The following is a 141,885-nucleotide window of genomic DNA, read 5'->3' as shown; positions in this document are numbered from 1 at the left end:
GAGTGACTATGTATTTTTGTGGGTGAAACGGGGCAGCCAATTGCGCAGAGCAGTGTCCCCACAAACAGTCGTGGATTGAGTGACCACATTTTTTTTGAGGGATCATTAGCCCCCGGAAAGCAATCGGCCAATTGACTAACAAGTGGTTAAATTCCTGGGTAAATAGAGGTGTGTGGAGTAAGAAAATTTGTCTTAGGTTTCTTCCTGCCCAGCGATGGAACCCGGTTCCTTTCGCTTATCGAGACGAAGGCTCTAACCACTGAGCTACTGGACTCCGATTGACAGCAACTGCCTGTTTGAGATGTTTCGTTGGACATTCCAGAAATTGAGTAAGGAACGTTATGTCAAACAAAGGACTTATTATTACTTTGAAAAGCTTTGGAGAGACTCTGGTTGCAGATGGTAATAAGCAACAAAATGCAAATGAATTGAGTTAGGAAGCGCTGGCACATGACACCCATGTGAAGCACGGCCTCTGACACGTTTCCAGGGCGACTTCAATCCATTTTTAACTCTTCGATTGTTTTTGAGGCATCGTTCCTCCAGGTCCCGTTTGTGTCTGTGATCAGGTCGGCTTCAAAAGACGACCTCCCTTTCCCCTCCACCACCCCCCTCCCTCCCTCCTCCCCGTCCAATGCTCTCGGAATAGGAGAGGGGAGTCTCTCTCTCCCCCCTTGTCCTGGCCAACAGATCCTCCAGATAAAACGATCAGTCACGGTCGTGGGACTGTTTGTGGACCGTTCCTGGGCACAAACTGGCTGCCGCGTTTGCCAACAAAGTACACAGTCACTTCAAAGTAAACTTTGGGAGCCCTGTAGCTTAGTGGTTCGTACAAGCGAGAGGACCCGGGGTGGTTGAAGCCTGGAGAGGGGGTGGGGGGGTGCACCAGAGAGGGGGAGGAGGGGAGAATTGAGGAGAGGGGGTAGAACGAGGGGAAGTAGAACTCCCCTTTGTTTCAGCCTCACACACGACTGTAAGAGGCTGTTGAAGTAATTCAATCGTGTCCACTCAACGTCTGATCATGAGCCAGTCATCCTTTCCCAATTACTGACATCTCGGCTAAACTCGAACTCACACAAAGGATGAGAAATGTCTGGGTTTAGCCTCGTTAACCCTTTATTTCTTTCCAAAGACACTTTTTGAACCTTTTTTTTTCTTGCAGGGTTTTTCCCCCCATTTTATTCCCCCACCAGCTGATCGACTGGGTTCAATCCCTCCATCGGGGGGTTCTCTGAGCTCACAGTCCAGGCTGACGCTCCAGTCCAGGGCTGGGGGTGGAGGGAGACGCTGTCCTTCAGTTGAGACATCAAACCGTTTATCTGTCAAGGCTATCGAAAAAGAGAAGGCAGTTTCTCTCCCCCAGTGTCCTGGCTGACAATCCCCCAGATAACATTAATAACAATAATAATAATTCTTGCATTTATCATGTCGTTGAGACGTCTCAAAGTGCTTCACAGAATACATTGTAAAATGGAGTGACTGTGTATTTTATGGATGAAACGAGGCAGCCAATTGCCTACAGCAGTGTCCCACTAAGGGAGCAATTTTTTATTTTTTCGCAGGGTGATCCGCAAATCGACTTAACGAAACGGCTTACTGCCAGGTAAACAGAGGCGCGTGGAGTAAGGAAATTTGCCTAAGGTTTCCTCTGACCTGAACAGGAATCAAGCCCGGGTCCTCTCGCTTGCGAGGCGAGCGCTCTAACCACTACGCTAACAGGACTCCATAAAATCACTCCTTTGAAAGATAGAGCCTTGGGAATAGGGCAGGGCAGTGGGATTGAGAGCACATCTTGCCCTGAGAGTCAGGACAGACCCGTTGGGTTGAATGGTCTCCTTCTGTGTTTGCTCCGCGCCTGTTTGTGAGACACAGAATTGTCTGCCACGTTTCATCCGCAAAATACAAAGTTACTGCCCTCGACAAAGCATTAAGTTCTCTGTTATCTCGAAAAGCTTTGGCAAAATGGAATAGAGAGTGAGGGAGAGAGAACAAGCTCTTCAGAGTTAATGTCTGACCGAAAATAACGGAACAGAACAACTTGTGCTGTTTGTCACAAAGGTTTCATTAATGACTCAACTCGAATTTCTTGCGAAACGAGGAGGAAATAAATATCCCCACTCCCCCGCCCACCCCGGAAAATTAAATCATACCCAGCAATAAAACACTCCACCCCCTTCCCCCCCATCCCTACCCACACCCCACTCATCCACACCCCCCCAGCAAGATGTACCTCCCCCCACAGCCAATTGCACCCCGGCTTCCCTGACGAGCCAATTGGCAAATTTCATGGTTGTACTTCAAAATCTGGGAAGTTGGGTATTTAAATGGGTTGAAGGTCGAGGCTGTGAGTACAGCAGTGACCGGGGCTGGCACCGGCGGCTTGTGTTGTTTGTGTAACTGCATGACTGTGCCTGTGTGCTTTGCCCTGACTGACTGACCGACGGACTAACGGACCGACGGAAAGCCCTTTCTGGAAGGTTCTGCAACATCGGATAGTGTTCTGCATTTACATTAAGCACTGAAGGCTGACTGACATCATGCTCGCTAAAGACCGGATTTGGTGAGTGTCAGCGAGGTGTTAGACTCACCTGGGAGGTGTTTCTTAACATCCTTCAGTGATAACTCACCACGTAATCCAATGCATTATTGGTGGCTGACGATTCTTTAACCGACTAACAACCAGGTTCCTGCTCGCTGCTCGGTAAACAGAGGCGTGTGTGTGGAGCAAGGAACTTTCCTAAGATTTTGCTCAGCCTGGGAATCGAACCCGGGTCCTCTCGCTTTTCGAGGTGAGCATACTGACCACTCTGCTACCAGACTACCCTGTAACAGACAGTATTTCTCTCTGCAGTTACGAGACGTACCAGGAGACTGCGGACTGGCTGCTGGCCAGCACCAAACACCGGCCGAAGGTTGGGATAATCTGCGGCTCTGGACTGGGACTGCTGGCTGAGGCACTCCAAAATCAGGAATCCTTCAAATACGCCAACATTCCCAACTTCCCACAGAGCACAGGTAGCGAAGCCCTTTCTTTCCCCCTTTGGTGGAATCCTGTAGTGTAGTGGTTTGAGCGCTCGCCTTGCAAGAAAGAGGACCTGGGTTTGATTCCAGACAGCGGGCGAAACCTTGGGCAAGTTTCCTTACTCCACACAGAGCCTAATAATAATCCCTCCAAAAAAAAAATAATAAATTGGTCATTTTCAATCCATGACTGTTTGTGGGACATTGCTGTGCGCAATTGGCTGCCGCGTTCGCCCACAAATATACAGTCAATTCACTATACAGTATATTCTGTGAAGCGCTTTGGGACGTCTAGAAGACGTAAAGAGCGCTATATCAAATGCGAGGATTATTATTATATTATTATTATTCCTGGGTGGGGCAAAACCATAGGCAAGTTTCCTTAGTCCCCACACACCCCTCTGTTTTCCCGGCAGTAAGTAGGAACCCAGTTGTTAGTCGACTGGAGAATCACGTTTCAGGGATAATAATCCCTTCAACAGAAAAAACGTAGTCGCTCGATCCACGACTGTTTGTGGGACGCTGCTGCATTCAATTCACTTCACAATATATTCTGTGAAGCACTTTGAGACGTCTCAAAAATGTGATAATGCGCTATATCAAATGCAAGATTTATTATTATTATTATTAATTCTCTCTCGTTCTTGCTCTCTTTCTCTCTTGCTCTCTCTCTCTCTCTCTTGCTCGCTCTCTCTCTCGCTCTCTCTCTCGCTCTCTCTATCTCTTTCTCTCTCTCGCTTTCTCGCTCTCTCACGTTCTCGCTTGTTCGCTCTCTCGCTCTGTCTCTCTCGCTTTGCCCAGTTCAAGGCCACGCTGGCAGACTGGTGTTTGGGGATCTGAGAGGGAAGCCATGTGTGTGCATGCAAGGCCGTTTCCACATGTATGAAGGTTACAGTCTTGCCAAGGTAATTCAACAATGCAACCACACATTGTTCACTGAACAAGTTTGAAGGGAATCCATTCCTCACAGAGGAACTCTCGTTTTCCTCCAGTTGGTCCATTTGTTGCGTTTTTCCCACATTGTTGTTGTGTTTTACTGTATTTTTGCTGCAGTTGCCTACAAATCTTTCATGCAGCATTTCAAAATTATAGGGGCTGTAATAATGCAATTCTTTTATTATCATTATTATATACATATACATTTGTGGAGTTCTGTAGCTCAGTGGTTAGAGCACTCGCCTCGCAAGCGAGAGGACCCGGGTTCGATTCCTGGGCAGGGCGAAAAATAATAATTTAGTCACTCAATCCACGACTGCTTGTGGGACGCTGCTGTGTGCAATTGGATGCCGAGTTTTGCCCACAAATATATGGTCAATTCACTTTACAGCATATTCTGTGAAACGCTTTGAGACGTCTAGAAGACGTGAAAAGCCCTATATCAAATGCAAGGATTATTATTATTATTATTATTCTGTGAAGTGCATTGAGACGTCCTGAAGACTTGAAAAGACTCGGGATCAAATGCAGGTATTATTATTATAAATCCTTTTTAAAAAAAGCCTCCTGCTCGTCCTTTGCACCCTCTGCCACACCGTCGGAGGTCGTGCTTTCATCCACATTGCCTCAAAACTCTGGAACATTCTCCCTCAATCCCTCCACCTTGCCCACCTGTTCTGCCTGAAAACATTCCTCTTCGACCAGTGCTTACAGCCACCTCATACCCCCCTCCCGCCTCCCAGCCCCGGCTCGGAGTCTGGCTTCGGCGCTGTGAAGCGCTCTGAGACACTGCCCTGCGTGGAGGGCGCTATATAAGTGCAAGTTGTTGTTATTTTCGCGGGTGTTTTGCAAGTTGCGATTTAGCTGTGAAACTGAGAAACCTCTGACCAGGACTAATCCATACCTCTCTTCCCCACCTCTCCCCTTCCCTCCCGTATCCAAGGTGACGTTTCCTGTCCGGGTGTTCAGATTGCTGGGTGTGGAAATCCTGATAGTTACTAATGCCGCCGGCTCAATCGCCGATGGCTACAAGACCGGGGACATCATGGTCATCAAGGACCACATTAATGTGCCCGGCTTCAGCGGACAGCACCCACTGTGTGGGCCCAATGACGAACGGTACGTGGCCACTGATCAGATTGCTCTTGTCCTCCGCTCACTCGTGGTAAGAGATGACATTAATAATAATACTTCCATTAGATAGATTTCCATTGGAAAATAATATCTCCCGATACAGTGTATAGATTGGGACACGACATGTCAAGCGACTGTCAGGATGGCGGAAGGCGAACTGTGTGGACCTTGGTCTTCTTTTGCCAGAAAATGCTTACATTCTTATTTGATAATAATAATTATAATAATAATCCTGGCATTTGATACAGTGCCTTATCACGTCTCCGAGATGTCTCAGCTCTTCGCAGAATACACTGTAGAATGGAGTGACTGTGTGTTTTGGGGGCAAAATGCAGCAGACAATTGCACACAGCAGTGCCCCACAAATAGTCGTGGATTGAGTGACCAATTTATTATTATTGTTATTTTTGAAGGATTTATTACCCCTGGAAAGTGATCCGCCAATCGACTAACAACCGGGTTCCTACTTACTGCTGGTAAACAGACGCGTGTGGAATAAAGAAACTTGACTAAGGTTTCGCCCTGCCCGGGAATTGACCCGGGTCCTGTGAGGCGAGTTCTTTCACCGTCGATGAGGTCTGTTGACTCCTCCGGTATCTGGTATCTGCTGCTCTGCACCCACCAGTAGGAACCCGGTTGTTAGTCGATTGGTGGATTGTTTTTCCGGGGTTAATAATTCCTTCAAAAAAAAATAATAATGTGGTCGCTCATTCCACGGCTGTTTGTGGGGACGCTGCTGTGTGCAAATGGCTGCCGCGTTTTGCTCACAAAATACAGTCAACTTACTTTACAGTGTATGCTGGGAAGCGCTTTGAGACGTCTCGAAGGCGCTGTATCAAATGCAAAGATTATTAGAAGTCCAACTTTGCAGAGTTTAACATCCTGTTCTCTGTCTTCAAGTGCCATAATTGTTGTTGTTGCAGGTTTGGTACCCGGTTCCCCTCCATGTCCGATGCCTACGACCGAGGTCTCTGTAAGTTGACCATGGACCTCAGTAAGGAGCTGGGTTGCTCAAACATCATGCACGAGGGGGTGTACTGCATGCTGGGCGGTCCAACTTTTGAGACACCAGCTGAAGCCTGTTTGCTCCACAAGCTGGGAGTCGATGCTGTGGGTACGTGCCTTTGTTCTGTAGAGTTTAATAGATCCTTTATCTGGTCTCCAATTCCCTCCACTGTCTTGTCCTCTGCTTTTCCCATTGCGGCAACAACAATAACTAACAATAACGGGAAAGCAAACCGCTAATTGCCTAACGGCCGAATTCCTACTGCTGGGTAAACAGAAGTGTGTGTGCGTGTGTGTGGAGTAAGGAACCTTCCCTAAGGTTTCGCCCGGCCTGGGAATCGAACCCAGGTCCTCTCGCTTGCGAGGTGAGGGCTCTAACCACTGCGCTACAGGACTCCACGTGCAAGGATTATTATTGTTACTGACTAATGAATGTCTAACCCGGCAGGGATGAGCACGGCCCCAGAGGTGGTGGTGGCGAGGCACTGTGGCATGCGGGTGTTCGGACTCTCTCTGATCACCAACGAAGTGGTGAAGGAGTACGGCCGTGAGGAGGTGCCTGGCCACGCCGCAGTGCTGGAGATCAGTCAGAAGAGAGCGGCGTTGCTGCAGAGGCTGATCACTGAGCTGGTGGCTCGCATGGAATTCAGCACCGCCTGCTAACAAAGGCATCAAGGACCCACATAGGGGCCAGACTGAAGGCTAGAGACACCCCCACCCCTCAGCCCCACCAACATCACCCACCCTCCGCCCCACCACAACACTGGAACAACAACACTGATCTGCCTCCCGACCCCCACACGCACACACCCTCCCACTCCCAACCTTACTGGCTTTGCGTTACTTTCAGGAGTTTTCCAAGCCAACTCGTGTTGGGGGAGATGGGGGTGAGGGTAATCCAGTACGATCTCTGATTGGATTCCTCTGTAAGGGTGTACCTCAGCCCAAACCGCAGGAACTCTGCACAACTGTGGAAATTTGCAGCACAGAAAGGAGGCCATTCGGCCCATTATTCTTTTGCTGGTTTTCTGAAAGAGCTCCCCGGTTAGTAGTCCCTCCGTCTTGCCTTTCCTCTCAACCCCAAACCCTCCCCCCCCCCGCCCCCAACTCCATCCGCGCCCTCCAACAGCCATTTCCTTCCATTTATCAGAAGGAGTCAGGTTTCCTATTAAGAAGTGCTGTTCCGAAGCATCACATAGATGATAATATTTAACAAGTGACTGATTCCCATCCAACCTCATCTCACCAGTCATCTTCCCACCAATTCCCTCCTTTCCTTCAAGGAGTTCAACTCCAGTGCAGGGAGGGAGGGAGGGAGAGAGAGGGAAGGGCAAGAGTCCCACAGCCTCTTTGATAGTCTCACGCCAAGTGGCCTTAATCCACATTGGGAGTGAGTGACGGTGAGTGTCATCAGCATATTTGACTGAGGAGACAAAACGGAGAAACACGTCCCCAAAAAATTGCAATCTACTAACCAATAATAAATTCAGCTCAAGTACTTCAGCAGGTTCGGTCAAACATCTCTGCGACAATGTTGGCAGTTTCAGGGGTGAGGGAAAGAAATGTTCATTGAGGGCAATAAAGAAAGGTGTCTCACCCTGTTTATCAGGCTCTTCATTCTTAGTTTCCTCTTCCTCTACAGGGTCCGTAACTCTGTCTGTCCAGTGCCTTGGAATGTCCTCCCGACGTGAAAGGTGCTATACAAATGTGATTTTGGTGGTGGTGGTCTGGTTTTGTACGTAAAGTTTACCAGGGAAAATGGGAATGTTTATAATAATAATAGCAACAATCCTTGTGTTTGATACAGCGCCTTATCGCATAGTTGAGACGTCTCAAATCGCTTCACAGAATAACCTATAAAGTGCAGTGACTGTGTATTTTGTGGGCGAAAATGGGAGTGTAGAACTGTAATAAATAATAATCTTTGCGTTTCACACAGCGCTTTTCATGCCTGAAGGACATCTCAAATCGTTTTGCCGGACTTCTACTGTAAAGTGTAGTGATTGAGTGTTTTGTAGGTAATTTTCACAAAACAATTAATATTTGGGGATATAGTATATTAGTAATTTGAGGCATGACACATGCAATATGCTTGCAAGAACCAGGCAACTTTGGATCTAAGGTTCCCAAAACTTTCCACTGACTAATCCATACAGATAGAATTAATTGCTATCAACATCTCCATTATTATCGTATGCGACTACAATTCAAGATCCTGGTCCTCACCTTCAAAGCCCTCCACGGCCTCGCTCCTCTCTACCTTTCTGACCTCCTAACCCCCTACCAACCTGTCCGCTCCCTCCGCTCAGTGGGCCTTGCCCACCCCACCATTGGCGGGCGGGCCTTCAGCCTCTGTGCCCCCACCTTCTGTAAATCTATCACACAGTCTATCTGCCTCACCCCCTCTCTTGTCTCCTTCAAGACCCATCTCAAGACCCTCCTCTTTGACCACGCCTCAGGTCATCCTCCTACCCTCCCTGCCCTCCACCCTGCCCGATACCGACCCCCAGCTTGGGTCCAAATCCCTGACTGTCCAGTGCCATGGGACGTTCTCCCGATGTGAAAGGCGCTGTACAAATGTAATTTTGTATTGTATTGTGTGGTAGAAGGTGAACTTGATGGATCTTGGTCTTTTTTCGTCTAGGAATTCCTATGCCCGAATTCCTTATTCCTAACAATGTCTGACACACAGGCGGGAAGTGAGTGAACTGTTTTATTTGGGGGAATGATTGTTGGTCTGGACATCCCTGCCTGGTTGCTGAGCTGGTTTCACTGAGTGCTTTATTGCCCGTTGACAATTTCTCAGCAAATCTCTTTCGTCCAAATACACAGTCGTTGCATTGGACAGCAAAATCCTGTGAAATGTTTGACATTGTGACAGGGCTCTGTATCAATGTAGGGATTTACTTATTGAGTAAAAGGCACGGATGTTCGTGCAAAATCGCTAAGCAACCAGCACAATAGCGGTGCCACTGTTAAATGCATTTGTGAGCTTAATAGATGGCCGTGCGCTGTTTTTTTGTCTACCGATGTAAAAGAAGGAGACAAAGATAAGGAAAAGGAAAGAACTAGCAGTTGGGCGCTATGTAAATGCAAACGTGTCGTTGCAGTTTTGTGTCTCATGTCAAAAAGAAACTCAAAAATGTCAAGCCCAGTATTTTATATTTAGCTTTTTTAAAATAGTGTTTGTGGGGACATTGCTGTGCGCAATTGGCTGTCGCGTTTCGCTCACAAAATATACAGTCAATTCACTTTACAGTATATCCTGTGAAGCGCTTTGAGACGCCTCGACAAAGTGATAAGGCCCTGTATCATGATTGTCATCGCTATAATTCATTATTATTATAATAAACATTATTCAATTTATAATATATTAATATTATTGTTAATAATAATCCTTGCGTTTGTTATAGTGCCTTATCACGTGGCGCTTCAGGCGCTATATCAATACTGTTCCAAAAGCGAATCTACCAACTTCACCCCTAATGCTTTCCGGGATATGTAGCATCGATCCCTTATTATAAAGGGCGGCAGTGAGTGAGGGAGTGAGTGGGTGAGGGAGGGAGGGGGTGAGGGCGGCAGTGAGGGAGTGGGTGAGGGAGGGAGGGAGGGGGTGGGTGAGTGGGTGAGGGAGGGAGGGGGTGAGGGCGGCAGTGAGGGAGTGGGTGAGGGAGGGAGGGGGTGGGTGAGTGGGTGAGGGCGGCAGTGAGTGAGGGAGGGAGTGAGTGAGTGGGTGAGGGAGGGGGTGAGTGAGCCTCAGGTGGATGCGTGCCTTTCGCATGGGTTCGCCACCTTCTTTCATTACGCCCTGTGTGGGGTGGGGGCTGTGGGTGGGGGCTGTGTGGGGGTGTGGGGTAGGGGGTGTGTGGGGTTGTGGATGTGGGGTGGTGTGTGTGTGGGTGTGTGGGGGGGTGTGGGGTAGGGGGGTGTGTGTGGTGTGTGTGTGTGTGTGGGGTAGGGGGTGGGTGGGGGTGTGGGTGTGGGGGTGTCGGGGGCTGTGGGTGTGGGGGGCTGTGGGTGTGGGGGGGTGTGTGGGGGGGTGCAGGGTGGGGGGGGTGTGGGTGGGTGTGTGGGGATGTGGGTGGGTGTGTGGGTGGGGGGATGTGGGGGGGTGGGGGTGTGTGGGGGTGGGGGTGTGGGGGATGCAGGGTGGGTGTGGGGATAAAGGGATATGAGGAGAAAGTGAGACATTGGAATCGAAAGGGTTAGTTGACGATGTAACTAAATGGAGGAACGGACTGGAGGGGCTGAATGGCCTCCACTCGCTCTCTCGTTGAGTTATTCAGGGGGTTAACCTCTCAGAACGCAGTCCCTCAGACACAGGAGCGGCGGCCGTCAACGGCGCACCACCGGCACAGCCCACACCGCGGGGCCCGACACCGGGCAGCGACCGCTCCGCTCCGCTCTGCTCTGCCGCCTCCTCGCGGTCGGCGAGAGCCGCGCACCTTCACACCCGCGTTTCTCAGCTCAGAGACGCTCGAAACACTCCGTAAAAACACCGTCCGCAAACCCCTCCCACCTCGTGACGAACGGTCCCCCTTTGAGTTACAGTGAATCCTGATAGAATAATAATCATCATAAGCACCATCATTGCATTTGAGATAGAACGATCACAACATTTGACCGTGTTCCACATTTACTTTTCTTTCTAATATCATTTCAAACGCGCTTTATTCCGCGTTTTGTTGGTAGGGAGGATGGACGTTGGCCGATTACCCACCGTCATCAAATTTGCATAGTCCTGACGTCATGCCCCGCCTGTGAGCAGCTGATAATTATTATTAATTAATATAATATGATTAATTATTATTATTAATTATTGTTATTATTGAGAATCGTGATAATTATTCTGAAATAATCAGCAAAGGCCGTGTTTCACAGCCCAACACGAAACCCGCCCGATCGGGCGTGAAACCGGGCCGACCTGGCGCAGGAGGCCCGCAGAGCGCGCATGCGCACAGCCGCCACCCGCATCAGCCTCCCGTGGGACAGCGCATGCGCAGACACTTGGTTCGACACCGGGACCCGGCGGGTGGATGGAGCGAAACCCAGAGAGCGGGGCCCGGGGCGGCCTGAGCCCCATCGAGGCTCACGGCCAGAGCCAGGGTCAGGTGACTGCCGCCCGCCCGCTCATCAGGGGAGGCTGGAGCCGCAGGCCCGGGCTTTGGGGGAGGCCTCAATGCCTGGGCCCTGGGTTTCCATAGCAACAGTCAACAGAGGCGCCTCACACCCCCCACGACACACACCCTGACACAACCCCTCACACACCCCCCGACACACACCCTGACACAACCCCTCACACACACCCCCCGACACACACCCTGACACAACCCCTCACACACACCCCCCGACACACACCCTGACACAACCCCTCACACCCCCCCCCCGACACACACCCTGACACAACCCCTCACATCCCCCCGACACACACCCTGACACAGCCCCTCAAACCCCCCCCGACACACAACCCCTCACACCCCCCGACATACACCCTGACACAACCCCTCACACCCCCGACCCACACCCTGACACAACCCCTTACACACCCTGACACACGCCCTCACATAACCCATCACACACACACACCCTAACAAGCCCTCATCCCCTTCCTGGACACACATCCTCAAACACCCTCACATAACCCATCACACACACATAAATCTACACTCAGACACAACCCTCAAACACACACTCTCACAGAACCACTGACATATACTCTCCCACAAACACCCTGCCACAACCCCTCACACACCCTAGCACAATCTCCTCCTCCCCTCACACCCTCATATAACCCCTGACACACCCCCTTCAATAAACACACACATCTTGACTCAACCTCTCACAAACACCCTCACACAACCTCAAACACAGACATGCTCCCTAACGCAACCCCAGACACACATCCACATTCACACACATAAAACTAACATAAGTTAGTTTCTTTACAACAACAACAAGTTACATTTATGCGACGCCTTTCATGTCGGGAGAACGTCCCAAAATGCTGGACAGTCAAGGATTTGCACCTGAGCTGGGAGTTGGGATCAGGAGGGGTGGAGGGCAGGGAGGGTGGAATCTTAGATCTCTTATTTGCCACGTTATCCATAGGGTCCATGGAACAAGGATGGCTGGTTATCTGAAAGCAAACCTGAGACCGAGCACAGCTTAGTGAAATCCTTAGAAAGAGAATTTCATCTAATGGTAAGTATTAGTGCCCAGAAGCACTTAGTTTCGTAACATTTAAAAGTGGTTCTAAAAGTAGCTGCACAGGTGAACAAGGACACAGAATGCAAACAATCTTTGGCTTTATGTCCAGAGGAATAGATTACAAAAGTAAGGAAATCATGTTAAATTTATGTATTACAATACAAAATTACATTTGTATAGCGCCTTTCACATTGGGAGGACGTCCCAAGGCACTGGATTTGGATCCGAGCTGGGTGTCGGGATCGGGGAAGATGGAGAGCAGGGAGAGTGGCTGAAGAGGAGGGTTTTGAGACATGCCTTGAAGGAGGCAAGAGAGGGAACGAGGCGAAGGGAATGAAGGATGGAGTTTCAAAGGGTGGGGACACATTCGGAGTATGGTGTGCAGTTCTAGTCACCATATTACAGAGAAGATATTGTATCATTGGCGAGAGCGCGGTGAAGATTTACAGGGATGGTACAAAGAATGAGTGGGAACGTGATAGAAGTTTTTAAGATTATGAAAGCGTTTGATAAGGTGGAGTTGTTGGTGAGTCCAAGTGAGGGGCAGAAATACAAGGGAGACAGAAGCAGATCAAAAGAGGAATTTAGGAGTAACTTCTTTAATAATAATAACTATTTTTACCTTTGATATAGCGTCTTATCACATCGTCTTTACATAAAATGTGAATTATGTGCTGTAAAATATTATGATTCACTGGGGTGAGCTCCACAGGTGGAATACTCCATAGGGATAATAAATAATAATCCTTGCATTTGATAAAGCGCTTTTCAGGTCTTCAAGACGTCTCAAAGCGCTTCACAGAATAGACTGTAAAGTGAATTGTACTGTATATTTGTGGGGTAATGTGGCAGTCAATTGTGCACAGCAGTGTCCCACAAACAGTCGTGGATTGAAGTGACCATTTTTTTTGAGGGATGATTAGCAGGCGAGTGTGTGGAGTAAGGAAACTTGCCCAAGGTTTTGCTCTGCCGGGAATCAAACCCAGGTCTCTCGCTTGGAATATTTTCCATACAAATGATTCTTTTCTTCTCTTCCACAGTTGTTTATTCTTTAAACCATTTCTAATAAAGTATCTTTCAAAAAGCTTGGAATTTCCATGTGTAGGTGGGATGCATGGAATTCTCAGTTTGGTTTGGATACTCTTAAGAATGGTGATGAGTTTCCACATGTGTCAAACACCCAGCTGACAAAAAAAAACAGTTTGTCGTGGGCTTTATAAAGAAGTGAAGCTTCTTTACACTTCATATAATATTTTAAATTAATTCTGTTAAGAAATCTTCCTCTAAATTGTTTTGCTGCTAATAGGATTACAGCCCCTGGGAGAGAACAGCCAAACAGGAGAATGAAAAGGAGTTTGATACAACCAACATGTCATTTCCCCCTATCCGGTGGTCACCAGGAGCCTTAAGAAGACACTTGAAGCTTCTGAAGAAAGACAAGCGAAAATCAGCAGTATTCATATCTACTCCACAAGACCAGAAAAAATTAGAAGGTAATTTTTAACCCTTAAAACTGCTGTTAAGACAAGAGAAATTCTCGTCTTCCCTGGGCTGCCCATCATATATTCAGTTTGCACTGATGTCCTGCTGAAATAAACATGAACTGGATGTGCTGCTAACCTCCGCTACTAAATTAAATGTCATTTTATTTTAAATCCTTCTGCTCGATCAGCGTTATAGTCTGACTCCATTACAACATAATGTTCCGTGCGCTCACTTTGGCTGCCTCGCCCCCATAAAATCCTCCGGCTTTTACTCCCCATTCTCCGATACTCCCAATCAGTTATTCTCCGCTCGACTGGCTCCAGCCACCTGCATGTCCCTCATACCCTCCGTTCCACCATTGGTGGCCACTACATCCCAAAACTCTGGAACACTCTTCCTCATTCCCTCTGCCTCGCCCCCTCCTTCCTCATCTTCAGGTTGCACCTGAAGATCTTCCTCTTCGACCGTGCCTACAGTCACCTCCCCCAAGGTTCGCCATTCTCAAGCATTCTGGGGCGCTACCCTGAGCAAGTTGTTGGTGTCATAGTGGTCGGGGTCCATAAAGTCAGGCTACAGAAATGACTGCTGGTCAGCGATTCTGGGTTGATATGTCACTCTTGCAAACAAGCTCGCGAGAGCGTTTCCATCAGTTGCTGGGAGCTGTGTGCCGGGTAGCCAGTGCAGGAAGAAGGAAGTGTCAAACTGTGTATCATAGTAACACCTTGATGTTCGCAAAGTACAAGATAAAAGAAATTACAGTACCTAAAATCCTCTTAAACACCTCCATGTGTTATTGCCTTCGAACGGACTCCAGGTTGATCAATAGCCAATGCGTTACATGATTCAATACAAAAAGAATAATTTATTATTTTCAACGCATTTTGTTGAGGACTTGGCCTGCGATTGAAGAGAGATAAATTCAGTACAAATTTGCAGAGACAATAGTTCAGAGAGCAAGTAGTAAACTTATGGAACAGACTCCATAGGGAGACGGTGGAAGCTGAAAGTGTCATTTGTTTCAAGAACAAATTAGATTTCTGCTAGAAAATAATATCTCGGGATACAGTATATAGTTTGGGACATGACATGTTAAGCGACTGCTAGGATGGTGGAAGGCGAACTGTGTGGACCTTGGTCTTCTTTTGCCAGCAAAATCTTATGTTATTCGGTCCATTTTAGGTACGCAGGTATGTACTTCTAAACTGTGCTCACTGCAATGTAGTCATGCGTGGAGTAAGAAGAGAATCTTGAGAAGTGATGACGTTTGCCTGCTTGACGTGAAACAAAAAGTCAAAATTCTTAAGGTAAGTACAACTTTACTGTTCAAATTAACTTGTAGTATTTTAAAGGAAGATATGACAAGTAAATGGAAACTAAAAGTAGGCTGCATAGAAACTGTACAATTCCAGATTGTGTGAGTGTGAGAGGCAGGTATTTGGATGTGGGAAACTAATGTAGACAATGCAACCAGCACCTTGGGACGTCCTTCCGACATGAAAGGTGCTATACAACTGTAATTTGTTGTTGTTTGTTGTTGGGTCTTTGTTCCAATGTGTAATATTTGTGGAGGAGCGTGCAGCGTCTCACAGACATCTTATAATCAATGTAAGTCGTTGTGGGATCCACCAGCCCAAAAAGGTGTGTTTGTGTTTCACAGTATCTCATATTGGCAAAGAAGAAGGAGATGACAGAATACGAGCAGCACTGCTCCATCCTCAAGGAAATGAACATCAAGAAGACCAAGGAGATCACCATGTCAGACGATGCTGCCATGATGGATGCAAGACACCTTCTGGTGCAATATGAGAAGCTTAGGGTATGTGGCTGACAATGCGCTGTAATTGGAAATCCACATCAGGTCACGCAGAGCGCGTCAGCCCTCTCACCGGTGGAGAAAAAACAAGGCTACAATTTCATCTGTGGCCCTCTATCAGAGCCATGAGCAGCAAGATGAACTTCTCACTCCAATTGCTTAGTGCAGCAGTGGTACTCAAAATCAAGGGTGGGGCCAGAGAGATAAAGTTGGGTGATATCTGCATTCATGTGGAGGTTTAACCCCATGCCTGTGGGTGACATTGCCCAAGTGGGCACACGTGTAGATATTGAAAGGGAGAGGGCTGAGGATAAAGTCCAGGTCTGTCGAGCACCTTGGGACATTTGTGAAAGGCACTTTATAAATACAAATTGTTGTTTTTGTTGTAAATATAATTATTTGCTCATCTCCAGCATCACACAGTCACTACACTTTTCAGTATATTCTGTGAAGTGCTTTGACACATCTTGGCGACGTGATGAGGCGCTATATCAAATGCAAGGATTAGTATTATTTTATCACTCAGTCATCGTAATTTTTCTGCTTTCATTTTGAATTGTAAGATTGGAATTTCAGGCATTGGGGAGTGGGAGCGGCAGGATATTGAATCGGCCAAATCTGACTTTGAAGCAACTGAGAAAATGGTGGCGGAAAACCTCAAAGGTCAGCACACAGCTGTTTAGGTTCTGAATTTATTTCTTTATCATGAAGAATATTTATCAAAGTTTCTGCCACTGGCCTGGAAGACGATTTACAGGTTAAGATTGATTCCCAAGAATTCTCACATAAATCTTACACGGCGAGAAACGTCCCTGGGCTGGATAAGCAATATTTTGTGTTTCCCTTCCAGACACATAACATAAAATTTAGGGTTATGGCAGGAGCGAGTGGGCCAGATGAAATGGAGGGGGGGCGGGGTGGGCGGGGGGGTCAGATGAAATCGACCCGCCAGTTGGACCACTATGTTATATGATAAGACACAATGGTTTCGCGGGCTAAGCCGAGGTGAAATTTCAGGCCTCCAGTATTCTAGCCTGGAAGAGTTAGTGAGCGCAGTAGCTAAATTGAAAAACCTGCATTGACCAAGGATGCTTCAATAATATGATATATAATAATCTTTGCATTTGATATAGAGCTTTTCACGTCTTCGGGACGTCTCAAAGCGCTTCACAGTATATCCTGTAAAGTGAATGTATGTTTGTGGGCGAAACGCGGCAGCCAATTGCGTACAGCAGTGTCCCACAAACAGTCAAGGATTGACTGACCAAATTATTATTTTGCTTTCTTGTGGGATTATTATCAGGCGTGTGGAATAAGGAAACTTGCCCACGGTTTCGACCTGGCGGGAATTGAACCCTGGTCTCTCACTTGCGAGGTGAGTGCTCTAACCACTGAGCTACAAGACCCCACCGACTTCAATAATTGTTCTCTCTGAAATGAAAACAAGTCATTGGGAACACGCAGCAGGTCAGGCAGCATCTATGGAGAGAGGAAAGTGAGTTAACGTTTCAGGTCGATGACTTTTCATCAGAGCTCATAGACACTGCCTGACCTGCTGTGTGTTCCCAGCGACTTCTGTTTTTATTTCAGATCTCCAGCATTTGCTGTATTTTGCTTTTTATTATTGTTGTTTCTGATATGTGTTAATTTCTCTCTCAGTTGGGCTTTGTAATAAAAATGAATTAGTAATAATAATAAACTGAATAATAATAAAATATAATTAATTTATAAACACGACTGTTTGCGGGACGCTGCTGTGCACAATTGGCGGCTGCGTTTCGCCCCCAAAATATACAGTCAATTCACGTTACAGTATATTCTGTGAAGCGCTTTGAAACGTCTCAATGACATGATAAGGTGCTATATCAAGTGCAAGGATTACTATTATATATTATAATTTTCTCAACAAAGTCATTTCTCAACATTATTCACTTTGTTTTCGTTTTCTTTTTGAGAACAAGAGGCTGAACAAATCTGTTGCCGGGTGTGCTTCTGTGTCTTAAAGAGATAGAAGATAAAATGCAAGAAGTGAATGCAAAGATTCAGAAAGCTCGTCAGGAACTTCGCACACTGAAGACTTATAAGGACAAGGAATTCCCTGTAAACGCCTTGAGAATCGCGGAACTCCAGCGAGAGGTTAAGAAACTTCCACAAATACAGCAGGTAAAATGACCCTATCCTCTCCCCCATTTGTTGTGAAACAATGGGAACCATACTATGATCTGTTGCTGTAATGAATCCATATTTTCCATCCCTTATAGAGAGAACACGTGAAGCACATGCCTATTGATTCCTAGCGCATGATTGATCGAGTTCCTTTCATTGCCCAGGCTGGAAACAGGGTAACAGGGTCAGACATGCTATATCCTGTGTCTGGTAACCCAGTGTCTTTAATTTCCACACTGTTCAGCTCGTGCCACATGAGTCTTTAAAGAATTTATTACAAGCAGTGTTCATTTAACCCCCTTGCCTGGGGCTCAGCTGTGCTCCAGCTATGACCCAATCTCCTGACTACAATGAAAGTCGTTTTGATTGGGGCAAAGCCGATTAGAGTGACATCAATCCTGCCATCGGAGAGAGAGAGACGCTGATGGCAGTCGGCTGATTCTGTCTGTAGGGAAACTAAACGTGCTTTCATCTTGTGCTCATAAGCTGTGAAAGTGACGAACTCCAAAACAGCAATATCTGAGAAAAGCAACACGTTGAGAGGGTTCAACAGGCAAATGTTTAACCTAATATGAGTTCAAGTGGCAAATCATTTAGATTTTAGTAGAAAATAAACTTCAGACCAATGTCATAAAAATCAGCAGTAATTCATCTCTTTGGTATGAATACAATGACATTCTCTCTCTCCCCCTCCCCCACTTTCCACACTCCACCTATAAACCTTTTCTACACTTCTAAGCCACATAAGAATTGCTTGGCGAAAGAAGACCAAGGACCATCTAGTTCGCCACCCACCATCCTGGCAGTCGCTTGCGCATGTCGTGTCCCAAACTATGTTCCACGTGTTCTGCTTCACATATGAAATATTGATTGACACAAATGAAGAATCATCCACAAATCTTATTTGGTAAAGACAAGGCTTTGCTTACTTTCTGTTGTCACACTGTGAAGCACATCGAGGGGCTCCGGTGATACCGAAACACGCTCTCGCCAGTTTGCCTTGTGTATCAGAGCATCGAGGTGAGCTTTGTGGGGCAGATTGATTCACTGTCTCTTGTGAGCGTTTGTGTTCTGGGTTGACAGACAACACCAGACAAATGGTTGTGGTTTGAACAGAGGTGCCATTGTACTGTGGGGGGAGTTTGATCTTCAGCGATGTTGGGTTCTATTTCACGGCATTCTGCGGAGGGACAGTGGCCTCCAGTGTATAAAGTAACGTCATCTTTGTTGGCATCTGACAGGCCGAACGTGAGGAGGTGGAGGGCTTCGCACAGACTGAAATGAGAAAGTTGGAAGCCACGGTGAAAGAAACAGAGGAAGAAATATTAATCAAGGTGGCAAAGGTTAGTTAAAATGTAAAGTTGGAGTCTTGAGGTGTAGTGGTTACAGTGCTTGCCTTGCAAGCGAGAGGACCCGGGTTCAATTCCCGGGCGGGGTGAAACTTTAGGCAAATTTCCGTACTCAGATGCCTCTGTTTACCTATCAGTAAGAAGGAACCTGGTTGTTAGTCGATTTGCGGATCGCTTTCCGGGGGTAATAATCCCTTAAAAAGAAATGTGGCAGCAATTGGCTGCCACATTGTTTTATTTAATTTGGAGGATTGTTGGCCAGGATACTGGGAGAAACTCTTTTGTTTTCAAAACAACTACCATAGGATCTTTATTATTAAAATTTAGCTGAACCTTGGTTTAAACGTCCCATCCGAAGTATGGATAGCTCAACGTGTGTCTGTCTCCCTGATCTCCTCAGCAGGAAACATCAAAGCTGATGAAATTCCTCAGCGTAGAAGAAGGGTTATAATTTAATTAGTCTTTTTTTTAAAAAATTACCTTTAATAACCGCTTATACAAACTTTCATTGCGCTTTAATTGGTTAAAAATTCATCTTTTTTCTTTTGCAGGATAAAATTCGCTTCATCCCTTCAGGATTGCAGCAGCTGCTTTTCCACAATGCTGTCATGAAAAAAGAAATCGAGATTCACAAAGAGGTGAGTGTAGAAAATGCCAGACTCTGTACATGGACACCATCCCCTTCATCAGCCCTTGGAAGAGTTCAGAGGGAGGTTAGAGGGAGGGAGAGTGTCCGTTGTGGGTCTGACATTGCAAATACATTAAGTTTATTGAAACCAATAATAATAATCCTTGCATTTGATATAGCTTCTTATCACATCATTGAGACGTCTCAAAGCGCTTTACAGACTATAGCCTGTGGATTGAGTAGTTGCTCAATCCACGACTGTTTGTGGGACACTGCTGTGCACAATTGACTACCGCACACAAAACACAAGGTCATCTTTGCAGTGTTTTCTGAGAAGCGCTTTGAGACGTCTCAAAGGCTTGATAAGGCGCTGTATCAAATGCAAAGATTGTTATTCACATTCTAACAGTGTACATCCCAACCTTGACTCTAACATCTTGAGACTATCTTCTGGTTTATTGCTTGCTGCTTTTTTGTGCCATCAACAGTATAACCTTATCGTTACTGTTCCCTTCAGTAAGGGAGAAATATTACTCTCAGAATAATGCTCCAATGCAGCACTCGGGTGTGGATCCCTGATGGTCCAGCACCTTGGGTCATCCTCTTGACTTGAAAAGAGCTATACAAACATAATTTATTGTTGTTGCTTTTGCATTATTGGGGATGCTGACCTTCGGATGAGACATTAAACCGAGTTATTATTAATGAAACACAGAATGACCATTTTTTAAAAAAAAATAAAAGTACCATTTGCAGCTTGGTAATGGATGAACTTTTCTTTATTAACATGCAGATGAACCAAGAGATTGAAATGAGCAATTTGGAGTTGGAGAAGAAACTGCTGCATCTGCAGGAAACAAAGATAGACACCAGGAAGGAGATCTTTTCTGACGTCCTGAAAAAAGAGCCTCAGTACGTTTTAGCAGCGTGGCTTTTCAACCAGGTCTCTTACGGAGTGGGGGGGGGGGATGTGGGTGGGGTGGGTGAAGAGAGGAAAGAGGGGATCGGAAGGACTGAGGATGCATTGTTGTGCAGTGCAAAGGGGTAACTTGAGAGTTGGGGATGGAATCATCAGTGATGTATCACAGTCCTCTGATAATCTTAGATGCACCCAGCAAATGTGTACAGTGCATTGATAAATACAGACCGTACAAATCCAGATAATCTAAACACTCGTTGCTATTGCCCATCCTTTTGAGCCAGCATGATATAATAATCCTTGCATTTGATCTTTGAATCCGTAGAGCCTTTCACATCGAGAGGCTATCCGTTTGAAGGCCACCATATAAATGCAAGTTGTTGCTGTGGTGAAATTGACTGTTGTGTGTACCTACTTATAGTCACTGCAATGAGAGCAATTACCTGTGAAGCACTTTTGAGACATCTGGATGACATATATCAAATGTAAGGATTATTATATTTAGAATGTTTTGGAAGACGGTGTCTTTTTATGAGCTGCGTAAAACTGGCTTCCAAATTAAGACTGAATTAATTTTTAATTTAATTAATTAAGTCTCCACTCCACCACCAGCTCTCAACCACTACCCTCTCCCTCTATCCCTCCGCCTTGCCCCATCCTTCCCAATCTTCAGATCGCACCTGAAGACTTTCCTCTTCGACCATGCCTATGGTCACTTCCTCCTCCCCCTGGTTCGGTGTCGTGCTCCGCCACTGTCAAGCGCTCTGGGACGCTGCCCTGTGTGAGGGATGCTGTGTAAATGAACGAAGAGAAGAGAATTTCCATGATCTGCACAGTCTTCAATATTTTGTTAACAAATGGTCTCACAGGCTAAAGGAGGCTGGAATTTCAGGGTTTCAGACTGCAAGCCAGACAATGAAAGCCTCTATTTAATTGGCAGATTATTGCTTCCATGCCCAGCCATGCTAAACATTCAGTGAAGCCAGGATAATAGTAAGAGTTATGTGACACCAGTCGTAATGGTATCATTGCATTGCAAGTTATTAAAGCTAATTAAAGGAGACCACGTTCGTCCCAACTTGGCTGGTTACGGTTTCATCCAGCTGTGTCCAGTTGTTAATACTGTGAGATGTATAAGAGGACAGTGGGTGGGGTGTGGGGAGAGACAGAGAGAAATAGTCTCTCTCCAGGTTTCAGATTATAAAGCAGTCCCAGCTGCTACAAGGTAGAATAACAGAGGCCTAAAAAGACTTGTCCTTACTAAAGAAGAGCTTGCATTTTTATAGTCCGATTAGGCTCAAACATCTCCATGTGTTTTATAATAATAGTACTCCTTGCATTTGATATAGCACCTTATCGTGTTGAGATGTCTTGAAGCTCTTCACAAAATATGTTGTGAAGTGGAGTGACTTTGTATTTTGTGGGTAAAACAGAGCAACCAATTGCGCACAGCAGTGTCCTACGAACAGTTGTGGATTGAGTGATCCTTTTTTTTTGAGGGTTTATTACCTCCGGAAAGCGATCCGTCAATCGACTAACAAACAGATTCCTACTTACTGCTAGGTTTGTGGCATGCGGAGTAAGGAAACTTGCCTAGAGCTGAACCCGGCCCTCTCGCTTGTGAGGCAAGCGCTCTAACCACTACAGGACTCCCAAGTTTATAGTTACCATCAAGTGTAGAGCCTGAATTGCAGGCAAATGTGATGATTGCCGTGGAGCGACATTATAATGTTCTTTCCCTCTGCCCACAGCTGCACCCCCGACATGGACGTGGTGTTGGACATCCCCAGGGAAGAGTGGCTCCCGATCTAGTGGTGGGGCTCGTGCTGTGTTAGACTTGGGCCGAGAGAGAGAGATTTTAGTGATATATTGAGATGGGCAATATGTGTGCTGGTGAGCGAGGAAAGTAACTGTACAGAGACTGAAGAGCTGGAGAAAGAAAACACTTCCCAAGTTCCTGTTGGCTTGAATGTTAACCACATCATAAATTTATATTAACCTCTTCCTCGTTCAGTTGTTTCCTCTTTTAAGGTCTTGTAGCGCATTTAATCACCAAGAGTTACCTCAAAATATCTCATAATGAGGTACACACCAACCTCACCTTGTGGACATGTCGGTGTTGAGGCCACCTCACAGTTCTTGTAACTCGTTCAGTTTATTTGAAACTTGACGATGCCTAAACTCCCCTTAACACTCACTCGCTAACAAAGTACAACTCCAAAAGTGCTGAAAAGTCTCAAATCACTTCACGGGTGATTATTGTCAATTATTGACTCTGTAATTGTAAGCAAGTGCGGCAGTCAACTTGTGTTGCGTTTCCGCCACTGGAATAAATACTGCTTTGCGTTGTATAGTTAATCGTTTTAGCAATATAATAATAATCCTTTCATTTGATAAAGCCCCTTATCACGTCATTGAGACGTCTCAAAGCGCTTCACAGAATAGACTGTAAAGCGAATTGACTGTATATTTTGTGGGTGAAACGCAGCAGCCAATTACGCACAGCAGTGTCCCACAAACAGTTTGATTGAGTGACCAATTTATTTTACCCCCGGAAAAGCGGTCCTTTTTAAGCGGTCCTTGCAGTGTGTTGGCACATACTGTAGCTTTAAATGACATGTTCCTAATGAGCAGTGCAGAACGCAGCTGTCACAATCGCAGCTGGTGAATATTTAACCATGTTCGGAACTAGACACCTGTCGCCTCCACCCATCCCAGTGGAAATTCCACTGGAATCTGATCATCCTGACGGAAACGACAGACAATTTTGCACGTTCATCTCGTCACTGGAAGAAACTCAACCCCGTGGAGGTTTCGGACCTGTGCAGCAGCCCTGACGTGGGGACGTGAACCCATAACCTCGGCAGCCGCGGTATTTGAAACATGGTGCGTTTTGCCCCGAGAGTGGTGGCAATCCGGCATCCATCGCCATATTTCAGGAGGGAATTGGATAATTATTGGAACCGGGTCAATGGTGGTTTTGGCCACTTTGAAATGAATGATGCAGTTGTTGCCTCAGATCGTACTCGGAGATGGAGAGTGAATTAACGTGCAGTGCCCCAGGCACCTCGATGTGTCTATCTCATTGCAACTACTAGAAAATTGTGGGGAGAGGCCTTCTTCTGTACCCCAAATCCATTTACTCTCCGGCATCTCCCTGCCTCTCCGACCCCCTCACTCCCCAATCCACCACCCAGCGGCTCCACTCGACTGGCACCGGCCTCCTGCTCATCCCTCACACCCTCCGCCCCACCAATGGAAGTCATGCTTTCAGCCACTCTGCCCCCAAACTGTGGGACACTCTCCCTCAATCCCTCTGCCTTACCACCTCCCATTTTTTAAGTCCAGCCTGAAAACCTTCCTTTTCAACTGTGCTTAAGGTCACGTTCTCCCCCCACCCCACCCACACCGGCTCAGAGTCAGGCTCCACCACTGTTAAACGTTCTGAGACGCTGCCCTGCTTGAAAGGCGCTATATAAGTGCAAGTTGTCGTGGTAAGAGCTCAGTGGTTCTAAGCCAGTAACCTTCAGCCTGTATTGATCGCAAAGTGGGCTCATAATATTAATAATAATCCTTGCATTTGATACAGCACCTTATCACATTGTTGAGACGTCTCTAAATGCTTCACAGGATACACTGTAAAGTGGAGTGACTGTGTATTTTGTTTGTGAAACGCGGCAACCAATTGCACCCAGCAGTGTCCCACAAACAGTCATGGATGGAGTGACCAAATTATATTTAAAGTTTTTTGAGGGATTATTACCTCCTGGAAAGCGATCTGCCATTCGACTCATCAGTAAATCCCCCTCAGAGGAACATGTCGGAGAGGTACAAAAAAATTGCTTCACGTCACTGGTGAGGGTGCGGGGGCTGAGAGACAGACCCAATTCAAGTTAGTTTGCTGTGTACAAGTTGTGTGCTGTGTTTGCCTCCAAAACACACAGTCGCTCCAACAATAACTTGCACTTATGCAGCGGCCTTCACATGGGATAGCGTCCCGCGAGAAAGGCGCTATATAATTACACTTTACTGTAAACCCTGTGAAGCGCTTTGAGACGTCCTCCTGACATGAAAGCTGTTGTATTCAAAGGAATAATTATTATCATAATAATATCTTACAATAGCCTCCTGTTAATATTCCAACGGTCCAACAGGAGGCAGCACCAAACCTCACGTTGGGTTCCCCAGCAGATGGCTCATAACATTTGTGGAGTGAAGTTTACCCTTTGTTCCATAAAGGAGTCTTGTCCCACACGTTTTGTTGTCCGCGTCGCAGTTAACTCTTGCCTCACCAGACTCGAAGACCAACGCTTTAAAGGAAAGTCCCCCTTCCCTATCTCAAGAACATCCCAACTTTCCTTATGTTTCTTTACCCTCAGTTTAAAACCTGACGTATTTTGTTGCGGACCAGCTCGTTCCTCCCGTTAGTTATTATTCCAATGGGGGGAGGAGGGGGTTAATCTACCCCGGATGGTAAATCAGTACTGAGGGGACGAAAACTCAGGGTCGTCATTACGAAAATTGAAGAGGTGAGGAAAGATATTTTCCTGTCAAAGAACAAACTCAATGACTGTTTGCGGGGACATTGCTTTGTGCGCAATTGGCTGCCGCGTTTTGTCCACAAAAACACACAGTCGCTCCACTTTACAGTGTATCCTGTGAAGCGCTTTGAGACGTCTCAAAGACGTGATGAGGCGTTGTGTCAAATGCGAGGATTATTATTATTAAGAGTAGGTGGGACGCATGGAATTCTCGGTCTGGTTTGGAATCTCTTCAAGCACCGCGATGGGTTTCCGCATGTACCAGACACCCGGCTGACCGAGGGGGAACGAAAAGAAGCAGTAAGCAAAAACTGAAACATAACGAACGGTGACGAGTGGAAGCACATCGCTACCACCAGACTTTTTTGCTGAGCTCAGCTCTTTATCTTCAGTCTACTCTTTGCTCCTCCTTCCCAATGTGAAAGCTCCACCTCTGAGTGACCCTGTGGCTTTTGCACAGACTGAAATCCATTCCTCTTTGGGCTCCGTCAGTCAGAGCTGGTGACAGGAGCTGAGCAGTGGGTCCAAGTCCCCTGTTGCTGCCTTCTGGAATGGTGAAGGCTGCTCCGAGACGATGCTGCCCCTTTAAAGACAGATGTGAATTCTACAACAACAAAGCCACATGCTGCCCGTTCCTAGGATGTGACATTCGGTGGCTCTGATCTGCTCCGATCGTTACGGACAGTGGCTGGTGTATAAAGAGACTCTCTTGTACATGTTTTGAAGGAGCAGACACACACACACACACACACAGTGGTTCCTGCTCTCCCCCCCGACCCCCCTCCTCCTTCACAAAACTCTGGTCAATAGCTCCACAACACACAACTTTTCCCAGTGGAAAAAACAAGCAGTCACAGCAGATGTGGAGCAACAGACCGATGACGGGGTGTGGACAGAGAAACTCGCGGATCAGGACTAGGGGGCAACAGAGCGGGCTGGACTCACGCGCTGGGCAGTAAGTAACATTTATTTAAGCTTCCTCTGAACTTCAGTCATTCTCTGGCGATCGGTTTCTGAACGCGAGCAAGAAAGAGGGAAAGAAAGAAAAGGTTTGTGAAATCGGGGAGGGAGGGGAGGGCAGAGCATCCAGACACAAATCGCACAAGTTCATACCATAAGAATTTGCTGGCGAAAGCAGACCACGGTCCATTTAGTTCGCCTTCCGCTATCCTGGCAGTCGCTCAACATGTCGTGTCCCAAACTATATACTGTATCTCCCAGATAGTATTCTTCAGGAGAAATCTATCAATAACAACGATGACTATTATCTACTTTGTTCTTGAAACAAGCAACACTTTCTGCTTTCACCGTCTCCCTCGGGAGCCCGTTCCATAAGTTTACTACTTACTCACTGAAGCAGTTCACTTTCTGTCAAATCTTTTTCCAAGACTTTCGTCAGAACTTTTGCTGGGTGGCTGAAACTTTTTTGGGGTGGGAGGGGGGCTGGGGGGGTGGGTTTCGTGTCTGTGTCAGAGCAGAGAGAAAAAACAAAATTGTCCTGTTTTTCTCTCTGTTTTTCTCTGTCCGCTGTGTGTAGGGCGCCGGATGGAAATTGGTCAGCTTAACGTTGGAGTCCTGTAGCTCAGTGGTTAGAGCACTCGCTTTGCAAGTGAGAGACCTGAGTTCAATTCCAGGCAGAGGGCGAAACCTTGGGCAAGTTTCCTTACTCCACACAGAGCCTAATAATAATCCTCCAAAACCAAAAACAATAATAAATTGGTCATTTTCAATCTGCGACTGTTTGTGGGACATTGCTGTGTGCAATTGGCTGCCGCGTTCGCCCACAAATATACAGTCAATTCACTTTACAGTGTGTTCTGTGAAACGCTTTGGGATGTCCTCCTGATGTGAAAAGCGCTATATCAAATGCAAGGATTATTATTATTATTATAAGGATTATTATTACTATTATAAAAGTTTGCCCTTTCACCCGCGCCCCAAAACTTTATCTTCCTCTATCCCTGTATATATTTATATTTTGGTATTTTTTTATCCCCCTCCCCCCCGGGCTGGGGTATCGTGCTCCGCATTATCAAGCACGCTGGGTTGTGCAAGCTATTGTTGTTGTTGTCCCTGGTGAAGCCTAACTCTTAACAACAACAACAAAATAACATTTGTATAGCGCCTTTCACATCGGGAGAACGTCCCAAGGTGCCGGACAGACAGCGTTTCGGACCTCTGCATTCCAAGCGGCTGGGTCACTGCAAATCCCACCAGACAGCGGAGAAATTAATTATTAGTCAAAACCGAGGGGTCCCCTGTACAGACGGGCGTTGAAAGATCCCGCAACATTGTCAGAAAAGAGTTGTGAGTTTCTCTCCCCCCGTGTCCCAGATTGTAAGCTTTATTTAACGAGTCCTGTAGCGAACTGGTTAGCGCCCTCGCCTCTCGGGCAAGAGGACCTGGGTTCAATTACTGGGTCCTTAGCCAAGTTTCTTAACTCCACCCCTCTGTTTACTTACCTCTGCAGTAGTAGGAACCCGGTTGTTAGTTGATTGGTGGATCGCTTTTGAGCGGTAGCACTCTCGCCTCTGAGTCAGAAGTTTGTGGGTTCAAGCCCCACGTCGGGACTTTGAGTCACGTAGTCTAAGATGACACTGTAATGCAGCCCTGGGGGGAATTGCATTGTCAGAGGTGCCATCCTTTGGATAAGACTTTAAACCGAGGTCCTGTCTGTCTGCTCAGGTGGATGTCAAGGATCCCCTGGCGCTATTTGAAAAGAGAAAGGAGTTCCTCTCTGTCTCTCTCTCTCTCTCTCTCTCTCCAGTGTCCTGGCCGACAATCGCCCCAAATAAAAAATTGGTCACTCAATCCACGACTGTTTGTGGCAAACTTGCTGCCACATTTCACCCACAAAATACACAATGAATTCACTTGGCAGTATATTCCGTGAAGCGCTTTGGGACTGACAAGGCGTTAGTTTAACCCACGACCTTATGATCAGAGGTGTTTGCATTACCAACCGAGAGCCAGGCTGACACAAAAAATACACAGAGGTACACAAATACACAGTCACTACGCATGTCAGCAGATACCTGCTATGTGCTTTGAGACGATCCACTGTCACTGAATGTGAGGCTTATTAATTATTACTCTTATTATCGTGAATTATGATATTTATTATTGATCTGATCCCTGGTGTTCCCTTGTTTCCCATTAGCCTCTCAAAGATGACTCTAAACTCGCAGCGAAGCAATAGCCACAGCTCGTTGAGGAGACGGGCCAGTTCTCCTGTACCCTCGGCCCACAGGACCCCTCACCCCCACCCGCAAGCCCACCCTGTCCTCAGCCTGACCGCCGACTGGGAGCCTCTCGCTCGCCCTCCCCGAGCTCAGCCGTCGTCACCGCTCGGTTACTCGCTCGCCGGCCAGCGCGGCAGCTCCTCCTCCTCCTCCTCCGACGCTTCCAGCGATTCCGGCTGCGGAATATTCCGGGTGGTTTTACTCGGCGATGGAGGGGTGGGCAAGTCCAGCCTCGCCAACTTCTTCGCTGGAGCTCAGGACGCTCAGAGCGAGCACGGCGGGGGTAAGAGACCGTGCTGGGGGGTGGGGGCATGCATGAGTGGGGGGACGGGACGGGAATGGGGGGAGCGAGCGCATCGAGGGTAAATGACCACACTGGTGGGGGGGGGGGGGTGAGCAAGAAGGGAAAGGGGAGCAAGGGGTCAAGTCGGGTTGACGTGATGGGGGGGGGAGTGGACGAGGGAGTGGGGGGAAGCGAGCAGGTGGGGATCCCGGAGTGAGGGAGAGGGGGAGCGAGCGAGTGAGAGGGGAGTGGGAGAAAGAGAGAGAGGGAGAGTACGGGGGGGGAGGGTGGGGGAGAGAAAGAAGGAGAGTGGAGGCTCGTGTGGGGAGTGGGGGATAAATACTGGCTCACTTGGTGCCTTGAGACGCGCTATTGAGGAGCTGGATGGAAAGCCGGGGTTATTAGTATTGAGAGTACGGGGTAGAGCGGCTCAGGGTTGGGTTCAACTCTGGACCCAGAGGATAAAATTGGAAACACATGAGAACAACGATAAACCAGAGTGTAGTGACCTCCCCAACCCCCCACCCCATGCCCTGACCCCAGGCTGTCACTATGGAGACTATTTTGATGGGGATCGGCTACAGCTTTCACTTATTATACAGTTTTAACACTTTTTTTGGCACCTTTGGGTTATGACTAAAATTTAATTATAACTTTTGCTGGGGTTTGGGGGGGCAGACTGGCTGACTAACAGCCGTCACTTCTTTGAAAACACGTTGACCCACCCCCCCAGAGAGAGAGACTCTCTCTTTCTCTCTCTCTCTCTCCCTCTCTATTTCTCTGCCCCTCTCTGTTTTGCTTCCTCTCCCTCACTTTATTTGTGATGATTTCTTTACAGAGGATTCCTATGAGCGAACCCTAACCGTGGATGGAGAGGACACGACTCTGATAGTCATGGACACATGGGGGAGCGAGGTACACTCAGCGGATCGCTCCCCTCCCTCCACTACCCTCCCCTCCTCGCTCCATTGCCCCTCACCCCTCAAGCATCCCACATACCCCCCACCCACCCTGAGCGAAGTTCATGACAATCCTTGCATTTGATACAGCGCCTTATCACGCCTTCGAGACATGCCAAAGCGCTTCACAGAATATACTGTAAAGTATAGTGACTGTATATTTTGTGGATGAAACATGGCAGCCAATTGCGCACAGCAGCGCCCCACAAACAGCTGCGGGTTGAGTGACCACATTTTATTTGGGGGATTGTTGGCCACCGGGAGAGAGAGAGAAACTCCCTCCCTCCTCTTTTCAAATAGCGCCGCGGGATCTTTAAGGCAGACGGGACCTCAGTTTACGGTTCTGAACAGCGTGGGGAGGGACCACAGGTGTGTGGAGAGGGGGAGGGGGTGTCCCAGGGGTCTGTCAATGGTGCTTGCTGGTTACAATCTACTCTGTTGTCTCTCCCCTCCAACCTGTCCCCCCACCCCTCCAGGGTGAGGAGCCCTGGGTGCAGGATTACTGTATGCAGGTGGGAAACGCCTATGTTATTGTGTACTCCATCACTGACCGGGCGAGCTTCGAGAGCGCGTCTGAGCTTCGCATCCAACTGCGGAGGACAAGGCAAGCGGAGAACATCCCCATCATCTTAGTGGGGAACAAGAGCGACCTCGTGCGGTGCCGAGAGGTGTCTGTGGAGGGTGAGATACACATGTGCTCGCTCCGCCCAGCACAGCCCCCCACTCCCTCCCCCAGCCCCTCCCCCGCCCCCCACCCAGCACAGCCCCCCACTCCCTCCCCAGCCTCCCCTCCCACCCAGCCCCCCCCCCCCCCTCCCCAGCCTCCCTCCATCACCCAGCACAGCCCCCCACTCCCTCCCCAGCCTCCCCTCCACCGCCCAGCACAGCCCCCCACTCCCTCCCCAGCCTCCCCTCCATCGCCCAGCACAGCCCCCCACTCCCTCCCCCCACCCCCAGCACTGCCCCCCACTCCCTCCCCAGCCTCCTCTCCTCCGCCCAGCACTCCCCCTCTTTACCCCAACGCTCGTCAGTTCTTACCCTAAATCCTTTTACATAATCCCACCCAGAGTGAGTGAGGGTTCTGGTGTTTACTGTGCAGTGTGGCTCTGGGTCCCTGACGCAGTGCTCTGGGTGTGTTACAGAGGGTCGCACGTGCGCTGTGGTGTTCGACTGCAAGTTCATCGAGACCTCGGCCACTCTGCAGCACAATGTCAGGGAGCTGTTCGAGGGGGTGGTGCGGCAGATCCGGCTGCGGAGAGACAGCAAGGAGGCCAACGAGCGGAGGATGGCCAGCCTGAAGCGCAGGGAGAGCATGACGAAGAGAGCCCGCAGGTTCCTGGACAAACTGGTGGCCAAAAACAACAAGAAAATGGCCTTAAAAGTCAGGTCTAAGTCCTGCCATGACCTCTCCGTACCCTAGAGATGTGGGTGATCCGTCCAGGAAAGCGTTTCGACAACAGGGTGGGGGGGGGTCTGGACAGTGGCTGGAGACTGGTGAAACCCACCCAGGATTGTGTTCCGTTCTCTTATGTTGTTCCCGCCCTGACCCCCTGGCCTGCTCACTGCTCGCTCCACCAGCTGCCTCGTCAACACAATGAACCTAATGAGAACTGAGCCTGACAGGCAGCGTGGCTGGGCGTGACCCCCCTCTCCTTCTCCCCCTCCTCTGCTCCCCCCGAGCACAGAGCACCAGAGGAGACAACAACAACAACTTGCATTTATATAGTGCCCTTCATGCAGGGCAGGATCTCAGAGTATTGGATGGATAAAGGAATGGATTGATGGATAACGGATGAATGGGTGCAGGGGTGGGGGTGGAGTGGGAGGGATTGGAGGGATCAATGGATGGAGGATGAAAGAGATGCTGACAATAGACTTGTGGGGAGAATTCTTTCCCCTCCACCCAGCACCACCAAGACCACCACCGCTTTGGGGACAAGCTTTATTCAGCCATAAAAATGCTCTTCGGAGATTCTGCCGTCCAGGAAACTTTCATCCCATTTGCCAATCCTTGATAGATAGAGTGTCTTGAGTCCTGAGACTGCAGGAGCCTGAGCGCTTGATGGGACTGATACTTGCCTCTCTACTGACCTAGCGACCAAGCTGTCAGAGGGACATCACTGCTCTCGCTGGAACTCGATCCTTCAGATTAGAACCAGACTTGGTGTTTAATACCTGTGACGTTCACACGACCAAGGTGATGACCTGTCCATCGCTCGCTAAGACATGTCTCAGACATTTGCCGTTCCTAAAGAAACGAATGGTTGGAGGAATTTTTAGCCATGTCTTTGGTCTGTAATAACTCAATGGTCAAGGGCAAATCGTGGGTTAAATGCCACGTTGCTCCCACTTGTCCTGTAGCTGTAACTCTTATTAATTCTCAGTAGGGGGCGCTAGAGGGGTGTCCTCTATTGGGTGTGGTCTGTTCCCAGGATTTGGCGTGTGGAAGATGAGTGGAGCAAACGAGTGGAGTTTGGGCAGAACGAGGGAATTGGATTCCATAATATTTTTTTCCCCCATCTGGGTGTTTGACACACGCGGAAACCCATCACCGTGCTTAAGAGTATCCAAAGCAAACTGAGATTTCCATGTATCTCACCTACACAGAGAAATTCCAGAGATAGATTGTTGGAATGGAATGCGTTCTCTCTCTCCCTCCCTGGAGGGAGGCATCCTGCTTCTCTAATTCCAGAAAGTATTAGGCGCAGGTTGGCAAGATTCAAGGTTTGGGGGGACCCCACCCAGAGTGTGCATTGGGGTAACTGCTGGAGGCTAACCAGCTAAGACCACATAGGTTGCCATCGATATCTCTGTCCAGCATGTTCACAGGACAGTAAAGGTTGGAACTAACCCCATTCTAGTGAAGAATGAAGAGAGACAGCCAGACTACATGCTCTCCATCTCCCTGAATCATCTCTGTGTCCATATGAAGACTCATTGCTCCATCTCCCCTTCTGACTTAATGTTCCTCACCTTCCTCAGACCTTCCCATCGTCTCCAGACCTTCAAACACCAAGCTTGGGGGGTCCTGCCCTCACTCCTCACCTCTGCTCAATCTTGTTGGTGTCCTGCTTTGGGGCGGGTTGGGAGGGAGTGGGGGAAACTGCTCATCTCTTAGCTGGAAATTTAAGATTGCGTCGCCCAGAATTATGAGATTCAGAAGGCGTTTCACCCTTTGGGGGGATGGGGGGGTCAAACTTTTACAATCACAGCTTGAAGTGAGATCAGAATTGTTTTCATTGCACAGAGAATAATGAGAGTGTCAAATACACTGCCTCAGTGCAAACAAAGTTGATGGAGATGTTTAGAAGGGCGATTGATGAATACTTGCGATAAATAATCCTTGTATTTAATATGGCGTTGATCATCAGGAGTGTGGAGACTGTTGGGAAGTGGAGGGTTTGGACAAAAGACAGGGAAACGGAGACATTCCCATGTGCAGTGGCAATCATTATCATACAAAATTACATTTGTATATAGCACCTTTCACTTCAGTAGGACGTCCCAAGACGCTGGAAGCTCTCAGTCTGGGTTGGACACCCGGCTGACCAAAAAAACAAGCTGTGAACTGGATGGGAGACCTCAATAGGATGGATACCAGTTTAATCTCATCACTGAAATTTACAGAAGAATTTGTAAGGATTTCTTTTCTCCTGTGCTTTTTTTAAAAAGAATGGGGAGCTGTTTACTACACTGTAAGCACTGTTGGCACTCATGTGTATATACCCCGACATACCTCACTCCCTGTAGAATGATTGTAAATTAAACAGCATTTTTTAAATCTTATTCTCTATAGCATTTCAAACCCCACCCACCCCCCACCCTCTGAATTTTGGACCCAATTTGTGTAAAGGTATCCTGTAGGTTTCATTTTTTTTCAATATTTCAATTAAAAAAGGAGTTTTCATTATAATTGCTGTGTTTGCTCAATTCTTTGGTCAATTAATAATAATAATAATCCTTGCATTTGATACACAGTGCAGGTTAGGCTGTCTCAAAGGGCTTCACAGAATATACTGTAAAGTGGAGTGACTGTATTTTGTGGGCAAAACGAGGCAGCCATTTGCATAAAGCAGCGTCCCACAAATAGTTATGGATTGAGTAACCGTGTTTTTACCCAGCTCGGGTCCAAATCCCGGACCACCTTGGGACGGCCTCCCGACGTGAAAGGCGCTGTGTAAATGGCATTTGCTGTTGATGAACTTAATGTTGTGCCCGATGTTGTTTCTCTTGGTTTTTGTTTTGCCCACGGATAAACTCGTCTTCTAGAAAGTGCCGGGAGTTGTAACCGTCTTCCAGTGTGTTATATTTAGTGCTGAGAGTGCGCCAGACATGTGCACTGAGGTTGAGGGCAACACTAACCTAACGGTTTCACTATAAATATCTTGCTATCGCTAAGCTCGCCGGGCACTGGAGATGTCGCTCGCTGGCTCCAGCTTAGTCATGTTTCTATATGAAGCACACGTAACTCTACCCTTAAATGGTTGGTGCTCGATAGATCACACCAGAGCTTCGGATCACTTGATCTCATCCTCCCAGAATACTCGCCCCACTATTTCCCCCCCCTCAACATTCACTGAGCCCCACTATCTCCCCTCCTTCCCCATTAAGTGAGACCCAACACTTCCAGGTTCCTTCTCTCTCTGTTTATCCCCTTTTCTCTCTTTCCATATCTGTCTCTATGGGTGTCTCGCTCTCTTTCCGTGTCAGTGACTCTTCCTGTCTATCTCTCTTTCTACAGTCTCTAGTTCTGTCTGTGTCTCTCTCTGTTAGTCTCTCGTTCTGTGCGTGTGTGTGTGTATCCCTCTCTCTCTCTCGTGTTGGAGCAATAGACACGATTATATTTATTATCCCCCCCCACCTCCAGAGGGCGGTTGTGGTAGAGCATTGATTGCTGGAGGTGGAAGGTGGGGGGGCATGTACCGAGCCTGACGCACCGTGCAGAACGAGCTCTGATCTGGGGAGATCTGGGAATGTCTCCAGCCGTCGCCCTCGTGAGATAATTAATCCTCACCATGAGCTCGTCAGCTGCACATTAACTTATTAAATATTTACCGAGCGCGGCCTCGGGCGGTTTGGTTTGATCCCTGTTTAAATGCTGGTGTCATCGTCGCGACACCATCTGCTTCTATGGCCCTATCTCCTGCACCATTAATCTCCAGTTTAAGCCCCTTCTATATCGTTCGCCAAACACACCCGAAACCCAACACTTCCTCTTTGTATTGAGGTTATAAATTAAGCGACAGGTTGTCAAGAGGGAAAAAAGAGAGAGAGATGGTTTTATTAATAATTCCTCTCATTCGATACACCGCCTACAATGGTGAAATATCTCAAAGCGCTTCATAGGATTAAAGTGTAATGACTGTGTTTTGTAGGCAAATGCGGCAGCAGTTGCGCGCAGCAATATCCCACAAACAGCCATGGAGTGAGTGACCAATTTTATTTGGGGGGATTGTTGGCCAGGATACAGGGAGAGAGAAACTCCCTTCTCTTTTTGAATAGCATGTGGGATCTTTGAAGTTGACCTGAACAGGCAGATGGGACCTTGGTTTAACATCTCATCCAAAGGATGGCGTCTCCAACAATACAACTCCCGCCCCAGCGCTGCACTGGAGTGTCAGCTTACACAATGTGATTCCAAGTCCTGATGTGGGGGTTTGAACCCACAACCTTCTGACTCAGAGGCGAGAGAGAGCTGCGCCAGGCTGACACCCAGCTCGACGTGTTAGGTGACTGAATAATCCCATCACAATTAAGATGTCCGTCACCGAGGTCACTCTCCCTCTCTGCTCAACTATTAATTAATAATAATCCGGACATTTGATCCACGTCGGGGAAGACATCTCAAAACGATTCACAGGATTGACCGTGTAGCTGGAGGGTAAAGGAGGCAGCCAAGTGTGTTGCTGTTATTAGCGCTCTATCGAACGTGGACTTGTTTCTTAATTATTAGATTATTTATTATTAGATTATTTACAATTATTATTTATCCATTGGCGTGAAAACATAGCACAAACCTTCGGACACAAAACACACAGTCAGTCCACAGCACAGTATTTGCTGCGAAGCGGTTTGAGACGTCTCAATGACGTGATAATCTATATCAAATCAAAAATATTATTATTACAGACTGCAGTAAGTACGGACGGGGGCACACAAGACAGGACGGGGGTGTTGTGGGTGGGGAATGGGAGTTATTTGAAGCTCTCAATAGTCACTCGTCATTTTTTCTCCCCAACAATAACTTTTTACAGTACAGCATTCCACTGCATTCCACCCCCACCCCAACCCCCCCCCCCCACCCCCACTCCACGTCCAACATCATACTTTCCATTGGCTGAGGTAGAAGCCTCTGCTCGCTTCCAACTTTCCGTAATTATCGTGCTCTTCTGTCCTGGGGGCTGAGCTCGGGCTGTACATTTCTCCGGAGGTTTGAGGATGGTTTGAACACGTTAACCATCTGGAGTGCAGAGCACTGGCGACACATCTCACACGGCTCCACAACATTCTTGTCCCTGTACCAGGCTCCATGACCTTATCACCCCTAACCTCGCCAGGCTCCACTGGCTTCCCCCACCCACCCTCCCTTCTCGCCTTCAAAGCCCTCCACTGCCTTGGTCTTCCCTACCTCCGTGACCTGCTAACCCCATACTAACCCGTCCTCTCCCTCCGCTCAGCAGGCTCTGGCCTGCTCCACGTCCCCCGCTCGGACTGCCCCACCCCATCATCAGCGTTTGGGCCTCCAGCCTCTCTGCCCCCACCCTTTGGAACTCAATCCCACGGTCCCTTGGCCTCGCCCCCTCCCTTGCCTCCATCAATATTTGTATTGCGCCTTTCACATCAGGAGGACAGTTGGACATGAGCTGGGGATTGGGATCGGGAGGGGTGGAGGGCAGGAAGGGTAGGGGTAGGAGGGTGGCCAAATGCGCTGTCGAAGAGAAAGTTCTTGAGACTTGTTTTGAGGAAGGCGAGGGAGGGAGGGAGGGAGGGAGTGAGGCCAAGGGACTGTGGGATGGAGTTCCAAAAGGTGGGAGCAGAGGAGCTAAAGGCTCGACCGTCGATGCTGGGGCGGCCTGTCCAGAGGGGGGATGTTGAGCAGGCCAGAGCCTGCTGAGTTGAGGGAGAGGCAGGTTAGTACGGGGTTAGCAGGTCACAGAGGTAGGAAGGGGGCCAGGCCGGGGAGAGCCTTGAAAGCGAGAAGATGAGGATGTCATTGCAGGGGCACATTCCAGAGCAGGAGCTTTAAACCTCCGCGGCCCAGCCCCCTCACTGTGCTGCCCGGCCCAGGACAGTACAAAAGGTTCAATTGTCGTTCATTATCTGCCGTCTTGCACAATCAGCCCACATCACTGGAGACTTGTAAGCAGTTTTCCAACTGCTCTGCCAAGGCGTGTGAGCCAACTACCGCCCCCCCACCCCCCTCCCCCACCAAAGGGATATGTAAAGCCCCTTTTTTACTGCTGGGAGAGGCACATATGGCACTGTTTGTAAAGTAGTTTTCAGGCATCAGTGTGTTCTGTACCGCACAACACTGTGCCTGACGGAATGAGGTCTCAATCGAAACAACAGCATCCCCAGGACTGTAACACTCACTCAGTGCTGCATTGCCTATTTTGCTGTGCGCAATTGGCTGCCGCGTTTCACCCACAAAATACACAGTCACTCCACTTTACCGTATATTCTGTGAAGCGCTTTGAGACGTCTCAACAACGTAATAAAGTGCTGTATCAAATGCGAGGATTATTATTATTATTACTACCAGATCCTGTCCCTGTGCAGGGCTCAAACCCACAACCCACTGAGACAGGGGGCAAGAGTGTGACTGACTGAGTCCGGCTGACAAACTCTGAGTGGGAGAGGTTGTGTGTAAGGTCACCCTCGTATGAAACACAGACAGGGCTATTGATTATTGAGAGCAATGTTCTGCAAAGGAAAGTGTGTCCTTGACTCGTACCCGGGCAGCCAGGAGTGGTCCATCGTTCATTAACTCTTTCCTGTCTTGCAGTCTTTCCACATGTCTGTGAAAGGAGCCACGTGGCTTTCTGCATCTAATCTTAACAACAACTTGCATTTACACAGCGCCCTTCACGCAGGGCAGCATCTCGGAGCGCTTAACAGTGGTGGAGCTGATGCCGAGCCAGGGGAGTTGTTACCGTAAGCACGGTGGGAGAGAAAGACATGATCTGAAAATGTGGAAGGAGAGGGCAAGGCGTAAGGATTGAGGGAGACAGTTCCAGGGTTGCGGGGTATAGAGGCTGAAAGCATGGCCACCAATGGCAGGTCGGAATGGCATGTGGAGAAAGCAGGTCAGGGAGGTAGGGTGGGACTCAACACTGAGTTACACCCAAGTCCCTGGATTGGGGGGGACGGGGGATTTCCAACTCAAGGACAAATCTATTTTAAATCCGCTCCCTTGCTTCCTTCAAGGCACGTGTCAAGACCTTCCTCTTCAACCGTGCCTTCGGTCACCCTCCTAACCCCCAACCTCCACCCCTCTTGATCCGGCCCCCAACTCGGGTGCAAATCCCCTGACTGTCCAGCGACTCGGGATGTCCTCCTGACCTGAAAAGCGCTGTGTAAATGTCATTTGTTGTTGTTGTGGCAGGGAATCGTTCCCCTGTGAACGTGACGGGGGCTGCGTTGATTGTTATTATCATCAGCCTCAGGTCGTCTTGCTCTAGTGTCGGGTGGGGGGGGTGTTGGGAGTGGAAGAGGAGAGATTGGGAGAGCGTGGTTTGCAACACTCTGAGTGGGCAATGGTGTCCGTGAGGTACAGGGATTTCTGCAACAAATTAAGAGAGAGCGATTGCCAAAAATCTCCAGGAAGTACAGAAATAAACCCAAACAACTATGTATTTCAACCCAAGTTTCCAGATGCAGCTTGGAGCTTTTGGATCTTGGCCAGTTTCCTTTTCTGCGCTCAATGGAAACTTGTTCCTGACTCCAAAAAAATGATTCCAAAGTCGGAATTTATAGCTGATCCGCGCTCAGAGTTAATCCAGGCTCAGGTTTGGGTGGGGAATGGGAAGAGGAGAGGGGAGGGGAGATAGAGGAGGGAAGGTAGAGGAAGCGGAAAGGAGATAAAATACATAAAATGTGATATTAAACCAAGAATCCCCATCTGTGCCTTTTCTGGTGGACGTTAAAGATCTCGCACCGTTACTCGAAAAGCAAAACGAGTTTCTCTCTCTCTATCTCTCTCTCTCCCGGCGTCCTGGCCAACAATCTCCCAGATAAATCGGTCATTCACTTTCATGGGTGTTTGTGGGCATATTTACATTGTGCAAATTGGCTGCCACAGTCACTACACTTCGCAGGAAATTATGTGAAGTGCTTCGAGGGGTTGTCCTGATGTGAAAGGAGCTGTGTCAAATGCAAGGATTATTATTTATTATTATTATTATTAAGTTGAAGTTGAGTTATTGGGCTTCCCAGCATACTGAGCTTACATTGAGTTGGAAGCCATTCATCTGAGGAACACACGATGACGTTTCAAAGTCAACACTTTATCCTGGTGTATTTACAAGGCTTTTCCCCAACCTCCTGGATGCTGCTCAGAGTTGTAGCGTAGAGGTTACTATGCTCGCCTCGCAAGCGACAGGACCCAGTTTGATTCCCAGGCGGGGTGAAATCTTAAGCAAGTTTCCTTACTACTGTTTACCTAGTAGTCAATAGGAACCCGGTTGTTAGTCGATTGGCGGATTACTTTCCGAGATAATAATCCCTCAGAAAAAAGGGGTCACTCAATCCACAACTGATTTTGGGACGCTGCTGTGTGCAATTGGCTACTGTGTTTCGTCCACAAAATATACAGTCAATCAACAACAACAACTTGCATTTATATAGCGCCCTTCACACAGGGTAGCATCCCAGAGTGCTTATGTCCACTTTACAGTATATTCTGTGAGCAATTTGGGACGTCTCAATGACGTGATGAGGTCCTATATCAAGGATTATTATTATTATTGTTATTCTAAATGGAGGGGAGCTGGGGCTGTGTTTAGTAGCTCAGAGTGTTGATCAAAGGAGAGCGAGCGGGTGAGAAAAAAAGAATGAATGTTGACATTTTTTTGAACGAGGCGGCTTATTTATTTTACCCGCGCCAAGTTTGCGAAGTAAACAGAGAGGCAGGGCAGGAGCTACACTGCAACCTATTTTGTCTCGTTATTAACCGTAGATTTATTGGGAAACGTTTCCACTTCATTACTCTGGCAAATTGCAATGTGCTGGCTGGCATTACTGCGGTGATCAGAGAGTGTTACACTGTTTGATACCTTCAGGAATAACACTCTGGACTTTAACACAATGCTAAAACACCCATTTAATTCATTGAGACGGTTTCTGGGGCGGATTTTTGTGCAAGTTAGAAGCGTAGAGACTTGGGCACAATATGCACTCGGTACAGAGAACAGAGACACAATACATTTCATATACAGTCGATGCAAAATGTCTCAAAACCCTTCACGCGGTGAATTGTTTTCAAGTGTAGTGACTGTGTTTTTCCCAGGTGGGGCGAAACCTTAGGCAAGTTTCCTTACTCCACACTCTGTTTACCTACCCAGCAGTTAATAGGAACCGGGTTGTTAGCCGATCAGAGGATCGCTTTTCCGGAGGTAATAATCCCTCCACCCAAAATTATTATTATTTGGTCACTACATCCACGCCTGTTTGTGGGACGCTGATGTGCGCAATTGGCTGCCCCGTTTTGCCCACAAAATACACGGTCAACGCACTTTCCGATGTATCCTGTGAAGCGCTTTGAGAATTCTGAATGACGTGATAAGGCACTCTATTGATTCAATAAAATAAATAAATTCAAGCTGTTGTTACAGTGCGTTGTTCAGCTTGCTGACCTGAGACTGAGACCCTATCAATTAGGACCTGGAACATGGTGGCTGTGTTTGGGACAGTCCCAGTTGCCCAGGGTTGACAAGTTGTGGTCATTTGTTTGTTTTTTCGCTGAAGAAATGGAAACTTGGAGTAAGGCCAGCACTTGCACAGTTTGCAACGGAGCTAAAGTGGGGGGGGGAGCGATTTCAGGCCCATCAGTTTGGCTGAGATCCAACAAGAGGCCATAATTCCCCCCCTGCTTCACCCCTGCTGGGCGTGTATGTTGTGTCTTGTTGCCCAGGCACACAGCAACATTGGAGCATCGAGGTTGCATAAGATAGAGAGAGAGAACTTTGATAGAGTCTTATAATATTAATAATAATCCTTGCCTCTGATATTGCACCTTATCATTTAAACTGAATTAAATTGGAGTTGAGGTACAGATCAGCCATGATCTCATGGAATGGAGGAACAGGCTTGAGAGGCTGTGCGCAATTGACTGCTGCGTTTCACCCACAAAATACACAGTCACTTCACTTTACAGAGTATTCTGTGAAGCGCTTTGAGACGTCTCAACAATGTGATTAGGCGCTATATCAAATGTAAGGAGTATTATTATTATTATTACATTCAATAGCAATTACCAGTGGAGTGTTTTGATGTTCTGTGTGTCAGATCAAATGCAAAGCTTGTTATTACCAATCGCTTGTTGAGTAGCCAGCGAGTAACATGCCCGAGAGAGACTCAGAAGAAGGTCAGAATTAAAGTCAAAACACATTCAATGCCTGGGCAACAATTGGAATTGGACAAAACAAAAGGCAAAATAAATTAGGTCCCATCGATCGGGACAGTGCTAAATGACAATTAACATCAATGGGATCGATCGCAGTACACACAGCAGCCCTCAGCCTCCAGGGTGGAGGGGGACATAGGCAGAGGGAGTGTAACCCACATTGACAGCTCTGTTACTTCAGGCTGGTTTCCAGTTGCCTTCAGTGGCGGGTTTGTGCTGCTCGCACAGAGTCTTGGCGCTCTGCAAAGGCATGGGGATCAACGACAACTTAGATTTATATAACGTCCCACAGGCAGGGCAGCGATTCAGAGCGCTTGATCAGTGCTGAATCCAGTATGAAATCCACATGGATAAAATGGCGTCAGAAGCACTACAGCTGGCCTCAGTGTGACTGGGCTAAGGTAGGGAAAATCAACCAGGGAATGAAATTAGGCACTGCATCCAGGCCAGGGCGTGTGTTCGAGAGTCCCATCCCACGTCCGAGCTTGAGCTACATTCCAGCCTGACATTCCAGCACAGTAAATCTGGAACGCTACCATGGTGTGAGTTAGACTGGACATTAAACCAAAGTCCCGTCTGTAGACGTTAAAGATCCCACGACTCTATTCGAAAAGAGAAGTGAGTTTCTCTCTCCCGGTGTCCTGCCTCTGTTAAATTGGGTCATTCACTTTGCAGCTGTTTATGGGACATTGCTAAAATGGTGGCCACCTTTGCCTGCAAATACAGTCAATACCCTTGACAACAATGTTCCTGAGAAGCACTTTCAGATGTTCCTGCGTTACAAACGCTGGCTCAAGTGCGAGGATTATTGCTTTGGTGGAAGTTGAAAGAAGACGGTTAAACAGAAAACTCTTTGAAGTGTAAAAAGTCAATGAAATAGCATATGAAATAGTCAATATTACAGATAAGGTAAAAGACAGATAATTACTTGAAAATAAACCCAGAAGTTGGACCATAGAGTTCATTGGAAATCTGAAATTGAGAACAGATATCAGGAATGCTTATTTACTCTGAAAGATAACGATTTGGAATCAATCACCCACAATTTACATTTACCTAACGCCGTTCATGTAGGATAACGACTCCAAGCAACCAAAAAAACAAGAAGTTACACTGTACGCTAGTTACTAGACAACGTCTAGGGGGAATCGCTCTTTAAAGGAGACATGATGGGCTGAATGGCCTTCTCTGTGCTGTAACATTCTATTGATCAAGCAAAACTTGGTATTATTCAAAGTGTAGTTAGATGCCATTTTAACCCATGGAACCCACATTTTTCTGACCAGAGGCGTGAGTGCTACCAACTGAACCAAACTGAGCCCCTCCCTTTCCACCCACCCCACCACCCCAGCCCTCCCATGGAATAAATAATCCCTTAAAAAAAAATGTGGTCACTCAATCCACGACTGTTTGTGGGACGCTGCTCTGCGCAATTGGCTGCCACGTTTTGCCCACAAAATACACAGTCAATCCACTTTACAGTATATTCTGTGAAGCGCTTTGAGACATCTCAAAGACACGATAAGGTGCTATATCAAATGCAAGGATTATTATATCAAATGTAAGGAATATTGTGACTAATATTTTGTGGGATCTTACGCTCCAGGTGGATGAGCTTCACTGGGTTGAGTGACCTTTGCTTAATTTGTTTCTCATGTCTTAAGGGTTAACATTGCCTGTAGTGTGTGTGTGTCCATCTCTCTGATACCTCCCTCCAGAGCATCCTCACTTGAGTTGACATGTTACAAAGTGGCCATCTAGTGGCTTGTTTGTGTATGACACTACAGTAATAATAATAATAATAATAATAATAATAATAATAATAATAATAATAATAATCCTTGCATTTGATATAGCGCTTTTCACGTCGGGAGGACGTCCCAAAGCGCTTCACAGAACACACTGTAAAGTGAATTGACTGTATATTTGTGGGCGAACGCGGCAGCCAATTGCGCACAGCAATGTCCCACAAACAGTCGTAGATTGAAAATGACCGATTTATTATTGCTTTTGGTTTTGGAGGGATTATTATTAGGCTCTGTGTGGAGTAAGGAAACTTGCCCAAGGTTTCGCCCTCTGGCTGGAAGTCTTACAATGGGAGAATATCAATTGGCTTTCCTTGCATATCAAGCTTATAATAATAATAATAATAATAATCCTTTGAGACTTTGAGACGTCTCAGAGCACTTGACAGGATATATTGTAAAGTGAATCGACTGTATATTTTGAGGGCGAACGCAAAAAATGGTTGAAAGTGCTTCTTGGTAATTACTGTCAAGTCTACTGACTGTATTTTGCAGGTAATTACTGTCAAGTGTAGTGACTGTATTTTGCAGGCAAAGCAGCAGCCAATTTGTGCACAGTAATGTCCCACAAACAACCACCAGATAGAATATACCTTAAAGTGAATTTGACTGTATGTTTTGTGGGCGAATATAATTGATATAAAATTACATTTACGCAGCATCTTTCACATCGGGAGGACGTCCCAAGGCGCTGGACAGACAGAGTTACGGACCCAAGGTGAAGATCGGGGTGAGGGAGGGCAAGGGGGGAAGCAGGGTGATCGAAAGTATGGTCAAAGAGGAGGGTCTTGAGGTGGGTCTTGAAGGTGGTGAGGGAGGGGACGAGACGGAGCGACTGCGGGATGAAGTTCCAGAAGGTGGGTGCAGATTGGCGGAAGGCCCGCCCGCTGATAGTGGGGAGAGCAAGGCGGGGGACGTGAAGCAGGCTGGAGTCCGTTGAGTGAAGGGAGTGAACAGGGTGGTAGGGAGTTAGGAGGTCGGAGAGCTCGGGGGGAGCAAGACCGTGGAGTGCTTTGAAGGTGAGGACCAGGATCTTGAACTTGTATCCTCTGTGTGATGGGAAGCCAGTGGAGTTGGGCAAGGATGGGTGTGATAGGGTCGCGGAGTCTAGTGCGGGAGAGGACACGGGCTGCAGAGTTTTGGATGATCTGCAGCCTGTGGAGGGAGGAGTGGGGAGGCCAACAAGCATACACAGTATATCCTGTGAAGCGCTTTGAGACGTCTCAACAATGTGATAAAGTGCTATAGCAAATGCAAGGATTATTATTATATTATTAATAGTGCACGGGCTGGGAAATTAGTTTACTGCCTCATCTGATGCATGGTGCCTCCGACAATACAACGTTCTCTCTGGCAAGCACTGCGCTGGAGCGTCAGAATAGACTATGAGCTCAAAGTCCCCCACGTGGGGCTTGAACCCGCATTATTTGGACGCAAGGTGAGAGCGCTAACCAACTGAGCCAAACTGAGCCCTCCCTACCCAGGGGCTGTTCAAGGGAATTGGAAAGATAGGGGTTCAGTTTGGTTCATTTGGTTAGAGGTGTCGTCCTTGGGTGCGATGTTAATCCAAGCTCCTGTCTGCCTCTACGTGGGGCTATGAAGTATGCTGCCTGGCAATCCTCCAGGTAATTCACTTCACGACTTGCGTGTTTGCTGAGAAACAGTCACTGCACTTGACAGGAATTGGCTGTGAAGCACTTTGAGCTTTACATATGTTACGTCAAATGCAAAGATTCTTATAATTCTTTCTAATCTTGTGGAGTCCTGTAGCTCAGTGGTTAGAGCACTCGCTTTGCAAGCGAGAGACCTGAGTTCAATTCCAGGCAGAGGGCGAAACCTTGGGCAAGTTTCCTTACTCCACACAGAGTCTCCAATCTCCAATAATCCCTCCAAAACCAAAAACAATAATAAAATTGGCATTTTCAATCTACGACTGTTTGTGGGACATTGCTGTGCGCAATTGGCTGCCGCGTTCGCCCACAAATTTACAGTCAATTCACTTTACAGTGTGTTCTGTGAAGCGCTTTGGGACGTCCTTCCTACGTGAAAAGCGCTATATCAAATGCAAGGATTATTATTATTATTATTATTATTATTATAATCCTCTGATGCTCTGAATGGTTTTACACCCAAAGGTCTGTTCGCCAATGAGTTTTCACTGTATTTCAGCACCAGCTGCCACCTTCTGGACACAATTGAAACAATTGAAGTAATAAATGATAGCTTACATTTATATACAGTCAGGCCCTTCACCTAGTAATGACTTAGGGCTGGACATTGAGCTACATGCTCGCTCTTGGTGACATCATCCGTACACGTGGAGTCAACTTCCTCATGGGTGATGCTGATACCCAACTCTATCTCTCTGCTTCCACCCTCAACTCCAGAACCATTGCTGTTCTCACAGACTGCCTGTCGGACATCAAGTCCTGGATGAGAGCAAACTTTCCCCAGTTAAATGAACAACAACAACAACGAGATTACATTTGTATAGCGCCTTTCACGTCGGGAGGACGTCTCAAGGCGCTGGACAGAGTACAGCATTTCAGACCCGAGCTGGGGTTGGGGGGGTAAGGGAGGGTAAGGGAAGGGGGGTGGCCGATGGCATGGTCGAAGAGGAGGGTCTTGAGGTGGGACTTGAAGGAGGCTAAGGAGGGGGTGAGGCGGAGTGACTGGGGGATGGAATTCCAGAGGTTGGGGACAGAGTGGCTGAAGGCTCTCCCGCCAATGGTGGGGTGGGTGGGTTGGGGGACGTGGAGCAGGCCAGAGCTGGCTGAGTGGAGGGAACGGGCGGGTTCGTAAGGGGTTAGGAGGTCGCAGAGGTAGGGTGGGGTGAGGCCATGGAGGGCTTTGTAGGTGAGGACCAGGATCTTGAACTGGATCCTCTGAAGGATAGGGAGCCAATGGAGTCGGGCAAGAGTGGGGCAGATGGGATCATGGAGTTTGGTGTGGGAAAGGACACGAGCTGCAGAGTTCTGGATTATCTGCAGCCTGTGGAGGGAGGGGTTGGGAAGGCCTTTCCGTTTGCATAGTCGAGCCTGGAGGTGATGAAGGCATGAACAAGAGTTTCAGCGCCTGAGGGGTGAGGCAGTGGCGGAGTAGGGCGATGTTACAGAGGTGAGGGAAGGCAGGGCGGGTCATGGCTTGAATGTGGGGGAGAAAAGACAGTTGAGAGTCGAACAAGACACCTAGGTTCCTGACTGGCTTGTTGAGTTGTAGTGTACAACCATGGAGGTTGATGTTGCCGGAGCCTGAGGTGCTGAGGAGCTGGCGCGAGCCAATCAGGCCCTCCTGCTTGGCTCCCAGCAGCGCCTCTGTACCTCAGGTGCTGAGAGCATCACCTTCCATGGATGCACTCTACACTCTACACCTCACAGAGCCCACTCCTCACCTACACTAGGCTCTGTGACCTGATCATCCACAACCTCACCCGACTCCACTGGTACAGTTGATACAGTTCAAGATCCTGGTCCTCATCACCTTCAAAGCCCCCCATGGCCTTTCTCATCCCTCCCTCCATGATCTCCTAACCCCTTACCAATCTGTCGGTTCCCTCCTCTCAGTGGGTTCCAGCCTATTCACGTCCTCTGCCTCGCCTGCCCCACCATTGAGGGGGCAGGCCTTCAGCCTCTCTGCCCCCACCCTCTGCAACTCCATCCCACAGCTTCTTGCCCTCTCCCTTGCCTCCTTCAAGACGCTCCTCTTTGACCGTGCTCTTGGTCACCCTCCTACCCTCACCCTCCCCGCCCTCCAAACCTCCTGATCCCAACCACCAGCACGGGTGCGGATGCCCAACACCTTGGGACGTTCTCCTGACCTGGTCCAAGGCACGATGGAAGAGGAAGGTCTTCAGAAGGGACTTAAAGGAGGCAGGAGAGGGGATGAGGTGGAGGGACTGTGGGATAGAGTTCTAGAATGTTGGGGCAGAAATGCTGAATGCCCGACCACCAATGGTGGGCGGGAAGTGCGGGGCACCTGAAGCAGTCCAGTGTCCGCCGAGCAGAGGGAGCGGACAGGCTGATATGAAGAAGACACAGGAGTGTTGGCCTGGACTGTGAGCTCAGAGTCCCAAATGTTTGTGAGGCAAATTAGATAGATTTATTTTAGGAAGTATCTTGGAATAAGTGAAAAAAATTGGTTACTTAATCCACGGCTGTTTGTGGGACGCCTCTGTGAGCAATTGGGCTGACACGTTTCACCCACAAAATATACAATCAATTCACTTTACAGTACATTCTGTGAAGCGCTTTGAGAAGTCTCGAAGATGTGATAAGGCGCTGTATCAAATGCAAGGATTATTATTATTTTTATTAAGGATTATTATATCGTTTGGGACATGACATGTGCGTGCAGTTGCCAGGATGGTGGAAGGTGGAACGGGATGGACCGTGGTCTTCTTTCTTTCGCCTCGCAATTCTTGTTAGGGTTCCTGTGCGAAAATGCTACCGACTGAGCTGGGGCTGAGCTGACAGGACGGAGGGAGGAAGAGTAGGGGATAAAGGGGGAAAATGGCCCCCAATGGGTTACGTTAATGACATTGGCAAGATTTGGCTATCGATACACAGAGTCTGTGCACTGGAAAATAATTAGCCGTGAAGCGCTTTGAGGTACGCAACCCGATAAGGCGCTGCGAACATTTTTAAATGTATTATAATGTATAATAATATATTTTATTTCTATATATTTCAATTGCATTGGGCCATTTGGTGAGAGTGGGGGGAGAGGGGGGGGAACAAAGACAACAGCCTACGTCACTGACGTTGCCAGTGGTGACGCCGTTGCTACGGCGCCCGCGCGCGGGGCCTTTGGACGTGACGCAGCGTCCCGCCCCTGCAGGGTGACGGTGGGAAACCCCTCCTCCGGGCTGGCGGGCAAACAGACGCGCAGCGAGCCGGCGCCATTTTGTTTCACTTCAGCGGTCGTCGTCGTGCGAGGCGGGTTACTCAGGCTCCGGTTTTCTGGACTCGGGGGGTTTAAAATTTAGCCAGGGAGAGAGAGAGAAAAAAAAAGTCTTTCTCTCTTTCTATATATTTTTTCTTGGGTCATATATTAAAAACAGATTTGTTACCGCTTCGGAGAGTCCGTTTAAAACCAGAAAGAGCGACACAGACGGGGCGAAATATATCATTATATTTCTGTAACAAATATCCTTCGACAGAACAAGGCCCGAGGGCGCAAGACGAGCCGCGGCAAGAAGGCCCGAAACGAAAGCCGAGAGAGAGCGAGAGAGCAAGAGAAAAGTGGAGGTTGGAAAGCGAGAGAAAAAAACGCTAGGCCCCAACTCGAGACCTTCCTCAAGAGTAAAAAATAATTCGACAATAAAAATTCGTTGCTTCCTCTCACGCCTTCAGGTAAATGTCAAGCGAGTTTTTATTATTCGTGTGCGTGTGTGTGTGCGCGCGTGTATAGAAAATGTAGTCTTAAACGGCTTCGTTCGTGTTAATCTCGTTTGAATTCGTGTTTTTTTATTTAATTTGAGGGAAGGAGGTTATATCTGTATATATATATATATGTGTGTGTGTTTTTGAATTTATTGGGAAACGTTTCCGAGCGATTTAATTTTATTTTTTGTATTACCTTTTTTTAAAACAATTATCGGACCTTCCTCGTTTCGGGGAAAAGGGGAGGGTGGAAGGAAGAAATGTCCGATTTAAGAGTGCCCTTCCCCCCCAAATAAAATGGTTATTGTGCAATACCCCTCTCGTCCCCTCCCCTCCCTTCCTCTCTGTTCTGTGTACGTGCTATAAACGCGCATTCTGCTTTGGCGTAAGACCCACGGATCATTTCATAATTTCTTTCCCTCCCTCCTCAGGTCTTAGACTGAAGATACGAACGGTAATGATCTGTAAATCTTACGTATACTTTTTTAAAAATAAAAGAGGACTGTATATAAATTATAAGAAAATGGAAAACCGGGAGCCCGAAAAACATGTGTCGAGGGTTTGTTGCCTTGTACTTTTACTTGTTAAGTTTCGTATGCAGGCTCTTTATTTTTTCCGTTTTAAAACGGTTTGAGAGAGCGAAGTTTAGTTTTGTTTCTCCTCTCCCCCCCCCCCCCCCCCCCCCCACCCCGAACCACCACACAAGGAGCGTTTTGTACGATATAGTATATTAGAAACAATCGAGCAGAAACATTGAAAATGTTTGCTTAAATGCAGTGTTTCTACCCGGTAAAGTTTTTTTTAATCTCCAGGTTAATACATGCGCAGCCTGATTTTGGCACAGCCTGCTGTTGATGTTCAGTGCAAATTTATTTCCTGTTGCAAGTCATTTTTCTCCGGCTTCGTGGCTTTTGCTCCTCCATCCTCGCAATCTTTTAACCAAATACATTCGGTTATTGGATATATTCAGTACAGTGTATTCAGGAATATTGTACAATAAGAGTTTGTGAACTTGATGGCTACATTATATGCAAGAACAGTAGCTTTTCAATTTAAATAAACTCATTAGGCTCACATTTATTTTAAAGAGCCTCTTCTCCTTGGTGCAGTGCTGCGCAGCAAACAAATGTGATAGTGGAGGGTTCCAGATTACTGTTTTTTTAAAAGAGCATATTCAAGGCTGCACTGTAGAAAATCAAGCTCTTGACTTTGTCATTTTGATGGGTGATCTGCACTCTGGGGAGAAGAGCAATGTATCTTACACTATTTTGACATTATGCGCAGCCTTGATGAGAGCCATTTTATGAGGTCAGTGCTATTCTTTCCCATTCTCTTCAGTTACAGCCATTTCATAGTCCTATATTGTCACCAACTTGCCCGTAACTCTTGTCTTAAGTTTCAAATGGTTGTTTTTTGCATGTGTAGTAGCTATGAACTTGCCCAGTGAGTACGTTACAGCTCACTTAATTCTGTCATGACACAGTACAATTTTAGGGGGGTGGTGCTGGGGCATGCAGATTAGAGAAGTTCTGAATTCTTAAATTTTATGCAATTTAATTTGTGGTATTTTTTTAAAAAGCCATGCTGAATTTTTAAAAAAAATAATTGATAAGGTCATAATGTGTCTTCGGTACTTTAGGTGACATTGGGAAATACTCATCAGATCATTATTGTACGTGGCTTCGTTAGTTTTATAAAGTGCAAGTGTTTAAATGGGAATACTTGGAATTGAAGTTTTGATTTTTCTCCGCCCCCCCTCCTAAATTTTTGCAGCAATCTTGCTCCTGTTTGCTCTTGCTACACATTTTTGTGATAATAGGCTGTTTGATAGATTTGGGAGGAATCCATTTGTAAATGGGAAAAGCAAACTATATAATAGTTAAAATTGCCAGGTACCCTTTCTCTTGTTCCTGTTATTTGTAATTTGGATTACATGGGGTTACTGGATAATCTTGAGAACAATAGCATCTATTTTATAGGCAAACTGCATCTGCTATTGATACAGAAGAACTGGCCAGACCAGCAGTACTTGTTTTAAGGGACAATTATTTACTATGTCAAATTTAACTTTCCATTTTTCTGTCTTCAGAAATTAAGATAGTTGTCTCGACTGTGATGCGGACAATCGTTCTGATGTTTTTGAAGACTATTTAACAAGACACCAAAGTTGTATCGTTGTTTGAATAATAAATTTTAATAGAACTATCAATGTTATTTTATAATAGGGACTTTAAACCCAGAAGAATGGACTTGAGATCTGTTGAAAATTAATTTCTGTATGGTGACATTGGAATTGTCATTGTATGTATAATTTGTTAGGAAATATAGAAATGTGGCAATTGTGTTGATTTGTTGCAAAATGAGTCTTCACGTTAGTACGCAGAAGTTTACAGAGGCAACTTATTCACATTGTTTGGCCTTTTTGGAAGATCAACATTCTGGAAGTTCCTTGATTTATATGAATATTTATATGAATTATAAATTATGAAGCAGAGAAATTTCACCATCTGCATATTGATCTCCCAATATTATGAAAAATGCACATTGTAAACTTAACTACAGATATTTGCTTACTGAAGTAAATTTGCAAATTAAGCCTCTTCTGATCTTGACATAACTATCCTGATTTGATTTGATGTCAAATCAGGATGGTTAGACTGTTGGGCATGTTCACCTCAGGTAGCCTAGCTATTTCATTTCTACCAAGGTCGACTAGGATGGAATACTGTCCTTTCCTACCCTGCCCACATACATCTGGTGAGTTTTAAAATAAGTTACATTTCCCAACTCTCTTCAGTTAGGCTCTTTCTTTGGTAGTAGGAGAGGGAGGGCTTGTTTGTAATCAATTACCTAATTGTTGAAGATACAGCTTCAAAAAAATCATCGTAGCATTTAGAGAAACATGATTACATTAAGAACCGTGCACTGAGTTACGCAACTTTTATGGGTGTACTAATGATAACCAGTTATATTGTGTGAACTGTTGTGAGATATTTGTTGATTTTAAAAACAGGCGCCTAAAAGGGACTACATTATTCGATATTTTTGGGGTCCAATTTGAATAATTTATGCATAAATGTAGCCACACTGACATTTAAAACCCTTTATTTTCAGCTAACTTAAAAAAAGTAAAAGCAAATTGCATGATAAAATGGCATTAGATTGTTCATAATTAGCTAAAATTAACATCTTAAAAAATGCAGATACAGCCATGGCCAATGTTTTTAACAGTACTCATACAGCAATGAAATCTGATGACCACCATTGAGGGTAAGTGGGCAAATTCCACGGTGCAGATGAAATAGAAACTGAATTTAAACTGTAAAAATCTCACTTGTGCTAGTGGACAACAGTATGTATCATTGTAGCTTGAAATTGAATAGATAGGTCCTGATAAATTGTCCTCATCTGTTTGTATATACACCGTGGAAAATCGTCGGTCTTAACTGCTAATTAAAATCCAGCCTCCTGCATGTCCTCAGAAATTACTGCCTGGTTATCCACGTAACGTGAAGGTTGCATTTCTAAATTTACCGCACTAACATATTTTGGATGGATACATTCAATGCCCTATAGTCTTAAGGGCATTTCAATCTCATATTCATTTATTTCCTTTATTACTGAAAAATATTTGTCTTTGGGATATGTTATAGCTGCTCAATTCTATTTATAAAAAAGTACTTTCTCTACTGCAGTAGTGTTTAATGTTGAATTGCATTTATATTTAAACATCTTAAAACGTTCTATATTCTTTGGCTGGCTAGACTGTTCTGATATTGCTGAACACGTCTAATTATTGTGTATTGTGTATGATCCTTTTATTTGTGAACTTTTACAGCTGCTTCTCCTGAGATCCTAAAGGACACCAGTGGCGGCATGAGTATAGACTCAGGATTTGTCAAAACATTTTCCTAATGTTTTCACACAAGGAAAACTTTACTACTTTTACATTAAGACTAATCTAATTGATATGTTGTAAATGTTGAGGTTTCTTACTGCTTATGTTTGTTTTGATGGAACAAAAGCTTCCTTGGGGATGCAGTGTGCTATTGACTTGTTTTTACACTCGTCATAATAAGCATGTTAGAGAGCATAGTAGCTAATTTCAAAATCTGAAGTAGCCACTTAAGTAATAGATGTTCTCCCAGTGTTGTCAGGGTGAAAACATTTTCCTAACTACAATATTTGGGCACCTTAATACTTTCAGATAATAATAATCCTTGCATTTGATATAGCCTTAGCAAGGCACCACAAAGTGCTTCACAGAAAATACTGTAAAGTGAATTGACTGTATATTTTGTGGGTAAAACGCGACAGCCAATCGTGCACAGCAGTGTCGCACAAACAGTTGGGGATGGAGTAACCAAATATTTTTATTTTTTGAAGGGATTATTACCCCTAGAAAAGTGATCCGACAATCGACTAACATTTGGGTTCCTATTTACTACTAGGTGAGCCGAGGTGTTTGGAGTAAGGAAGCGTGCCCAACGTTTCGCTCTGCCCGGAAATCGAACCCAGGTCCTCTCGCTTGCGAAGCGAGTGCTCTAACCACTAAGCTACAGGGACTTCAGATGTAGTATTCTGACTAGTAAAAAATGGACTGTCAGAAGCTATTATCAGTACCTAGAGAAATATTCATATAAAATCTTGAACTAAGCCCACAGCAATATTTTAGTCACTTTGTCTTACTTTCACCCTTTCCCCTAGCAAAGATGTTAATTTTCTTAATAGGAACGGTCGTAGTTCATCCTACATTATACAATACTTGGGGCAGAGGTAAAGGTAGGATTTTTAAATCCTACTGTCATAACAAATTGGCAAGTGCATTGCACCCTTTTTGATGGAGTAACTTCCATTGTTCTAACCATCAAAATATTTTGATCTTAGGTAGTTACTGTATTTTTAACCATCCCTACTCCTCTTTGTATGTTTTGCAGGAGACAGTCGGCGAGGAAAAAACATGGCAGATGACTTAGATATTGAAGCAATGCTCGAGGCACCTTACAGAAAGGAGGTGAGAAAGCAATGACATCCACACAGGTCATAAGTACAGAACAATATAGCACCATTTATGAAACTACTGCTGTGCAATACTCATTGAATTTCACAATTCCATAACCCTTTCATTTTAATGTTTACTGCATATAGAATACAAATATTTCACTACATTTAAGTAAAGTTTTTCTTTACTGTTGAGCTGGTTCTGCAACTAGAAATGAGTTCTTTTTTGCAGTAGTTTCGAGTAGAGTGATGAATAAATGCCCATCTATCTCTTTTTGTAGACTTGCCTAGTGATATCACATCTCTACTACCATGAATACAGCTTTGATTCCAGTCTGAACTATCAAACAATAAGGTAGTAATTGCGTGAAGTATCGCTGTTCTGTGGTACCCAGGGTAAAAACCCAAAGCCCAAGAAAAGATGGCCTATTCTTTGGTATAGCAACAAGGTGAAAGTACGGTTTTAAACAGTAAACTTATTGCATTTTAGTATCAAGGAGTAGATGAACTGTAAACACAACAAAATCCGTAATGTAGAGCTTTTAAAAAAAGCTAATGTTCTGCATGCAAAGAAGTTTCACAGAACCTAAACATGTAAGCTATATTCATTTGTTAAATTTCAACGTACCTGTATATAATGTATATATTGATAAATTAAACTTCTACAGAGAAACGGGGCCCTGTTTACACAGAGAAATTGAGTTATTCGTGATTGGAAGCTTATAACATGGCTAGTTTGGCCATCTCGTGCAGGCTGGGTTCAGGAAATTCACATGGTGGGCCATTGAACGAACTACTGAGAGTGCAGGTGGTACTGCTAAATGTTGTCCAGACTGGGCTAAAATCATTCTTCATGGAACTGACGCTGATCTATATGGTACCCTAAATTATTTTGGGACTTCTTCCCTTCCCTCTGAACTAAATTATGTTCAGTTGAGAGAATTTGTGGTGTTTTGAGCAGCTTGCAATAATTGTGAATTGTCTCGATTAATGAAGCAGAATGTAGTGATGATACCATTTCCTTTTGGTATTTTTTTAAATTAAAACAAATCTGACAAAATTTGAGTGACTTTATTGTTTAGGAAGTGTTTGTAAGGCAGCTTCACATGTACATTGCTTCAGAGGTTAACACCAAAGAGAAATATTAAAGTGATGAACTTTTGTGAAATGTAGGGATTCTCGTCGCCTGCTGTTCAGTAGTTTTTAAACACAGCCTCCGTAAACCTACCAAATATCCATCTAACTTTGAACCCTAGAAGGTAAATTGTAGATTCTCTTCTGTAGGTAATGTACATTTGTTGTAACTGATTAGTGTTTCACAACATAAATGCATTATAAAAAGTGGTCAATGTGTTTTAAGTCAAACTCCACAAACTGCAGAACAAATGCATAATGTTTTTTGTCTGTTCTAACACAATATTTTGTTTTGCCCAGCTCAAGGCTTGACGGTCATTTCTTCTAGCCGCATAACTGCTGCCATAATGTTTATGTAACATTAACACATACCTTTATGGTAAGGCAGAAACCATATTAGGATATACATTCCTGTTCTGCCTGTCTGTAAAATACATTTAAATGCAGTCACCAAAGTGGCTCCTCGGAAGAAAATAAATGATATTTATCAGTAGCTGCTTGTTTAACATTACAGAACATTTGTGTTTTAACTCTGGTCCATCATTAACATTATGGATATTTTCTAGAGGAAATTAGCTGAAGTACAAAGGTTTATTTAGCCTACAGCTGGAATTCAGACTTTTTTATGTTTTTGTTAGGGAACAGCATTTGACCTATCGCACAGGTGCAGTAATGACATTTTATAGATTTCCATGATCGGTAAAGGGTTTACAGTGGATGGACAATTTGCTAATAGTGTTAATTTACTATTACCTTCAAACTATTCATTCATGTTTGTGCTGCACAATTTATTTTATTAGTGGGGTCTTTTTACTATCCTTAAAATGCAAGTGCGTTTTTTTAAAAAAAATCACTCATGGAATTACTTTCCCTGGAGTGATGGACCTAAGCTTGGATATTCGTGACCTATCTTTCATATATTTAAGACCATAATTAGATCTTGATGTGATTCGTCAAGCTTTGTCGCTGCAAAATAGCCTGATTGTGTTTGAATGGTGTTTCCTTTAGTTACCTGGTTTAATATGAATAATATTCCCTGTGTAAACAGGACCACATTTATAGGGAATGATTAGGCTGAACTGGTGGATTATTGACGACTTCAGATTTCTTGGGAATCGGCGTTACTAAGAGGTGTGATTCCCTGTTTGCTTCAGGGCGAGATGTGTGAGAGAGGTGACTTCGAGCTCTTACAGTCGCACCCTTCCAGCACAAATGGGCGAAGACGTGAGGAACAGGATTGGTCGCAGGAAATCGTCTGTGGCTTTCTAACACAGCCACACTTGTCTTAGGCATACTTTTAGCACTGGTACTGATCGTTGTGTCAGTAGCAGCAAGAAGATTATCTTACCCTCCTATCTTCCTAAAACCTAATATATAACTTGTGTAATTAAAATGTGTAATGTTTATAGAAGGGTCCATTTCAAAGAAACTTTAGAGTTTCTTGTAAAAGTAATATCTTTTAAATGATTATGTTCTATATTTTCTTATTCCCTCTTCCCTTCCCCTCACGACTTGCAAAATGTTTCCCCTTCGTCATTCTGATGTTCTTCTGTCGACCTGCCTAGGATGAGAACAAATCGAGCAAAGCCAATGGACAAGAGGAGCGTAGTAAAAAGTAAGTACTCTTAAGTTGTAGTGTAAACTTAGAATATAAAGTAAATTAAAGTAAATTCTAGAATTCTTTGCTCAAAAGACTAGGTCCATTCAAATTTACAAGACTATGGATAGATTTTTGTTAGGTCAGGGTATCAAGGGATATGGGGCAAAGGCGGGTATTTGGAGTTGAGGTACAGATCAGGGATGATCTAATAGAATGCTGGATCAGGCTCAAGGGGCTGAATGGCTTACTGTTCCTATGTTCCTAAGTTGTTCCAAGTACTGTTTTGAAAGCTTCACTGCAATTTATGCATTTGTTACCAACTGATCTGCAGCTTAGGAAATTTCAAGAATTCAATTACATTCTTTTGTCAGTTTTTACTGAATCTAGAGTTGCTACTGGATCCAAATTTGGTATTTGGATGATCTAAAATAAAACTAATTTTTTTTTACATTAAGAAAAGGGGGCACTGTCCTTAAAAGGTTTGACAGTAGACCTAATATTCTATGCTGTTTGGACTTGGTAGTAGAGTGTTATGTAGTCTGGTTTGTACTTCCTATTCCACGTAACTTTAACTCAAGCTGAAATGTTTAAAATCACCGAAATTGTGGGTTTGTTTTTAAAGAGCCATTTCTGTGACTTGTTTTTTTATTAAATTAGCCCAGTACCATGCTTGTACTGGTTGGGTGCAAATTTTGCTGCTTCTGAAAGCATCACCTTGTCACGTTGAATATAGCAATAGAATGACACACAACAACAACACAATGACATTTGTAAAGCGCCTTTCACGTCGGGAGGAAGTCCCAAGGCGCTGGACCGACAAAGTTACAGACCCGAGCTGGGAGTCGGGGAGGGTGGAGGGCAGACAGAATCAGGGAGATCGAAAGTACGGTTGAAGAGGAGGCTTTTGAGATGGATCTTGAAAGAGGCAAGGGAGGCGGCGAGGCAGAGGGACTGTGGGATGGAGTTCCAGAGGGTGGGGGCAGAGTGGCGGAAGGCCCACCCGCCAACAGTGGGGCGAGCAAGGTGGGGGAACGTGAAGCAGACCAGAGCCCGCTGAGTGGAGGCAGCGAGCTGGATGGTAGGTGGTTAGGAGGTCGCAGAGCTCGGGGGGAGCAAGACCATGGAGGGCTTTGGAGGTGAGGGCCAGGATCTTGAACTGTATCCTCTGTGTGATGGGAAGCCAGTCGAGTTGGGCAAGTATGGGGGTGATGGGGTCATGGAGCCGAGTGCAGGAGAGGACACGGGCTGCAGAGTTCTGGATGATCTGCAGCCTATGAATATTCACACCCAAGTTGAATGGCATTGATACTGTATTTGGGGTTTCAATAGCTGCTGCAGACTTTATTAGAAGACTTATTTCCTCAATTGTTTTGAAAATGGAGACAATTTAAATTTTGTGTATGTATACATAGTCACTATTTTTGGTACAACAGCTTATCGATCTTGACAAGGATTATTATTATTGCTAATTGTTCTTAGTGGGGCTCCAGTGTGAATTTATAACCTGAATCCCTGTGAGTATGCCATGTTCAATTCATGATTATTCTTACCCCAGACGTGCAATTGATTTATACCACTTTGAAAGAGTCATGAATTTTTATATAATTCAGGCAAAGTCAGCTTGTTCACGGTCTGCGATTGAAGGGGGATAAATTCAGAAGGATTCTACGCAAACACGGTTTCAGTGACCGATTAGCGAACCTGTTGAACAGGCTCCCTAGGGAGATGGTTGAAGCAAGAAGTGTTGATTCTTTCAAACACAGATTAAATAGTTTTCTTTTAGGCAATATCAGGGGATGCAGTACATAGGCAGTTTGGGACATATGCGACCATCTAGAAGGTGAACTCGATGGACCGTGGTCTATTTTTCGTCTAGTATTTCTTATGTTCTTATTATGTAAGTTGTAAATAGTAATTTGCACCATTACACTGAGGATTCAATCTGTTTACAGTGAGGTCTATAATCTTGGTGGACAAATCGAAGTATTGTCTTTCCACTGTAAGGGTGGACCAACAGAATCAACACACTGAGCACAATATTGAAGCCGTTCTAAGTGGTTGGCGGTTTCAGGTGTGAGTGTGGACAGGCTTAAATCAAATTAAGTTAGGTTGAAGTATAGCATCTGATAACTCGGTAAGTGTAGTATAGTAACTGTACATTAAGGCAGTGTTACAAAAACAAAAAAAATTAGATTTGTATAGTGTCTTTCATGTTGGGACTGTCCACAAATGATTTATTATTTCTTCAGAAAGAAAAAGAGCCGAAGTCGGAGTCACAGCCGTGAAAGGAAGAGAAGCAGAAGCAAAGAACGCAGGCGCAGCAAAGAACGTGAAAGGAGGAGGAGTAGGAGCAAAGAAAGGAAAAGCAGAGAGCACCGTCGCAGTCGAAGCAAGGATCGGCGAAGGATAGAGAGAGGCCGCTACAGGAGCCCATTGTACGTTCCCTTATTTGTAGTTTCTAAATTTGTTATAAGTAACAACTTTGAACCATGAGTTTTTTTGTGATTGCAACAATGGTTCCAAAAATGTTTTTTAAATTAAGACTTTTTCATTGTTAGAAAGTAAGTGTTAAATGGAAAGAAATGTATGAAATTTTGTGATCAGATAGATAGATAGACACACACACACACATAGATATGTGTGTGTGTGTGTATACATATATATATAGGGCTGCTGTAGAAGGGATCTTGTCTTATAAACTTGTATACTGCTGATTTGGCTTGGGGATAAGTACCAAGCATAAGTGCAAGTGATTGCATGAACCTGAGGTATACCAGAAGTATACCAAATTTTCAAGACTGAAGTGGATAGGTATTTTTTAGGTATCCCTGTATCAAGGGATATGGGGCAAAAGTAGGAAATTGGATGAGGTACAGATCAGCCATGGTCTTGTAGAATGTTGAAATAGGTTTCTGTTCCTGTAAGGCCAAGCACAGCAGGATTCTGTAACTTTAACAGCAACCTCAAGAGTTGTAGTGAATGGCTGATATATAACGCAATGTAATGTTCATGGCACAGTTTCATTTTAAGGATCTCAGCTAGCTGGGCTGAACTTTTTTTTAAGTCAAATTTTCAGCTATTTCTAATTGATTTTTTTACAACGCAGGGAATGTTTCTTCTATTAGCAATCAAATGAGCTTTTGATAAATATGGGAAAAGAAGTAATACCCTATATAAGATTACCTCAGGCAAAATGTTGAATTGCTACTGCTTTGGAAGTTGACTGTTGGGTATATATTCATGTAAATTCTTTCTGTGCCATCTTTATTTACCTAGTTTGGAGAAGCGACTTATGTAAGTACATGTAGTGTATTTTGATTTTCTCCATTTTGCGATTTTACCCTATCTGTCATTAAGCCTTTTAATTAACTTTGTGAGAAGGAAGATGCATAGCACTATCAAGTCTGTTGATGAGCTTTGGTTGATAATTCTCAAGAATTAAGAACCCGTCACAAACCTTGTCTGCCTTTTACATTCAAACTCATCTGGAAATGGACCTGAATGGAATTATTTCCACAAATAAATATCACTTCAGGAGCTTTTGGAAGTAGTTGTGGGTCTCAGAATTTTATAACTTGCCAAACAACTATTATCAAGATTATTTAGCTCAGTTGAGGAGCGAGCTATTTTGGGATTTGTGTTGTCAGAACATCTGACAGCATAGTTTAATGACGTAAAGCTATAAAAAAAATTGTCCATTCAACAAGACGCTGACTGTCAGATGTGTTTCTTCCTCCTCCTACACCTAAAAAAAACTGCTTTTCCTGCAATGTATACTTTCATAACAAATCCTTGGGTAATGAGAATAACCTCAATTTGCTTTTCCATACTCCCATGTTTCAAGCAAATCTCTGAAGAATTGAATTGCGGTTAAACAAAATTAGGGGGGCACTGAATCAGAGGAGGGAGACTTTTTAAAGAGAGCTTGACATATTATGCAACAGGCTGATCCCTGACAAGTTGAATTCATTTAGGTTCAGATGAATGGCAGATATTGTATATTAAAAGTAAAAATAACAGATATGGGATGGGATAGAATTTGCCAAGAGAGTGCAAAGAGACTCATCACTTATCAAGTCGAAACAGTGAACAAAACAAACATGATGTTGGGTAGCTGATTCGAGCTGTGCTGTAGGCCACATTTAAAGTACTGCATGTATGTCTTGATCTTAGAGGTGCTGCCCAAACACAGATAGTGAAGAGGAGAGCAATAAAACTAAGCCTAAATTTAATCCTTGTGTTAGGGGGATGAGCTAACAAATGGGAAAAGATGTCTCAAGGAGGATTATAAAGTACACAAAATGTTCATTGTGATTGAAAAAGTAAACCTAGAAAAATACCTTCAGATACACCTTTGGCAGTGCACAAGATTAGGGTTATCATGGATATTGAAGCAGAAGTATTTCTTTGCATGGTGGTTAATCAACAACTAGAATGAGTTACCAGGAAAGGGTGGTTAAATACTGGATGTTCAAGAAATGATTTGATACGGTAATGGATAGGTAGCAGTATCAGTACTTAGGAAGAGCTAGATAAAATGGGACAAATGTGAAATTGTAGAATATATGGACTTCCAAGAAGCAGTGAATTGCAGACACTCGTTTTCCGGTTGCATCTGTGATGCGCTTGAATAGTTTTAAAAGTTTGAAGAATTGACTATATCAGGGACTGGATTAGTCACGCTTGATTTATTTTTGGATCATAAATGGTCCAGTGACTGGTGAAAAAAAGCCATTTAAAATTCAAATGCATAATTAGTTTTTGTTGAGCATTATTCGGAGACTGTCCATAGGACTGGGCGTCCGTTAATGCTATTGTGGTAACCAGTGATTTCCTGGATCTTGACTAAAGTTTGTACTCTGATCGCCAACACAAAACCTAGGGTTCTTTTAGGAAACTCATCACTTGTCTCTGTAATAACTATAAACAGCACTAATGCATTTTCATCAGCTGTGTGTTACCTTCCCTGCAACCGATTTCAAAGTGAATAATTTATTCTGTTTAGCTGCACAGAATATCTTGCATTCAGTCCAGTTTTTGTTTGCCATTTTAGTATTTTGCATGTCGGGTTTTCCTTTGTAATTTGATGTGCTTTTTGATTGGCTTTATTAATTACCTTCATCACTACTTTGAATGGAGGTTGTTGTGACGTCCTTGATTTAGTTATGCTATTAAAGAATTAAATGAATGCCATCCCTATTGATTCATGCATTTAAAATTGATTTGTGTCAATTCTGTGTATATTGGTCATCAGAATTCTGTATAGTGGGGACTGGGACAGCATCAAAGGTGGGGATTCAAACTTTAATTTACACTAAATTAGAATGGGGGAAGAAATATTTGATTTTTAATTTGTGTTACTGTATTTGTTATTGAATTCAATTTGTTTCTACTTTGCTAAATACAGGCAGTTGGGAATATAATGAATTTGAGCCTTTATATGAATCCCAGCCCTGCTGAAAATGTGTCCTGTGATTATAACTAGCTCTGTGTTTTATTTTTAACTTTAGCTCCGGGCCGAAATTTGGTGGTGGTGGTGGAAACATGGGCAGAGGAAAGATGGGCATGCAGCCTGGCATTAAAATCAGGTAGGACTTCAATTAAGTCTATTTATGAAAACTGGTTTTAATGGCAGCTCTTCTTTATTTGTGTGACTTTTTCGAAAAAAGAATTCTTAAATAGCCAAATTGGGCCTTTGCAGGTCATAGGTTTCAATTAGCATATCTGGAGTAGCAGTTTACGACAATTGGCCTCTGTCCTCCTGGTTAATGGAGAAAATTGTTTACGGGGTGGGGGGTTGCTGTTGGACCCGTTTTCCACTAGGTTTCACTAAAATTCACTTTCTGTAAAGTTTGTTGTGTCTATTTTGTTTATTTTACAGGAATGTGGATCGAACATAGTTTTATGGATACTTTCAATGTTGTTGTGATTTTTCTTTCCTACCTAGAATGTTTACTAACTCTTTGCTTTTGTCTTGAAATTCTGAAGTCGTCGGCGTTCCAGAAGCAGAAGCCCACATAAAAGGGATAAGAGCCCAATAAGGTTTGTTTGCAGAGGAATGTTCTCAAATTTTGACTTTCTTAATTCTGTTCATTAGCTAATCCAAATGAGCTGCAACTACTCGAGACCGTGCTCTGTGAGAGTCCGAGATATGTCTTTTGAAACCGAGTCTCCGCATGCACCTCCTGTGATGCAACTCCTGATGTAGTCCAGGAGGTTCTGGTCTATTGGGTTTAGAAATGGTTTTGTGAAAACAATATGACAGAATATGAGCACATGTCCTGGCTAACAATTTACTAGATTGAAAAAAAATTGGCTTATCAACTTTATTAGCTTTGTAAGATTATATATCTACAAATGCGGTCACTACACATTACAGAAAACCGAAGCCCTTTGAGGCATTTTGACGTGATGAGGCACTATCGGGTGCAAAGGTTATTATTTGCTGATAGTCCTACCAGTTAATTTGCTCATTTAGTCACACAATCCTAGTAAAGACCTGCACTTTAAACCAGTTTGGTGCTGATTATGTAGAATTTATGAATTTTTGTAAAACTGTTTCAACGTCTAAGAAGAATTTTGCTTTTAACAGAGAGCCAATCGATAACATATCACCTGAGGAAAGAGATGCCCGCACAGTGTTCTGCATGCAGCTTGCAGCACGCATTCGACCGAGAGACTTGGAGGAGTTTTTCTCTTCTGTGGGAAAGGTAGAATCTTTGCAATTAAACAATATTACTTTTGTGGATTTGCAAAAGTGAGCCTTAATTCAAAAGGGTAGCGTACCTCATGTATGACTTTAGTTTTTAAAGATTGTCTGTTGCTTGTCCCATTCAGATGTATGGAAATGTCTTTTTTCTGGCGTGTACTGGGTCTGTTTTCAGAAATACAGGTAAGGTTCAGTGCAAGTGCTGAGAAAGCCTTATTGAGGTGAGGCTGTTGAAATCAAAAACATAAGCTGTTGGGGATCATGTTAAATGTTGGTTGAGGTACTTAATGACAGCTAATTGAGCACACAAATGTCTCGTACTTTGGGTGGAGCAGCAGTTGATGTGGTGTGAAAGGTATATAATGAGATTGTTGAGGTGGGGTGTTGTGTGCAGGTTGAGCTTGCGTTCTGTGTTTTATGAATGCTAGTGTCTTATTTTCAAGTGTATTGATTTTGAAATAGGTTTAGTGAAATAAAATCCAAAATCACCTAGGATTTTTGTTTAAGATCCCTGCAACCCTGAAGTATCTTCTGAATTTATCTGGAAGTGTGACATTGAAGAATTTCTAATGGACTATGATGAGGGGATGTGAAGCATTGGGTTCATTGTGGGAAATAATTTCTGGCGAAGAGTGGTTTGGTTGCAAGGGTTGTAGGTTTATGATGAGACCTGCTTAAATTCAGGCATAATAATAAAACAAACTTAGTGGGTGTGTTCCTAATTTATTATCCCTGATTCTCATTCCATTCTGTAACTGAAAGAATAGGTATTATTCTGGAATGAATTTCTTAAAAGTTAAACATTTGAAGAAGGAAAATCTAGCCAGGAGTACTGTGATCGCTGTTACTTTTATTTAGGGTACTTAGTTCTGTTAAATCACAAAACTGATTAGTAAAAGCATATTATTTGTATTTACACAGGTTCGAGATGTGAGAATGATATCGGATAGGAACTCTCGGCGTTCAAAGGGAATCGCTTACGTGGAGTTTGTTGATGTGAGCTCTGTCCCACTTGCAATTGGTCTGACTGGGCAGAAATTACTTGGTGTTCCAATTATTGTTCAAGCTTCACAGGTAGGAGGCTATCTCTTAATTTGGGGGATTTGTTGTGTTTGAACATTGATAATTATAATACAATACAAAATTACATTTACACAGTGCCTTTCACATTGGGAAGACGTCCCAAGGTGCTGGACAGTCAGGTATTTGGACCTGAGCTGGAAGTCGGGATCAAGAAGGGTGACCGAAGGATCGGTCGAAGAGGAGGGTTTTGAAACACGCCTTAAAGGAGTCGAGAGCAGGGTGCGAGGCGAAGGGAATGTGGGATGGAGTTCCATAGTGTGGGGGCAGAAAGGCTGAACGCCAATGGTGGTCCTAATTGGTCACGGTCATAATTTTCAGCTTTACGTCACGTTTTTAAGGGAGAATTGTGCAATATGGTTCAGTTCTGAATGTGGTTCATTTATGTACTTATAACAGGCTGAGAAGAATCGAGCTGCAGCCCTTGCTAACAACCTTCAGAAAGGAACTGCAGGACCAATGAGGCTATACGTAGGATCTTTGCACTTCAATATCACTGAAGAAATGCTGAGGGGAATTTTTGAACCCTTTGGGAGAGTAAGTATGATTAATACAAGAATGCAGGAATTCAGTTATAAAGCATTTTTTCAGGTCCACAAACTGCACCATCATCTTATAACATGTGGCTTCCCTTCCTGTGTATTGTACACTTGTGCCGTAGCCTGAATACTTACGGTCTGGTCTGTGTTGTGACTCCATTCCCATTCTAATGCGCTATCACCACACTTTAATAACAGCTAAAAGCTTTGTAATGCTTTGGGGTGATTATACTTATATTCATTAAAACTAGAGAGTAATAAGATCCTATATGGAATGTAGATTTATACAGACAGACATTTTGTCTTTATCTATACTCAGCTGGGTATAATCAAAGCTACGCTAACCAAGGGGGTTTGCTGAGTGATCCGGCAGATCCTTGAGTTATTGGAAGGCAAAAATACACCTTACATTTTTTACAGAATACATTAGTATAGATGTATCTCTTTAGGATGTGGCTACTTTGTTGCAGAGCCCATGGATACCATGACAAGCATACCGCATGTTAGTGCTTAATTAAAGTGGAGTCCTGTAGCTCAATGGTTAGAGCACTCGCAATCCAAGCGAGATACCTGGGTTTGATTCCTGGCAGGGCGAAACCTGGGGCAAGTTTCCTTACTCCACATGCCTTGTTAATAATTCCTAAAAAAAAAAATGGTCATTTCAATCTACAGCTGTTTGGGGGACACTGCTGTGCGCAATTGGCTGCTGCATTTCGCCCACAAATATACAGTCAATTCACTTTACAGTCTATTTCTGTCTAGAAGATGTGAAAAGTGCTATATCAAATGCAAGGATTATCATTATAAAACATTTTTTAAATATAGCTCGACAACGATAGGAGATCCCTAAAAAAAACTGTCCATGGCACTCATGAATGCAAGACCTTTCCAATGAAGTATAAATCATGTCTTTATATCAATCGGTAGACAGACACACAGTTACTTTGTCTTTAATAGTATAGATGTTCCATGAGCATAATGGTATGCAGTAGTTTCTAATGTTGATTTATGTTTTACTTTAGATTGAAAACATACAGCTAATGATGGATAGTGAAACTGGTCGGTCAAAAGGCTATGGATTCATAACGGTGAGTATGGTTTGTGTTTTAAGTTGCAGTGAAATTTGATATGAACAGTTTTATGTTTTAAATAGATTTTTACTTTTGAGTTTGTGCATCTTGATTTGTGCATTTTAAGTTTCACCTTCAATTTGTAAATCAAATTTTTGACCAGGAAATANTTTTTTAAACTAATGGTCTCTTTTCTGTTCTCTTTAGTTTTCTGATGCTGAGTGCGCAAAGAAGGCGTTGGAGCAGCTGAATGGCTTTGAGCTTGCCGGTAGACCAATGAAGGTCGGTCATGTTACAGAAAGGTCAGATTCATCAAACGCTAGCTCATTCCTGGATAGTGATGAGCTGGAAAGGACCGGTATTGACCTTGGAACCACAGGGCGCCTCCAATTGATGGCTCGACTTGCAGAAGGTAGCTTGCTGGGAGAGGAAATGACAAGTTTTTAAAAATTGCTTGTGGTTAGTTACTGATAGAAAATTTCAAGGTTGATTTGTTTTATTATCCACAAAATAAAATTCAAAATCTGAGTTCAGTGACAGCATCTAAAACAGAATCTATTTTATCTGCCGCTTCTGTGCTGTTTATCCTCGTGAAGTTGTTTCAATGGAACAAGTTAAAGCTGATTTTTTTTTTCAAAGCAAACACAGAGCTGTAGTGAATGCTTATCATAAATCATTCACCCACTAAATATGCACTTTACTGTATATTCTAAAGCGCTTTGACACGTCTCGAAGATATAAGACGCTATATCAGATGCAAGGGTTATTATTATCAAATAATTGCTGTTTTGGCAATACAAATTTAGTTGTTGTTGCTTTACTCTTGCACTTTTCCATTCATAAGACTTATTATTTTTGACAGTTTAACCCATATAGGTTTAGCTGTTTTTGATTCTTCAAGGTTAAATGAAAATTTCTGTACATTACATAAAAGATGTTATTCATCAGAGGCTTTGGTTCATATTTGGCTCATGTATGTTAATTATATGTTTTCAGGCACAGGCTTGCAGATTCCCCCAGCGGCTCAGCAAGCATTGCAGATGAGCGGCAACATATCATTGGGCGCCATGGCCGCTGTAACAGGTAAGGTGCCATTTCAGTATTCTTATCCAGTAAACTGTTCTATCTCTGAATTGACTTGGGTTTTAATAATAAATCCACTTCATTTCAGGTTATAGAATATTACAGCACAGAAGGAGGCCATTTGGCCCATCATGCCAGTGCCAAATCTTTGGAAGAGCTACCCAATCAGTCCCACTCCCCTGCTCTTTCCCTATATCCTTGCAAATGTTTCCTTTTCAAGTACCTATCCAATTCCCTTTGAAAGTTGAATCTATTTCCACCACCCGTTCAGGCAGTGCATTCCAGACCGTAACAATTCTCTGGGTTAAAAAACATTTCTTAAATCTATGTCCCCTGGTTCTGCTGACCCAGCTCCCAGTGGAAACAGTTTCTCCCTATCTAATCTATCAAAACCCCTCATAATGCATTTTCATTATAAAGGTCAGTTTAGTGTCTTCTGATATCGCAATATTTCATTGTCTTTGACGTTTTAGTTGCTGACAAGGAAGTCATAAAATCAAGGAAGTATCTAATCTTTGTACAATAATAAAGTTTATACTGTGAATTGGATTTTATGAACAATTTGAGAGACTAAGTCTCAGGCCAGTAGTGCTGCAGTGCTTTGTTGCAATGCAGTATTGATGTAGTAAACTTAGTAAAGTACACATTGGAAGGTAGAAAAGAAATTTTGTGATGGTTCTCATTATTAAGCACTTCCCCATTGGTGTGAATTAATTTTTTTCTTTGTTTTATACTCAGATTTGCAAGCCCGGCTTATCCAGCAGACTGAAGGTACTTTTATTTTTGCTAGTTGTTGTTGGGCAATTCATAGTTATGAAAAGAGGAAGGAGTTTCTCCTGGTGGCCCAGACAACAATCCCCAGATAAAATTTATCATTCACTTCATGGCTACTTGTGGAACGTTGCTTGGTGCAGCATTCGCCCACAAAATACACACTTTACAGTATAGCCTGTGAAGCCTTCAAGGTGTCTCAACAACGTGTTAATGTGCTATATCAAATGCATATTACTATTCTAAATTATAGAGCTAAATAGTCATGCCAGCTTCATTTACTTGCCTTCAACTGTATGTATATTTTAGTCCAAATTTACTCAAGTTTAAGCTTGATCCTCGTCTATTATTTTCCTATGGTGGCTATTCCCACTTTATGAGCAACCACCATATTACACAATGTAAGGAAATGATGTACAACAGTTCAAGACAGGATTTTATATGCAGTGTTTAATGTCTTATTTCAAACAGGATTTTTAACCTATTATAATTTGATTTTCAGCTTTAAATCCTCCTTTGGCTATGTCAACACCACCAATAGCAACACAATGTTTCCAGCTCTCCAACATGTTTAACCCACAATCGTAAGTAACTTCAACTTCCATCAAAGGAAAGAGTTGCTATATTTTTGTGGATCACAATCTAGAATATCTTATCTTTAATCTGTAAGCTATTGTTCTTTAAACATTTCTGCCACATGCACTGAAGGCTTTTAGAAACTTAGAAAAGAAACTCTTCAAATTAAGTCGAATATATTGCACATCAAGGTCTCCACATCACACTCTGATTGTTTGTGAAACTTCATTCTTTAGGGAAGATGATCCAGCTTGGGACCAAGAAATCAGAGATGATGTCATTGAAGAATGCAACAAACATGGAGGAGTAATTCACATATTTGTGGACAAAAATTCACCCCAGGTGAGCATCTATTGTTTTGGTTATACTTTATAGCTTTGTATTTATTGTCTCAATTATGGTATGAATTTGCTGTCAGCCGCACTGCTGAAATTGGCGTACAGAATCTTATGGAATATTCCCCCTGTTGTAGCAAGTTTCAGTTAGTGAGCAGTAGCTTTCTGTGAGCACCTTCAAGGAGCTTGTTAGGGTCACAATTGAAAATCTAGAATTTCCATGGGTTGGTTGATAATTTCCCATTGCAGTAAATCACTGCCTTACTGGATTCCCGAGTATCTGGAACTTGAACCTAGCCAGCCCGGGCCCGAAATAAAAAAAAAATCTACGGTCCCTCGTGTAGCCTCTTAACTCTTCTAGCTCACACCAACACTGAGCATGAATTTCTTAACACCCATGTAAAAATTTGCACACATAAGGAAACCTGCAGTGCTGAAAAATGATGGTCAATGCTAGTACCGGCATTGTAATTTTGCTTAACCAGAACTTCCTGCTCGCCAGTCCGGCTGATAATTGGTGACCCTGCGGATGTTTGGTCGGAGACATTCTTGGATTTATACTCTAGCCTGAATTGATGTCTTCATAAGAGAGAGAAACAAATTGAGATATTTTGTAGGTAGTATGGATCACATAAACGATGTTCACTTTTTATAGTTGCAGAAAGTGCTGAGAGTCGATCTTACTTGGAACATAATTTTCTTATATGAAGAGAATAGGGCAGTAAACATTTCAATATTTCTGCAACATTGTTTTATCAATTGGTTTTAGTATCTCAAAGATCTGGTAAGTTATTAGGATGGCCAGGGTTATGGTGTCCATATATCAGGAACCCCCATCAGCAGTATACAATAGGAAACTGGACTGAAAATGAGATGTACCAGATTTTACAAAGTAGATTATTCAACCCAAGTGATTATGATCAAAAGGAAAACCAGTTGCAGAGTTCAAGAATGACCATTGCTTAATGGCAAAAAGATTAGCTCAGGTCATCCCATCAAAACTTTCTGCTTCGGATACTTTGAAGAAAGCTTTGTAACTCATGTTATCTTCTGTCACAGATGAAACTAGTATTATAACTAGAGTGGTCAATGGGTGTAATATTTTTATTTGATAGACTGGAGTGCTAAGTTGCCTTGATGTTTTTCAGGCTTTCTCTCTGACCTGTAATTCTTGAAAAATTCTTTGTCAGAATTGTGATGGCAACATCTAATGTCAAAAAATAGTGTAAGTTCGCTGATCTTCCTTTCCCCCTCCCCCACAAAGCAGCCTTTTGATTTGTATCTTGGTAATTTGTTGGGGCTTGCGGTGGTAGCATTGGACTGACGTTCCTTCTGCTTCCTTTCTTCAGGGAAATGTCTACGTGAAGTGTCCCACTATAGCTGCGGCTGTTGCTGCTGTTGGAGCCTTGCATGGAAGATGGTTTGCAGGTAAGTACTTTGGGTTGCGATCTTTGGCTTCTCTTAGGCTATGAATTGTATATTTCTTTATTGCTCCTTCCGTAAAATCATCTAGATATTGGCCTGTATTCCTGTTCATGATCACTTATTTGTGGATGTGCATGGTGTTACACAGATCTTGGCTCATTTTGCTTCAGTAATGTCCTGTATGTTGCTGAACTCTCAATGGGGTCCTGTTTCATAAAATCATAGAATTATACAGCACAGAAGAAGGCCATCGTGTTTGTGCCACTGGCTCTATTACCACATCCTAATCATTTGGAGTTGGAATATATTAAAATGCTGAGTTAGTAATTAACATTTTATTGATTAAATGTGCGTTGGGAGTGGGGGGGGGGTGGTCCTAGGATTTGATCTGATATTTTGTGTAGATTCCCAGTTATGTTGGTATTTCTTCTGTTAATAGAATTTTGTGTTTACAACCCTAACTTGGATTTTTATTTCATCAGGAAAAATGATCACTGCTGCCTACGTACCACTTCCAACCTATCACAACCTCTTCCCAGATTCACTGACAACCACCCAGCTACTGACCCCAGCAAGACGATAGATATTGGGGAGAGGGGATGGGGGGGGAAGGGGTTGAATTCGGGCAAAAATTCAAGGAATGTGGACAACTTCATAACTTCCTGCTGTACAGTTAATACAAATGAAAAGTACTGGAAAAATGACAAATTCCTACAGACTTGAGACGATTTTTTTTTCAATTTTGCCAAGCCCTAGTGGAAGAAAATAAAATGGCAGACATGTAGATTTACACAAGCATCCTATGGCTAATTACTTACTTTGTTACCTTTTTTTGACTGCACAGTAGCATTGATCATCTGATGGGCAAAAAGAAAAGCTGTCTATTAGCATTGCAAAGCAGTCCCCGCCTTGTGCGGGACTGAAGTTATTTTGTGGTTTCTGTGATAAGACTACTGCAAGTCAAGTAGACTCCATAGGAATAGTACTGCATTCTTGTTGTCTATTTTAAGTTACATATTTAGTTGATTTCATTGATCTTCTGATTGAACTTACCAGAAGAGCCTATTAAAATTTTAAAATATAAATTTTTATGTGAAAGTACTATTGTATCTAATGATAGGGTTGGAGACGGCTGTCTTTGAATACTTAAGTTGACCGTTTATTTCTATAACATCCTTCGCTGCTGTTCATTAAGTCCATGGTTAACCCTCAGAGCAAGATGTTGCATTTGTTGTGCTAACAGTATGGAGTTTGTTTGCTCAGCAGGGTATGGGTTAATAGCTCAAGTTACATTGTTTGTTTTCTGAATACTTGGCTGCTGAAGCAATCTGACAGGCAAGTTTGTATTGAGCATTGAAAGTTTCCTGGGACCCTGGGTAACAGTGGGGAATATAAAACACTGAGGTTTAAAAGAACTGGAAATGTGGCCCTTCTACCCTGTAAAATTTCAGGATGAGTTTTTCTTTATCACATATATATCTATACATTGTCTATATCCTAAAGTTCTATGGTGAGGGGATTAAGATGGCATTATCCAGACATTTGGATCAACAAGGATACACTGTAAGTTATAATTTGATTTATAATAATATGTTGAAAGAAATTTTCAGTCCACTTCCCCCCACTCTAAATTGAGAGTTAAACGGCAATACAGATATCAGCTATTTCACCACTTCTGACTTCTACAAGAAGGTATTCATCTGGGTTTGGCGAGCATACATATGACCAAAGTTGTGGCTTTTTCAAAACATTGCAGAAAGAAACATACAAAGTTCTAAATAGCCTTTGTGTACAGTTGGTCTTTAGGAAACTGTTTAAGATTAAAGCTATTGTATGTACAGTTTGCCTTATTTGGGTCTGTTTTCAGTGGTGACCTTTTTTCCCCCTTGAGCTTTTCTTCTGTAAATAGTTATAACAGTGATGTGCTGTCCCTGTGCTTCCATAGGATCTAGGCCAGACAAACTTAATCTTACCTTAATGTATATAGACTTTAGCAGAAGAGGAAAAAGAAACTCAGGAATAGTAACTGTTACCAAGTGGTAAAATATTAGCAACTTTTGTTCTTCAAAATAGAAAGGAAGCTGCAAACAACTGCAAATCTCATTAGTAAGGACACCCTGAACCAGTGAAGAGTATGTGCAGTTCCTATTTGGCAAAAAGGAAGCCTATTATTGGGTTGGGCTAACACAAGCAAAATATTGGTTCTTATTCATGATGGTTTGACTTTACATGACCACGCCTAAATTGTACACTGGACCTTATGTTTAACTGCATGTTTTTTTTTGCTGTTACTGTCCAATAATACAACAGCCAAATATAATTTGATCCCTTCTAATGAGTCTACATTTGGATACTGATAACAGGTAAGCTTAGTCTCTCTGTAATATTAACTGCATATGTTTGGACTGAATCCTAGAGGTCAAAGTAATTCTCACTGTCTTTGTTGTATAAAATCTCCAGCAGTTAAACCCATTGGAAAAGTTTAGTCGCAAGAATTTCTTTAATATAAATACCATATTAAAAAGCAATGAAGAATGAAAAGGGTAATAATAACTTTGTCTGGTCGTGCGTGGTGTCTTTTGCTGTTTTTTTTTAAGCTCTATGAGCTCTTAAGTGTAAACGTTACCCAATTCCCTTCTGTAGTGTGATTAAAACAGCCCGGTATTTCTATTCCAAAGTAATGATTTTGTAATTGGTACAAATTTTGTATAAAAAGGCAAAATCACTCTTAAATAAAAAAATGAAAGAAAAATAAGCTTTGGAAATCTGTGTTCCATGAATATTATATAAATGTTTTGTGTAATCCCCTTTTGACGATGGTGAGTACGTACTCCTAGATAAAACCAATGTATGATCCAGCAATGATTTGTCCAAGAAGTCCTTTCAATACAGCGTTCAGGCAGGTCTAAAAACGCATCCCCTTTGAAGGTGTTTATATTCCTGAATTGAATCTCCTTTCTTCTCCCCAGCCCCAAACCACACACCTCACAGAACAAATTATTTCATAATCTTTAACGGTTGAATTAGATTTTTTTGAAATGGACATATTGACCGTATTCTACACTAATTACAGTAACTGACTGTTGGAAGATCCTAAACATTGGGAGGTGTGTTTGAGCATCAGCGCCCTGCACTTCAAAGCGTTAGTATATGGGTTAGCATTCGGTGAACCTAGGTACATGTCCTGAGCGCCCAGGCTCTCCAATGCCATTGTGGCCAAAACAAGTGCCCATGTAAAGGGACAGGGGGTAATTGCGGAAGAATCAACTGAGTTGCATTCAGATATTTTCAAGGCAAAGCAGCCTGGGATTTTCCAGGCACTATTGGAAAGGTTCCTTCCATCTACAATATACTGAGAGAAGAAAACGGACCAAGAGAACAAATGCATTGTCCATATATTGTAAGGAGGGAGTCACCTAATCTTCCATTATTTTCAGTGGTTAACAACCACCCAACACTCGTGGATTGCGAAACAGGACACTTAAGCCCGGATGATGTGACTGGTCACAAGTTAAGCTCCATGTATCTGAACAAATTTCACACAAATAGAAGTGATGACCGTGAACTTAGGATTCTGGTGACCTGCTGTGCATTTATTTCAGATCTCCAGCATCTGATTTTACATTTTATATCTACCGCAATAAGTGATTATACATACAGTGCTTGTAAAACATTGGTAATTCTAAAACACAAACCTTTTTAAAATTTTTGTGTCACTATAATGTAGATCAGAAGTTGTATTACAGTAAGACGGAAACTTGCCTCAATGTACTCTGATTTTAAACTGCAGTACAATGATAATAAAGCACTCTGCTTCCTTACCGAGAGGTAGAGTACTCCCTAATGCCTCTCCTTTTCATTTCCTTTTTCAGCAAGAGGACCTGGGTTCTATTCCCCAGCGGGGCAGAACGTCGGGCAAGTTTCATTAGTCCACACGCCTACGTTTACCTGACAGTAATTAGGAACCCGGTTGTTAGTCAATTGGCGGATTGCTTTTGTAGGGGTAATAATCCCTTAAATATATAATTGGTTACTCAATCCATGACTGCTGTGCGCAATTGGCTGCTGCAATTCACCCACAAAATATACAGTCAATTTACTTTACAGCATATTCTATGAAGTGCTTTGAGACATCTCAAAGACATGATTAAGCTCTATATCAAATGCAAGGATTATTATTAATTGCTGACTTCAAAGCATTCTGCGGAATGCCTAAGAGGTCAGAAGTTAGAATTTTTTTTAACTTTATGTATCTCTGGGTTGTTTTGCTTTGAGCAATTGGGCCCAAACTCAATACATTGTATGTGCCAATTTTCAAGCAGACACCTTGGCTACAAGACTGGGAAGTGCTAGATTTGCTGCTCCTGAGAGCAGTTGAGATTTCTTTTTAACAAACAATACAGATTACATTTAAACAGTTGGAAGATGGAAGGAATGTGTTTTGTTGGTATCAGGACTGTGTCGGTGAAATGTTCAACACCATCAAAGGGAATTGTTCTTTCCAATTGAATGGAAATAGGTTGGATGTGATTACTGTATCGTTATCTCAGTCACCAAAAGCACGCTTTGGTCATCTCTTGCTGCAGGAGGTAAGAAGGGTCATTGATTTCCCTCTCCACCTCTCAGTTCCGTTCTTCATGCTCAAATTATCGTTCTCTTCAGACACTTGCTGAGGAGAGCATTCAGTCAATAACTTTCTTCAGCTTTGTGATGTGCGGTAATGATGTGTGGGTTGAACTGCACAACTGTGATGCTCATGTCATCTCTGTACATCCTGGCCAGCTCTTCGGGAAAGCTCAACATTTTGGAAAGACGTGCGTGCTCAACGGCACCAAATTCGTTGCTGCCCAGAGCATGGCGAATCAAATGCGTGGACGAGTTCTGGTCTTCGAAGGCCGAGGAGACGCGAGCTTTTCGCTGCTGGAGGAGACTGTGCAATTGGCCCACGGTGACCTTGTAGCCCGAGATGGAGATTGGCTGTTGGAACCGGATACTGGCGAGGTGCTCGCCTACGACTTGCACCACTTTCTGTCGGTGCATAACGTCCCATAAGCCATCTGTCGCCAATATCAAAAACTTATCTTTGGGCCTTAATTTATGGTATGTCACTTCCGGTTCAGCGGTCAGGTAGGGTGGAGTGTGGTAACTGTCCGGAAACATTTTCAGTAACTCGTTCCCTGTTACCAACTCGGGTCTTAATTCGAGAACTCTTTTCTGAAGCTCGGTGCTCCATTTGAACGTCACGTCTCCAAATGCCCTGAAAGGCATCAGGAGTCCCAGAAGCCGTTCATGCTTGACCACCGTCTTCTCTTCAGATTTCGGATGCTCCGACCGAATCCTTTTCACCTCGTCCGGGTTCTGGGCATTGTGGTCGGTGCTCACGGTGAGGGCAGACCACAACCCATCCTCCTCCTCAACCCCCAGCACTGCCCTGCTGTCCCCGATATTCGCAACATGCAAGTCAATGCCGTCTACGTGGGCAACACAGGCAGTCGCCCCCGACAGGGCTACCTGAAGTGCTGTGTAATTAGCGAATGGATTCCTGGCACCTATTTGAGCCTCCAGTGATATGTCGTTATCGAGCCTTTTGAAGGCATTTATCAGCGCTGACCTGGTGTCCAGCTTCTCACCATTTCCCAAGTCTATGTGTTCCTGCCAATACGTTCTTAAGCTATTAAAGTAGAGCCTTCCAGCCTCTCTACTGACGTAATCATTAGGGTGTTTGTGCCACTGCAAGATTGGTAAAACAGGTCGCTCATTTTCCACTGCATCTTCTATTTCGATCAAGGTTTTCCAGGGCAGCAAGGACACTGCAATGTAATAGAACAACCTCTCACTAACCGCCTGGGCACAGGCACAGCCAGCGTGCCCGTCAAACACTCCTATCAGCATGCCTCTGCTCTGCAGGCAAGAGGCTGCGCTACGCCGATCCTCGATAGGCACGTTAGAGGCTAACTGATTGCTGTCAAGTCCCAGGACTGAGCTGATGTTTTTCCCATCAAATTCGGGCACCTTGAAACCAAACTCATTGGCTTTCAGAATGCTGTTGATCTGAGGGAGTGTGAGCTGGTAGGACTGGGGTTTGGCTCTGTAGCTTCTCGCCAGTCCGCCACTGAAACAGTGGTCCAAAAATGAAAAGGTTTGAGCCTTCCTTCCATTGCGAAGACCTTGCAATGTATGTGACAGAGCACACTGGCTGTACAATCCACGCACATGGCTCCGCCTGGATTTTGCAACGTGAAGAAAGCGAACCATAACATATCCAACCGTCACCATTTCCTTGGAGATATTCAACCTCGATCAAGACTCCATCAGCTTGATTAGAACTGCAGTTGTACTGATTCCTGCATAAAAAAGAAATACCAACATTTGTGAATGGACTCCACATGATGCACTTTGCCCAGCAGCTTTGTTTCTCTGAAGTGTGGCATTTGTTGTTTTTTAACACCTATGATGCTTTTTAGCTCAGAAGGTTATACATTACACATCTAGTCAACCAGCTGTCATGCTGTTATCTAAAAATGGGATAAGGCCATTCACCCCATTGGGCCTGTTACTGCCAGTTTATTTTATCATAGTAGATCTTCTATTCCCGTTTCCCTGTTTTCTCCATTCTACACCTCCAATCCATTACTTTCCTAGTATCTACCTATCCGTGCCATTAAACATCCCGATTGATCCCATCTATACAGTTTTATAGGGCATGCCCTTCATTTTCATTGTCAATGTATAAGAAGTTATACATGAAGGGTATTATATAATGCAAGTTGCTGAGTTATGCATTGACTAGTATTTTAGTTCATTTATCTCTTAGAATCATTCAGGTGTTATAAAAACAGTGTCGGCCTTGTTTTTAATATTATATATAAAAATAATGAATGGGAATATCACACCCGAGCTCAACGCAGAGAGAGAGGTTCAATGTTGGTTTCCTGTATCGCTGATGCTGTTATGTCAGATTTGAATTAAACAAGAGATTTGTGGCATCAGTGACCATGAATACTGTTCTCTCTGCACTTTATACAGTACCTCTTCAGCGCTTTGAGACATCTGGATGATAAGGCGCTAGATCAAATGCAAGGATTATTATTATTGCTAATACTCTTTGCCAGTACCCACCAGTCTTGTCCATCAAGCGTTCAGGTGGTTAACTGTCGCTCGGGTGTCTGCCATACCCAGACTGCAACACATCAATCTGAGCTCCACTGTGTCCAGCCCGAAGGTCAGATTAGGTCAAACTGCTCTCCTATTACGCTCAATGCCGAAATTTCCGCCTTTTCGTGACTCAATGCAGTTTCCCCTTTTGCAAACGTGCTGCTATGTGCATCCGCTGATTTCCGAGCCTGGGGTGGGATTGCAGGGTTAGAGGCTGTCGGTGGGGAAGCTTCGGGAACTCCTCTCCTCGCGGCGGATGCTGCTCGTGGAAGCAAAAGGCCCGAGTCTGGATGATTGACAGACAGGACCCCGGGAGGGGGCGGGGAGGGGTGTGATTGATTGACACACAGACAGACAGACGCGGCAGCCAATCAGACAACGCCATTCGGGTCATTCGGACCGTCGCTTGACGGTCGCTCCGCCAATCCGTTCGCAGGAGGGTGGAACTTCCGTCTATCGTCCCCTAGCAACGGGAGAGCGCCCTCACATATATATATATATATAAATAAAGAGGATGATAAGGAGTTTAACTGTCGGATTCAGATGGAGATTTCACCACAATACCTTCAAATAATACCTCGCGTTTCGTTCCAAACGAGAAACGGGTCAACTCAACCGTTTGACTTCACACCAGCAGCCGGTGTCCGTCAGGACAGGCCCCGCCTCCGGCCCGCGCCGCCCAACACCCGGGGGTTACATCACACACGGTAACGGGGGCTGCTCGGCCGGCCGCCTTTCACCGTTTGTGGGAGGAGAGAAGACGATTATTATTATTATTATTGCTCTCCCATTTTCCCCCCAGAACATTCCAGCACGTCACCCCCGTCCGCCCGCCTTCGCTCGTCACTTCCGTCGTCAGGGTGAAAGGTCACGCGGATGAGCGAGAGGGAGAGAGTGTGAGGGACAGACAGACTCGGGGAGAGAGAAGCTGAGGGGGGGAGAGAGGGAGGGAGACAGAGAGAGAGAGAGGGAGACAGACAGAGGGAGACAGACAGAGGGAGAGAGGGAGACAGACAGAGGGAGAGAGAGGGAGACAGACAGAGAGAGAGGGAGAGAAAGTGAGATTAAGAGATACAGAGTGAGAGAGAGACTGAGAAAGTGACAGAGAGAGAGTGAGACTGAGAGAGAGAGAGTGAGTGAGAAAGAAAGAGAAGTATAGAGAGAGAGAGGATGAGAAAGTGAGACTGGGACACACACACATACGCAGACGCAGACGCAGACATTCAGTCTCTCCTGTGGTTCGGGTGCAGCTCCTGTCGGCCATGTTCCGCCGGAGCATTTTGCGAAACGTTGCCGGGGCCGGAGGGCTGATGCGCAGGAGTCTGGGCACCTCGGCCTCCCTCAGAGCATCTGCTGCTGCCCGGAAAGGTAAGACGCCAAGAACACGGGGAACACCCGGACAGTGCCGCGGTCTCTGCGGGAATCAGGCCGGGAGGGGCTGCCGAGCTTGCCCTGCTGGGCACCAGGAGCTGAGTGGGAAGAGTCCCATCTTCCCAGAGTCTTGTCTGCCCTTCCAATCCACCGATGACTCTCAGGCTGTTCGATTATCAGGGCCCTGGAATCCAGCGGCAGTGTCCGCCTGACTCATTCGGAGCATTCTTGCCTCTGGTTCAGAAAGTTGTGGGTCTGGAGCTCCCGGTCCAGGCAGACACTCCCCGCCTGGTGCTGCACGACACACACCACTTTTGTTTCTAATTGATCTCACTCTGCAAAGCGCTTCAAGAATGTTTTGTGATTCGAGAGTGCTGTTTAGATGCTGTTTACCAGCCCTGGCTTTCGCTTGGACTCGCGCTCAGACAGACAGCAACAACAACTTGCGATTTATGTAGCGCCCTCCACTCCGGACAGAGTCTCAGAGCGCTTCACGGTAACGGATCCCAGGACCGAGCCGGGTGGGGGGTGGGGGGGAAGGTGACCAAAGGCGCGGTCGAAGAGAAAGGTCTTCAGCCGAGACCTGAAAATAGGAAGAGAGGGGCCGAGGCGAAGAGAGTGAGGAAGGGAATTCCAGAGCCTCGGGGCATAGTGGCTGAAGGCACGGCCGCCGAGGGTGGAGCGGAGGATTCGGGGGACAAGAAGGAGGCCAGACCCGGAGGAATGAAGGCAACGGGCACTGTTTTGAGAAGATAGGAGGTCAGAGCGGTAGGGGCTGTGCAGAGGAGTGGAGGGATTTGAATACAAGGGTGAGGATCTTGAAGTCGACCATGTGAAAGTATTGATTATTATTATTAACTCCTTCTCAATACATTTTGTATTCCCAGCTGGTAAGCTAAAGAACGAAGAAACTGATAATGCAACTCAACCTCTGTACCTGGATTTCCAGGCCACAACGCCAATGGTGAGTAAAATTAAACTGCCAATAAATTACCCTGATTTCCTTTCCTGCCACATCAACCTGGCAGTGTCGGCCTGGTTCAGTCGACAGCATTCTTGCCTCTGGTTTTGGATTCAGAGCCCGAATGTTGAGTCTTAGAGCTCGCAGACCAGGCTGGCACTCTAACATAGAGTTGCTGTGGGGGGAATCTCATCTCACTGTTCAGGTGGATATTAAAGATTCTGTGACACTATTTAAAGAAAAAGAGAAAGAGTTTTCTCTTGGTGTCCTGGCCAACAATCTTCCAAAAGCTATTTGCCATCATATATTTATGCACGTGTATTTCAGCCCCTGTTGGCATTTACTTTTAATATTTTAATATTTGTATAACTTCAACGCAGGATCCTAGAGTTTTGGATGCAATGCTTCCTTACCTTCTCAGCTGCTTTGGGAACCCCCATTCCAGAACCCATGCTTATGGGTGGGAGAGTGAAGCAGCGGTGGAGAAAGCAAGAAAGGTAAACGACCTGCTTCACAGCTTAGACCTCCTTAAACCAGATTTAGATCCTGTTGGAGGGAGCGGCACCTTTACTGAGTGACCATCGATTGTCTTTGTCAGAAGGTTGTAATACTATAATAATAATCCTTGCATTTGATATAGCGCTTTTCACATCTTCGAGACGTCTCAAAGCACTTCACAGGATATACTGTAAAGTGAATTGACTGTATATTTGTGGGTGAATAATAATGAACTCCTCTCTACAAAATACGGTGGATGCTTCCTATATGTTTTGGGGATTATAGGGATGTAAAAGGCTGCCTAGGCAGAGTTACAAGGATCTCTATGATGAGATTCATTCAGTGACTTATTGCAGAGTTATGAAACAAGTGCTCTGTGATTATGCAAGTGTGGGACTACAGCTATACAAAGTACAGTAACTTCCCTTTATAGTAAAATCCTATGAAAGGCGCTATATCAAATGCAAGGATTATTAGTATTATTATTGTAAGTGTGGGACTGCGATTGCTTACATGTACATCTATATCTTGTTTAATTACTACTTGTCCTTTGCTGGAGAAATCTTTCTGTGGCCTTATTTTAGTCGGAATATGTAGGTGCTTTGGAATAGGGCCAGTTGATTTATTTGTGCGGAGTCAGTTGTTTTCTATTTGGTTACGAAATACAAATATTTAAGCTCTTTCCTGGGGCATGGTGAAGACCAAGAGGGCTGATCTGAGTTGCCGCTATTTATTACTATAAATCAGAAAAACCCATTCCCCTTTGAGGGTCTCTCACGCCCGTTTTTTCAGCGTCTCCAAATCTTGGCCTATTTTCCTCAGCCTTTGTTAGGGAGGAGTTCCTGGGCTACACTAATGATATGCAGTGATGAGCTGGCAGACTGGGGGTATGGGAGGGGTCCTGCAGAGGTCCCTGTCTTCATGCTTTTTACAGTCCTGTTAGGAGTGTCTGATGTTTGCCTGATGGTGAAGACCGGTCTGGCTATCAGGCTTGTACCCTGGGGCCAGAGCTGCCTAAAGTCTCAGACTGTCCAGTGTGCGCACTTCAAACATTTACTCAGTTCAATCATCGCAAGTTGCATTGAAAACAAAATCCTATGCAATATTCCTCCCTCACCCCAATTCACCAAAATGCAGGTCGATGGCCCTGCTGTTTGTAGGACGCTGGGTGTACAGGTTTGCTCTTTAATAACATAAGGTTCTTTATTGCATGTACTCCAACTGTGAGGAAATGCTGGACTTACTCAAATCTAAAATCGAGGGGATATGTTCAGCCACCTCAGCCCCGTCCACATCATCTCTCCCTCATGACCCACCCCCCACCCATCCCCCCCTATACACCTTCGACCCTATCTCTCCCTCCTCCCTCACCAGGACTGTCCGCAAACTCAAACCCACCACCTGTTTCCTCGATCCCATCCCCACCTCTCTTCGTCTCCCAGCTCCACCTTTTGACCGCTCTCCAGTCCAACGTCATCAACCTCTCCTTGTCCACCGGTTCAGTTCCCACCCCCCTAAAAACAGCCATCATCACTCCCATCTTGAAAAAACCTTCCCCGGATCTATCCCTCCTCTCCAGCTACCGCCCCATCTCTAACCTCCCATTCCTCTCCAAGGTCCTGGAACGAGTCGTTACGTCTCAGCTCCACTCCTTTCTCTCTCGCCATTCCCTCTTTGAACCCCTCCAATCCGACTTCTGCCCTCCCCACAGCCCTGGTCAAAGTCACTAATGATATTCTGAACATCTGTGATCAGGGCTCCCTCTGCCTCCTTATCCTCCTCGACCTCTCTGCCGCCTTCGACACTGTTGACCACTCCATCCTCATACACCGCCTCTCCTCTTTACTCAATCTTCACGGACCTGCCCTTGCCTGGTTCGATTCCTACCTCTCTCACCATCTCCACTTTGTTGCCTCTTAAAGGTTTCTCCTCCAACTCCCGCACTGTCACGTCTGGCATCCCCCAGGGCTCTGTCCTTGGCCCCCTCCTCTTTAATATCTATATGCTCCCCCTCGGGGACATCATTCGCAGACATGGGGTCAACTTCCACATGTATGCGAGTGACACCCAACTCTTATCTTTCTACCTCCACCCTCTTCTACCTGTCGGACATCAAGTCCTGGATGAGGGCAGATTTCCTATAGTTTAATGTGAACAAGACTGAGGCCCTCCTGATTGGCTCTCACCAGCGCCTCAGCACCTCAGACTCTGGCAGCATCAACCTCCATGGTTGCACACTACAACTCACCAAACCAGTGCTCTGGGATGCTCACCTGCATGAGGGGCTCTATATCAATGGAAGTTGTTGTTGTTGCACCTCAGGCTCTGGCAGCATCAGCAAACTTCAACTCACCGCCAGTCAGGAACCTCGGTGTCTTGTTCGACCCTCAACTGTCTTTTCTTCCCCACATCCGAGCCATGACCCGCTCTGCCTTCCCTCACCTCCGTAACATCGCCCAACTCCGCCACTGCCTCACCCCTCAGGCGCTGAAACTCTTATTTATGCCTTCATCACCTCCAGGCTCGACTATGCAAACGCCCTGCGTGTCGGCCTTCCCAACTCCTCCCTCCACAGTCTGCAGATAATCCAGACCTCTGCAGCCCGTGTCCTCTCCCGCACCAAACTCTGTGACCCCATCTCCCCCACTCCCGCCCGACTCCATTGGCTCTTTATCCTTCAGAGGATCCAGTTCAAGATCCTGGTCCTCACATACAAAGCCCTCCATGGCCTCACCCCACCCTACCTCTGCGACCTCCTAACTCCCTACCAACCCGTCTGTTCCCTCCGCTCAGCCGGCTCTGGCCTGCTTCACGTGTCCCGACCCACTCACTCCACCATTGGCGGGAGAGCCTTCAGCCACTCTGCCCCCAACCTCTGGAATTCCATTCCCCAGTCACTCCGCCTCGCCCCCTCCTTAGCCTCCTTCAAGTCCCGCCTCAAGACCCTCCTCTTCGACCATGCCATCGGCCGCCCCCCTTCCCCTCCCCTTCCTTCTCCCCCCCCGACCCTAGCTCGGGTCTGAAATGCTGTGCACTGTCCAGTGCCTTGGGACGTCCTCCCAACGTGAAAGGCGCTATACAAATGTAATCTTGTTGTTGTTGTTGTACTTTAGCTTACAGAAAATCAACGTGTGTCTGCGAGGCTCACGTGTTTTTGTTTTCTCCCCATCATTTGTTAACACAGCAAATAGCAAGTGTCATAGGAGCCGATCATAGAGAAATCATCTTCACCAGCGGCGCTACCGAGTCCAACAATATTGCCATCAAGGTAAATTTGTCATCGGTACTCCCGGTAAATTGGTCCTCACCTCATTTGTGGGACTTCAGTGTGTGCAAAACAGCTGTTGCTTCTGCCTACAAATACACGGTCACTACACTTGAGGGTGATTGCAGTGAAGCACCTTGAGATGTTATAAAAGTTCTCTGTGGCTTTCCCTGATCAGCTGGGGTTCTGCTCTCTGCAGAAATGGCATGCAATTAGTAATACATCGGGGAGCTATCTCGAATCTCACTGTTGTTTTTACATTATAAAGTGACTCTCTTGTGATAAATATAAATTGCTGCAACCTGCTCATACTTGAAGCCTCGCATTTAATTATGTAATTAATGGAGGAGTTTACTCATGTACACTGGTTCCTTATTGGGCATTGCACTCCTGTTATAAAACTCCTAATTCTCAGGTTTTAATGTTTTTCCACTGTTTACTGTTTCTTCTCCCCCCCCCACCACCACCCCGCCCACCCCCACTGTCTCTGGTCTCAGGGTGTTGGAAGGTTTTACAAAGCCAAAAAGAAGCACATCATCACAACCCAAACAGAACACAAGTGTGTGCTGGATTCGTGCCGGGCACTGGAGGCTGAAGGTTTCCAGATCACCTACCTACCAGTGAAAAATAACGGACTTGTGGATTTGAAGGTAAGTTTACTGACATCACATATCCAACCTGCACCAGATCTGAAACTGGTGACTTTCACAGACTAAAACGTCTGGAGAGTTTTTCTTCAGTAAAAGCATCTGTTCACTGCTGTGAGGTGCTGTTAAGAGCAAATCACTTGTTTTCTGACTAAACTCATAGGCTGACACTCCAGTGCGGGGCTTATTGGGAGCGCTGCAAAGTCAGATGTGCCGTCCTTCAGTTGAGATGCTAAACTGAGGTCCATTCTGTCTGTTCAGGTAGACATTAAAGAACCCATGGCGCTATTTGAACAGAGAAGGGAGTTTCCTGGCTGACAATCCCCCAAGTAAAATTGGCCATTCACTGGCTGTTTGTGGGGGTGTTGCTGTGCACATATTGGCTGCTGCATTCACCTACAAGGTACCCAGTCACTGCACGTTTCAATATTTTACGTGAAGAGCTTTGAGACGTCCTCCTGACATGAAAGGCGCTGTATCAAATGTAGGAATTATAGTAAACGCCTCGTAACTCGACTCTGGCTTAACTTGTCACAACCACTTAAGTGATCACACTGTCCCTATCCCAGCCACATTTATTTATGTATTTAGACATATACCTAACTTTCTGAATAACTCGTTACCGAGCCCTTTCCCCTGGAGTGACGAGCTATCAGGAGTTTACTGTGGTGTTGTTAATAATTCACCCAGTGGTTTCTTGTAATTCCTCCCCCATTAGGAGCTGGAGAAAGCGATTCAGCCGGACACCAGTTTGGTGTCAATCATGAGCGTGAACAATGAAATCGGAGTCATTCAGCCCATAAGGGAGATAGGTAAGTGGGTGCAATCTGATTGGGAGAAGTTATTAATATAGGTTCATGAGCATGTGAAAGCTGGATCAGTTTAGAGGATAGTGTCACACCAATCGCGAACCCGGGTTCTTCTAGTAGTTAAATTTTTCTTGATCGGCACGCTTCCTGTTTGCCCTTCTCTCTGCTTTGCTGAGAGCTCAGGCGAGAGCGAGAATGGGTCAGGAATGTCAGTCTCTTTATCTGTATGTTTGTGCGCGTGTGTCTCTTGCAGGTCACATGTGCCAGGCACATAAGGTCTTCTTCCACACGGACTCTGCTCAGGCTGTTGGGAAAATCCCCTTGGATGTGAATGACATGAAGATTGATCTGATGTCTATCAGCGGGCACAAAATCTATGGGCCTAAAGGTAAAACTTCATCCATTAACCCCCCTACCCCCACTTCAAACCCCTCCTGTTTCCTAGGAGTCCTGTAGCATAGTGGTTGGAGTGTGAGGGCCCGGGTTCAATTCCCAGGTGGGGCGAAAACTTAGCCAACTTTCCTTACGCCACACGCCTGTTTACCTAACAGTAAGTAGGAATGTGGTTGTTAAGTCAATTGCTGATGGCTTCTCGGGCGTAATAAAAAAATAAGAAGAATTTGGTCACTCAATCCCCGATTGAGACCCTGTTGTTATAATAATAATAATAATAATCCTTGCATTTGATATAGCTCTTTTCACGTCTTCTAGATGTCTCAAAGCACTTCACAGAATATACTGTAAAGTGAATTGACTGTATATTTGTGGGCAAATGCGGCAGCCAATTGCGCACAGCAATGTCCCACAAACAGTCGTAGATTGAAAATGACCAATTTATTATTGGTTTTGGAGGGATTATTATTAGGCTCTGTGTGGAGTAAGGAAACTTGCCCAAGGTTTCGCCCTCTGCCGGGAATCAAACCAAGGTCTCTCGCTTGCAAAGCGAGTGCTCTAACCACTGAGCTACAGGGCTCCACAACATTGTACTTATTGTACTTATTCCAATTGTACTTATTCAAAATTTACTGTGTTTGTAATTATCTCTCCCTTCTCACAATGTCTGCTCTGCGCGCTGAGTGGGCAGGTGACATTTCTAAATGCAGTGCACTGAGCCTGTGGACTACAAACAGCAGCACGGACTAGTTGGGCTGAATGGTCTGTTTCCATGCTGTACAAGGTGTCTGCAAAGTCCTTTTTTTTGTCTACATTCCACTGACCAACAACTGAAACTATGGAAGAATGATGATGATTGTATTTAGAAGTACTTAATTGTATTCTGTGCAAATGTTTAACTATTTATACATGCAGAAGATCTGTGTGTGTGTGTGTGAGAGTGAGCACCATCATTTTCATGGCGGGGGGGCGGTAAGGAAGACTTTGTGGACACCCTGTACATCCTGTGTAAATCTACATAATAGGTTTAAACAACAAAAACAAATTGCATTTGTATAGCGCCTTTCACGTCAGGAGGACGTCCCAAGACGCTAGACAGTCCGGGATCCGCACCCGAGCTGGTGTTTGGGATCAGGAGGGGTGGAGGGCGGGGAGGATAGGGGTAAGAGGGTGACCGAAGGCATGATTGAAGAGGAGGGTCTTTAGGAGGCAAGTGAGGGGGATGGGGAGGGTTGGGGGTGGGGGGTTGCGAGGTGATGGGACTGTGGGATGGAGTTTTGTCTTAAAACGTTTTCCTTGCTCGCTAGGCGTGGGGGCCCTCTTTGTCCGCCGGCGGCCTCGTGTGCGGGTGGAGGCGGTGCAGAGTGGTGGGGGTCAGGAGCGAGGTCTTCGCTCAGGCACCGTGCCCACCCCACTGGTGGTTGGGATGGGGGCAGCGTGCGAGATAGCGCAGCAGGACATGGAGGTAAGTCAAATATCCAAGCAGGTCTGACCCAGAGCGTGCCCTCCACCCAGTTCCGCTGATCTCAATCTAAATTCTCCCAGAGTTTAGATTGACATCAGCGGAATTGGGGAGAGTTTTGGAGGGATAATAATATATAATAATAATAATCCTTGCATTTGATATAGAACCATATTACGTCTTTGAGACATCTCGAAGGGCTTTGCAGAATATACTGTAATGTGAATTGATTGAATATTTTGTGGACTGTACATATATAATAATATCAATAGTAAATTGGTCACTCAATCCATGACTGTTTGTGGGACACTGCTGTGCACAATTGGCTGTCGCGTTTCGCCCACAAAAATATACAGTTAATACATAGAAACATGGGTAGGCTATTCAGGCCCTCAAGCCTGTTCCGGCTTTTTATAAGATCATGGCTGATCTGTAACTTAAGTCCAATTACCCACCCTTTCCCCATATCCCGTAATATCCTGACCTAACAAAGATCTACCTCCGTGTTGAGGATTCATTTTACAGTATATTCTGTGAGGCGCTTTAAGATGTCTCCAAGTCGTGATAATTGCTGTTTTGGCAATACAAATTTAGCTGTTGTTGCTTTACTCTTGCACTTCTCCATTCATAAGTCTTATTCATGTTGGCTATTTTTGATAGTTTAATCCGTATAGGTTTAGCTATTTTTGATTCTTCAAAGTTAAATAAATTTCTGTACATTACATCAAAGATGTTTTTCATCAGAGGCTTTGGTTCATGTTTGTCTCATGTATGTTAATTATACAGTAGAATTGTTCATGAGGGAACCAGGCACACTTAAATAAAATAAAGTAAAATAAAAATATTAAGGGACGTAGAGTAAGAGCTGGAAAGTGGGATTGATTTTTAAAAAAAACGCTGGAGAAATAGGTACTTGGTGATGTGGATACTAACAGTTCCCATTGACCCGAAACATGCTGCTGTGAAGCTTTGATATTCAGAGTTGTTACGATGTGGAATGCACTGCCTGAAAGCACAGGGGAAGCAGATTCAATGGTGGGTTTCGAAAGGGAATCAGATAGGGATTTGAAAAGGAAAAATTTGCAGTGCTGTGGAGGTAAGAGAAGGGGAGTGGGATATGTTTCTAAGAGCTGGCACAGGCACGATGGGCCAAATGGCCTTCTTTTGTGCTGTAATATTCTATGAGAGCAGACGGTCGGGGCTTGGGATCTGAATGGACAGCGGCCACATTGCAGTAACAGACTGTAGCTCACTGCCCTTTACAGTGCGTTTGTCTCCCTGCTGCCGCAGTCCTGCCATTTCGTAGGTGCGGTAGATAAAACCCCGCATTTGTGGTGTGTAAAGTTCAGTGTGTGTTTCCCCAGTACGACCACAAGCACGTGTCCGTCTTAGCCAAGCGCTTGGTGTCTCAGATCATGGATGCGGTTCCTAACGTGTTCCTGAACGGGGATTCCGAAAAGAAGTATCCAGGTAAAGTGAGTGGCCACCCAGCCTCGCTGGCCCCAGATTCCAAAACCCCCAGTGGGGTGGGGGGCAACATGCAGTCTGTGAATTGATGGTTATCACATAGAATAATAATAATAATCCTTGCATTTGATACAGAGCTTATCACATCTTGCAGACATCTCAAAGCGCTTCACAGACTATACTGTAAAGTATAGTGACTGTACATTTTGTGGCCGAAACGTGGCAGCCAATTGCACACAACAGCGTCCCACAGCAGTTCGAATAACATAATATATGTGTATGTATAAATATATAAATATATATAACACATGGTTAAAAAATGCAATGGAAACCTTAATTTACAACACGATTAGCAGTGACACCCCCTTTCAGCTCCCTTCACCCCCCCCCCCCCGCCCATACACACACACACACACACACACGCGCTCACTAGATTTTGGGTCATTGGGTTGACCTCTCAATCGCAGTTGGTCACCTTCGCTCACTCTAGAAGCCGTCATCTCTTGTTCTGGCCACCCGCAATCTGTTCCCATTTCAGCCACACTGCACGGAACTCGATCAGTCTCTGGTCTGGCAGGGATTATTCTTTGCCCCTTTCAGTACCAGCCATAGTTCAGGACTGTATGTCGTTCTTGATCTGTAACTGTGATTTCTGCACCTGATCACTGCACCATGCTGTGTCTGTGTGTCAGGGAGTCTTTAGACACGTGTAAATACCTCAGCGGGAAACAGGATTCCTACTTTCTCACTAGAGATGTTCCGAATTGCATCTGTGTTGAATTTTTTTTTGTTACCTCAATCGTTTTCTGACACCAGTTCTCTCTCTCTCTCTCTCCTCTCTCTCTGTACCTGATTTCCGCAGGCTGTATTAACCTGTCATTTGCATACGTGGAGGGAGAGAGCCTGCTCATGGCTTTGAAAGATGTGGCGCTCTCTTCAGGGAGGTGAGAAGGCAATGTTTTCAAAGTCCGCGTTGTTACTACTAAACAGTAATGAATAACAAATTTAATTTGAGTGAGTGTCCACAGTTATCTGATGTGTGTACGTGTCCTGTCGTGTTGTGTTTCAGTGCCTGTACGTCTGCCTCCCTGGAGCCGTCGTATGTTCTGCGCGCTATCGGTGCCGACGAGGACCTGGCTCACTCCTCCATCAGGTATTGTACAATGCAGAGCAGTCCTGTAGCTCAGTGGTTAGAGCACTCGCCTTGCAAGCAAGAGGGCCTGGGTTTGATTCCCGGCAGAGCGAAACCTTAGGCAAGTTTCCTTACTCCACACGCCTCTGTTTACGCAGCAGTTAGCAGGAACCGGGGTGTTAGTCAATTAGCGAATCGTTTTTTTGGAGGTAATAATCCCTTCAAAGAAAAAAATAATACATTGCACCTCCCTCAGAGAATCTGATGATCTTAAAGCACAGACAGAGGCCATTTGACCCATCGTATCTCTCCAAGGTCTCTTTTAAGAGCTACCCATTCAGTCCTATCTATTGAGTGATCTCATGCCTAGAGGAGCACGAGAATTGGTGATGAATTATTGTCTATTCTTGACACTGGGGATTCAGTTACACTGATTTCCTCCAGTTTACAGACATCACTTAGTTTTGAATAGCTGTGGTACGACTCCCCACTCCCAGGCGCTCTCTCTCTCTCTCTCTCTCTCTCCCCTTCACCATGGTCCAACCTTTTTAATGTGATTTTTTTTGTCTCTTCCCTGGGGTTCAGTCTTTATTAGATTCTCCAGATTCTTTTCCTCACTCTCTCCCTTTATTAAATCACCTTATTAAGGTGTTTCTGGCCTGTTAACTCTGGCTGCTCTCCGCTGTGCTCGCAGGTTTGGAATCGGCCGTTTTACGACAGAGGAGGAGGTGGACTACACTGTGGCGAGGTGCATCGAGCACGTGAAGAGGCTCCGGGAGATGAGGTACGCTGTTTATACTGACAGTGATGGGGCATGGGTTTCACTGTAAATGGCATCCATGGTTTTAACATCATATCAACCTGTCCACGCCCCCCCCCCCGCTCAGCAGGTCCAAATCCCTGACTGTCCAGCGTCTTGGGATGTCCTCCCGACGTGAAAGGCGCCGTCTATATGCAATTTGCTGTTGTTGTATACTTAGCAAATGGGTGCCACAGAAATAGTGGTTGAAACGTGAAGAACAGGTGGTTGTGGATGGGGCGAGATCAGACAGGTTGAAGGGCCTTCTTAATCCCAACTGCTCTTGTGGCCTCTGTAACATCACATTTGAGTCCGTTCATTTCCTCATCTATAACAACAGCAGCAGCAAATGACATTTATATAGCGCTTCTCACGTCCCAAGGCGCTAGTCAGTTAGGGACTTGGAACCCGAGCTGGGGGTTGCGATCAGGAGAGGTGGAGGGCAGGGGTTGGAGGGTGATTGAAAGCCCAGTCAAAGAGGAGGGTCGAGACTAAGGAATATAACCCACCTCTCCTCATGGCTAAAGTGTAACTTTTGTCCTTTTTTTCCTTGTCATAGTCCACTCTGGGAGATGGTGCAAGAGGGGATCGACCTGAAGACCATTAAGTGGAGTCAGCATTAGGGCACGTATTGCTATCCGTGTCTGGGGAACAGCCAGTGAAAACCCACTTCCACGCTGCAATATTTATTTAGTTACAATGCACAATGGATTTGGGGTGAGTTTCAGAGAGACGTGACTTCCCTCATCTCTGTGTTTACAGAGTACGGGAGGGTGTTGTCCCTTAAAATAAAAAAAAGATGGGGACGTTACAGACTATGCTGCTGGAGCTTGCTCAGTTGTATGCCTTAAGTTGGTGGGGTGCCCTGAAGCAATTAGGTGAGACCTTTTACAGTGATGTTACAGCACCAGGTTTGTAGATTAGTCGAGGTACAGTCTTATAAGAGCCACACTTGTTCACTGGATCATACAGTAACTCGATGCTAAGGGTTCAATGTGCCTTAGTTCCTTTGCTATTTCCCTCAGTTTTTTTTTGCTTTCCTAGTTTGAAGACAGTGGCTTGCGTGAAACGAGCTGTGTTTAACAGGAATGCTTGCAATAGTTTCCTTTCCGTGTCAATTGTTGCCTTCGCCACCATTCCCATTCAACAGGAGTCCTTGTGCAACAAGTCTGTGGAAGTGTTAACATTGTTCATTCTCTTTCTTTTCCTCTCTTGATCTCTCTTTCACTTTTTTCTCTCAATGCTTTGACTTAGGTGGTGAGATGGTTGCAATCACTTGAGGTTTTTCCTCTCGTGTATTGAAAACAAAAAAGCTGATAAAATACTATCAGCTGGAGTCTCAACTACTTCTTAACAAGAACCTCAGCAAAGTCCTGTGCATGCCAATAAACTGGATTGTGTAAATCCCTCTCTTTTTCCTCTTGCCTTCCAAAGATGTAAAGCTGCTTGTTCCACTTGAATTGGCTCCGCTGTAGGTTTCTGTCACTACTGGGATTGCATTGGAATTTTTTTTCTGTTTGATACAAATAGAGAAACATATCAATACGCACAATAGGATCCTGTATTTTATGTGTCTGGGTTTTATATGAACCCAGTGAAATATGTTGATGTACTACTTTGGTGATATTTCATACTTTGTATTTGATGTTTATTTCAAACTTGTATTGAGGCTTTATTGTAAGATCTATACCATTAAAATATTCTCTCAAAATATTAAGTTTCATGTTTCCTTGTTCCAAATTGACGTCTTTAAGTGAAGTAGAGGGAATAAAATTGTGAAGTCATGTAACTCAGTGATTAGAGCACTCACCTTGCAAACGAGGGACCTGAGTTTGATTCCTGGGTTGGGCGAAATGTTGGGCAAGTTTCCTTGCACCACACGCCTCTGTTTACATAACATTAAATAGGAACCGGGTTGTTCGTTGTTTGGCGGATCGCTTTTCCGGGGGTAACAATTCCTTGAAAACTAATTGGTCACTTCTATCCACGATGTTTGTGGGACGCGGGTAGTGGGTTGGGGTGTAAGTGGGTCGGAGAGGTAGGGAGGTGCCAGGGATTGAAGGAATTTGAAAACTAGTGATAGAATCTTGAAATCTTGAAATCGATCCCAAACAAACTGAGCCATGAGATTGGTTTGGTGTCTCCAGGTGGAGATTTTTTTAAAAATGGTTTCAATTTTATCATTTTTTAAAAACAATTCTGCTTCCCCGCACACACGTACATACATCATACAGATATGTACATACACACACACACACACGTACATACATCATACACACATACATACACACACGTACATACATCATACAGACACGTATATACATCATACACACACGTACATACGCACATACATCATACACACGTACATACATCATACACACGTACATACATCATACACACGTACATACACACGTACACACATCATACACACACACGTACATCATACACACACACATCATACACACATACATACATCATATACATAATAATAATCCTTGCATTTGATATAGCGCTTTTCACGTAGGGAGGACGTCCCAAAGCGCTTCACAGAACACACTGTAAAGTGAAATGACTGTAGATTTGTGAGCGAACGCGGCAGCCAATTGCGCACAACAATGTCCCACAAACAGTCGAAGATTGAAAATGACCAATTTATTATTGTTTTTGGTTTCGGAGGGATTATTATTAGGCTCTGTGTGGAGTAAGGAAACTTGCCCAAGGTTTCGCCCTCTGCCTGGAATTGAACTCAGGTCTCTCACTTGCAAAGCGAGTGCTCTAACCACTGAGCTGCAGGACTCCAAAATACACACATCATACACACACACACAGACATATATCATACACACACAAACACACACAAGTTGTTGCACACATCTCCAAGTGGCAGTGAGTGGCTGCAGTGGCCCTGTTCTGGCTGTAGGCGGCGCTGCGGACTGTAGATCAATGCATTTCCAGTCCAATGCCCTGTGTGTGAGACTCTGTCCCTGTGGCTGCATTTCTGTCCCGGGTCCGGGGTCACTGACCTCTGACCTCTGTGTGTGTGTGACTCACAGAAACCTTCGCTGCAGAGAACCACAGCCCCGTCAGGGCCCCGAGCAACTTCCGCCCCGTCGGGGCCGTCGGCAATAGCTTCCCTCCCGTCACTTCCGCCCCGTCGGGGCCGTCGGCAATAGCTTCCCTCTCGTCACTTCCGCCCCGTCGGGGCCGTCGGCAATAGCTTCCCTTCCGTCACTTCCGCCCCGTCGGGGCCGTCGGCAATAGCTTCCCTCCCGTCACTTCCGCCCCGCTGGGCTGCGCGCGACAGTGGCGGGTGAGGCGGTTGGTGCGGGGAGTTTCCGGTGAGGAGACAGCGACATGGAGGAGGTGCAGCGGCGGCACCCGCGCCGGTAAGAGACCCGGGGAGAGGGAGAGGGTCCCGGGGAGGGGGAGATGGACCGGGGGGGGCGGGGTCCCTGACCCTGAGGCCGGGGGGCGGGGAGGCCGTGCGGGGGAGACACGGCCTGAGCCCCGGAAAGAGAGAGAGAGAGAGAGGCCGCTGCCCGGGGCCCCGCGGGGACAGGAGCCCCGGGGGGTGGGGACAGGAGCCCCGGGGGGTGGGGACAGGAGCCCCGGGGGGTGGGGACAGGAGCCCCGGGGGGTGGGGACAGGAGCCCCGGGGGGTGGGGACAGGAGCCCCGGGGGGTGGGGACAGGAGCCCCGGGGGGTGGGGGCTGTCACTCACTGTCACTCACTGTCACTCGCTGTCACGTGTGGGGTCTGTGTGTGTGTCATGTATGTATATTGCGTGATATGTATGTTGCTGTGTGTGTGTGATATGTATGTTGCTGTTTGTGTGTGATATGTATGTTGCTGTTTGTGTGTGATATGTATGTTGAAGTGTCCATCGATGGCCTTCAGCCTCTCAGCCCCTAGGCTCTGGAACTCCATCCCCAGTGCCTTCGCCGCTTCCTCCCTCTCCTCCTTCAAGGTCGGTCTCAAAACCTTTAACTTTGACCGAACCTTCAGCTCCGCTCTCGACTCTCTTCCCCCTCCTCGCTCCCTCCCTCCCCTCCCCCTGACCATTTCTCCCTTCTTCGGGTCCCGACCCAACTGTACAGCGCCTCGGGACGTCCTCCCGACATGAAAGGCGCTCTACAAATGCAATTTGTTGTTGTTGTTGTGTGCAAGGGCTTCAGTGTATTTCGGAACAAAGACAGCGCTTTATCGCGTCGCAACTTCACAATGTGTGTAGTGACTGGTTCTGTAGGTAAATCATCCGCTGACACTCGTTCTGTGTTGTGTGGAAAGAGTCCCAGAATTTCCCATTCTTCAGAAAGAGGAAGTGCAATATCTGGTGTAAGCCTTGTGTCAGAGCACTCACTCACTCACTCACTCACTCACTCACTCACTCACTCACTCACTCACTCACTCACTCACTCACTCACTCACTCACTCACTCACTCACTCACTCACTCACTCACTCACTCACTCACTCACTCACTCACTCACTCACTCACTCACTCACTCACTCACTCACTCACTCACTCACTCACTCACTCACTCACTCATCACTCACTCACTCACTCACTCACTCTCACTCACTCACTCACTCACTCACTCACTCACTCACTCACTCACTCACTCACTCACTCACTCACTCCATCACTCACTCACTCACTCACTCCTCACTCACTCACTCACTCACTCACTCACTCACTCACTCACTCACTCACTCACTCACTCACTCACTCACTCACTCACTCACTCACTCACTCACTCACTCACTCACTCACTCACTCTATCACTCACTCACTCACTCACTACCTCACTCACTCACTCACTCACTCACTCACTCACTCACTCACTCACTCACTCACTCACTCACTCACTCACTCACTCACTCACTCATCACTCACTCACTCACTCACTCACTCACTCACTCACTCACTCACTCACTCACTCACTCACTCACTCACTCACTCACTCACTCACTCACTCACTCACTCACTCACTCACTCACTCACTCACTCACTCACTCACTCACTCACTCACTCACTCACTCACTCACTCACTCACTCACTCACTCACTCACTACCTCACTCACTCACTCACTCACTCACTCACTCACTCACTCACTCACTCACTCACTCACTCCACTCACTCACTCACTCCTCACTCACTCACTCACTCACTCACTCCACTCACTCACTCACTCACTCACTCACTCACTCACTCACTCACTCACTCACTCACTCACTCACTCACTCACTCACTCACTCACTCACTCACTCACTCACAGCCCAGTCTGACCCTCCAGCACATTGCTGAGCCATTGTTGGAGATGCCGTCCTACAGTTGAGACGTTAAAACCAAAGTCCTTTCTGCTTATTCTGGTGGACATTGAAGATCCCGCAATGCTATTGGGAATAAGGGAGAAGAGTTTCTCTCAGTGTTCTGGCCTCCAGATGCATCACTTCATGGATGTTTATGGAATCCTTGCTACGTCGAAATTACCTGGCTTGCAAATCCAGTCACTACACGTGACAATATTTGGTTGTGAGGTGATTTGCAGTGTTAAACTCTCCGAGAAACTACCCATGTGAAGGGGGTTATATAAATGTAAGTTGTTGTTGTGTTGCTATAAAAATAATAACAGATTAGATTTGTATAGAGCTGTTCACATCGGGAGGACGTCCCAAGGCGCTGGACAGTCAGGGAATTGGACCCGAGCTGGGGGTAGAGGGCAGGGAGGGTAGGGGTAGGGAGGGGTGACCAAAGGCGCGGTCGAAGAGGAGGGTCTTGAGACGTGCCTTGAAGGATATGAGACATAAGACTTCCCCCTGTGGGTTTACGTTCACCACAGCTACGCGGTTTAATTGGCATTAAGTTGGTATTCTTGCTGGGGAGCCCACAAAGAAAGACTTGCATTTTACTAACAGAAGATGCAACTGTACCATTCCTCATTGCACAGGGCAGCAGTCTCGCAGTCTAGGCTGACGATCCAGTGCAGGGGGAGGGCTGCATTGCTGGAGACGTCGTCCTTTGGGCGAGACGTTAAACTGAGGTCCCTTTTGCCTATTCAGGAGGACTTTCAAGATCCTGTGGCACGACTTGAACAGAGTAGGGAGTTTCTCTCTCTCTTTCAGTGTCCTGGCCGACAATTCCCCCAGATAGAATTGGTCACTGGTGGCTGTCTGTGGGACACTGCTGGGTGCAAATTGGATGCTGCGTTCACCAGAAATACACAGTCACAACACTTTTCAATCCTGTGAAGCACTTTGAGACGTCTCGATGACCTGTTAATGCGCGTTGTATCAAATGCAGGGATTATTATTATTATGTATAATGTGACACAGCCTGAGCACATCTGCTCGGGTGTGGAATCTAACCAGTTCCAGCTGCGAGATTGATCTCGGGATTGAGGAGTCTGCACTGGATGCTAATGTGACTGGTCCCAGCTTTGTTGCACGGCTCGCATCCAAGAACAAGTGTATGTGGGGAGCTGTCCTCTCCCATTCCTGAACAGGATACAGGAAAAGGCTTGTTGTGATTCTACCCTCTCGCCTCTCAGCCCTTCCTGTAACTGCAGATTTTCCCTCCACACTCTGAACATTGCTGCTCTGAACTCTCCTGCCTTGTCCCATCTTTCAACCATCTCCAGGGCCTGGGAAAGGATGAGTTAGAGTAAGGGATCGTGTGATGTTTTTCCTGTTAAAGCTGCACAGTTGAAAGGTCCAGGGAGGTGACGCTTCCTTTAACCTGCGCTCAGCTTGTCTTGTCTGTTTCTCTACAGCGATGTAATTTCACTTGTAATGACACCTGTCATGTAGGGAGAATATCACAAAGATCTTTTACGGAGGCTGAGTGGGAGTACGAGTGAGAAGTAGATGATATAGCGGGAAGAGGTGGGAAAAGGCGTAAACAAAAGGAACAACAACAACAAGATTACATTTATATAGCGCTTTTCACATCGGGAGGACGTCCCAAGGCGCTGGACAGTGACAGCATTTCAGACCCGAGCTGGGGTTAGGGGGGGAGAAGGAAGGGGCGGGGTAGGGGGGTGACCGATGCCATGGTCGAAGAGGAGGGTCTTGAGATGGGACTTGAAGGAGGCGAAGGAGGGGTTGAGGCGGAGTGACTGGGGGATGGAATTCCAGAGGTTGGGGGCAGAGTGGCTGAAGGCTCTCCCGCCAATGGTGGGGCGGGTGGGTCGGGGGAACGTGGAGCAGCCAGAGCGGCTGAGCAGAGGGAACGGGCGGGTTGGTACGGGGTTGGAGGTCGCAGAGGTAGGGTGGGGTGAGGCCGTGAAGGGCTTTGTAGGTGAGGACCAGGATCTTGAACTGGATCCTCTGAAGGATAGGGAGCCAATGGAGTCGGGCGGGAGTGGGGGAGATGGGGTCACGGAGTTTGGTGCGGGAGAGGACACGGGCTGCAGAGTTCTGGATTATCTGCAGACTGTGGAGGGAGGAGTTGGGAAGGCCGACACGCAGGGAGTTTGCATAGTCGAGCCTGGAAATGATGAAGGCATAAATAAGAGTTTCAGCGCCTGAGGGGTGAGGTAGTGGCGGAGTCGGGCGATGTTACGGAGGTGAGGGAAGGCAGAGCGGGTCACGGCTTGGATGTGGGGAAGAAAGGACAGTTGAGGGTCGAACAAGACACCGAGGTTCCTGACTGGCGGTGAGTTGAAGTTTGCTGATGCTGCCAGAGCCTGAGGGGCAACAACAACAACTTCCATTGATATAGAGCCCCTCATGCAGGTGAGCATCCCAGAGCACTTCATGAGAGATATTTAGATGGTGTCAGTGTAAACAAACCTGTGGTCACTGACAGGAGGCACAAAAGCTCGCAAAATGGCAGTGTAAAACCTTCCCCAAACAAGCTGATCGTGTTAAGCAACATGAGAACATTCTGGGAATGTGGTTAATCCTGTTCCGCACTCATTGCCTTCGTGCTTCACTCTGGATTTCTTCTATTCCTCAATAACCCATAGAGTCCTGGATTCACAGCACCAACGGAGGTCATTTGACATCTTGCTGGAGCTTTCTACTTTCATCCCATTCCCTACCTTTTATCCTTGTGACCGTTCTCAGCTTACACCCAGGCATCTCCAGAAATCAGTGGGTTAGAATTCCTTCCCCCCGCCCCCCCCACCCCCGGTGAATCTAAGTAATATCACCCTTGTGTGTGCAGGAGTGTGTCACCTTCTGCGAGTGTCTGCTGTGTTTCCTCTCGCATTTTTCCTTGGCTTCTCATATAATCTGTATAAGTCTTTCTGGTGGGTTTTTCCATTGTGGTTTTGCTGCTCACAATATCTTCCACTTGGCACGTTTTTCTCAAAAAAAGAGAGCCTTGGCTCATGGCTCCGCTCCCCACAATGGAGAGGACAGAGACTATATAAGGACAGAGAGTAAAATGGGCTCCAGTCCGTCTCTGTGAAAGTCTCACATCCCCCTGGGCTGCCGAGCGAGTCACCAATGTGCTGACTGATGGGGAACAGGATGGCTCAGAAAAGAGGAAGAGAAATGTGAGGAGCCTGTTGTCCCTTGTGCTCAGTGAGATAGAGTGTCAAGGCTGGAATTTAAAGCTGTGTTTCACTGGAAATTCAGCTCCCCCCCCCCCCCCCCCCCCCCCCACCCCCCCGCCATTTACACAACATGTAGTCCTGTAGCTTAGTTGTTAAAACACTTGCCTCTCAAGAGAGATGACCCGGGTTCAATTCCCAGGCAGGATGAGACGTTTGGCAAGTTTTCTTACTCCGCACGCGTCTGTATACCTAGCAGTAGGTAGGAACTCAGTTATTAGCTGATTGGCGGATCACTTTTCCACTTTTCGGCCACAAAATACACAGTCACTACACTTTACAGGATCTTCTGTGAAGTGCTTTGAGATGTCTCGAAGACGTGATATGGTGCCATATCATAGGATTATTAAGGATCATTATTAATTGTTCAAGAGATGGATTAAACCTTGCAATTTATTTCAACCAGGGCCCAAGTGTGGAATTCTAGAAAGCTCCAGTGCTGATAGAGGCCATTCGGCCCATCATGACTGTGCCGGCTCTCTGGGAGAGGTCTCCGTTTAGGCCCCACTCCTCCTGCCCTTTTCTCACGTCCTCTTACAGTTACAGTAATCTTTGCTTAGTTTCTTTTCATAAGTATTCTTTCGTTAAAACAGCGCTTAAAAGTGGTGCGATAAATTCTATCTCATGTCAGTGAGTCGTCAGAAAGAGCAGCACAGACAGCAACTCGCTGTGGGAGTCACCCAGAGGGCACATTCACATCCACATTGCAAGGCGTTGCAGCAATCTCACTATTGCAACTGTCTGTTCATAGCTCCACACGCCTTAGTTTCTCCCTTCCTGACTGTGCTGCCTCCGCTTGGGGTTTAAACATTTAAAGCTATCGTAGAATGTTAGGTTGCGCTTCACTGAGAGTTGTTGCGGTCTGGAATACACTGCCTGAAAGGGTGGTGGAAACAGATTCGATAATAACTTTCAAAAGGGAATTGGATAGATACCTGAAAAGAAAAAAAATTTGCAGAGCTGTGGGGAAAGAGCGGGGGAGTAGGACTTGTTGGATGGCTCTTTCAAAGAGCCGACACAGGCCCGTGGAGAGAGCAGGGAATGGAGTTGGAGTAGAGAGCTCCAGTGGAGGAGTGAGCACCAACACAGATACGATGGGGAGAGAGAGAGAGCAGGGAATGGGATTGGAGTAGAGAGTAGTGGGACTTCAGGGGAGAAGAAACACGAACAAGCTAAAAAATAAAGATCATCACAGGTGACATCACCTGAACAAAGTCATTTCAGAACAGCCCCTAAAAGCAGTGTGAAGAGTTGTTCGACTTCAAGATCCTCATCCTCACCTACACGGCCATTCACGGCCTCGCTCCCTCCTACCTCTCTGACCTACTATCCCCCTACATACCCGCCCGTACCCTCCGTTCCTCTGGCTCCGGTCTGCTCCACATCCCCCGCCCCAACCGCCCTAACATCGGTGGTCGGGCCTTCAGCCTCTCAGCCCCGAGGCTCTGGAACTCCATCCCCAGTGCCTTCGCCGCTTCCTCCCTTTCCTCCTTCAAGGTCGGTCTCAAACCTTTTTCTTTGACCGAGCCTTCAGCTCCCCTCTCGACTCTCTACCCCCTCCTCGCTCCCTCCCTTCCCTCCCCTCACCCTGACCATTTCCCCCCTACTCGGGTCCTGACCCAACTGTACAGCGCTTTGGGACGTCCTCCCGACGTGAAAGGCGCTCTATAAATGGAATCTTGTTGTTGTCACTGTTGTTCGCAACACACATCGCCTGTGATTATCAAACGGGAACAATGGAGAATTTCCAGCCCGTGTTAGTGCTGCATTGTGGTTTATGGCGGTTGAGATAACAGTCCATTGGGTTAGCAAAAGGTAATGTTCTCCACCGCCGCTGGTTATCTATCTTATCAGAGCCAGTGGAGCGCAGAGTGTGTGCGCTCGAAGCCTGGGACTGTCTCTGAGCATGTTATTAAGGACCCCAAAACCCCAATAAATAAGGCCATCCCTGAGCTCGCAATCCCAATCCACAGACGTTTATCAGCCTTGTCTCAGGCCTGGACCAACCTATGCTGTCCCTCTCTTGTCTCTCTGCCGCAGGAGATAACACAGAGGCCTGACACAGTGACACTCACTCTGCAAAGCTCCCAGCGGAGCGATGAACCACTTAATTACACACAGCATTAAGCAGGGAGTGGGATAAAAGCCGTGGTGCACAGTTGTAGAATGGCAAAACTCTAGCCATCAATTGGAAAGAGAGTTAATTATCACCTTGATTTGCTACTTAAACCCTTGTCAGTAAAGCTGAGAACAGAAGTGGGCATGTGCCCCAGGGAGCTGCCGTCACCGCGAGCTTTACTTTTAGCTTAGTGGCTTGTTAGTCTAGCTTTATACTGTTGTATAATACTTCGGATGAGACGTTAAACTATGGTCCCGTCTGCCTGACCAGGTGGATGTTAAAGATCCCGCGGCGCTATTTGAATAGAGAAGGGAATTTCTCTCTTCCGATGTCCTGGCCAACAATCCCCCAAACATAATTGGTCACTCACTTCAAGACTGTTTGTGAGACACCGCTGTATGCAGCTGGCAGCCGCCTTTCGCCCACAAAGTACACAAAGCATTTGTGATAAGCGGTATATCAAACGCAAAAATTATTGTATTATAATAATAATTCTATCGTTTGACATAACCCATATAACATCAACATGTCCACAACGTGCTTCACAAATAATTACTGCCCGGTGCATACTTGTGGACAAACGGACACAAAAAGAGCAGAGCAGGTATTGAGAATCCATTTACTAATGCAAAGATGGACCTGACTGTAAACGCACAGACACTGACAAATGCCTGAGAGGTACCAGTCTGAGTGTTACAGTCCACAGTCATCTGGTGTACTGTACCGTGCCTTCGGTACCCCTTTGCTTAAAGACAGCAGACTCTAGATGGTGTCTTTATTCATAGACATAAGAGATGGCAGTTGGTGAGGTGGAATCCCCACTCGCCCCTGAAAATAACCGTCAAGAAAAGCCAACATCTGTCTCTGTCACACTGACACCTTGTGCACTACGCTTTCAGCGCCAGGCTGGGCCGAATGGCCTGTTTCCGTCCTGTGGCACTCGATGTAAATCTGAGTAACTTTTAGGTGTGTTAAGTGTCGCCCGGCTCGGCTGAGGAGGAGCTGTGGGTTCAAACCACAGGGCTAGGCTGACTCTCCCGTGCAGTGTTGTTTGTGAGTGTGTGTTCGGGGGGCGAGGAGAGGGGGGGTCGCTGTATCGTTGGATGATAAATCAAATCGAGGCTGATCTGTCTGTTCAGGGGCTGTTAAAAACCCACCAAATTGTTGAAAAAGAGAAGGGAGTTTCGCCTCTCTCGCCATTCACTCCGTGACAGTTTGTGGGACTTTGCTGCCCGCAAATTGACTGCTGCGTTTGCCAACAAATGCAGCTGCTACAGCCTGACAGGAGTTACCTGTGAAGCCTTTGAGATATTTTGGTTTTAATAGAATGCTTCAAACACTCCAAACTGCTCCTCTGTCACATTGTGTGACGTGCTGTCGGCAGGAAGCTGGGTGGAGTGTTAGCAAAGGTTTGAGGAGCTGAATGACTGGTTCTCGCTTCCATGTTGTACGTTAGTAAACAGTAAACAGTAGACTGCAAACTCGGGGGCGAGTATAATAGTGGGCTCTTTGGAATTCATATCAGTGGCGGTGGTTGGAGGGGGAAATAATAATAATTCTTGCCTTTGATACAGCGCCGTATCACATCGTTGAGATGCCCCAAAGCGCTTCACAGGATATATTGTAAAGAGGGTTAACTGTGTATTTTGTGCGCGAAACATTAGGATTGGAAGTTAGATTGACAGAACCCACGATCGCTGTACCACAGTTAAGGCCTCCGTGATATACAGCTTTTTGTTCCCCTTCCAACAGGTCTCTGAAGAAGCTAAGTGAGGACAGCTTGACCAAACAGCCAGAAGAAGTCTTCGATGTATTAGAAAAACTCGGTGAAGGGTGAGTGTGAGCAGTTCAGTGAGAGGTGACAGTCCTGCCCCCGGGGGCTCGGCGAGTGCGGCCCCTCAATGATTGACTGAGACCACAAACACGACAAACAAAAAAAAGAAAAGAAAACAAAAAAAACAAACCCAGTTCCTGGTTCCTTCCGTCCCCAAGTCTCCAGGTAAATTCCTGATAAATTGGTCCTTAAGCTCATGGCTATTTGTGGAACCTTCCTGGTGCTGTGTTGTCAAGAGGGTGTCCACAAAGTCCTGTTATCCCCTGTTACAAAACAACAATATGAAACTACGAAGGAACTGAAACAAGCCGCCAGAGATGCATTTCTCCTCCTCACTGACTCCATCTACATCCATGCTATGGAGGATGTTCACCGAACATGGCGATGGATCATTATCTGCCATGAAAATTATGGCGCTCACTCACTCACACACACCACACACAAACATCGATCCCCTGGATGTTTAAATATAGTTAATAATAGTAACAATAATCCTTGCATTTGTTATAGCGCCTTATCATGTCTTCGAGACGTCTCAAAGCGCTTCACAGGATACACTGTAAAGTGAATTGACTGTGCATTTTGTGGGCAAAACTTGTGCTGAATACAGTGAAGCACTTCTAAATACAATTATCATCATTCTTCCACGTGTTTCAGTTGTAAGGTCAGTGCACTGTAGAGAGAGAGAGAGAGAGAAAAAACATGGGGGTAACAGGAATTTGTGGAGACCCTATAGAAACGCTAGTCACTACACTTGAGAGTAATTACGTGTAGGATCTCGGCATTTAATACACTGAACTGAAGAGCGACTATGGGCACTTCCACACAGGCAGGGCAGAGGCGAGTTGTATGGACTATGCCTCTTCACGAGTGAGCGTGGGCGTGTTTGTTTCTATTTTGGCTGCGGCTACAGGTTTTTTTGTGTGTCACAGCTGACTTGCGTTAGATAGGAAACGCGGTCATACAGCTTCCCCTGAAACACACAGCCCTTGACACTGCTTGCAGGCTTCCTGTGTTATACTGAGATAAGCATGTTGTGCAGAGTTCTGGCCAGCTCCTCAGCAACCAGGTTTGTTTGACGTCAGCCTCTGAAAGTCGATGCTTCCCCACGCCACCCCCCACTATAAATCAACAGAAGAGGGTTAAATTGCCTTTCACTTCCTTTAAAACTCTTGACAAGCCGTGGGTGGTTTCTGTTCTGTGTTTACACCTCAGGACCCCGAATTCCAACTGGTCTGTGCAAGCGCAGTGCCCTAGAAATTAGGAGTAGCCAGTATTATGAAACATTCTTAAATCCGGTTTGAATCTGGTCACTTGTTTCATGGCTGTTTGTGGGTCATTGCTGTGGGCAATTGTGCTGCCGTGTTTACCTACAAATACACAGTGATTCCATTTCACAGTAAATTCTTTGAGATGTCCTTCCGACATGATAAGGCCCTGGATCAAATACAAGAATTATTATTAATTTGGAAGCTGGCTCCTTTTTAAGAACTGTGGCTAAGCGGCTTCCAAATGAATACGCCTGCTTTTGGACTATGTTTTAAGGCAGGAGTTGGGCGCCCATAAAATCCCAATCCACAGTATAACGGGGCTGCCTTAGCTCCCATGTTTAGTGACTGTCTCTCTCGCTAAATAATGGCCCCATTTTGTGTCATTGGGATGTTCTGGATTATCTGGTATCAATGACTTGCCTTGCTTCCTCAGGTCCTATGGCAGTGTTTTCAAAGCCATTCACAAAGAATCTGGCCAGGTTGTGGCCATCAAACAGGTGCCTGTGGAGTCTGACCTGCAGGAGATCATCAAGGAGATCTCCATCATGCAGCAGTGTGACAGGTGAGGGGCATTGGGGCAGGAGAGGGGACGTGGCAGATGAGGGACGGGGCTGATGAGGTTGGGACAGGTGAGGTTGGGACAAATGAGGGCAGGTGAGGGGTGGGGTTGATAAAGGTGGGGCAGATGAGGGGCGGGCTGATAAGGGTGGGAATGGGTGGGTGGGGCTGATGTGGACGGGCAGATGAGGGGTGGAGCTGATTCGGGTGGGGCGGGTGGGGCCGAGGGGGCAGGCAGGTGAGGGGGCGGGGCTGATGGGGGTAGGGCAGGTGAGAGGGTGGTGTAACTGGAATGGAGTGTGTGTGTGTGTTTGCTGGGCAAGTACCACATCACCCCTTCACTTTGCAGCTGCCACGTGGTCAAGTATTACGGAAGCTACTTCAAGAACCGAGACCTGTGGATTGTGATGGAATACTGTGGAGCCGGCTCAGTCTCCGATCTCATCCGGATACGGAATAAAACGGTAAGCGCGCAGTGCAGGGTAATCTGTTCCAGTCCTTCAGAGCAGTGCTTGGACATTTGAATATAGGAATTGTTGGACGAAAAAAGACCAAGGTCCATCCAGGTCACCTTCCACCGTCACTTGCACGTGTCACATCCTGAACTCATATACTGTATCCCCAAATATAAATGATAATAATCCATGCATTTGTTATAGGGCCTTATCACATCTTCAAGACGTCTCAAATACACAGAATATACTGTAAATTGAATTGACTGTATTATATCCCTCAAGAAATCTATCGCATTTGCATTGGAAAGAATCAACACTTTCTGCTTCCACGGGTTCCCTAAGGAGCGTTACCAAATGCTAATCAATGGAACACCCTCTTTTTCCAATTGGTAAATGTGTAGCTGTGTTAATTGACAAGGAAGACTATTAAGCAGAACCATGCCCACGGTCACCTTCCCCCCTCTCCCCGCTCGGCGTCGTGCTCCGCCACTGTCAAGCGCTCTGGGACGCTGTCCTGCGTGAGGGGGCGCTTGGTAAATGCAGATTGTTTCTGTTAACGTTGTGTCACTCGGTTCCTCAGCTAACAGAAGACGAGATCGCCACAATATTACAGTCCACGCTGAAGGGGCTGGAGTACCTGCACTTCATGAGGAAAATCCACCGAGACATCAAAGCCGGGAACATCCTGCTGAACAATGAGGGCCACGCCAAGCTGGCAGATTTCGGAGTCGCTGGGCAGCTCACTGTAAGTGACTCAGCACAGAGTCTGGGGCAGAGGATGGCGTGTGAGTGTGTGCGTGAGTGGGGTGGGTTGGGGTGGGGGGGTGGCAGAACTAACAGACAGACTAGTTATTAAACAAAAGGCAAAATACAGCAGATGCCGGAAATCTGAAATAAAAACGAAGTCACTGGGAAAGCTCAGCAGGTCAGGCAGCATCTACGGAGAGAGGAAAGTGAGTTAACGTTTCAGGTCAATGACCTTTCCTCCACTTTCATCTCTCCATGGATGCTGCCTGACCTGCTGAGTGCTCCCAGCCACTTCAGTTTTTTATGACAGATTAGTTATCCTCTGTCTTTGGTTCTCGGCTGATCTTGTTCACCCTGTTTATCAGCAGCACAATAATACAGAGCATAATTGACAATTAGTTGTCTCTGTGATCAGTGATGTTTATGGCAGCAAATTCATTTTTGCCAGTGGCGGGTGGGAGGTGAACGGGGCAGTGGGAGGGAGTTTAACATTCAATGTATTTGTGCTCCACGTTGAGGAGGGGAAGGTCTCATTTGGCCACAATGTGTCGCAAGGGGGAGATCCTTCATCAAATAACTTCTGAGATGATTCTAGACTGCCTGTGTGTGAGTCATTTCACTGGTATTTCACTTGGGATGTAAAATTGTGCCTGAACGTGGGTCTCAAACGTGTGGTGAAACACTCAATCTGTGGTGAAGTGGTGGCGATCTGGGGGTCTAGCTGAGGACTTATTGTGGGGGGGTATCTTGCTGGATACCTGGTTTATTTTCTTCCCTTTGCTCACTGACAAACCCTGCTCACCGAGGAGGTTTCTGCTCAGTAAAGTAACCTAACTCTATGTGTGTGTCTGTCCGTCTGTACCCAGGACACAATGGCAAAGAGGAATACCGTGATCGGAACTCCCTTCTGGATGGCACCGGAAGTGATCCAGGAGATCGGTTACAATTGTGTGGCTGATATCTGGTCGCTGGGCATCTCAGCGATAGAAATGGCGGAGGGGAAACCGCCCTACGCCGACATTCATCCCATGAGGGTAAGGAGCAGTCAACAACAGCAATAACAAATGACATTTACACGGCGCCTTTCACGTCAGAAGGACATCCCAAGGTGCTGGACTATCAGGGATTTGGAGAGGATCTTGAAACAGGCCCTGAGGAGGCGAGGGAAGGGTAGGCGAAGGGACTGTGGGATGGAGTTCCAAAGGGTGGGGGCAGAGATGCTGAGGTCCTGACAAACGATGTTGGTGTGAGCTGGGCGGGGGACATGGAGCAGGCGGAGGGAACGGACAGGTCTATATGGAGTTAGCAGGTCACAGAGGTAGGGAGGAGCGAGGCCGTGGAGGGCTTTGAAGGTGAGGACAAGGATTCTGGAGCTTGGGGAGGCTGTGGAGTCCGGCGAGGATGGAGGTGATAGGATCACGGAACTTGGTATGGGAAAAATATGGAAACTCAAGTAGAATTGGCAGTGTATGAACAATCAAACAGACCCAGGGGATCAATAACAATATCCATTGCATTTGTATTTAATACAGCACTGATAGCATCCAAATATCTTAAAGTGCTTTACAAGGAATTGCTGTCAGGCACAGTGATGTATTTGGTAGGGAAACCTGACAGTCATTTTGTGAACAGCAAGAACCCACCAACAGCCAGGAGGTAAATGAGCAGTGTATGTGGAGGATTGTTAGCCAGGAAACAGCGATGAAAACTCCTTGTTATAACAAACTTGTTGTTTTGTGAAGCAGTGTCTGAACAGGCCGATGGTACCTCAGTTTGCTGACACCTCCGAAAATGCAGCGATACCCTCCCCCCTTCTCCCTTCCCCCCCTCCCGCCCTCCCTCCCTCCCTCCCTCACCTCTCCCACCTCTGACAATGCAGCTCTGCCCTCTCTTCCTCTCTCCCTCCCTCCCTCCCCACCCACCCTGCATCAGCACAGCCTGAGCTCACGTATGAGCTCAATATGAGTCAGGAATCCAGAACCTTCCATGGTTGTTTGGCTATAACGGCTAGGGTTAGGCATCTCACTTGCCCAGAGACGAGAGCTCCAGCGGCTGAGGGGGCTTCTCTTACAAACCTTAGAAATCTTTGCATCTGGTCTCACGGAGTCGATTACAATTTTCCATCCTCGACTCAGGGCGTTGCTTTTCTATGTGTCCCACAGGCTATTTTCATGATTCCCACAAACCCACCACCAACGTTCCGGAAGCCAGAGCTGTGGTCGGACGAGTTTACGGATTTTGTGAAGCAGTGTCTGGTGAAAAACCCTGAGCACAGAGCCGCAGCCACCCAGCTGTTACAGGTACAGCCATAGCGACAGTCACAGGCCGTGGGTGGGGCGTGGTGGAACAACTCAATCAGCAGGACGCTTTCAAATCCCTTCCTGCCCTGGCACCTCCCTACCTCTCACTCTGACCTGCTTACTCCAGCTACCTCCGCTCGCCTGGCTCCGGCCTTCTGCGTGTCCCATTCCGCCATCGGCAGCTGTGCTTTCAGCCACTACGCCCCGCAATTCTGGAACATTCATCCTCTATCCGTCTGCCTTTCCCCCTCCTTCCTTCCGCACCTTCAGATCGCGCTGGAAGCCCTTCCTCTTCGACCATGCCTACAGTCATCTTCCCGTCCCCCCGGTTCAGCGACGTGTCAAGCGCTCTGCGACGCTACCCTGCATGAGGGGGCGATATATAAATGCAATTTGTTGTTGCGGTCCTGCTTTGTGTTTTCAGCACCCCTTCATTAAAGCTGCCAAGCCGGTGTCTATCCTACGCGCCCTGATCAATGACGCCATGGAAATTAAACTGAAGAAGCAGGAGGAGCAGCAGCGGGACCTGGATCAGGACGACGACGAGAACTCAGTAAGATCCTAATTAGCTTGTTAATTCGGCAAGTTAATGAGCTAATTACCTGGGAGCGTCTCACTCTGTTCCCTCCCAGGGAATTAGGTCGTTAATTCAAGTCTTTATCTCACACACACACATACACACACCCACTCTTCGCTTGAAGGACAAAGTGGCTTTTTTTTTCTCACTCGCTTGCCCTGTTTCTCTGTTCTGTAATCCCTCTCTCTTGCAGAAACCAATTTATAGAAAATTTGTTCTGTTGAATAGAAATAGGCATAGAATTGAGGTGAGCAGCATGACTTGTGCGTGCGTGTGTGTGCGTGTGTGGCGTGTTTGCGTGTAAGCTTGAGCCAGTAACTTTCTGCGTGCCAGAGAGATTGTGGTTGCTCTCTGATCAGCCGGTTGCATGATTTGCGTGCGTGCGTGTGTGTGCATAAGTGTGAGTCAGTAAGGGTGTGCGTGCCGGAGAGATTGTGCTTGCTCTCTGTTGCATAATTTGTGTGAGTGTGTTGTGCGCACTCTGAGCTGTCTGCAGTGTGTGTGTGAGTGTGTGCGTGATATCGCTCTCAGATCTATCAGCTGGGATTGTGCGCAGCTGCTCTCTGAACTATTCGTTGAGTATGTGCACATGCGCGAGTGTGCGTGTGTGTGAATGTGAGAGAAGTCTGGTTATCCTGAGAGCTGTATTACAGTGTAGTGTGCTCTCGGATCTATCAAATGTGTGTGCGTGTTTTCTCTGAGCATGGGTTTTGCTGTGGGATTGTGTGTGTTTTAGCATGCTTGTTCTGATGAAGGGTGGGTGGGGGTTTAGAATAAGACCACACCCGATGAATATTTTTGTTGGAACAGTTAATTGCAGCTGAAGAGTTCGATCCATCACTTGCTGTGGTTTGGACAATGTGGCACAAGCTGCTTTGTGCCATGACATGCAGTGTCTCAGCATCACTTGGTACCTATTTTATAAACTAACTTCCAGGCAGAGGGCGAAACCTTGGGCAAGTTTCCATACTCCACACAGAGCCTAATAATAATCCCTCCAAAAAACAACAATAATAAATTGGTCATTTTCAATCTACGACTGTTTGTGGGACATTGCTGTGCGCAATTGGCTGCCGCGTTCGCCCACAAATATACAGTCAATTCACTTTACAATGTGTTCTGTGAAGCGCTTTGGGACGTCCTCCTGACGTGAAAAGCGCTATATCAAATGCAAGGATTATTATTATATTATTATTATTATAACTTGCAACAGATTCAGTCGACTTTACTCAGCGGACTCTGACCTGCTCCATGTCCCCCCGGCCTTCAGCCTTTCTACCCCCATCCTTTGCAACTCCATCCCACAGTCCCTTCACCTCACCTTGCCTCCTTTGGTCATTCTCCTACGCCCAACTCTCCCTGCCCTCTGCCCCTCCTCACCCAACCCCAGCTCAGGTCCGAAACCCTGACTGTCCAGCGCCTTGGGACGTTCTTCCAACTTGAATGTCAGTGTGTAAATGCCATTTGTTGTTGTTGACTTTGCTGCCTCCCTAGTTCAGGATTCCCACGATCAGCGTGAATCGAAGTTCATGTCCAAATTCACTCCTGAGTGAGTGGGCCGTCTGTCAGTGGATACCCTACCCGCTCGAGCCACTGAGTTGTCTGCCCCGACACACGCTTTGTTTGTGAGGGGAAACTTCCCGAACAAAATGCCAATTCACTTGCCCCCTTTGTGACGCGTCAAATCACAATGGTGAGTGTGTGGAAAGGGTTGAGGTTTCAATTGGGAAACAGATGCTTGCTCCTTTGTGATTTTTGTGAATACCTTCGGGTCACCCTGAGGACAGTCTATTGTTCCTCAACAATGGAAGTGACCGAACAATGTGTTACCTGGAACTGATTGGGACTGGAGCAGCATTTAATGAGAAGTGCCATGAATAGGAAGTGCCTAAAATAGAGCATCTGTACAAATTATTGTCTGACTCTCTGTGCAGGGGAGAGTACGAGTGACTCGAGCAGCGACTCAAGTCACCGAATAACCTTGAGCACTAACCAATGCCTTTACTTGTGTTCTGCACCTTACCCACTGGGCCATTCTTAAAGGCATCATTGATAGCCTAGTGAGCAACAGCACAGTTGGATCGAGCACCGAGCCAATAATAATAATCCTTGCATTTGATATAGGACCTTATCATGTCTTCGAGACGTCTCAAAGCACTTCGCAGACTATACTGTAAAGTGATTGTATATATTTTGTGGGTGAAACACACACAACAGTGTCCCGCAAACAGTGGATTGAGTGGCCAAATTATTTTAATTTATTTTGAAGGAATTATTACCCCCAGAAAAGTGATCCGCCAATCGATTAACAACTGGGTTCCTTCTTATTGTTAGGTAAACAGAGGCGTGTGAAGTAAGGAAACTTGCCCAACGTTTTACCCTGCCGGAAATCGAACCCAAGTCCTCTCGCTTGCGAGGCGAGTGCTCTAACCATTGAGCAACAGTACTCCATAATCTTAAACCTTTACCATTTCCCCTCTTTTCAACAACACCACGGGGCAGTGTTGCTGTCCTCTCCTCTTCCCTTGGCACTGACCATCCTGAGGTTGTCACGATCCTAGGTCTTCAGAGAACCTCCAGCAGGTGTGCTTCATGCTGGGGAGGAGACTGCCCGCACACTGCCTTTCCCAGGCAGTCCACACTATGGATGTGACTGGTCATCTCATATGACTGTGCTGTAGCAGATGTCAGTGTGATAAATGCCCATCAAGTCTTCTGGCTCAGTCGCAGCTGTTCTCATTGAGTGTTAAAACTTCAGTGGGTTGAGTTGTCTTCTCTTATTTCCCAATGAGCCCACTGCCATAACCACTTTTATTCCCCCCCCCGATCCCAACTCCCAGCTTGGGTGCAAATCCCTGACTGCCCAACGCCTTGGGACGTCCTCCCTGAACGTGGAAGCCGCTGTGTAAATGTAGTTTGTGGTTGTTGTTGTTGTTGACAGGAAGAGGATGAGTTGGACTCGGGCACCATGGTGCGAGCCTCTGCGGAGGAGACGGGTACCATGAGGGCGGCCGGCACCATGAGCGACGGAGCGCGGACCATGATCGAGCACGACAGCTCCACGCTGGACTCCCAGATGGGTACCATGGTCATCAACAGCGAGGATGAAGAGGACGGCACCATGAAGAGTAAGATTTTTTTATCCTCCTAAGTGCACAGCCCCGAGCTGACCAGGTGTCAGGCAGTACATGATAATAATCCTTGCATTTGATACAGCGTCTTATTATGTTCTTGGGACGTCTCAAAGCGCTTCACAGAATATACTGTAAAGTGGAGTGACTGTGTGTTCTGTGGGCCAATGGCGCACAGCAATGGTCCCACAAACAGCCATGGATTGAACGGCCAAATATGACTAAGTAAAAGGAGAAGCCTTGGCTATATTGAGGCTCTTTATGATGAACCTCCTTATTATCCTCCTTTGTACACATAAGTCGAGTTAGCAATGACTGGCTCAGCTGGCTGTTTGCTATCACTGGGGGTGGGAAGGCTGGGCAGCGGGAGTGGGGAGGGAAGGAAATGAGGTGTTTCTGACCTCTAGAGGGAACCAAACCCCACTGCCAGAGTCGTCCCAGCCATCAAAGCTCAGCAAGTGTTTAAAACAATCGTGTTTGAAGGCAGTTCACGTGCTGATGCAGTGTTCATTCATTTGCTGTTTGTATTGCCCCTGTTACGGCACCTCAAAGACGGTGCATGTCGGCTGCCTGACCGCACAGGTACTATCTGCTGATTCTCAGTGGATTTCCATCTGTGTCCACTTCCCAGTGTGAGCACAATATATAGCTTCATCCCCACTTGCTCTAGGCCAGGGTTAGGTGTAGCACCTTGCTGGCCTGGCACAGATCAGATCACTCAACAACCATACAGTTCGGACATTCATTTTCACTAATAATAATAATAATAATAATCCTCGCATTTGATACAGCGCCTTATCATGTCATTGAAACATCTCAAAGCGCTTCCAGGATATACTGTACAGTGACTGTGTGTTTTGTGGGCGAAAGACATCAGACAATTGCGCACAGCAGTGTCCCCACAAACAGTCGTGGATTGAGTGACCAAATTATTATTATTTTTGGAGGGATTATTACCCCCGAAAAGCAATCCGCCAATCGACTAACAACTGGGTTCCTATTTCCTGCTAGGTAAACAGAGGTGTGTGGAGTAAGGAAACTTGCCTAAAGTTTCGCACCCCCAGGAATTGAACCCAGGTCCTCTCTCTTGCGAGGCGAGTGCGCCAACCAATAAGTTACAGGACTCCAAGGCACAGGGTTTAACAACTGACCAAATCGGAAAGTGCGGGCGGGGTGTGAGGGTGGTGGGACGAGAGGAACTTTGCTTTCTTTTTAATCAGTGTGAGTACTGATATCAGGAGCTCTGAACGCAATAGGCAGCTGATTACACATTGTCAATGTTATGTGATTGCTACGTTTGTTCTTGTAAGTCAGTCTCAGTCAGACCTTTGGGTCAGAAGGTTGTTCAAGCTCCAAGTTTAGGTCGAGGACTTTGAGCTCACAGTCTAAGCTGAAACTTCTGGGTGGTGGGGTTGGGGAAGCATTGTCAGAGGTGTCTTCCTTTGGATGAGACGTTAAACCAAGGTCCCACCTGCCTGTTCAGGTGGCCTTCAAATATCCCATGACTCTATTGGAGAAGAGAAAGGAGCTTCTTTCTCCCAGTGCACTAGCCAACAATCCTCCAGATTGGAGTCCTGCAGCTCAGTGGTTAGAGCACTCGCTTTGCAAGCGAGACACCTGGGTTCAATTCCAGGCAGAGGGCGAAACCTTGGGCAAGTTTCCTTACTCCACACACCTAATAATAATCCCTCCAAAACAAAACAATAATAAATTGGTCATTTTCAATCTACGACTGTTTGTGGGACATTGCTGTGCGCAATTGGCTGCCGCGTTCGCCCACAAATATACAGTCAATTCACTTTACAGTGTGTTCTGTGCTGCACTTTGGGACGTCCTCCCGACGTGAAAAGCGCTATATCAAATGCAAGGATTATTATTATTATTAATCGGTTATTCACCCCCCAGCTGTTTATGGGAATTTACTGTCTGCACAAAACAGCTGCTGTGTTTGTCTGCAAAAAAAAACACAATTAATTATTGTAAAACACTTTTGAGATTGATGAGGTGTAAGGTGCAGTAACAATGCATACTTTTAATGGTAATTTAACTCCCCGTTAGATCCAGTAATTGATGTGTGCAGCACTCTAGTTAGACATGGAGTATATATACTTTTTACGAATTAACCGAGTGAGATGTAGACACCACTTGATGTAACTGTCGATTTCAATTTTCAGTTACTGACTTCTAAAAGGGGTCGGGGTGGGTGAGGCTGATTCTCTCCGCCAGCGCGGAAGTACTTGTTTACTCACAGCGTCATTCATCACTTCACAGACGTCAAAGGCCTTTGTGCTTTTCAAAGGCAGTCATTGATTTTGGTTCTAAAGTGCCATTAATATTACCTTAATGACCAATGCTTTTCTGATGACTTCAGTACTAGGAGCTTCCGAGAGGCTGGTCTGGATTCCTAACGCAGAGTTTTGTCAATGGTTGATTTTTCTTTGTGCAAACTTCCCTCTTGACCCCGTAGGTCCACACACAGTCCCCTTCCTCATCCTGTGCAACCCAGACAGACACCATTCAACCTATTGTCTTAGCGTTGTGTTTGCTAGTCCAATAAAGCTGTTTATTCCAATGACAATTTTTCTAGTACCCTTTAATCCCCATCTTCCATGTGTCTTTATCCAATTCCCCTTTTAAATGCTCCTGGTTGACAGCTCAACTGGGGCATTTAAAGGGGAAATTAGATAAAACAGGTAATTCTATCTTTATTCTGATAGCCTCCTCACTTCCCTTTAACACTCCTCGTTATAATCTTCAATTCATGCCCTGTTATTCTCAGATCAATTACCAGTGACCATAGCTCCTCAGCGTTTATCCACTCAATCTTCTCTGATCTGATGGGCAAAAGCCTGAACTCCTCCAGGCTCTCTTCATCCAAGGCAAAGGAAAGTTCCCTTTAGTACAGCAAACTCGAGTCGGGTTTGGTGATTTATAGTGAGCGTATTTATTCCCTGTAAAGGAATACCTGCAGCTGCAGCAAACGATCTTTAATTTGTTCTTCCCATCGGGGTTTCAGGCTTCTCTCTCTATCTATGTCTGAAGCTGAATTGTTTTTCGTTTCTCACTTTCTTCTGACTTCCCCGTTCTTTCTGTTTGTTGTTTTTCCCCCTTGGCATACTGACACAGATGGCTGGCATACTCGTGTTTTGCTTTGTGTGCAAATGTGTGTAGAGGTGACCTTGCTATCTACACAGCTGCCCACTGAAGTCAGAGGACCAGCAGGTTTTGTCAGGGAGGGAGGAGGATTCTTCAAAATTACTCTCCATGTTTTTGAGAAGTTGCCCTCAAAACCAGACTGGATGTGAACTGTGCTAGAAGCTTCAGCTCTAAGGTGGATTTCATAATAATAATCCTTGTATTTGATATAGCGCCTTATCACATAGGTGAGAGGTCTCAAAGCGCTTCACAGGATATAATGTAAAGCAAATTGACTGTATAATTTGTAGGCAAAACACGTCAGCCGATTGCACACAGCAAATTTTTTTTGAGGGATTATTACCCCTGAAAAGCGATCCGCCAATCTACTAACAACCAGGTTGCTACTTACTGCTGGATAAACAGAGGTGTGTAGAGTAAGAAAACTCGCCTAAGATTTCACCCTGTCCGGGAATTGAACATGGGTCCTCTTGCTTGTGAGGCTAGCGCTCTAACCACTACGCTACAGAACTCCAATATTGTGACCCCTTCCTCTAACTCCCTGCAACTCCGGTCAGCAGTGTAGCTCTCAGTGCTGGGTGCCAGCACTGAGCTCTGGACTGTGCAGGCTCACTCACCTCTTCCAGCATTGCAGCACGGCTGAAGCCTGCGCGGGCTGGGGATGCTGCTGGCTGGCCTCGGGACACATAGGTTTAGGAACAGCAGTTCTTGCCCTCCGACATGAGCAGTTAATCAGCCTTTGTACGATTCCATACTGAAACATCTGCTCGCTGCTAATTACCCACTCATTAGCAGACGTGACAAATGCAAATGGATTTGCATTTTCACATCTTTTCTAATTACCAAATTGCTGAACCATTTAACCTGTTGAGGGATGAGTTTCCCTCCCCTTGTGGCTCACAATGTTTATTTCGACTGTTTATAATAATAATACTAATAATCCTTGCATTTGATATAGCGCCTCATCGCATCATTAAGGACACATCAAACCCCTTCGCTGAGTATACTGTAAAGCGGAGTGACTATATATTTTGCGGGTGAAATGCGGCAGCCAGCAGTGTCCCGCAAACAAATTGTCGTGGAAGGAGTGACCGCATTATTATTTTTTTATGTATACTTTTTAAGTTTTGGGCTATTTGGGGAAGTTAAATAACAATCATTGCAGTGACTGTATTTGTAGCATATCTTTCACACAGCTATGCAGACCCCGGGAGAAACGACCTTCTGTTTTCCATTAGCATCTCTAGGATCAGTTGAGGCAGTGGCTGAACAGGCAGACAGGATCTCACGCAGCAACTCAACCCAGACAGGACACCTCTGGCAATGCCCCCTGCAGCCCTGCACTGGAGTCAGCCTTAGTCTGTGAGCTTGTGGAGCTTGGCAACACAACCTTCCGACCTCAAGGCCAGAGTGCGACCAGACAGGACATAGGAGCTAAAATCTAGAGTTAATTTAATCAAGGAGCTGCACTAACTCTGTCTGAGAGGTTGGTCCTGTCAGTCTAGGTTGTAAAGTTACTCGATTGGTCAAAGCCTGATTGATATAGTGTGATGTGAAGTGCAGCCCTGTGTTTATGCTTTGCACTGTAATTGAAATGCCATTCAGCGAGCACCCCCGGCTATAACAGGCTTTTTCCATGAATTCCAATGACAGGGTTTTGTCAAGTGAGGCTTGCTATATATAAAGCCAGGTCCCGAGGTGACGGAAGCTTGCTTTAGCTATGCGCTGGCACTCTCCTCATCGATGCCGTCCCCTGGAGTAATGTCCCCAAAGTTTTTAAAGGGGATGAAATGTGCAAATGAACAGCGAGGTAAAGCTTCGGTATTTCATGCGATGTTCCTTTTTTTTTCCTTCCGACAAAACAAAATGCTTTGGGTATTAATTCTGCGGATTTGAGAGCTGGAACTGCAAATGAGGTTCGTGCTCGGGAATTGATGCCCTTAGCCACGTGGCTGTTGCTTTGTTTGTGAGAGGAGAAGCTTCCTGTTTGCTGTCGGAATCATTGGTGTGGGGGGAACCGTAGCTGAGCTTGACCTTACGCTCACACCAGTACTTACAGCGGAGATTGCTGAATAGCGAACAGGAGTGGAAACCTCAGTTGTGTTTTTATATTGCACCAGAACTCTTAGATCGTTACCACAACACGTTTCGCCCACACAGTACACAGTCTGTCCACTTTACAGATGTCGCAACGATGTGATAAGACGCTATACCAAATGCAAGGATTTTTATTATTGTTATTATTATAACAACAACTTTCAGTTATATAGCCCCCTTCACATAGGGCAATAACTCAGAGCACTTTACAGAGACAGCGTTCGATCCCAAGTCAGTGGTGGAGGTGGGGAAGAGAGGGGAGGTGGCCATAGGTGCATTCGTGGAGGCAAGACAAAGACAGAAAGAAAAAGGAATGAGACAGTGGTTAGAGGGAGAGAGAGGGAAGTAAGGGGTCTTTGTTTTGTTTCTACAAACGGCTTTTCCTCCACCCCCCGCACTGTCTCGTGCGGTGTCCCTCAGGGTTCTGTCCTCGGTCCCCTCCTCTTCACCCTCTATACGCTCCCCCTGTGGTGACATCATCCGCAGACATGGGGTTAACTTCCACATGTATGCGGATGACACCCAACTCTACCTTTCCTCCTCTACCCTCAACTCCACGACCACCGATGTCCTGACAGCTGCCTCTCCGACATCGAGTCCTGGACGAGAGATAACTTTCTTCAGCTCAATGTGCGTAAAACTGAGGCCCTCCTGATTGGCTCACGTCAGCGCCTCCGCACCTCAGGCGCTGACACCATCAGCATCCAAGGCCGCACTCTCCACCTCTCAAAGTCATCAGGAACCTCGGTGTTCTCTTCGACCCTGAGCTGTCCTTTCTCCCTCATATCCGCGCCACAACTGGCACCGCCTTCCATCACCTCCGAAACATCACCAGACTACGGCACTACCTCACCCCTCACGCGGCTGAAACTCTGGTCCACGCCTTTATCACCTCAAGGCTGGACTATGGGAACTCTCTCCTCGCGGCCTTCCCGGCACCTCCCTCCACATTGCAGGTCATTCAGAACTCTGCAGCTCGTGTACTGTCCCGCACCAGGCTTCGTGCCCACATCACTCCCACCCTCGCTCACCTCCAAAGGCTCCCCATCCCCAAGAGAATCAAATTCAAGATCCTCATCCTCACCTACAAGGCCATTCACAGCCTCGCTCCCTCCTACCTCTCCAACCTACTATCCCCCTACCTACCTGCCCGTACCCTCCGTTCCTCTGGCTCCGGTCTGCTCCACATCCCCCGCCCCAACCGCCCTACCATCGGTGGACGGGCCTTCAGCCTTTCAGCCCCGAGGCTCTGGAACTCTATCCCCCAGTGCCTTCGCCGCTTCCTCCCTTTCCTCCTTCAAGGCCGGTCTCAAGACCTTTCTCTTTGACCGTGCCTTCAGCTCCCCTCTCGACTCTCTACCCCCTCCTCGCTCCCTCCCTCCCCTCACCCTGACCATTTCCCCCTTGCTCGGGTCCTGACCCAACTGTACAGCACCTTGGGACGTCCTCCCGACGTGAAAGGCGCTCAATAAATGGAATCTTGTTGTTGTTGTTGTCTGAGCACAGACACTGGTGCTGCCTTTCCCTTTCGCAGCAGAGAATAGCAAAATCCAAATCCAAGTCCGTTCAGAGCTGATATCTGGGCAACTGCATCACCACTAGACACGAGACGCTGACTTCCCAGTGGAGGTGTGTTAGCGAGCGGCTCGTTGAAAGATGCATTAGTTATTGACGTGTTCTTGCCTGAAGTGTACCTTCTTTCCCACCCCCCACCCACCTCTCCCCCTCTCTCTCTTAAGTGCTTTAAATTCTCCACCATTTATGTGGAAATTGAATTAGCCGTCTGACCGTGTGCCTTGAAGGAGAAAACTCGTCAGTAATGGAAAGTCCTTTTCTCGAGATTAATGTCTGCTGGGCAAAGGGGTGGTAAGGAAGAGGGCGCTCACTCTCAGTGACTGAAGAGGCCGTTCAAAGGCAGCGCTGTCTCTCTCACTCACATCTCCCGATTGTCCAGCCTCGCAAAATATTTCATCCTGAAAGCCATGTGTTTTGGCTACGATTTTTCTTGGCCGTTGAATTCTAAGCAACAGGTTCCTTATGATTTAACAGATGAATATACAGGGGCGCTGTGAAATAGTGGTTCTGACCTCTCCCCCCACCCCTCTATATATATATATATATATACTCTCGATCATTTGAACTCACACTCTCAACCTTGGTTCCATTATCTGAATTACTTGTGTGGTAGGAACATAGGAACAGGAGTAGGCCATTCAGCCCCTCGAGCCTGTTCTGCCATTGTATGAGATCATGGCTGATCTGTACCTCAACTCCAATTACCCGCCCTTGCCTCATATCCATTGATCCCCTGACCTAACAAACTTCAATCCTCTCAGTCTTGAAAATGTGAATGGATCCAACCATAGTCCACAGCCTTTGGGGGAGGGAATGAGTTCCAGATTCCTACTATCCTTTGCAGGAAAATGTTTTCACCCGTTGGTACAATTCAATCCAAGATTACATTTGCATGGTGCCTTTCACGTTGGGAGGACGTCCCAAGGCACTGGTAGAACTCTTTCAAAGAATAGTTACCATTGCATCCAAGAACACACACCTTCCAGCAATGGGGATGGTAGTGTGGAGCCCAAACCCACTAGAAGGGACAGTGTGGGTCACACAGACACTGTGTATAGTAGAGGCCAGCGAGCGTCAGATGTGAAGGAGAACATGTTTCACAGGGAGGATGTGATCGCAAAGATTTATCTCTGAATTTTAAATTAAAAACAAACCACGAGGGAAATGGGTTATTGAAATGAAATCTCCTAATTCAGCACAACAGAGCAGGTCGCAGGCGTGTTTCTCGTTGCTGTCATGTCTTGGAAGAGGCTCCACGTGAAAATGACCAATGTTTTACGTAATTTAAGCTGCTTGTGCGGTCCACATTTGCTGGATCAAGACATAGTCTGCAGTTCACAAGCCGTGAAACTGAGGAGTTGAATTGATGTTGCCATTTAACAGAGCGTGCTCTGTTTGCCTGGAGTTTATCTTTAAATTACAAGTTATAACAAATCTTATTTTTTTTGGAGGGTGGGGGGGCTGTTTTGTTTTAGGACTGACAAGTTACATTGTGGAGAAACTCAAATACATTGGGGATTGATTTTCACTGGAGCAGAGCAGGTTAATGGGATTTAATAGAGGGTTTCAAAACTGAATGGTTTCTCTCGGGTAAATAGAGAGGCAATTTCCACTGAGTCAGTAACTTAAGGATCACGAACAGAATAAAAAAGGCTGATGTCAAAGGGTTTTTGTTTTTTTTTGCACAGGGGATTCTTAGATGATGGAATGCCTCACCACACGTTATTGTTGAGTCCATCACAGCCCATAAAAGGGAATTATATAAATAGATACTGGAAGAAAAATAATATTAAAGGGTAGGGGGAAAGCACAGAATTGATTCACCAATAACATACACAGTCACTCCGCTTTACAGTATATTCTATGAAGTGCTTTGAGAGGTCTCAATGGCGTGATAAGGCGCTATATCGAGGATTATTATTATTGTTAATAATTGATTTAAAGTAGAGAGCTCCAGTGTGGCAGGGGAATGGAATTAAAGTAAAGTTCCAAATTGGACAGAGTGAATCACCGAACAGATACGAGAGGGTTTATTCTGTGCTGTGAGCATTCATATTGGAATGAACTCAGCGACTGCTGTGTGTTACTGGAGACACAGATTGCTTTACGCGCTTGTGTAAGGATTATTCTGAATTCTGCCGCATTATTTTTGACCCCTTACCAAATGTCCATTCTCCCCCCACCCCCCGCCCTCTCTCTCAAAACATATCGATTGAGACGATAAATGCTTTCAGTTGTGTTTTTGTTAAAGGACAGTTATAGTGCAATTCCATGTTTGTAGAGAAATGCTCCTCTCCCAAGCCACCCATTTATTGGAGGAGATGTCACACACATGGATTGAGTGGCATTGTTACTGAAGGGAATTCTTCCGGCTATGCATGCTTGAGAGGCTTTGTATAGAGCGAATGCAGTGGTTTACCGCTTTTCTGGAGGTAATAATCCCTTCAAAAATAATAATAATAATGATAATAATTTGGTCACTCTAACCACAATTGTTTGTGAGACACTGCTGTGTGCAATTGGCTGCCGCGTTTCGCCCACAAGATATACAGTCAGTTCACTTTTTAAGTGCTCTGGCATGTTAACCCATGTAAAGGGCACTATATATATGCAAGTATATTCGGAAAAGCGTTTTGAAACGTCACAACGACCTGATACGGCGCTACATCAAATGCAAGAATTATTAGTATCGTTGTCTTTTCTGGCTGAACTGTGCAATTCTAACCCAATGTGATTGCATGGCTCCCCTGATCTTAAGCCACATCCGATTGTATGGAAATCCGCTTTATAATTTTATTTACCTATTGAAATGTGCGGTAAGTAGACGGCTACATGATCCCGAGGACATTTTATGCACGTAAAAAACGTGCGTCCCCGGGCTGAGCTTTCTGAATGTAAATCTCTCTGATTTTATCCCAATGGTTGAAAATCACCAGTTCAGATGTATTCCATATTTCAGACACTGCAGCCACAAATCAATTATTTCACATGTAGTTTTATAATAATTAATAATAATAATAATCCTTGCATTTGGTACGTCTCAAAGTGCTTCACAGAATATACTGTCAAGTGAATTGACTGTATAGTTTGTGGGCGACACGCAGCAGCCACTTACGTACAGTAGCATCTCACAAACAGCTGTGCATTGAGGGACCAATTTTTCTTATATTGAAGGGATTATTACCCCCGGAAAAGTGATCCCCCAATCGACTACCAACTGGATTCCTACTTACTGCTAGGTAAATAGAGGCATCTGTGTGGAGTAAGGAAACTTGCCCAACATTTGTCCCTACCGGGAATCGAACCTAGGTCCCTCTCACTTGCGAGGCGTGGGCTCTAACCACTGATCTACACTGGGGCCACAAATCAGAGTGACATACATCCAGTTACCAACACAGTTGGAACCTCTTGTAAACCCGTGGCCATGCGGCTCCCCCTGACCGTGTAACTGAGGGTTTGGTTTCTTTGCCCACCCAGGGAGAGATGACACCATGCAGCAGAACAAGCCGTCGTTCCTGGAATACTTTGAGCAGAAGGAGAAAGAGAACCAGGCTAACAATTGCAGCAGCAACCGGAACACGCAAGCCTCTCAGAACTCACCCTCTGATAGCTGGAAGGTCCCGCAGGACGGGGACTTTGAATTTGTGAGTATATTAAACACTACACAGTGGGAGTAGGGAGGGGGGAGCAACAACAATAACAACACGCATTTATATGGCCCCATCCCCCCGCCCCCCGCGGAGGGCAGCATCCCAGAGCGCAGGGGTAATAGGAATGGAAGAGATTATGATGGCCAGGGCAAAAAAGAACTTTGAAGATAATAATAATAATCCTTGCATTTGATGTGGCGCCTTATCAACATCTTTGAGACGTTTCAAAGCGCTTCACAGAATACACCGTGAAGTGAATTGACTATTTTGTGGGCAAAAAGATCTGAAGTCCATCTGCTACACTGGACTCTGATCACACTTGGGCTGCTTCTCTCGAAAGCTCCCAGGTCGCCCATTGGCGCAGTGTGAGTGAAGGCTGCCCATAGTTTGTGCCTGACCTGGGGCTTGCGTTTGGAAACTGTTGCGAGGGAGATGGGAGCTCCTCTGTACGTTTTTGACGGTTGAAAAATTGGTCCCTTTCGGCTCACAAGAGGGCAAAAATTGGAACTGCAATGAAAGCTTTGAGAAGCGTAATGGAGTGTTAAATCATTGTTTCATAGCTCTGTTCCCTTTGCCCCCGTGACCATCACTCACTCGGTCCATCGGGGAGACTGTGCGGAATTGTGCAGTAATAAAGGGTAGCTTTATTGGATTATACGTCCCCTGTTGCCTGAAGTTATGAAGGTGAATTGATCAAAAGTCTGAGCAGTTAAGTAGTGTCTGTATGCGGTGTAAATGGCATTATCACGTTCTAGGAGATAAATCCAGAAATTCAGAACAGTCAGACAGACCTGACTAAAACGCCTTTTCCTGAGGGGAACCTTGGCATTTCTCAGCTATGGATAGATCTTGTGAGTTGTGTCAGGATTAATTGCAGATGACAAAGGGTTGGGTATTCAAGACGTTAAAATTCCAGCCCATCACTGTGCGATTACATTCCAATATCTCAATGTACGATACAATTGTTATCAAATATTTGTCATTGATTCTGATACCCAAATGGCCACCTTGAATAAGTTATACCATAACATGTCCATTTGTGATGAAGCTACTTCGAATCATCAGCCATCAAGAGTTTGCATTTTTACAACAAATGGAATTAAGTTGGTATTAGATTTCCCCTGGCCCCACGCAGTCTGCTTACACTGCATATTGCATTGTTGAAAGCTCCATCGTAATGGTTACTGTGACAACTGGAACCTGAGCTGGTTAGTTCTGGGACGAGGCACGAAAAGACAGCCTTTGTTCCGGGGCAGCAGGGAGCTTGAGTACGTCCCCATTCGGGACATTCAGTAAGTGGGGGGGGGGGGGAAGTGGCTGGGTGGGATATGACCAAACAGTAAAGCTATGAGTTAAGTCTTTACGTGACTGTTAGTTTGGTTTGTGTGTTGAAGACAAAAACAACAAATGACATTTACACAGAGCCTTTCACTTTGGGAGGATGACCCAAGGCGCTGGACAGTCAAGGATTTGCACCCGAACTGGGGGTTGGCATAATGAGGGGTGGAGGGCAGAGAGGGTGGAGGTAGGAAGGATGACAGAAGGGTTGGTTGAAGAGGAGGGTCTTGAGATGGGCCTTGACGTAGGCAAGGGCAAGAGAGGGGACGAGGCGAAGGATTGGAATGGAGTTCCAAAGAATGGGGGCAGAGAGATGAAGGTATGACCACCGATGGTGGGGTTTTACTTATTTATTTATTTGTTTCTTTTGATGGTGGGGTATAGACCCCACGAGCATGAGAACTTCTGCTCCTATTGGCTAACCATGCAGCCTGGGAGAGACCCACATTCCCGGAGACAGCCGGAAATCCGAGCCTATCACTCACGTGATGCAAATGCGAAGAGAAGGCCAAGCGAGGAAGTGCGATACAGACAGGAAAGATTATTGGAAATGAAACCTTAGAACAAGGAAGTGAGCGAGTTAACCTCGGGGTCCTGAAATATCTCACGGTCTCGGCCTTCAGGTCATGGCTTATAATTTAAGGTGGTGTAGACGTTTGGAAAACTCTTCAGCCCGGTCTGGCTTTGGCAGCTGGTTTTCCATAATTCCTGAAGGTCTTCGTCCATAACTCCGCACATCGGCAAGCGAGAGGACCCACGTTCAATTCCTGTATGGGGCGAAACCTTGGGCAAATTTCCTTACTCCACCCTCCTCTGGAGTCAGTAGGAACCCAGTCGTTAGTCGATTGGCGGATCGCTTGGTCACTCAATCCACACTGCGGTACAATTGGATGCTGCGTTTCACTCACAAAATATACAGTCACTCCACTTTACAATATATTCTGTGAAGCCCTTTGAAACGTCTCAACGACATGATAAGGTGCTATATCAAACACAAGGATTATTTTTATGATACCTCTAATACTTAATTACCGCATACTGACCCGGACAAAACTCCATACCCACATCTCACCAGGTTGGCCCAAGCTCCGCTGGCTCCACATCACCGAACAGATCGACTTCAAGATCCTCACTCTTGTGTTCAAATTCATTCACTCTCTGGCACCTCCCTACCTCTCCGACCTCCTCTCTCCCCAATCCACCACCTGGCTCCTCTGCTCAACGGGCACCGACCCCCTCCTCGTCCCTCACACCCTCCCCCCCCCACCATCGGAGGTTGCGCTTTCAGCCACTACACCCCAAAACTCTGGAGCACTCTCCCTCAGTCCCTTCACTTTGCCCCCTCTCTCCCCTTTTTCCGGTCCTGCCTGAAAACCTTCCTCTTCGACCGTGCTTATGGCCCCTCCCTCTTCCCGGCTCGGAGTCAGGCTCCGCCACTGTGAAGCGCTCTGAGACGCTACCGTGTGTAGAGTGCAAGTTGTTGTTGTCGTTTATTTGATCTCCACCTTCAAGAATCCCCACCCGGCTGTCTTCCTATGACTGACTTTCCATTGCATCACTGAGATGTTTCAGTCACAGTATCCTGGCATCAAACCCTCTTCCTCTTCCAGCTGCTAATTACTCTCCTTGCAAAGAAACAAATCGTCCTGAACTTGCCCTTCACTCTCCTGCTCTTGTGCCCTCTCGTTTTCCTGACAGCGGCAATCGGAACGGGAACTGAGCCACAAGGTGGGATCGATCGGTTCTGTGGCGCAGTTAACTGGTGCCCATGTAGGATTACATACGATTGGCGTTGTGTGTGTGTCTCTTGGGGGAAGGAGGGATATGTAGAGTTGTTTTGAGACTAGACACCTTGGGACGTCCTCCCGACATGAAAGGCGATGTACAAATGTAATTTGCTGCTGTTGTTGAGGTTTTCTGTCTGAGAGGAAAGTGGGGAAGTGAATCTGTGCTGCTGGTAACCTTGTCCTTCACAGGATCCTGGACAGTGGCCAATGTCACTTGGGTTCGTGGCTGTATTTTGGACGGGAATATTTGCCTAGTCCCATATAACATTTCGGAAGGTCAGAAAGATAATTTAAGAATCATTAAAATTTATAAACCCTTATCCTCGGAGGAGCTGGGAGAAATTGAAACTCAGACTTGGCGTTTATCCCGATGTTTTGTACTGGGACTCGCCTGTGAGACCAGCCTTTAGTGAGAGACTCTGAGAACGGAGAGCTTGTCCCTCAACAACAACTTGTATTTACGTACTGCTCCTCACGCAGTGTAACGGCCCTCAATGTGTCCCAAGGTTTTATTAATTGTCGTTCATTTTTAAAACCTTTTTTTTAACAAAGTGCCTTCTTCTATCTGTTCCCCCCATCCTCGTTTCCCCCCACTCTCCCCCACCACCCGTATTCTTGCCTCGGGGCCAGAAGGTTGTGGATTCGAGCCCTGTATTATTGGGACTTTGAGTTCACTGCAGTCCTGGGGCAGAGCTGCATTGACGGTTGGGGTGATAAACCCACCGCACTAACGTAAAAGAGAGAGGAGTTTCTCCCCATTTCCTGATCTACAGTTCACTTCAGGACTGAATACATTAATCCTTGCATTTGAATCCTAAGGTGAGAGCGCCAGGGTTCATTGCCCTGACATTTTTATTCACCGGCTGCCTTCTTAACATTTTTCGTTGATAATTGGAACATGTGGAGTGCAACCCACACATTTTTCAAAGGTCTTCGGATGATGAATGGAGCTCTGAGCAGGACCAGGCTATCTGTGATTTACGCGAGACTCTCCCTGTTAGGCAGACCTCTTTAAAATACTTCCATAAATCAAATCAAACCAGGCTGTCTTAGGAGAGAATTTCCTGCGGCTGATTTAGTTTAGGCTTGGTTTGACCCAAGCTGTCACTGGTTTAGCCTCCCCTCTGCAGGGGCTTGTCCTGAGCTCAGATATTAACTGTTTTTAGTCCCTCTGAGCAGCTAAAGGCTAACCCGTGATGTCCACTCGGTGCCTCCCTCGTTTGTATCTGAGTCTAAATATTCAATTCCTGGAGCAAGTTTCCTTGCTTCATAAGTCTCCGTTTAACTGACAGTAAGTAGGACCCTGGTGTCAGTCGATTGGTGGATCGCTTTTCCAGGGGTAACAGTCCTTTCAAAAAAATATTCAAAATACATAATTAATAATTTGGTCACTCAATCCGTGACTGTTTGTGGGACACTGCTGTGCGCAATTGGCTGCCGTGTTTCACCCACAAAATACACAGTCACTACACTTTACAATATATTCTTTGAAGTGCATTGAGATGTCTTAAAGACGTGATAAGACTCGATATGAAGGATTGAAGGATTATTATTGTTATTGTCTGCAGGATTGTAAACTCGGACACTGGGAGAAACTCCCTTTTGCCTCTGTTGGTTTCTTCCCCTCCCCACCAACCCACACACCCACCCCTCCAGGACATTGCCTCTGTAAGATGTGTTGTCTCCCTGTAAAATCTCTCAGCTTTCCTCACCGCCAGCACAATTGGAGAGGAAGGAATCTGGGCTCCCCACCAACTTTAGGATTTTTCCTTTATGTGCTGTGCAGAATTTATCCGCCAAGGAAGAGGGAGCGGGCGAGGGCATACAATTCATTTCTAAGCTAGGCAATGAAGAAATGTACGGTGCGTTTGATAAAGGGCCTGTAACACTGAAACGTCTCAGACAGCATCACGGGGAATTTGGTCTGTGTTTTCAAATAAAACGAAATTCCCCTTTGTGCCTTTCTCACGGAACATGGCGCCGGGAACGAAGATGAAATGGGTGCAGAGGGTTGGGAAAGGTTTACTTTAACGGGTTCTGACTGTGCAGCAAAGAGACGGCAGGCAAGAGCATTGTCACCTCGCATTACAATCAGAGCTTGTTGGCGAAAAATTCTGAGTGGCAGTGATTCACTGGAGGAGATGTAATGTAGCATTTAAACTAAACATTGTTTTATCCCAGATCCAGAAGGTTTAACCCTGTGACTCATATTGTTTGGAGGTTATTTTGTCACTTGACTAGAAACCTGGACAATAGAATATGTGTAAAAAAATATACATTATACAATTTGTGTGCTGGAGGCTGACAGTTCAGTCTTGTATTCCGTGGGAACAGGTGTAAGCCATTCAGCCGCTCACGTCTGTTCCGCCATTCTGTTATAGATCAACTTCATTTACTCATAATACAATCCATCACCTCAGCCGCATTTCTGAGAGTGAGCTGATCTGCTCTTCACCTCTCAATGCTGGTTCACTCCCCCCGCCCTCCCGCTCCCTCCCCCCACCCGCTCCCTCTTCCTCGCCCGCTCACTCCACTTGCCCGCTCACTCCACACACCCGCTCACTCCCCCCGCCCGCTCCCTCCCCCCACCCGCTCCCTCTTCCTTGCCCGCTCCCTCTTCCTCACCCGCTCACTCCCCCCGCCCGCTCCCGCCCCCCACCCGCACTCTCTTCCTCACCCGCTCACTATTCCTCACCCGCTCACTCCCCCGCCCGCTCCCTCTTTCTCGCCCGCTCACTTCCCCGCCCGCTCACTCCCCCTGGCCGCTCATTCCCCCGCCCGCTCACTCCCCCGCCCGCTCCCTCCCCCCACCCGCTCCCTCTTCCTCGCCCACTCCCTCTTCCTCAGCCGTTCACTCCCCCCGCCTGCTCACTCCCCCCCGCCTGCTCCCTCCCCCCACCTGCTCCCTCTTCCTTTCCCGCTCCCTCTTCCTCACACGCTCACTCCCCCGCCCGCTCCCGCCCCCCACCCGCACTCTCTTCCTCTCCCGCTGACTCCCCCCACCCGCTCCCTCTTTCTCGCCCACTCCCTCTTTCTCGCCCACTCACTCCCCCGGCCCGCTCACTCCCCCGGCCCGCTCACTCCCCCCGCCTGCTCACTCCCCCCCGTCTGCTCCCTCTTCCTCGCCCGCTCACTCCCCCCCGTCCGCTCACTCCCCCTGCCCGCTCCCTCTTCCTCGCCGGCTCCCTCTTCCTCGCCGGCTCCCTCTTCCTCGCCCGCTCACTCCCCCCGCCCGCTCACTCCACCCGCCCGCTCCCTCTTCATCACCCGCTCACTCACCCTGCCCACTCCCTCCCCCTACCCGCTCCCTCTTCCTCACATACTCACTTCACTCGCCCGCTCACTCCCCCCGCCCGCTCCCTCCCCTACCCACGCTCCCTTCCTCGCCCGCTCCCTCTTCTTCACCCGCTCACTACCCCCCGCCCGCTCACTCCCCCCCGCCTGCTCCCTCTTCCTCGCCCGCTCACTCCCCCTGCTCACTCACTCCACCCGCCCACTCCCTCTTCTTCGCCCGCTCACTTCCCCGGCCCCTCACCCCCCCTTCCCTCTCCCTCTTCCTCGCCCGCTCACTCCCCCCGCCTGCTCACCCCCCCGCCCACTCCCTCTTCCTCGCCCGCTCACTCCCCCGCCCAATCCCTCTTCCTCGCCCGCTCTCTCCCCACACTCTCATTTCCCCCGCCTGCTCACTCCCCCCGCCTGCTCCCTCTTCCTCGCCCGCTCCCTCTTCCTCACCCGCTCACTCCCCCGCCCGCTCACTCCCCCCCTCACGCTCATTCCCCTCGCTTGACCAAACCCTCAACTCTCACATTTGCTACTGTCCCGTCCTTTCACACCATGGTGGAGATTGACAGAGTAGCCAGCGGTCAGTTCCTGAAGGACAGCTGAGCTGTCAGTTTGCTTTCTGGTTGAAGATGTATTTATTACCTGCGAGGATGGTGATGCCCTGTGACGCACAAACAGTAGTTAAACCGTCTGCTCTCCTCCCCCCATTAGAACCAGACAACAGGAGGTGCAAATAACAATGTGCTCGCTCAGTGTGTTGCTCTGGAGTAGATCACAACAAAGTCAAGGCAACTAATCTATCCCTGCAGAGTCACGCAAACAGCAAGAACATTCATTCACAAACTTAATTTTTTTAAAAAAACATTTTGGGACAAGAGAAAAACGGGGAATAATAATAATTAATAATAATAATGATGATTGTTGCATTTGATCCAGTGTCAAAATTAATGTCAAAGCATCGCAAAGTGCTTGTAATAACCCTCGCATTTGACACAGCGCCTTATCACGTCTTTGAGATGTCTCAAAGCACTTCAACAACAACAACTTGGATTTATATAGCGCCCTCCACGCCGGACGGCGTCTCAGAGCTTCACAGTAACGGATCCCAGGGCCGAGCCGGGGGGGAGGTGGGGAGCCGGGGGGAGGGGGAGGAAGGTGACCAAAGGCGCGGTCGAAAAGAAAGGTCTTCAGCCGAGACCTGAAAATAGGAAGAGAGGGAGCGAGGCAAAGAGAGTGAGGAAGGGAGTTCCAGAGCCTCGGGGCATAGTGGCTGAAGGCACAGCCGCCGAGGGTGGAGTGGAGGACTCAGCGGACGAGGAGGAGGCCAGACCCGGTGGAACGAAGACAACAGGCACTGTTTTGAGGCAAGAGGAGGTCAGAGAGGTTGGGAGGTGCAGAGGAATGGAGGGATTTGAAGATAAGGGTGAGGATATTGAAGTCGATCCTCTCTTGGACAGTCAGCCGGTGCAGTCTGGCCAGGACTGGGGTAATCGGGGAGCAGAGTTTGGTGCGGGTAAGAACGCGGGCGGCAGAGTTTTGTATGACCTGGATTTTATGGATGGTAGTTGAGGGGAAACCAGCGAGGAGGGCGTTTGAATAGTCCAGCCAAGAGGTGACAAGGTATGGAACAGGGTTTCAGCGGATTTTGGAGTGAGGTATTGGCGGAGACGGGTGATGTGTCGGAGGTGGAAGAAAGTGTCTGTGTGTGTTTGTGTGAGACAGAAAGCTTGAATAACCTTGTGGATAATGGATGATAGTCACCATAAACTTGGCTTTGTGTCTGGCAGAGCAGCCAGAAATGCTTCAGAACAGAGTGTTCACCATTCGCTTGTGCTGTCCACTGGCTGTCACCTGCCATTGATGGATCATCTGAAGCTTATTTTAGTTGAATTTTTTATCAGCCAAAGGTTTACCAAATCTTTGCCAAATGTGACTTGCAAATGGGGTGACTGAGGCTGATGTCATACATATGAAGAAGAGAGTGTCGGCCTTATATATAAACCTGACAGCCCTGAGCAGAGCAACAAAGCAAATTGGATTCTTAAGTACAGTAACGTGCTTTTTCTCTAAAGTCGGCGCTAGCTTTAGTTACTAAAAAGTTTGGAGATTCACTGCAAGTTCACAGGCCAGATCGAGGGCACAGATCAGAGTCCCCTCGAGTGACTGCAGGTGAATTAGGAGCACGGTGTGGATCAGTGTTAGTGACCAGAGACCAGAACTCCGAGACGCTACCCCGCGTGAAGGTGCTAGATACATGCAAGTTGTTGCTGTTGTGTTGAGGGTTGACGTTGGCGGTTGACACTGCTAGCGATTAGATTAGATTTTAGAAGGTGTCAGGCTAGCTCAGTCGGTCACATTCTCGCCTCCCCACGTCAGGACTTGAGTTTAAAGTCCAGGCTAACACTGCAGGGCAGGACTAGCGGGAGCCACATTGTCAGTGGTGCTGTCCTTCCGACGAGACATTAGAACCAAGTTCCTGTCATCTGCCCACTGCGGATGTTGCAAACTGGCTGCTGCTTTTACCTGGAAGAATGGTCCGTGCATTTCACAGCAGTTATTGGTGAGATTATTGACAATACGGGCACAGTGTCAAACGCAAGGACGATGGAGGCTACTAGGAATGGTTTAACAGCTTGCACCATTTGAGGTTAAGGCACACCTTAATTAAAGCTGGCTCTTGGCATGTCAGATCCTTTCACTGAGTGCGAGTGGATGCTGGGAGACACATGGCGATGTATGGGCTTCTGTAAAGATTGTAATTGCAGGATAGTAAAAGGCCCGCAGTGAACCACAAGTGCCTGATGTTCCTATCAAAGAGTATCCTGAGGCGACAGCAGATAGCAGTGTAAATCAGTTACTTCTCTCTAAAAAAACAAAAGCTATTGGAACTAGACAAAGATTGATGGTAATGTTCAAGATGGAATTACAGTACTTGGAGACTGAGACTCTGGATGGCGGAGTTGGGTCGAAGGTAGGAGAGTAAGGAGAGAGGGATCAATTAAGGAGTATTGGTTTAGGAGCCACTGAGCACGAGGTTTTATGTATGAAGAAGATAGTGGAGACGTCTGATAGTTTTTCCCCCCCCCAAACAGTCGGGTTCGCAGGAGCGAGTTAGTGTGATAATTTCAGATCAGTGAGGCTTCTCTCTCAAGATAAATCGGATGCAGACGGGTCTGTTTTATTTACTGGCTACAGTGAAGGATCTGGAATTTTAAACACAAGATCTGGACAGCCAAATTATTGATGTGGGTGTTCAGTCATTTTTAATGTGCACACAAGAGACATTTGATCAAGGCGTTTTGTTTAATGTACTGTCTCCGTCCGTCCCTTTCTCTCTCTCTCTTATGACTTTTGAGAGTCTGACTGCAAATTGTACAAGAGGGGGAGGAAATGATGCCTGATATGCCACCGTTAGAGTGATCTCCAGAGATGTTCATCCTGTTCATAGAATTATACAGCACAGAAGGAGGTGATTCGGCCCATCATGTCTGTCCTGGCTCTTTGAAAAGAGCTATCCAATCAACCCTACTCCTCTGCTCTCTCTCCGTAGCCCTGCAAACCTTCCCCCCCCAAATAGTTATCTACTTCTCTCTTAAAAGTTGTTATCGAATCGGCTTCCACCACCCTTTCAGGCAATGCATTCCAGATCCGAACAACTCGCTGTGTAAAAATATTTCTCCTCAACTCCCATCTGTTTCTTTTAACAACTGTTTTAAATCGGTGTCCTTGGGTTACTGACCACCCACCAATGGAAATAATGGAAATAGTTATCAATGTTGCTATAATGGCAGAGGGTTTTGCCCACAAAATACACAGTCACTTTACTTTGCAGTATATTCTGTAAAGCGCTTCGAGATGTCCCAACAATGTGATAAGGCGCAATATCAAATGCAAGGATTATCATTACTCCACAATATATTCTGTGAAGTGTTTTGAGACATCTGAACGACGTGATAAGACGTTATCGCAAAAGCAGAAATTATTATTATTATAAGATTCATTTGGTTCTAAATTCAAGAGGAACTGAACCCTGTATTGATGTGCCCTATACACAACAGTTGACATACTCCTTGGCAAACAGTGGAAGGTCAGCGAGGTTTTGGCTCCTGTTTCAGATCCTATTTCAGATTCATGCCACACCTCAGCTGCCGAGGATTAACGTGTCCCGTTGACTTGCTGAGGTGTCCCATGAATCCCAAACAGGATCTGAAAACCTTGTTAAACAACCGGAGCCAAAGCCTTACTGACCTCCAACTGGTCACAGGTTCCGAGGAGCACATTGAAAGACGCGAACGTTTCTCTCAGCTCTGTTCTACGGAGCACTGTGATTGATTTGGCAGCTTCCTTTGTTTTGATTGACGCCCGGGGGCTGCTGCTTTGTTATACGCAGCGATATTCTGTGATAATCCACAACTTTAACCGAAGTTTATCTGTAGGCCTTGGTTCAGCGCCTTGGGACGTCCTTCCCACGTAAACATCCTGCTGTTTCCCCTCCTCTCACCCCTGCTCAAGGTCCCCCCCCCCCCACTGTCTGTGTGAGGTGCTGCTATATGTGAATGCCATGTGCAGTATATAGACAGGCACAAGCTGTGATTTGGGAGGACGGAGGAGTATCCAATGAGCGGTGATGTGATCAAACAGATTAGCAAACACTGTGCCATTTTCCCCCCACATCACAGTTCACCCCTGAACAAACCGATCACAAAAAAAATCATTTGTCTTTTGTTTCCTCTTTGTTCTCCCTGTTTGGCGAGTGGTGGGGGAGGGGTTGAAAGAGGTGGTGAGTGGGGAGAGGCGATGAGGGTCAGAGCTGTGGAGAGGTGGGATTTTCTCCTTTGCCGACTGACAGTGACTTGTTTGAATCCATCGGTGCTAATTAAATGAATGCAAGTCTACAGTTAAAAGCCAGGAGAAATTCTGAATAATCGCTTGCCTTAATGTGACTTTACATTGCGCCGCCAGGGATCACTGTGCGGGGCCAGGAGACAGCGCTGATGCCTTATTGCCTGTTGAGGATACCAATTAGTCAGAATGATGAGGCAGTCAGATCTGGAGGCTGGAGTCCGCCAGCCTTTCCTTTGAGAGTCTCAGCTGATCCCAGTCGCCAGTGTAGTTCACTGGATGCCGGGAGCAGCAATAAAAAGGCTGCCGTCTGTCCTAATAGGGCTTTTATACATTAAAAAGAATCCAGATCAGCAGGGAGCTCGTGGCTGGAGCTTATTGCCACTTCACCACCAGCGATGAATAATAATAATAATAATAATCCTTGCATTTTATATAGTACTTTTCACGTCTTCTCAACATCTCAAAGCGCTTCACAGAATATGCTGTAAAGTGAATTGACTATATTTGTATATATATTTATATTTAATAACAAGTGTTTCTTTACAAAGGTTTGACCCTGGCTTTTCACTGAATACATACATACATACACACACAAACCCTCCCTCCCTCCCTCCTGCCCGCTCGTCCCTCGTCCCCTCCGCTCCACAATCGGGGGACGCGCTTTCAAACACTATGCCCCGAAATTTCGGAACTCAATCCCTCCGCCTTGCCCCTTCATTCCCCTCTTTTAGATCACGACTGAAGACCTTCCCTTTCAACCGTGTTTATGGTCACCTCCACCCTCCTACCCCATTCCCCCGGCTCGGGGTCAGGCTCCACTGATAAGCGCTCCGAGATTCTGGCCTGTGTGAAGGGTGCTATATAAATGAAGTTGTTGTTGATCAGAATGGCGCTGTACAGTAACTGCTGGGTATCTCTCTGTGGGTCCTTAACAGCAATAAAAAATAAAAATGCTATAATCCTTGGATCGATACAGGGCATGTGACCTCAACGCCTCTGCTTGGCAGAGAATCTCTGTCAAGTGTCGTGACTGTGGGTCTATCTGGTGAACGGACCTGACCTGCAGCTTGAGCCAACTGGGCGCCAGCTCGGGGGGAGCGTAAACTGGGACAAACTCCCACCTGAGCCAGTGCTGACTGTTGACTGTGGCATGTGCTTCTCTTTGTGCAGCTGAAGGGTTGGAGCGTGGAGGAGCTCCAGCGGAGACTGGCCTCCCTCGACCCCATGATGGAGCAGGAGATCGAGGAGATCCGCCAGCGTTACCAGGCCAAGCGGCAGCCCATCCTCGATGCCATCGACGCAAAGAAACGCCGGCAGCAGAATTTCTGAACCACCAGGACCTTCCTCCCATCCTGCCCCCTTCCCCAATCCTCCCCAATCCTCCCCAACCCCTCCTTTCCTTCCCCAGCATCAGGACAATGGCGCAGGTGCTCTACACCAGGCTATATGGAGCTCAGGGCTGAAGAATCTTCCGCAAGAGAAAAGTGTGCTTCGATTTGTGTTCCTCATTTTATATTTTATATATAAAACAAATTGACTTTCTTTTTCTGGCCAACAGCCAGCCAGTGCTCTGCTAGATATGGACATTGCTTCTCTGACTTCAGTTGGGAAGCTTCTCTGTCAGGGTGTACAGTGTTTATTATTGTTTCAAGCTCAAAACCCATTCTCAGAACAAGCCAACTCAATCCCCTTCCCCCTGCGCCCCACTTTGCTCTGGAAATCTCATGGTACTGGAACCATAAAGACCGACAGATCAGGTTTATTCTTTACCCAACTGTGACATTTTGTGACTTGCGACAGATTGGGGAAGAGAAGAATGGGGACAGAGGGGGGAAGAAAGGTCCTGTGTTTCTCCAATTGCCTCCCACCCCCCCCCCACCACTCCCGAAGCTTTTCATACTCCTGTCCTCTCCCTTCCCCCCTCACATTCACTCCCCCACCCACCCACCTGATCTTGCAACCCCTTCCCCACACCCACCAGACCCCCAATCTTTCCTTCCTGCCCACACAACCCCTTTTCCCCTAACTTCTCTCGCCACCCACATTCCCCCTCCAAACCCCAATCTCCCCTCCCCCTCCTCCCAATCCCCCAAACCTGCTTCCGACAGCGAGGCCACACCAGAACTTGAGGATCCAAGTGAGAAATTGCCGACTCCATAGAGAGTCAGGAAACTCACTGACGTTTGTCGTGGGAACTTTTCCCATTTCTCTCGCTCGTTTCCCCGAGGAATGACTTGACGGAGCGCTGATTTGTTGATTTGTAGGCAGCTAACGGTCATTTATCTACTCAGTGTTGTGGCAGTCAGCGAGTCGTGCAGAAACCTGCAGCCTCAAGAGCAACTCGGTAAGATTATTTTACGATGTCAATGTCTAGAGTGTAGTGTTTAGAAACTGGAAGCCTGACCTCATTAACCCTGTGAGGACTTGACATCATTTGCAGCTTGCAAAATCACCTGCATCTCTCCAGTGGGGTCCCCAGAAGCCAACATTACCCAGAGAGTGACTAGGGAAAGGTCCTGTACTTTTACTGCAAAAAAGTGTTGCTGTACCAGGTTTCTGCCACTAGATGCCACTAGTATGAGTTGATGTCCCCTGCCATTGATTCATGAATTATTATTTTGGTCAGTTGGGCGTCTACCCCTTCATGCGGGGTAGCGTCCTGGAGCTAAACCGCATAGCTTGCCATTGCGAACACAATCTGGGAAGCTTCCCGCTACTTGTCCAGCTCGGACCACCCTGCATGAAAGCAACTATTTTGTAAGCTGACCTTGTTGGCTTCCCTGTGCTCCCCCACAAAAACACTCCAATAGGGACATCTAGTGGTAGAAGCTGCTTATAGCAACCAACTGGACATTGAACCGCTTTGACGCAGGTCATTAAACTATTCCCCCTCTTTATTACATTGGCCAAACTGGTTCAAACAAACCCTCAAGTGTGTTCGCTCTTCAGTAAGAATACTCGTTTAGTATTAAGGACCTAGCGGTGTCCTCTTAAACTGCACAGTATGTTCTTGGTTATATATAAAAATGCTTTCTCTAGGATTAAGCAATCATGTCAGGAGCTGGAGATTATCATTGTATTTACCAGACCAATATCATTCCAGGAATCATGCTCCTCTGCGCTTTTTAAAGAAGCTTTCTTTTAAGTTTGGTGTGTGTGTGTGTGTAAGTAAGTGTGTGTTTGTGTCAGGATTCAGTTGTGGTGACTGCAGGCACAGGCAGGTGTACCTGCTGCAGCTCAGTGTTAATTATAGTAAATCCATCAGCAATGAAGTGAGCGTTCCTGATCAGCTGGGACATGGGGCCAAACCTGACCTGCCTTGGGCAGGGTGTGAGGGATAAAGCCCATTTTACCTGGCAGTGAATACCAGGAAATACCTCTCTCTATCTCCAAACACACCCCACCTCCTCTGGGAAGCTGAACACATGGTTGCCATGAGGTGGATTTCCAACCTACTGTCCTATTAACGTCTTTTTCACAGGTAACCCATTAATGCCTTGTGTGTGGATCATTATTTAATGTAGTGTAGTGCCCGGTCCCGCAAGGGAGAGAGAGAGAGACAGAGAAAAGAGAAGGTCTTTAAATTGCCATCGTTAAAAAAAACATGTGAGTCAACTATTTTTGTATACTTCTATAGTAACATTGCCAGGCTGTGAAATTACTGACTATGCAATGACAGACCTCACTAGATTTGTGATTACTGTAAATGGGAGGGTGAGTTGGTGGGTGGTTCAGTGGTAAGGATTCCTCACCCCCATTGAGTTCCAGAATGATGGAAACAGTCGAAAGCCATTCAGTCCCGAGATCAGCCGCTGATGTGGGAAAGGTGAAGTTCTTGAGTCCCACGCTGCGTGAAGTGTAGAATTTATTAACGCACAGAAACTGGAAGCTCCTGTCGAGGCTCAGGATCAAATCCCTGAAATATATTGCAGCGGATTAAATTGATTGCACTTTGCACTGTGGTTCCTGGGAAGCTTTTAGCAAAGTTGAGAGAGACGTTGAGCTGGTTTGAGTGGCTAATGGAGTTCCCCACTTACTTACCAGTGCCAGCGAAGGCAGAGAGGGAGAGATGTGGAGAGGTGGATAGAGGCGATGGCAATTTTACAACAGGGCAAGTGAGGAAAGAAAGGAGAGGAAAGAGTTCGGAGAGGGAAATCAACCTCCCTTCAGGGTATCCTGTCCCAGTGGCTAATTTACACTGGTTTTATTCCCCCGTGTGAATTCTTCTGGTGAGGGTGCTGCTGTGTACTGGTGTCTGGCAAAGCCAAACACATAGCAGCTCTCCCTCATTCGAAGAATTCACACTGAACTAAACTTTAAATGCTCTGGGACGCATGGGACAAAGTAAACCGGCTTGGAGGGTGGGTTCATCCTGGGATCTCTCTCTCAAGGGCAAAGTGCATTCAATTTAATCCACGCTGAGGGTGGTGGGGTGAGTGAGAGAAGCTGGTTAGATGCGTCACACTCACAATACAGTGATCCCCTGTTGTCTGCAACCCACGTCCATGGTGTCGGGGCTTAAAATAAACTGGAGTAAGATGCTTTGACAATGCAGACTGCCCAAGGCAAGGGGCTTATTGTTTTTTTGCAACTGTTCCAATGGCTCTTGCCTTCCTTAAATGTCAGTGGTGATTCATTCCTTCACAGGCTGTCTGAGAGCCAGAGGCATTGTATACTGTGTGTTTCCATTGTTTTAGAACTAATTTGGAGAGAGGGAGGGAAAGGAGGGGGAAGTATTTAGTGCACAACCTCCAGGGAGGAATTTCACTCCAGACCTGTGTCTTCCGAACCCTTATTTATCCAGAGAAGCCAGGCTTCTCTCCATTAATATCAAGTCAGTGGAAAAACCTGTGTGATTCTTCCCATAAACCCTCCGAGACAGAAAGTGACTTTAATCTCCTGAATTTTTTTTATGAATCGAATTAATAAATTCAAACCAGCGGAGTGCTTTTTTGCAACTACCTTTTAAATAGAATCAGAGTACATTGGGCAAACGTGACTTTTTAAACCCTATACTCGGTAACTTGGAGCCTTCTAAATATGCGTCTTTTTTAAAAAAAAATAATAAAATCGTGTTTGTGTATATTATGTGAAGTGAGCGGTTTTAGAGGTGTGTTTGTGCAGCACAATTATCAACAAAAGTTTGTAAATTTTATTACCTTTTATTCTGATAAGAAATTACAACCACTTTTGTTTAACTGTTATCTTACTTTTTGGGGGGGAGAGCGGGGTGGAGTGATAGGGGGGTATTTACCAGCAATTAAAAAGAAATGTCAAATATCTGAAGCGAGTGAACACTTATTCTTGTGTATATATATTTATTTATACTTCTGTATTTTTAACCCTTTACTTTAATTAACCCTTTAATCCCTCTGCCCCCTCGTCCTCCTGGATCTCTCTGCCGTGTTCGTCGCAGTCGACCACGCCATCCTCCTCCCACGCATCTCTTCCCTCATCCACTTTAGTGGGACCGCACTCGCATGGTTCGAGCCCTACTTAAACAAACAACTCCACTTCATCTCAGCAAATGGTTTCTCCTCCCACCCCCGCCCGGCCACCTGCGGCGTGACCCCAGTGCTCCATCCTTGGCCTCTACTTTTCCTTATCTATATGCTCCCTCTGAGCGATGTCATCCACAGACATGGGGTAAACTTCCACATGTATGTGAATGACACACAAAACTACGGTCAACTCACTTTACAGTCTATTCTGTGAAGTGCTTTGAGACGTCTAGAAGATGTGAAAAGCGCTATATCAAATGCAAGGATTATTATTATTTACTTTGCCTCCTCCAGCATCAACTCCAGGTCCGCTGATGTTCTATCAGCTTGTCTGGCAGACATCAGGGCCTGGATGAGTGCAAACCTCCTGCAGCTGAATGTGGACAAGACAGAAGCCATACTCTTTGGCTCCCGTCAACGTCTTCACTCCTGCGGACCTAAGCTCCTCAACCTCCCTGGGCTCTCCCTCAGACACACCGAACCAGTGTGCAATCTAGGTGTCCGGTTCGACTCCCAGCTGTCCTTCCTCCCCCCATCCGATCCCGGATCAGGAATGACTTCCTCCACCTCTGTCACATTGCCCACCTCCGACTGTACCTTACCCCAAATGCAGCCAAAACCCTCGTGCATGCACTTGTCACCTCCCGCCTGGATTACTCAAACGCACTCCTCGGCGATCTCCCCAGCTCCACTATTCAAAAAATCCAACTCGTTCAGAACTCTGCCGCCCGCATACTTACCCAGACCAAACTCCATACCCACATCGCACCAGTTCTGGCCCAGGCTCACTGGCTTCCCACCAAATGGATCGACTTCAAGATCCTCACAGTCGTGTTCAAATCCCTTCCCTCCCTGCTTCTCCGACCTCACTCCCCAATCCACTACCCGGCGCCTCCGCTCGACTGGCACCGGCCTCCTCGTCCCTCACATCCTCCGCCCCACCTCAAATGCAAGGATTATTATTATCAATCCCTTATTAATATGGCATGACTGTACATGCTGCACATAAACCCTGTGATCTTAGGGAAAGAAAAATGCACTCTCCACACATGAGTTGCACATGCCACATGTATGTGACATGTGGCAACTCACATGTATGTGTGTGTACCTTTTGTGTTCCCGGAGGAGCATCTTTATAAAGTGTCCCAATTTCTTACCAGGGCTGAAGCTGAAAGAAGTCTGACATCAAATTGAGCCTCTCACAGTTGCCTGTCCTTTCTCTGACATTGTGGGTTGCATTCGACCCTCACAATATATTGATACCAAAGCACTTCCACTGCCTCCGGGAGGAATCGAGACTGAATGTGACTGTAATGGAGACACCACAATTCAGGAGCCCAGCAGCATGATGTTGTGGCAAAACACCATTGGCTCCAAGCTTTAACACTTTTGTGAAGTGAGTTTTATATTGAATTGATGCAAACTAAGGAACATTTGTTAAATGTGATTTATTGAGAAATGGGGCAGAGTGAGAGAGTCGGCCTCGTAACCCGCCTGTAATAATAACAATAATAATCTTTGCATTTTATTAAAATGAAAACATTGAGACGTCTCAAAGCGCTTCACATTGTAAAGTGGATCGACCATGTGTTTTATGGGCGAAACATGGCAGCCAATTGTCCATAGCAGTGTCCCACAAACGGTCATGGTTGCTTATTATTTTTAAAAGGTTCATTTTATAAACCGTTTTTCGACCCTGGTGAAAAATCACAATTGAAACGTTTGTGTGTGTCACTATATTATTTATTGAGAAAATCAATCCCCCTAAACTGTGGAACAACCTCCCTCTGTCTCGTCCCCTCTCTCTGTGTCGCTCTCTGTCTTCAAATCGACCATTTTAATCTTCCCCTTCAATTGGGTGTGTATTTTGCATTTTGCCCGCAAAATACATAGTCTATCCACTTTACAGTGTATCCTTATGAAACGCATTGAAAGGTCTCAATAAAGTGATCAGGCGCTTTAATAGCCACTCCTATCCCTTCCCCCAATTTGGAGTCTGTCCCTGCCAGTGTAAGGTACTCAGGATGTCGTTATTATAATCTTAAGTGAAGTGTGCAGTTTGTTCTAGTTGAAAGTCAAGATCTATAGGTTAGGACACCATTAAGGATGAAGAGAATTGGAAAGAAAATCAGATCCAACTTGGATCCAACTTGTGGAGTCCTGTAGCTCAGTGGTTAGAGCACTTGCCTCACAAGTGAGAGACTTGGATTTGATTCCCGGCAGGTCAGGGAGAAACCTTGGGCAAGTTTCCTTACTCCACACGCCTGATAATAATCCCTCAAGAAAAAAACCAATAATAAATTGGTCACTTCAATCCACAACTGTTGTGGGACGCTGCTGTGCGCAACTGGCTGCCGCGTGTCGCCTACAGTCAATTCACTTTACAGTCTATTCTGTGAAGCGCTTTGAGACGTCTCGAAGACGTGAAAAGCGCTATATCAAATGCAAGGATTATTATATATTATATAGATCACAGTTCATGCAGGAGCGCTTCACAATGGAGACCATGGAGATCATCGAGCAGGAGCACAGGGAGCTTGAACAAAGACACGATCAAAGAGATAACAGCATCAAGACCTGGTGGTTTTGTGAAGCCCAGTTTGTCTTTGTAAGAGGAAGCAGGGAAAGACTGGGAGGCAAGGAGTTCGACAGACATGAGGACCTGGGAAAGGAAGGTAGATAGAAAAGGAGAGAGCGCAATGTAATGTGTTTGTTTCAGCCCAGAGAGGATGGGGAAAGAGCTTTGAGATGGCCATTGCACCATTGGGCAGATGAGAAAAGGTCAAATCTCTATACTGTGATGACAGATGCAAAATGACTCGAGTAGCTTCACTGCTCATCAAACTTTTATGAGCTCGATGAAAAATCAACTACTTCCTTCTTGGAATTGGAAAGTAGGAGTGTGATACCTTGATTCAATTATTCATCAGTCCCGTAAGGATTTAGTTTGGAAACAAAATGTACCCACAAAATATAGACTCAATCCACTTGACAGTATATTCTGTGAAGCGCTTTGAGATGTCTCAAAGACGTGATAAGGCACGATATCAAATGCAAGGATTATTATTATTCAAAGCCATTAAAATGTCCAGAATTTTTTTTCAAACTACCTGATACCATAATCATCTGTGGAGGTGCTATCAAGGTGCAATAATATTTGCATTTTATAATCCCCTGTACATCGAAAATCTCAAACTATAGTTGCCAGCAAGGGTAGTGACTGTGTGTTTGTAAACAGCTAATTTGTGCACAGAAAAGTCCCACAAACAGCCGTGAAGTGATTGACCAATTTAATCTGGAAGATTGTCAGCCAAGAAGATCAG

At 46.2% G+C, this 141,885-nt stretch overlaps 7 protein-coding genes and 1 non-coding gene across 14 annotated transcripts; 7 read left to right on the top strand and 1 right to left on the bottom strand.

The window, feature by feature from the left end:
* The first annotated feature begins 2,312 nt into the window (after window positions 1–2,312).
* pnp4a (purine nucleoside phosphorylase 4a) lies at window positions 2,313–7,699 on the top strand. Its single transcript, XM_007908677.2, has 6 exons — window positions 2,313–2,560; window positions 2,852–3,015; window positions 3,823–3,926; window positions 4,901–5,076; window positions 6,015–6,205; window positions 6,545–7,699. Exons 1-6 carry the CDS (start codon window positions 2,538–2,540, stop codon window positions 6,757–6,759), a joined length of 873 nt encoding a protein of 290 aa, XP_007906868.1. The 5' UTR covers window positions 2,313–2,537; the 3' UTR covers window positions 6,760–7,699.
* A 3,379-nt stretch (window positions 7,700–11,078) lies between these two features.
* cunh20orf96 (chromosome unknown C20orf96 homolog) lies at window positions 11,079–22,666 on the top strand. The gene is made up of 11 exons (XM_007908676.2): window positions 11,079–11,207; window positions 12,205–12,297; window positions 13,610–13,796; window positions 14,968–15,092; window positions 15,446–15,604; window positions 16,165–16,264; window positions 17,607–17,764; window positions 19,009–19,110; window positions 19,668–19,754; window positions 20,538–20,656; window positions 22,415–22,666. The coding sequence occupies exons 1-11, from the start codon at window positions 11,133–11,135 to the stop codon at window positions 22,473–22,475; spliced, it is 1,266 nt and encodes a 421-aa protein (XP_007906867.1). The 5' UTR covers window positions 11,079–11,132; the 3' UTR covers window positions 22,476–22,666.
* Window positions 22,667–25,700: 3,034 nt separating this feature from the next.
* rem1 (RAS (RAD and GEM)-like GTP-binding 1) lies at window positions 25,701–31,384 on the top strand. Its single transcript, XM_007908678.2, has 5 exons — window positions 25,701–26,159; window positions 28,365–28,729; window positions 29,568–29,644; window positions 30,165–30,369; window positions 30,831–31,384. The coding sequence occupies exons 1-5, from the start codon at window positions 26,065–26,067 to the stop codon at window positions 31,106–31,108; spliced, it is 1,020 nt and encodes a 339-aa protein (XP_007906869.1). The 5' UTR covers window positions 25,701–26,064; the 3' UTR covers window positions 31,109–31,384.
* A 16,597-nt stretch (window positions 31,385–47,981) lies between these two features.
* rbm39a (RNA binding motif protein 39a) lies at window positions 47,982–72,575 on the top strand. Of its 4 annotated transcripts, XM_007908680.2 has the most exons (19): window positions 47,988–48,467; window positions 48,929–48,951; window positions 53,435–53,511; window positions 56,198–56,247; window positions 58,482–58,667; window positions 59,509–59,526; window positions 61,743–61,820; window positions 62,221–62,274; window positions 62,825–62,942; window positions 63,863–64,015; window positions 64,421–64,558; window positions 65,583–65,648; window positions 65,838–66,042; window positions 66,627–66,713; window positions 67,452–67,484; window positions 67,987–68,068; window positions 68,297–68,402; window positions 69,745–69,823; window positions 70,303–72,575. In XM_007908680.2, the coding sequence occupies exons 3-19, from the start codon at window positions 53,458–53,460 to the stop codon at window positions 70,401–70,403; spliced, it is 1,608 nt and encodes a 535-aa protein (XP_007906871.1). In that variant the 5' UTR covers window positions 47,988–48,467; window positions 48,929–48,951; window positions 53,435–53,457; the 3' UTR covers window positions 70,404–72,575. The 4 variants fall into 4 exon arrangements, with proteins under 4 accessions (XP_007906874.1, XP_007906871.1, XP_007906870.1 ...); XM_007908679.2 differs by lacking the exon at window positions 48,929–48,951; XM_007908683.2 differs by lacking the exons at window positions 48,929–48,951; window positions 62,221–62,274 and having other exon boundaries at window positions 47,982–48,467.
* Window positions 58,178–58,325, top strand: LOC121850401. The gene has a single exon (XR_006085586.1). It is a non-coding gene; the product is annotated as a small nucleolar RNA U89 (small nucleolar RNA).
* A 1,382-nt stretch (window positions 72,576–73,957) lies between the features above and the next one.
* On the bottom strand, window positions 73,958–77,649 carry si:ch211-15p9.2 (uncharacterized protein LOC562650 homolog). Of its 4 annotated transcripts, none has more exons than XM_042341983.1 (3): window positions 77,540–77,649; window positions 76,940–77,163; window positions 73,958–76,164 (listed from the first exon to the last, which is right to left on the bottom strand). In XM_042341983.1, the coding sequence occupies exon 3, from the start codon at window positions 76,094–76,096 to the stop codon at window positions 74,507–74,509; it is 1,590 nt and encodes a 529-aa protein (XP_042197917.1). In that variant the 5' UTR covers window positions 76,097–76,164; window positions 76,940–77,163; window positions 77,540–77,649; the 3' UTR covers window positions 73,958–74,506. The 4 variants fall into 4 exon arrangements, with proteins under 4 accessions (XP_042197917.1, XP_007906876.1, XP_042197918.1 ...); XM_007908685.2 differs by having other exon boundaries at window positions 77,553–77,649; XM_042341984.1 differs by lacking the exon at window positions 76,940–77,163.
* Window positions 77,650–78,064: 415 nt separating this feature from the next.
* nfs1 (NFS1 cysteine desulfurase) lies at window positions 78,065–90,564 on the top strand. Its single transcript, NM_001292664.1, is given in 13 exon segments — window positions 78,065–78,343; window positions 79,234–79,310; window positions 79,688–79,804; window positions 82,990–83,073; window positions 83,568–83,720; window positions 84,436–84,529; window positions 84,780–84,914; window positions 86,227–86,384; window positions 87,746–87,851; window positions 88,711–88,792; window positions 88,918–89,001; window positions 89,675–89,764; window positions 90,339–90,564. Coding segments are annotated over 13 exon segments (1,350 nt in total). The 5' UTR covers window positions 78,065–78,237; the 3' UTR covers window positions 90,403–90,564.
* Window positions 90,565–93,078: 2,514 nt separating this feature from the next.
* LOC103190959 (serine/threonine-protein kinase 3/4) lies at window positions 93,079–134,934 on the top strand. Its single transcript, XM_042341771.1, has 11 exons — window positions 93,079–93,165; window positions 102,211–102,291; window positions 103,997–104,125; window positions 104,471–104,585; window positions 105,157–105,321; window positions 106,190–106,357; window positions 107,486–107,623; window positions 108,048–108,176; window positions 111,142–111,328; window positions 121,637–121,803; window positions 134,232–134,934. The coding sequence occupies exons 1-11, from the start codon at window positions 93,134–93,136 to the stop codon at window positions 134,388–134,390; spliced, it is 1,470 nt and encodes a 489-aa protein (XP_042197705.1). The 5' UTR covers window positions 93,079–93,133; the 3' UTR covers window positions 134,391–134,934.
* The last annotated feature ends 6,951 nt before the right edge of the window (window positions 134,935–141,885 follow it).

Source organism: Callorhinchus milii, unplaced genomic scaffold (genome assembly GCF_018977255.1).
Source record: "Callorhinchus milii isolate IMCB2004 unplaced genomic scaffold, IMCB_Cmil_1.0 Scaffold18, whole genome shotgun sequence".
In the NCBI taxonomy this organism is placed as follows: domain Eukaryota; kingdom Metazoa; phylum Chordata; class Chondrichthyes; order Chimaeriformes; family Callorhinchidae; genus Callorhinchus; species Callorhinchus milii.
The sequence above is the reverse complement of the archived record's forward strand: the minus strand, read 5'-3'. Positions and strand labels throughout refer to the sequence as shown.

Coding starts and splice junctions, on each gene's coding strand:
- pnp4a (XM_007908677.2), top strand. CDS start 2,538: ATGCTCGCTAAAGACCGGATTTG. Junction 3,016..3,822: donor CAACTTCCCACAGAGCACAG/GTAGCGAAGCCC, acceptor CGCTTTGCCCAG/TTCAAGGCCACGCTGGCAGA. Junction 5,077..6,014: donor TGTGGGCCCAATGACGAACG/GTACGTGGCCAC, acceptor TTGTTGTTGCAG/GTTTGGTACCCGGTTCCCCT.
- cunh20orf96 (XM_007908676.2), top strand. CDS start 11,133: ATGGAGCGAAACCCAGAGAGCGGGGCCCGGGGCGGCCTGAGCCCCATC. Junction 13,797..14,967: donor AGACCAGAAAAAATTAGAAG/GTAATTTTTAAC, acceptor GGTCCATTTTAG/GTACGCAGGTATGTACTTCT. Junction 19,755..20,537: donor AAATCGAGATTCACAAAGAG/GTGAGTGTAGAA, acceptor ATTAACATGCAG/ATGAACCAAGAGATTGAAAT.
- rem1 (XM_007908678.2), top strand. CDS start 26,065: ATGTGGAGCAACAGACCGATGACGGGGTGTGGACAGAGAAACTCGCGG. Junction 29,645..30,164: donor TGGACACATGGGGGAGCGAG/GTACACTCAGCG, acceptor CCACCCCTCCAG/GGTGAGGAGCCCTGGGTGCA. Junction 30,370..30,830: donor CCGAGAGGTGTCTGTGGAGG/GTGAGATACACA, acceptor GGTGTGTTACAG/AGGGTCGCACGTGCGCTGTG.
- rbm39a (XM_007908679.2), top strand. CDS start 53,458: ATGGCAGATGACTTAGATATTGAAGCAATGCTCGAGGCACCTTACAGA. Junction 66,043..66,626: donor GATGGCTCGACTTGCAGAAG/GTAGCTTGCTGG, acceptor ATATGTTTTCAG/GCACAGGCTTGCAGATTCCC. Junction 66,714..67,451: donor CGCCATGGCCGCTGTAACAG/GTAAGGTGCCAT, acceptor TTTTATACTCAG/ATTTGCAAGCCCGGCTTATC.
- si:ch211-15p9.2 (XM_042341983.1), bottom strand. CDS start 76,096: ATGGTGACGGTTGGATATGTTATGGTTCGCTTTCTTCACGTTGCAAAA.
- LOC103190959 (XM_042341771.1), top strand. CDS start 93,134: ATGGAGGAGGTGCAGCGGCGGCACCCGCGCCG. Junction 106,358..107,485: donor CCGACATTCATCCCATGAGG/GTAAGGAGCAGT, acceptor TGTGTCCCACAG/GCTATTTTCATGATTCCCAC. Junction 108,177..111,141: donor AGGACGACGACGAGAACTCA/GTAAGATCCTAA, acceptor TGTTGTTGACAG/GAAGAGGATGAGTTGGACTC.